Here is a 144,179-nt window from a genome sequence, read left to right as displayed (position 1 = left end):
GTAGTCCCATCCTCTGAAGTTGAGGTTAAGAAGACAATGGGAGCTGGGGAAGCTAAAAATCCATTTTGGCTGGTTTGGGTGGTTTTCTTTTTCTGCTTATTTCCCTTTGCTTTCCCAGCCTCCCTTCAGTTAGCAGGACATGTGACTGAGTTCTAGCCATTCTTTTTTTTTTTTTTTTTTTTAATCCTGTTATCCACTCATCTTTAAACAAAACAAAACAAAACAAAATATATCAAAGTAAATTCTAGATACCTTATCATTTCACCCTCAGATAAGGACTTTTAGAAAACATTACCACAGGTACTTCCCTGGTGGTCTAGTGGCTAAGACTTTGACCTCCCAGTGCAGGGGGCCTAGGTTCGATCCCTGGTCAGGGAGCTAGATCCCCCATGCTATAACTACGACCCAGAGCAGCCAAATAAATAAATAAAATTAAAAAAAAAAAAGAAGAAAGAAAACATTATCACAGTACCATTATCACACCCAACAAAATTATGATAATTTCTTAAAATCATCTGATTCCCAATCTATGTTCATATTTCCCTAACTGTGTTAAGATTGAGGGCAGGAGAAAAAGGGGCTGACAGAGGATGAGATGGTTGGATGGCATCACTGACTCAATGGACATGAGTTTGAGCTAGCTCTGGGAGATAGTGAAGGACAGGGAAGCCTGGCGTGCTGCAGTCCATGGGGTCACAAAGAAAAGACACTACTGAGTGACTGAACAACAGCTGTGTTAAAATGTCTTTTTGCAATTGGTTTGTCCAAGTTGGAATCCAATCATGTTCCTTTTGCATACAGTTTATGTGTTTTAATATCTTTAAAATTTATTTTCATCTATAATAATAGCCTCTTTTGGACTTCCCTGGGGGTACAGTGGATAAGAATTTGGCTGCCAGTGCAGGGGACATGGATTTGATCCCTGGTCCAGAAAGATTCCACATGCCTCAGGAAAACTAAGCCCGCGCTCTAGAGCCTGTACGCTGCAACAAGGGAAGTCACCACAATGAGAAGCCTGCGAACCGCAACTAGAGAATAGCCCACACTCACTGCAACTACAGAAAGCCCAAGGGTAGCAGTGAACACCCAGTGCAGCCAAAAAGAGAGAAACAAAGTCATTTATCCAGTAAAATTTCTGACATTGTGGCCTTTGAAGATCATATCCTTCCGGGACTTTTTAAATACATTCTTCCATCTTTTGTAGTTTTGGTAGGAAGATCTAGAATTGTCGTCCAATTTGGAGTCAGTTGGGGAGTAAGGATGCTGCATAGTAGTGCTGTGCATTTTCTATGGCACATCACATCTGGGTGCTATACTTTGGATGATGTTACAATGAACCAGGAGGCTCACTATACATTATAAATCCCCCTTACATTTTACTGCATGGTTTTAGCAGCGATGATGACCTTGGCTTAAATATAATATTTCAATAGGGGTTGCAAAATTATTTGGTTTTCTAGTCATGTTTCTTGATTTTATTCACCATTATTCATCTATAAAGATAAACTTTTACCCATCAACTCTTTAGTTACTCTGAAATATATTCTATCCAGTAAAGACAGGATGAATGTTTGCTTCTTTCCTTTTATTTTACCTGTTTTCAAAATAATAACTCATTCCCTTCCAAACCTAAACAAACAAAAACCCCACAATACATTTTTCTTAAGTATCATTTTAAAAGGATTTAAAGGATATATGATATTTCAATAAATTACAATCATTATTCATTGTGATACTCCACTGTCTCATCTATGGCCACAGACAGCCCCTTCAAGTGGATTCTACATCTTTTCCATAGGATCTGGGGTCCAGAGAGCTTCCTTGTTTTCTGGCACAAGATGTCCCAGGCTTATCATGTCCACATCCTGCCCTAGCCCTGGAGTCAGTCATTTTTCCAAGGTGCCCTGGTGCTTAAGAGAACACAATCTTTGCAAAAGCCTTTCTCCTGTGGAAGTGAAATAGACAAGCCATTCCCACAATAGCTGGTCAGATCTTTTCTGGTGCAGCCAGGAGAGACAGATGCTGCAAAGAAACCTCACTGCTTTCAAGATTTTGGCCTCTGGCTGGCCCTGCCGGAAAAGACCATGGAGAAAAGCCCAGAAAAACCAAGCCCAGCTGTCTTCGCATCCTTCCCGCTGAGCAACTGGCCAAGAACTGACAGGTGTGAGGCGGGGGTTTTCCTGGAGCCCTGCTTCCTCTCCCACCAAGTTGATGTCTCTAACAAGGAGTGCCAGGCTTCCTCATGAAGGACCCAAGGTGTTATTCCTAAGTGTGTAATTGTGTCTGTGTGGGAGAGGAGAGGTGGATGTTTCTAAGTGCTTTTGCTAAGGCCTTTTCAAACAATTTAAAATTCACATTCACCCTAGGAGCTAAGTACTATTTCTACTCCCATTGTACAGATAAGGAAAATGAGGCTCAAAGAGGTTAAGTCATGTGGTTAAGGTCATCACATAATAAGTAAGTGGATGGGCTACAGTGTGACCCAGGTCTCTTAGGCATCATAAAAATTAAGCCCCTTACTCCTGGGGAGGGAGATGCTTTTACAATATCAAAAACACTAGCAGGAGCAACTGAAATTGCTAGCTGCCACTCCAATAGCCATTTTCCCTTTCTTCTTCTCCGAACTCTACTTTTATTCTGGAAAACAAAGTACACAATTGAAAGACTACATTTCCCAGCACCCCTTGCAGTTAGGGGCAGCCAATGAGACATAAGCAGAAATTGTTGACTGGGACTTCTGGGTACCTGCTTGTAAGGGAACAGACTGACTGTTGTTGCCCTTCCCTTTCCTAGCTTTCTGCTTACATTGTGGCCAAAGTGACTGGAGGTCCATTGTCATTTAAAACAGTATTGAGAATAGAAGCCTGGCCCTGAGGGTAAGGGAACAAAAAGATAAAAGAAACCTGGGTCCCCGATGATGAGGAATTGCCGTACTAAGTGGGACTGCCTATAACCAAGATTCTCTACTTGATCAAATTCTTATCTGAGTTCCCTGGACTCTCTTCTCAATTAGACCCTGACTTTTGAGCTTTTGTGTTCATCTCTGCATCATCCAGTTTTAGCAGGAATCCTGCAAAACTACTTTAGCCAGAAACCCCTCCACCCCCAGTCAATATTCGAACACTTGGTATCAGATCAGTTTCCTTATCCTCCATCATCCTCCAGGTGATGTCTGATTGCTGTGGCGGCTGCTTCAGCAGGAATACAATTGGCCACTTTAGGCAGAATCCTCCTTCACCCCTGATGTTTGCATTCTGTAGTTTTCCATCCATTTACCCAGCACCCTGCTCCTTGGCTATAAATCCTTACTTGTCTTTGTTGTATTCAGACTTTAGCCTGTTCTCAGCCCCTTGCTAAAAACCCCATTGTATTGAGTCCCTTCCAATAGTGTCTTCCCTTATCGTCTTGAACAATTCTCATGAATCATTTGTTCTTTGACATTTATCTTTGGACTTCATTTGTGGGAGAGAAAAACCGAACTCTGTCTTGTTTAAGCCATGTATTTGGGTATTTTGTTTGGGGCAAATGAGCTTAATCCAAATAGATACAAGCAACAACGTCAGATGCAGAAGCACTGCAGAATTCTGGATCTTCAGTGATGTTCTGCTTCACAGGCTACCAGATTTCCTGAGAAAACTTTTCTTTTATATGACAAATATTTTGCAAGGTTCCCTTTATCATCTTGAAATAAAAATCAATCACATGTAATAAGTCCAAATCAATGTGATGTTCCAATTCTAATATTATGTTAGAAGAAAGAAAAATAATTTGTAAAAATATGTATTTCAATATATAAAAGCTTGGATGCAATTACACCCACAGATACAATGAAGTAGCTAGATGCCCATTTTTTTGTTGTTTTGTCTAGTTGCTCTAGACAAAAAGCTCTAACGACCCTGATGCTGGGAAAGATTGAAGGCAGGAGAAGTGGACGACCGAGGACGAGATGGTTGGATGACATCACTAACTCAATGGACATGAGTTTGAGCAAGCTCCGGGAGATGGTGAAGGACAGGGAGGCCTGGTGTGCCGCAGTCCATGGGGTCACAAATAGTCGGACACGACTGAGCAACAGTTGCTGTTTTGTGTCGGACTCTTTGTGACCCTGTTGAGTGTAGCCTGCCTGGCTCCTCTGTCCATGGGATTTCCCAAGCAAGAATATTGGAGTGGGTTGCTATGGCCTTCTCCAAAAAATCTTCCTCCAAATCTTCTCCAAAAATCTTCCTCTCCCACGGATGGAACCGGGAGCTCCTGTGTCTCCTGCATTGCAGGCGGATTCTTTACCCTCTGAACTATTAGGGAAGCCCTGGTCAGATGCCCATATCTATATATAAAAACACTGTGCATATGGCAGGCTAACGGGTGTTTTCTTTCTTAGTGACTCAAATACAGGGGTAGTTTCAACTTTCTAAAACGGCAAAACTCTCACTAAAGTTTCAATCATAATGAAATAAAGCATAATCTTACCTCGACTTACACAGTTGGATGCATTTCTAGAACACACCACCACACAGAAGTATTATGTGTTTATATAAAAAACAAAGTTCCAGGATGAGCTAACCAGGAACAGGCTTTTTATATACACGAGTTTCTGGTAGGACTCAGAGAATTTATGTGGGGTGCAGGGCAGCTTTGTTGTTTGGGACTGCCCCCCACACTGCAGGGGATGGTACACCCTTCCAGTGGACATGGGGGACTAGGAGCACTTCCAAAGAGACCCCTCGTGTGTGGTACTGTCCTTGATGAGGTCTGATAGCAGAGCACAACTGCAAACGTTGCCTCTGTAGCCCCACAACGGGAACAGATTCCCCACAATGAGAACTGTGCTTTTTGCTTTCTGCTTCTCCTGGATCCTAAGAGTGACTCTGGGGACAGGGGTCACTGTCCTCATTTGCCAGGTGAAAAAGCAGCAGACACTGGGAAATTGCTGGGGCTAAAAGAGCTGAGCCTTGAGCCCTTCAATGACTCAGAGCTAAAAAAGAATAAGGAAGTGTAACCATCAACACAACTCTGTTTTATACACAAACACCTAGCCAAGCCAGCATTGCCCATTTTTCTTGTAAGACACTTGCCAGTTAAATTGGGTTGGCTAATTAATCCTCGGATGATACGAAATTATCATCTAACCATGCTTTGCTTGTATTGTAAGAATAGAGAGGAAATGTGTTTGTGGCAGACTTCTGCTAACAATTTCTCAGCCTGAAATGAGACAAGGATGAGCAGGAATTCTCTTCCGAGTCACAATTCTAAGCCAGCCCTTGACTGGTAGTCACAAGAAGGAACTTATTATAGGAGTTCCTGAAGACAGTGACTCAGGAGGAATCAATATGAAATATACCAAAATTCATATTTCTTCTACCAAAATACTAACCAACTTTTTAATCTTCTAATACCAGCTTGGTGTCGCAGAACTCTGGACTTGGCAAATTTATAATTTCTCTCCTTCCCTCTGTAAGCACTGGGTAAACTCAGCTTACTGACATAGTCCCTCTCACTATTTTATTTTTTAATTTTTATTTATTTATTTGGCTGTACTGGGTCTTCATCAAGGCGTGTTGTGACTCTCAGGCTTAGTTGCCCTGAGACATGTGGTATCTTAGTTCCCTGACCAGGTATCGAGCCCTTGTGCTCTGCTTTGCAAGGTGGATTCTTAACCATAGGACCACTGGGGAAGTACTCCGCTATATGCTTCTCATTTTAAAATGGAGAAAAATGCTTTCTTTACCCAATTCTTTCCTTTGCAGTTTGCAAAAGTTCTTTCCTTTGCAAAAGTTTCTGCTTTTTTTCTTGAAACAGCAAAGATTGATACTGGCAGAAATTTCTCGAAGCATAGATCAGGCTTTCAGTGAAGGCACATTGACTGATTTCTTTGGACTGAGCAAAGAGAAGGGCCCAGAAAGATACTGCATGCATAAGCTTTCTACTAGGCAGCAGGCCTTCTCACAGGTGTATTTCATCTTTAATGCCCAGATCGGCCTTGTTGGAGCAGGTGTCACAGTTCTTACTATATAGGTGGGAGAAACAGGAGAAAATGACATGCTCAAGTTCCCAGAGCAGGTGCCAGATGCAGGATTTGAACCTGGATCTGTCTGAGCTAGGAAACCATGGTGAGTCCATCACTCCCTTTGAGTTTAAACCTGTTTGAACAGGTTTAAGTGTGTGTGTGCTAAGTCCCTTGTCGTGTCCGATCCTGTGTGACCCTATGGACTGTCGCCCGCCAGACTCCTCTGTCCATGGGATTTCCCAGGCAAAAATACTGGAGTGGGTTACCATTTCCTCCTCCAGGGGATCTTCTGGACCCAGGCGGTTTCTTCACCACTAGAGCCGTCTGGGAACAGATTTGCCTGTCTCCATCTCCTCACCCGGGGCAGGGTGTTCACTGCCCATTAGGCACAATTTTGTGTGCAGCACAACAAGCTGAACTTTCCGCTCTTGGACTCTGTCTCCATCTCCAAGTCGGAAACTCCAGAGGCACAATTGTAAACGCAGATTCTACCTACCAAGTCCTTCAGAAAGCAGCTCTCTTCTAGCTCTGTCTCTCCCACAAATATCACCAAGTACAATTATACTGGTCTTTCATCAGCAGTGATGAACTGTGGGAGGAAGTTCTAAATTCTAGCAAGCTCTGCCAGGATTTCTTTGTAACTCAGTAAACACTGTTGAATATGAATAAACAAATAAACGAGAAAACTGATGAGTGTGTGTTCTGTGCTTCCATAGACTGAGAACACGTTCTCCATGATGGGGGCTGAGGGAGCAGCCAGGACAGGCCGACGTCAGTCTCTGGCTCTTCTCCTTGTCCCACCTGCTTTAAAGGGGAAACCCTTTGGGAACAAAGAGGAAATTACACCAATAAACACAATATTACTTTAAATCCTTGATTTCCTGTATGACATTGCAATGTATTTAATGCCCCCTCAAGTCAGCATGAAATCCCACGCCCCAAAAGGAGAGGGGCTAGATTGAGACAAAAAGATGGCATTTATCAACTCTGCAATTAGAATCAAATTGTTTTAAAGATACAATGTCAATATTTTGCAGACTATTCCCCTATGGGTAGAGATTCGAGGAGCACCCAGCTGCTGTTTTCAACTTAATAATTGTATTCTAGCTAAATTATACTGTTAAATCATAAAATTATTAATATGTAGCCCATATTTGGACATATATAACCAGTCCCAAATTGTATTTTTCTTAGAGGACAAATACCTAATGGTGAATATATTTATTAAAATCACATTTAATTTGTTCCCTAGCATCACAGAAGACTATAAAATCATTCTTCATTTCCCTCCATGTTTAATGTTTGTAATTTACCAGGCCCTCAGGCATAGCCCAGATTTTCCTAAAATGTTAATGTCACAAATTTTCAGGGGTGTTCCTCTGTGGGTGCACGCTGTTTCTAGGTTCTGTGGGTTCTGGGTGCCAGCCACTGGGCTAAGAGGGGAAGAGCCCTCTGCAAAACCCAGGAAACAAACCTGTGAGCCCCACAGCAGCTGCCAGGCGCCCCCTAGAGCTTCTGATGGGGCAAGACTCCTTATTTCTATGTCTTGAACTCATTCTATTCCTGAAGACTTTACGATTAGGAAAAGGTTTGAATTGAGAGAAACATTGGGGTGGATCTTTTTCCTAAGCTGTTTTTCACATAAATTAAAAATTGGGTAGCATTAGTAATCATTTTCTAGTGATTTCAGAAATAGAATTATCAGCTTTTTATACGCCTTTGTTGCTGTTCAGTCGCTCAATCAGTTCCCACTCTTTGCGACCCCATGGACTGTAGCCCGCCAGACTCCTCTGTCCATGGGATTTCCCAGGCAAGAAAACTGGAGTGGGTTGCCATTTCCTCCTTCAAGGGATCTTCCCGACCCAGGGATCGAATCTGCATCTCCTGCATTTCCTGCATTGGCAGGCAGAGTCTAGCACTGAGCCACCTGGGAAGCCATCCTCTTCTCTTGCCAGACATAACCATGATCCAGAATTTTTGTTTCTCATTCTCTTGCTTTTTAAAAAACACATACATATGTTTGCCTAAACACATTTTGTTGAGTTTAGCAGGTTTTTTAACTTCATCTTACATAAATCATGTTATATACACATATGCTTCTGTAATTTGCATTTCTTATTCAAAATTAAGTTCTGAGATTGAACCATGCTTGCTGATCATGTGGTTCATTCATTTTCACTGATGTGAATTTCTTCACTCTTTTATTCTTGGATACTTGGAATGTTTTCAGTGATTTTCTATTGCACGCAGGCTGTTGTGAACATTCTTGGGCATGATTCCTGGAACGTACAAGCCAGGGTTTTTCTGATGTATACACCTAGGAGTGGAAGAGCCAGCTTATAGGTATAAGCATCTTCAACTTTATAATATAATGCAAAATTCTTTCCAAATGATGATACCACTCTACACTCCCAACTGGAGCACATAAAAATTCCTTTGTTCTATATCATTTTTAATGCTTATAAAGTAGCCTCTCATGATTTTAATTTTCAATTCCCTGATTTCTAAGGTGAACATTTTTTCACATGGTTATTGCATTTCATGTTTTATTCTCCTTTGCAATGTTTATTTATGACCTTTGCCCAGGTTTTTATTGAGTTTTCTTTAACTGAGAGATTCACAGTTTTTTTATATACTCTGATACTCTACCCTGTCAGTTGGGCTTCCCTGGTGGCACTGGTGGTAAAGAACCCGCCTGCCAATGCAGGAGGCATAAAAGATGCGGGTTCAATACCTGGGTCAGGAAGATTCCCTTAGAGGAGGGAATGGCAACCCACTCCAGTATTCTTGCCTGGAGAATCCCATAGACAGAGGAGCCTTGTGGGATGTAGTCCATAGGGTTACAAAGAATCGGACATGACTGAAGCGATTTAGGATGAACACACACACTTGTCAGTTACATGTGTTACAAATATAATCTAGTTTGGGGATTAATTTCAATATTTTTGAAGTATTTTGAGAAAAAGTAGTTATAAAGTTTAATGTACTCCAGTTTATCAATCATTTCCTGTGCAATGTGTTGACTAAAAAAGATGCACACTTTGAGAGTTGTGAGTTAAGTTTTATTTGGGGCAAAATGAGGGCTGCAGCCTGGGAGACAGCACCTCAGGGCGCTCTGAGAGACTGCTCCAAACAAGCTGTCGGGGTAGGTCAATGTACAAGATTTTGGTGAAGGTGGAGTTCAGTGAAATCAAGCACTTACTTTACAAAAGATTTCTGCTAGTCATGAGGAGCTGATGTTACCATAAAAGGATTTAGTGATTTTCTAGATATGAAGAGATACAAGGACTGGGATCATGGAATCAGTTCCTGAAAACATCTAACAATCTAAAGACCCATTCCACCAGTTTCTCTGGAACACAGAGTCTGGTATTTCCATCTCTAAGAATTTTCCACAGTTTGTTGTGATTCACATAGTCAAAGGCTTTAGCGTAGTCAATAAAGCAAAAGTAGATATTTTTCTGGAATTCTTTTGCTTTTTCTATGATCCAGTGGATGTCGGCAATTTGATCTCTGGTTCCTCTGCCTTTTCAAAATCCAGCTTGTACATCTGGAAATTCTCAGTTCATGTACTGTTGAAGCCTAACTTGGAGGATTTTACCTTGCTAGCATGTGAAATGAGTGCAATTTGTGTGGTAGTTTGAACATTCTTTGACATTGTCCTTCTTTGGGATTAGTATGAAAACTGACCTTTTCCAGTTTTGTGGCCACTGCTGAGTTTTCCAAATTTGCTGGCACATTGAGTGCAGCACTTTAACAGCATCATCTTTTAGGATTTGAAATAGCTCAACTGGAATTCTGTCACCTCTACTAACTTTGATTGTAGTGATGCCTTCTTAAGGCCCACTTGACTTTGCATTCCAGGATGTCTGACTCTAGGTGAGTGATCACATCATTGTTATCTGGGTCATTAAGATCTTTTTTGTATAGTTCTTCTGTGTATTCTTGCCAACTCTTCTTAATATCTTCTGTTTCTGTTAGGTCCATACCATTTCTGTCCTTAATTGTGCCCATCTTTGCATGAAATGTTTCTTTGGTATCTCTAATTTTCTTGAAGGGATCTCTAGTCTTTCCCATTCTATTGCTTTCCTCTATTTTTTTGCTTTGTTCACTTAGGAAGGCTTTCTTATCTCTCCTTGCTATTCTTTGGAACTCTTCATTCAAATGGATTTATCTTTCCTTTTCTCCTTTGCCTTTCTTTTCTCAGATATTTGTAAGGCCTCCTCAGACAACCATTTTGCCTTTTTGCATTTCTTTTTCTTGGGGATGGTTTTGATCACTGCTTCCTGTACAATGTTACGAACCTCTGTCCCTAGTTCTTCAGGCACTCTATCAGATCTAATCCCTTGAATCTATTTGTCACTTCCACTGTGTAGTCATAAGGGATTTGATTTAGGTCATACCTGAATGACCTTTAGTGGTTTTCCCTACTTTCTTTAATATAAGTCTGAATTTTGCAATAAGGAGTTCTTGATCTGAGCCACAGTCAACTCCTGGTCTTGTTTTTGCTGACTGTATAGAGTGTCTCTATCTTTGGCTGCAAAGAATAGAATCAATCTGATTTCTTTATTGACCATCTAGTGATGTCCATGTATAGAGTCATCTCTTGTATTGTTGGAAGAGGGTGTTTCCTATGATCAGTGTGTTCTCTTGGCAAAATTCTGTTAGCCTTTGCTCTACTTCTTTTTGTACTCGAAGGCCAAAGTTGCCTGTTACTCCAGGTATCTCTTGACTTCCTACTTTTGCATTCCAGTCACCTATAATGAAAAGGACGTCTTTTCTGGGCATTAGTTCTAGAAGGTCTTGTAGGTCTTCATAGAACCATTCAACTTCTTCAGCATTACTGGTTGAAGCATAGACTTGGATTACTGTAATATTGAATGGTTTGCCCTGGAAACAAAAAGAGATCATTCTATTGTTTATGCGATTGCATACAAGTACTACATTTTGGACTCTTCTGTTGACTATGATGGCTACTCCATTTCTTTTAGGGGATTCTTGCCCATGGTAATAGATATAATGGTTATCTGAGTTAAATTCACCATTCCAGTCCACTTTAGTTCACTGATTCCTAAAATGTCGATGTTCACTCTTGCCATCTTCTGTTTGACCACTTCCAATTGACCTTGATTCATGGACCTAACATTCCAGGTTCCTGTGCAATACTGTTCTTTACAGCATTGGACTTTACTTTCACCACCAGACACATCCACAACTGGGCGTTGTTTCTGCTTTGGCTCAGCCTCTTCATTCCTTATGGAGCTATTTCTCCACTCCTCTTCAGTAGCATATTGGGCACCTACTGACTTGGGGAGGTCATCTTTCAGTGTCATATCTTTTTGCCTTTTCATACTGTTCACAGGGTTCTCAAGGTAAGAATGCCGAAGTGGGAGATCTTAGTCAAAATGAAACTGTTTCCCTCAGATTAGGACTTGAACTCATGTGTTAGGACTCAAACTTGCCCCAAATCCATGGTCTTCCAACTGAGACCATATACCTGTTTCAGGATCTAATGAAGGTCAAGGTCTTGATGTCTCGTTGCAGAAAGAATTCAGTGAGAGACAAAGTGATAGGCAAGAAGTGGATTTATTTAGAGAGAAACACACTCAACAGACGAGAGTGTGGACCGTCACACAGGAAAGTGTGGCCTCAAAATGTGGTGTGGTTAGCTTTTATGGGCTGTGTAATTTCATAGGATAATGAGAAGGAAAATTATTCCAATTTTTTAGGGGAAGGGGCAGAAATTTCCAGGAATTGGGCCACTGTCCAGCTTTTGATCTTTGAGGTCGGCCTTGGAACTGTCATGGTGCTTCTGGGTATGTCATTTAGCTTGCTGACATGTTACAACGAGCATATACTGAGGCTCAAGGTCTAATGGAAGTGACTTGTCTGCCATCTTGGACCTATTTAGTTCTAATCAGTTTATGTCATGTCCTTAGACTATGTCATTCTTTCAAAGTTTATTCCCTTGCCCCCTTTCCTCCTTTTTCTTTGACAATATTTACAATACTGTATTACATACCTGAAAGTTGCTAAGAGATCTGATTTTAAATGTTTTACCACACACACATATAAATGGTAATTATGTGAGGGGACGGAGGTGTTAACTAACTTTATTGTGATAAACCTTTGGTATACAAAATTGTACTATCAAATCATCATATTTACATCTTAAAGGTACGCAAGGTTATATGTCAACTATATCTCAGTAAGGCTAGGGGGAAGGGAAATATTCTTATAGTAGTATGGGGAAAATAAAATTTAAAATAAACTCTAAAATTCTATTCTCTGAATTATTTCCCCAAATGGTGGAATTTTGAAATTCCAAATTTAGAACTACCTATATCCTATAATAAGATAGTTAACATTTATTTTTTATTTCAAACAACAGTGACATCAGCAGAAAAACAAAAAACCCTCTGTATGATTTGGATACATGCTGAAGTATAAGACAGGCCTTCCTGATGGCTCAGTGGGTAAAGAATCTGCCTGCAATGCAGGTAAACAGGAGATGCAGGTTTGATCCCTGGGTGGGGAAGATCCCCTGGAGGAGGAAATGGGAACCCACTCCAGTATTCTCCTGGAAAATTCGCCTGGAAAATTCCATGGACAGAGGAGCCTGGTGGACTATAGTCCATGGGGTTGCAAAGAGTTGGACATGACTGAGTACATGACACATGAAGTATGAGAACCACAGCCCCAGTGTGATCTTAGAAGGAGAGTTTTGAGAATCGCAGAGCCTCAGTCTACTGAAGAATTGTTACAGCAAAACCAACCTGCTCTCAGTCCAAGATACTTAAATGCACAAGCAATAATTGCCTGTTAGGTTGAGCCATTATGCATTTGAGTCAGTAAACTACTGTGCGCTAGCCAACCCTAACTAATACAAAAGCTTGCCTCATTAATTTTTAGCCTTTTTTCTTTTCTAATGTATGGACTTAAAATGAAATTTTTTCTTAGGACTACTTAAAAATTCATCAGTTTTAACATTTAGACTCTTTATTACCATTCAGCTTAAGATAGTTTGTCCATTTGATTGAGGAGAATTGTGGGTTCTCTAGAAGCATGTGCGTCAACTTCGATGCGCATGAAGTTCTTCAGTCTTCTTGTTGATTTCCAGTTTAATTGTTTTGTGGTCTGAGAAACTCAAGAAACTCCTCTGTATGACTTCAATATTTCGAAGTTGGATGAAATTGCTTGGGCTCATTTTTGTCAACATTCTGTGTATTCTTGAAAAATCGTGTATATTCTATAGATGTTGAATGCACGATTCCATGCATTTCTATTGGGTCGGCATCGTTAATTATCTTGTTGAAATTTGTATGCTTACTTTTTTAAAAAATGTTATTTATTTTTGGCTGTACTGGTTTTTCATTGCTGTTCGCGGGTATTCTCTAGTGTGGCTTGCGTGGGCTGCTCTCCAGTTGCAGTGCACGAGCTTCTCATTGCGGTGGCTTTTCTTGTGGTGGTGCTTGGGCTCAACAGTTGTGACACACAGGTTTAGTTGCCCCTTGGCATGTGGAATCTTCCTGGACCAGGGATTGAACCCATTTCTCCTGCTTTGGCAGGTGAATTCTTAACCACTAGACCATCAGGGAAGTCCTATGGTTTCTATTTTTACTTGCTTGTTCTATCAATTTCTGAGTGAAGTTTGTCAAATCCTCTTACTACTGCAATGGGTTTGTCTGTTTCTTTTTGTGGTTCTTTCTGTTTTGGCTCTACACAATAAAGAAATTTAATTAGATGCATGAAAAATTTAAATCATTGTGTCTTTGGTGAAACAAATCTTTTATTATCGTGACATGACTAACCTTGAATTCTAGCATTGTTTACTTGCCTGAAAGTGTGTTTTGTCTGGGGCTTCCCTGGTAGCTCAGCAGGCAGGAAACAAGGGTTCAGTCCCTGGGTTGGGAAGATCCCCTGGAGAAGGAAATGGCAATCCACTTCAGTATTCTTGTCTGAGAAATCTCATGAATGGAGGATCCTGGAAAACTACAGTCCATGGGGTCACAGAGAGTGGGACACAACTTAGCAACTAAACAACAATGACATAGTTATACTTGTTTTCCTTTGGGTAGCATTTTTACATCTTATCCTTTTTTATTCTTTTACTTTCAACCTTAACATGTTCTTATGGTTTAGCTATGTCTCTCACAAGGTTGTTGTTATTTTAAAATCCAGCCTGAAAATCTTTGACCTTGAACATTTGATCCTATTCCGCTTACTGTAACTACTGATATGTTTGGTCAACCTATATTATTTCATGCTTTTTGTCTCTCCTTTCTGGCTTAAAAAAAAAATTAATTTCAAGTTTTCCCCTTCTACTAGTATGGGGAAGTGGTACTATTTCTGTCCCTTCAGTGGTTATCCAACATTTTATAATGTATATTTAAAACTTTAAATGAATCAAGATCTTTGTCTTTCTCTTGGATAATACAAGGTTCACAGAACATTTAAACTCCACTTACCTCTTTCCTCACTTTCCAAATATTGTAATGCGCTATATTTTTCTGTCATTTAAAAAAATGTCACAATTATCTCTTTCATGTAGTTTAAATACATTCTGCATTTGCCTGCCTAACTTACTGCTCTTTGGCTTACCATTTTTTCTTGCATCTTAGGTCTTCCTAAGATTTGATCTTACATTCTTCTGCCTAAATCTTTTAGGATTTCCTTTGGTGAACTTCTGCTGAGAGCAAACTCCCAGTTTTAATTTTTTAGAAATTTCATTTCACCTTCATTTTGGAAAGATTTTTACTGGGTATAAAATCCTAGTTTGGCAATACCTTGAAAGGAATTGTTCCATTGTTTCTATTATGAACACTGAGTTAGTCATCAGACTGCCATTGCTTTGAGGAATCTGTCAAAGAAAAAATTCTGCTTTTATCTCAAATTTTTCTCTTGGTCTTTGGTTATCTAATTTCATGACTTTGTGTCTTGATATGGGCTCATTTTTATTTATTCCGTTTGAGATTACCTGGGATTTTGAGTACCTGTGAGCACTGATCTTCATCAGTTGGAGAAAATTCTCAGCCTTTGTAGTTTCAGATGATGTCTATGATCCATTTTCTCTCTGCTTCTCTGGGACACTAATTAAACATCTATTGGACTTGCTTTGTATCATCCCTGTATCTTACTCTCTCTTCTGTAATTTGTTCTCTCTCTTTGCTACATTCTGCATTTTTTCTGCTCCATCTCCAGTTAAGTAATTCTCTTTCAGCTTTGTCCAACTGCACTTTATTTTTATTTTTCATTTCTGGAAGTTATATTTGGTTTTCAAATCTGGTCTACCATTTTTAAGTGGCCCATTCTCCTGTTTTCAAGTATGCCTTGTGTTTTTAAAAATACACTAATTTGCATTTTACAATCTGCATTTGATAATTCCAGAATCTGTTTTCTTTGGGGGTGGTGGTGGTGGTGTGGAGAATAGGCTGTTTTTGCTTCTATTTTGAGAGTTGTCCCCAGCAATGTGGTCTCCTTATATGCATATTATTCACTGTGTGCTGCTCATAGTCCTTGAAAAAACAAAGTTTTTTCATGATGTGGTTTTACCATGACCTGGGAGGAGGGATGAGGATTGGTTTTTCCAGAAATGAATGGGATTTGCATCTATTGTGCACTTGGGATTTGTTTCTGGAACCACTTTAATTCATGACCTGAGAGTTCCTCTCCCAGTCCCTCTCCCCATTATAGTAATGCAGATTTGTCCCCTTCTCCTCCTGCCTTCAGTCTTTAATTCTGCTCAAGGGTCAGTACTTGATCTACTGTCTCAGGAACAGGTTTTTCCTCTCTCATTCCCGCCTCCCCCCCTAATTTCTGTTCAGTACCAAGGAAACTTCATCTGTTCAGTCAGTCAGTTCAGTTGCTCAGTTGTGTCCGACTCTTTGCGACCCCATGAGCTGCAACATGCCAGGCCTCCCTGTCCATCAGCAACTCCTGGAGTCTATTGAGTCTATTGAGTCGGTGATGCCATCTAACCATCTCATCCTCTGTTGTCCCCTTCTCCTCCTGCCCTCAATCTTTCCCAGCATCAGGGTCTTTTCAAATGAGTTAGCTCTTCGCATCAGGTGGCCAAAATATTGGAGTTTCAGCTTCAGCATCAGTCCTACCAATGAATATTCAGGACTGATTTCCTTTAGGATGGACTGGTTGGGTCTCCTTGCAGTCCAAGGGACTCTCAAGAGTCTTTTCCAACACCACCGTTCAAAACCATCAATTCTTCTGCACTCAGCTTTCTTTGTAGTCCAACTCTCACATCCATACATGACCACTGGAAAAACCATAGCCTGACTAGACGGACCTTTGTAGACAAGTAATGTCTCTGCTTTTTAAGATGCTGTCTAGGTTGGTCATAACTTTCCTTCCAAGAAGTAAGCGTCTTTTAATTTTATGGCTGCAATCACCATCTGCAGTGATTTTGGAGCCCCCCAAAATATAGTCAGCCACTGTTTCCACTGTTTCCCCATCTATTTGCCATGAAGTGATGGGACCGGATGCCATGATCTCAGTTTTCTGAATGTTAAGCTTTAAGCCAGCTTTTTCACTCCCTTCTTTCACCTTCATCAAGAGGCCCTTAGTTCCTCTTCACTTTCTGCCATAAGGGTGGTGTCATCTGCATATCTGAGATTATTGATATTTCTCCCAGCAATCTTGATTCCAGCTTGTGCTTCATCAAGCCCAGCATTTCTCATGATATACCCTGCATATAAGTTAAATAAGCACGGTGACAATATACTTTGTTCAGCACCAAGGAAACGAGGCAAAAGAAAGAATCTAAATTTACTTCTGGGGTCCTAACTTAATGGGAAGGATCTACAGGCTCCTTGACTTAGGTGAGGCCTACTTGGTCATCTGCTCTGTCCCTTGAAAAGCTATCAAGATTATATAGATCAGCAAACATGTCTAAGTAGCTGTTAACTTTCTAGGTTCTTGTTGTATCTTAGATTTTGGCCTGCTCATTCTTCCTTATTATATTAACTCTTGGATGTTAACATTTTTGAAATATTTTATCTAGTATTTTAATTGCACTCATTAGAAACATTGGCCTTAAAACCTAGCCCATCATACAGGTAGTAGAAATCACATCTTCGTCTTGCTTTGATGTCCTTTAGTTTTACTAGGTGTATAGGCATAATTTAATCCTATATAGGATGCACTGTGATTCGTGGAGCTATGGATTCATGTTTATCAGCTCTGGGAATTTTACCTTTTAAAATATTGCCTCTTCTCTATTCTCTTCATTAAATATAACCAAGTATTGCACATTCCCATTCCATCCTCCATACCTCTTCTCTTTCATACAGTCCTTTTCTCTCTCTTTGCTGTCTTCTAGGTCAATTATTTAGATATATCTTCAAGATTAAATCACTTCAGTTATGTCTAGTCCATTTTTGATTTGTTCATTGAGTTGATGTCAGTTCCTATATTTTTCACTTTTACTGTTAACTTTAAGTCTGTTTATTCCTTTAAATTTTTAAATATATATATTTATTTGGCTGTGCTGGATCTTTGTTGTGGCATGTGGGATTTTTAATTGAGGCATGCAGTTTTAGTTGTAGCACATGGGATCTAGTTCCCTGACCAAGGATCGAATCCAGGCCCCCTGCATTGGTAGCTCAGAGTCTTAGCCACTGAACCACCAGGAAGTCCCTACTCTATTTATTCCTAATGTTTCTTATTGTAAGCTCATGTTAATAATTATAGCTACTCTGCATTTTATCTATCACTTGACAATTGGATCTGTGTTCCCATGCTTCTGTAGTGGCTGGTCTTACATGTTTGGTGACTATTAAATAATGCTGTGAGAGTTCTGTTGGCCTAACTTGGAAGTTTCCCCTCTAGGGATCTGACTTGGCTTCTACTGGCATTTCCCACCTGGAAATACTTCAGCCTGTTCTAATTCCCCTATTCTTCAGCTCCAGACCTCAAATATAATTGCTCCCAGTCATCTAAGCTGCAAAACTAGTCCCTACCCTGATTAATCCAGATTTAGTTCTGCTTTGGGCTTGGGGTGGCAGAGGAGAGGGAGAAATGTCCTTGGGGGAAGCCTTCAGTTTCTTGCCAGCAACGCCTTAAAAAGCATGTTCTAAGATCAGCTATCATGGAAGAGGTGAGTTGTTCAGGGATCCGGCTTTACTCATGACACCAAAATCAGATGTTCACTTTTAAAACCTTCATCTTATTTCTTGAGACATTAAGCATGACTGTTTATGAACTGTGGGCTTCCCAGGTACCTCAGTGGTAAAGAGGTAAAGTCTCCTGCAATGCAGGAGACATGGGTACAATCCCTGGGTTGGGAAGATACCCTGGAGAAGGAAATGGCAACTCACTCCAGTATTCTTGCCTGGGAAATCCCATGGACAGAGGAGCCTGGCAGCCTACCGTTCATGGAATGGCAAAGAGTCAGACACAACTTAGTGACTAAACAAAAATTTTATGAACTGTACTTTGATATTTCCAGTATCTTAAGTTTTCCTGGGTTTCATTCTGTATCTTTCACTAGAAATTTACTCTTTTTCCTAAGTATTTTTTATTTCACATTTTTAGGTTTAATTAGATTTATTTCTTCAAACAGTAAGCATGACTATGAACTGTGGGCTTCCCTGGTAGCTCAGCTGGTAAGGAATCTGCCTGCAATGTGGGAGACCTGGGTTCGGTGCCTGGGTTGGGAAGATCCCCTTGGAGAAGGCAACAGCTACCCACTCCAGTATTCTGCCTGGAGAATTCTACTCCATGGACTGTATAGTCCATGGAGTCGCAAAAAGTTGGACACGACTGAGCAATGTCCACTTTCATTAGATTTTAAATACATGTTTAAAGTGAATATTAAATGTATAGCTAATGATTTTCATATTGTGTACACATCTGTTTAGCCACTACCCAGATCAGCATACAAGAGATTTCCATCACTTGAGAGTTCCACTAGGCCCCTTGTTAGTCCAGCTCCCGCTCCACACCTCCTGGTAAACATTAATTTGGCTTCTATGATGTTAACTAGTTTTGCCTGTTCTTGGCCCTCACATAAATGGAATAGAGCATATACTATTCTGTGCCAGGCTTCTTTCATTTGTTTTTGATACTCATCTGTGCTATGGCATGTATCAATAATTCCCATCTTGATTTTTTACTATCAGTATTCCACTATACAAATTGCCCTTCTCTTGATGATATTTAGTAATGAAGCTGCTATGAACATTTAAGGACACATTTTCATTTCTCTTGGGAATCCTTTCCTCTACAAATGGTAGTAATTCTGGCTAATAGAATGGATAGTTTTAAATTTTCCTAGAAATAGAACTTCTCCAAAGTAGGTGTATCATCTTACACTCTAAACAGCAATGTATGAGTCCCAGTTATTTGTACATCCTTGGTATGGCATCTACTTGTCATCATACTGGGTGCACTGTAGTGTTCCTTCTTGGTTCTATTCGGTTGGCCAAAAAGGAAAAACCCCAGTGAACCTTTTGGCCAACCCAGTTATTTGTTAATCAGGTTAAGTTGTCTTTTCTTATTAATGTCCTACCAGATAAACTGTGACTTACTTTGTCTGCACCTGCATTTTTTATTGTATTTTTAAAATTCTGATGTTTGTTTTTAATGGTTAGTGCCATTTTTGGTTTAACTACCTTGTCTACTTCAAGGTTGCAAAGATATTTTCTCTAGGTTTACAATTTTAATCTTTAAGACCAAAATCCATCTTTTGTGTACAGTTAAGTAACTGTTCATTTTTATTCATATTATTGTCCAGTTGCTCTAGCATACTTATCGGGGGCATGGAAACAAAAACACAAAATCAGTATATAGTTTAGGAAGATATAGATCAAATAATCTGGGCTACTAAAACATGTAGTTCACATAACTTTGATTAACTTTATTGGTTTCATCTTGAAAGCTATGTCAGAAGTAGCAGTTGAAAATGGGCTATTTATTCTCGATAATAAGACTCAAGGAGGGATTATAAGGTGCTTTTAAGGATAAAACAAGGGTCCACAGCACTAAATTTCATTGTACTGGATGTGATGAGCCCCTTTGAATTAGACTAGGTTTAGAATCCTGAGTCAACCACTTGTTTCAAAATGCCAGGTCAGTTATAGTTACTTTTGAGTTAATTTCCAGGAAAAGAATAAAAGGGGCTGTTTCTCCTAATGGGCCGTAGAACACTTTGATCTTTTCTTCAAGTAACACCCCTCCCTGTATCAGTCTGTCAAATTTCCATCTTTGTTTCAAATCTGGGTAAAATACTTTTTTTTCCAGGTAACATTTCCAGATTTTTCTAAGAGAACTAATTGCCACACTTCAGAGAACACAGGACACCCCTGAGGTTCACAGGTAGTATAACTGAAGGCAGCCCATCTAAGACAAATTTAACTTCATGTTTATTAAGTCTTTCTGTCGTCACATGTTTTGGCGAGAAAAAAATTCATTGTTTCTCCAATAGCCTCAGGATGTAATCCAAGCTCTATATAGATCAGCTTCAGACAGTCCATGTTCTTCCAATTTACAAACTGAGCTCCATTTCTCATTACTCCCCAATGTTTCATCCTAAGCCAATCCCCATCTATCTTTACAGTTTTTTAAAACATCGTTTCAGTGTCATCTGAAGTGCTGATGAATAACCTAGTGTAGTGACTAACACTGTAGCTAACAAACCCTTGAATACCATATGTTTATTCACCCAATGTATAGGCTGTTGGGAAATTACTATATAAACACAGCAATCGACAAATTTACTGAGTTGACACCATATATAAAGGTAGTCATCTGGTCTGTGCAATGCAAAAATTAAGAAAACAAAGGAAACCACTGAACTACACTTTGCTTGCTTGCCTGAGTTTTATCAGCTGTACAGATGTCATACCTTAAGAAATCATAAATTCAGGGAGGCAGTACTAAGATGGCGGAGGAATAGGACGGGGAGACCACTTTCTCCCCCACAAATTCATCAAAAGAACATTTAAACGCTGAGTAAATTCCACAAAACAACTTCTGAATGCCAGCAGAGGGCATCAGCCACCCAGAAAAGCAGCCCATTGTCTTCGAAAGGAGGTAGGAAAAAATATAAAAGACAAAAAAAGAGACAAAAGAGGTAGGGACGTAGCTCCGTCCCCGGAAGGGAGTCTTAAAAAGAGAGGTTTCCAAACACCAGGAAACACTCTCACTGCCGAGTCTGTGGCGAGCCTTGGAAGCACAGAGGGCAACATAACAGGGAGGAAAGATAAATAAATAATTAAAACCCACAGATTACGAGCCCAATGGTAACTCCCTCAGTGGAGAAGCAGCGCAGATGCCTGTACCCGCCTCTAGCAAGTGGGGCCTGGGCAGGGAGGTGCGGGCTGCATTGCTTAGAGTAAGGACCGAGCCTGAATGCCCCGAGGGCAATCTGAGCGAACTAACTTGGGCTAGCAAACCAGACTGTGGGATAGCTACCACGAGAAAAGCCCTAACATAAGACACTGCCAGGCCCACACACAGAACAAAGGGCTGAACAGAGATAGCCGGCTGCAGACCATCCCCCTCCAGTGACAGGCAGCCAGAGCCAGAAGCGGGCAGTCACAGCCCCAGAGAGACAATATCTGCAAAACTGCAAGCAGGCTTCTTTGCTAACTAAGACTTCTTGGGGTTCTGGATGGTCAACATCCGCCTGAGAAGGTGCGCCGGTTGTACACCCAGAAAACCGAGCGGCAGGGATGGGAGAGGCAATAAGTCGCAGCGACCGCGTTTGCCAAACACCTCATCACCTGAGCTGCTCAGACCTGGGAAGGGCACAAAACGCAGGCCCAACCGAGTCTGCGCCTCTGAGGACTACCTGAGTGCCTGAATCTGAGCGGCTTAGACCTGGGAGGTGCAGGCAGCCCAGGGCCGGCCTCGGACGGTTCCCGGCAGAGCAACCTAGAGCCTGAGCAGTGTGGGCAGGGAGGGCACACACGCCGTGAGCGAGGGCAGGCCCAGTGTGGCTGAGACACTGCGAGCACACGCCAGTGTTATTTGTTTGCAGCGTCCCTCCCTCCCCACAGCGCGACTGAACAAGTGAGCCTAAAAAAAGTGTCCACCACTGCCCCCTCTGTGTTAGGGTGGAAATCAGACACTGAAGAGACCAGCAAACAAAAGGAGCTAAAACAGAGGGAACTGCCTTGGAAGTGACAGGTGCAATAGATTAAAACCTGTAGTTAGTACCAAGTGGAAACAGTGTCAGACTTTATTTTGGGGGGCTCCAAAATCACTACAGATGGTGACTGCAGCCATGAAATTAAAAGACACTTACTCCTTGGAAGGAAAGTTATGACCAACCTAGATAGCATATTCAAAAGCAGAGACATTACTTTGCCAACAAAGGTTCATCTAGTCAAGGCTATGGTTTTTCCTGTGGTCATGTATGGATGTGAGAGTTGGACTGTGAAGAAGGCTGAGCGCCGAAGAACTGATGCCTTTGAACTGTGGTGCTGGAGAAGACTCTTGAGAGTCCCTTGGACTGCAAGGAGATCCAACCGGTCCATTCTGAAGATCAGCCCTGGGATTTCTTTGGAAGGAATGATGCTAAAGCTGAAACTCCAGTACTTTGGCCACCTCATGCGAAGAGTTGACTCATTGGAAAAGACTCTGATGCTGGAAGGGATTGGGGGCAGGAGGAGAAGGGGACGACATTGGATGAGATGGCTGGATGGCATCACTGACTCGATGGACGTGAGTCTGAGTGAACTCTGGGAGTTGGTGATGGACATGGAGGCCTGGCATGCTGCGATTCATGGGGTCACAAAGAGTCAGACATGACTGAGCGACTGAACTGAACTGACATAGGAAGGGGCCTATAGATCTTGAGAAATATAAGCCGGACCAAGGAACTATCTGAAAATGAAATGACCCCACATTGCCCACAACACCACCAGAGAAAGTCCTAGATATATTTTTACTATTTTTACTATCATTCTTTAATTTTTAAAAAAATTTTAAAGTCCTCTATTACTCCTTTAATTTTCATTTTTATAACCTATTACTTTGCAAAAAAAAAGACCCTATTTTTAAAAGCAAACATCATATATATATATATATATATATTTAATATAATTTTGTGACTTTGGTTTGTCTTTCCTTTTTTTCCCTTTTCTTCCCTTTTTTTTTCCTTTTCTTTAATATTGTATTTTTGAAAATCCAACCTCTATTCTAGATTTTTAATCTTTGCTTTTTGGTATTTGTTATCAATTTTGTACCTTTAAGAACCCAATCTTCAGTACCCATTTTTACTTGGGAGTGAGATTACTGGCTTGACTGCTCTCTCCCCCTTTGGACTCTCCTTTTTCTCCACCAGGTCGCCTCTGTCTCCTCCCTCCCACTTCTCTTCTCTACCCAACTCTGTGAATCTCTGTGTGTTCCAGACGGTGGAGAACACTTAGAGAACTGATTACTGGCTGGATCTGTCTCCTTTTGATTCCCCCTTTTTATCCTCCTGGCCACTTCTGTCTCCTTCCTCCCTCTTCTCTTCTCTGTATAACTCTGTAAACATCTCTGAGCGGTCCAGACTGTGGAGCGCACATAAGGAAGTAATTACTGGCTAGCTTGCTCTCTCCTCTTTTGATTCCACCTCATCTCATTCGAGTCACCTCTAACTCCCTCCTCCCTCTTCTCCATGTAACTCTGTGAACCTCTCTGGGTGTCCCTCACTGTGGAGAAACTTTTCATCTTTAACCTAGATGTTTGATCAACAGTGTATAGAAGGAGAAGTCTTGAGACTACTGTAAAAATAAGACTGAAAACCAGAAGCAGGAGGCTTAAGTCCAAATCCTGAGAACACAAGAGAACTTCTGACTCCAGGGAACATTAATCGACAGGAGCTCATCAAACGCCTCCATACCTACACTGAAACCAAGCACCACCCAAGGGCCAACAAGTTCCAGAGCAAGACAAACCATGCAAATTCTCCAGCAACACAGGAACACAGCCCTAAGTTTCAATATACAGGCTGCCCAAAGTTACTCCAAACCCATTGACATCTCATAACTCATTACTGGACACTTCATTGCACTCCAGAGAGAAGAAATCCAGCTCCACCCTCCAGAACACCGACACAAGCTTCCCTAACCAGGAAACCTTGACAAGCCACCTGTCCAACCCCACCCACAGCGGGGAAACTCCACAATAAAGAGAACGCCACGAACTGCCAGAATACAGAAAGGCCACCCCAAACTCAGCAATATAAACAAGATGAAGAGACAGAGGAATACCCAGCAGATAAAGGAACAGGATAAATGCCCACGAAAACAGACAAAAGAGGAAGAGATAGGGAATCTACCTGAAAAGAATTCCAAATAATGATAGTGAAAATGATCCAAAATCTTGAAATCAAAATGGAATCACAGATAAATAGCCTGGAGACAAGGATTGAAAAGATGCAAAAAAGGTTTAACAAGGACCTAGAAGAAATTAAAAAGAGTCAATATATAATGAATAATGCAATAAATGAGATCAAAAACCCTCTGGAGGCAACAAATAGTAGAATAACAGAGGCAGAAGATAGGATTAGTGAAGTAGAAGACAGAACGGTAGAAATAAATGAATCAGAGAGGAAAAAAGAAAAACGAATTGAAAGAAATGAGGACAATCTCAGAGACCTCCAGGACAGTGTTAAATGCCCCAACATTCGAATCATAGGAGTGCAAGAAGAAGACAAAAAGAAAGACAATGAGAAAATACTTGAGATAATAGTTGAAAACTTCCCTAAAATGGTGAAGGAAATAATCACCCAAGTCCAAGAAACCCAGAGAGTCCCAAACAGGATAAACCCAAGGCAAAACACCCCAAGACACATATTAATCAAATTAACAAAGATCAAACACAAAGAACAAATATTAAAAGCAGCAAGGGAAAAACAACAAGTAACACACAAGGGGATTCCCATAAGGATAACAGCTGATCTTTCAATAGACTCTTCAGGCCAGGAGGGAATGACAAGACATACTTAAAGTGATGAAAGAAAATAACCTACAGCCCAGATTACTGCACCTAGCAAGGATCTCATTCAAATATGAAGGAGAAATCAAAAGCTTTACAGACAAGCAAAAGCTTAGAGAATTCAGCACCACCAAACCAGCTCTCCAACAAATGCTAGAGATCTTCTCTAGAGAGGAAACACAAAAAGGGTGTATAAACTCGAACCCAAAACAATAAAGTAAATGGCAATGGGATCATACTTATCAATAATTACCTTAAATGTAAATGGGTTGAATGCCCCAACCAAAAGACAAAGACTGGCTGAATGGATACAAAAACAAGACTCCTATATATATTGTCTACAAGAGACCCACCTCAAAACAGGGGACACATACAGACTGAAAGTGAAGGGCTGGAAAAAGATATTCCATGCATATAGAGACCAGAAGAAAGCAGGAGTAGCAATACTCATATCAGATAAAATAGATTTTAAAACAAAGGCTGTGAAAAGAGACAAAGAAGAACACTACATAATTCTCAAAGGATCAATCCAAGAAGAAGATATAACAATTATAAATATATACGCACCCAACTTAGGAGCACCGCAATATGTAAGACAAATGATAACAAGTATGAAAGGGGAAATTAACAATAACACAGTAATAGTGGGAGACTTTAATATCCCACTCACACCTATGGATAGATCAACTAAATGGAAAATTAACAAGGAAACACAAACTTTGAATGATACAATGGACCAGTTAGACCTAATTGATATGTATAGGACATTTCACCCCAAAACAATGAATTTCACCTTTTTCTCAAGCACACATGGAACCTTCTCTAGGATAGATCACATCCTGGGCCATAAATCTAGCCTTGGTAAATTCAAAAAAACGGAAATCATTCTAAGCATCTTTTCTGACCACAATGCAGTAAGATTAGATCTCAATTACAGGAGAAAAACTATTAAAAATTCCAACATATGGAGGCTGAACAACACGCTGCTGAATAACCAACAAATCACAGAAGAAATCAAAATATGCATAGAAATGAATGCAAATGAAAACAAAACAACCCCAAACCTGTGGGACACTGAAAAAGCAGTGCTAACGGGAAAGTTCATAGCAATACAGACATACCTCAAGAAACAAGAAAAAAGTCAAATAAATAACCTAACTCTACAGCTAAAGCAACTAGAAAAGGAAGAAATGAACCTCAGGGTTAGTAGAAGGAAAGGAATCTTAAAAATTAGGGCAGAAATAAATGCAAAAGAAACAAGAGACCATAGCAAAAATGAACAAAGCCAAAAGCTGGTTCTTTGAAAGGATAAATAAAATTGACAAACCATTAGCCAGACTCATCAAGAAACAAAGGGAGAAAAATCAAATCAATAAAATTAGAAATGAAAATGGAGAGATCACAACAGACAACACAGAAATACAAAGGATCATAAGAGACTTCAGTTTAGTTCAGTCGCTCAGTTGTGTCCGACTCTTTGTGATCCCATGAATCACAGCACGCCAGGCCTCCCTGTCCATCACCAACTCCCAGAGTTCACCCAGACTCATGTCCATCGAGTCAGTGATGCCATCCAGCCATCTCATCCTCCGTCGTCCCCTTCTCCTCCTGTCCCCAGTCCCTCCCAGCATCAGAGTCTTTTCCAATGAGTCAACTCTTCGCATGAGGTGGCCAAAGTACTGGAGTTTCAGCTTTAGCATCATTCCATCCAAAGAAATCCCAGGGCTGATCTCCTTCAGAATGGACCGGTTGGATCTCCTTGCAGTCCAAGGGACTCTCAAGAGTCTTCTCCAACACCACAGTTCAAAGGCATCAATTCTTCGGCGCTCAGTCTTCTTCACAGTCCAACTCTCACATCCATACATGACCACAGGAAAAACCATAGCCTTGACTAGACGAACCTTCGTTGGCAAAGTAATGTCTCTGCTTTTGAATATGCTATCTAGGTTGGTCATAACTTTCCTTCCAAGGAGTAAGCGTCTTTTAATTTCATGGCTGTAATCACCATCTGCAGTGATTTTGGAGCCCCCAAAAAGTAAAGTCTGACACTGTTTCCACTGTTTCCCCATCTATTTCCCATGAAGTGATGGGGCCAGATGCCATGATCTTCGTTTTCTGAATGTTGAGCTTTAAGCCAACTTTTTCACTCTCCACTTTCACTTCCATCAAGAGGCTTTTCAGTTCCTCTTCACTTTCTGCCATAAGGGTGGTGTCATCTGCATATCTGAGGCAATTGATATTTCTCCCAGCAATCTTGATTCCAGCTTGTGTTTCTTCCAGTCCAGCGTTTCTCATGATGTACTCTGCATAGAAATTAAATAAGCAGGGTGACAATATACTGCCTTGACGTACTCCTTTTCCTATTTGGAACCAGTCTGTTGTTCCATGTCCAGTTCTAACTGTTGCTTCCTGGCCTGCATACAAATTTCTCAACAGGCAGATCAGGTGGTCTGGTATTCCCATCTCTTGAAGAATTTTCCACAGTTGATTGTGACCCACACAGTCAAAGGCTTTGGCATAGTCAATAAAGCAGAAAGAGATGTTTTTCTGGAACTCTTGCTTTTTCCATGATCCAGCGGATATTGGCAATTTGATCTCTGGTTCCTCTACCTTTTCTAAAACCAGCTTGAACATCAGGAAGTTCACGGTTCACATATTGCTGAAGCCTGGCTTGGAGAATTTTGAGCATTACTTTACTAGCATGTGAGATGAGTGCAATTGTGCGGTAGTTTGAGCATTCTTTGGCATTGCCTTTCTTTGGGATTGGAGACTATCAGCAATTACACGCCAATAAAATGGACAACGTGGAAGAAATGGACAAATTCTTAGAAAAGTACAACTTTCCAAAACTGAACCAAGAAGAAATAAAAAATCTTAACAAACCCATCACAAGCACAGAAATTGAAACTGTAATAAAAAATCTTCCAGCAAACAAAAGCCCAGGTTCAGACGGCTTCACAGCTGAATTCTACCAAAAATTTAGAGAAGAGCTAACACCTATCCTACTCAAACTCTTCCAGAAAATTGCAGAGGAAGGTAAACTTCCAAACTCATTCTATGAGGCCACCATCACCCTAATACCAAAACCTGACAAAGATGCCACAGAAAAAGAAAACTACAGGCCAATATCACTGATAAACATAGATGCAAAAATCCTTAACAAAATTCTAGCAATCAGAATTGAACAACACATTAAAAAGATCATTCACCATGACCAAGTGGGCTTTAACCCAGGGATGCAAGGATTCTTCAATATCTGCAAATCAATCAATGTAATACACCACATTAACAAATTGAAAAATAAAAGCCATATGATCATCTCAATAGATGCAGAGAAAGCCTTTGACAAAATTCAGCATCCATTTATGATAAAAACTCTCCAGAAAGCAGGAATAGAAGGAACATATCTCAACATAATAAAAGATACATATGACAAACCCACAGCAAACATTATCCTCAATGGTGAAAAATTGAAAGCATTTCCCCTAAAGTCAGCATCAAGACAAAGGTGCCCACTTTCACCACTACTATTCAACATAGTTTTGGAAGTTTTGGCCACAGCAATCAGAGCAGAAAAAGAAATAAAAGGAATCCAAATTGGAAAAGAAGTAAAACTCTCACTGTTTGCAGATGTCATGATCCTCTACATAGAAAACCCTAAAGACTCCACCAGAAAATTACTAAAGCTAATCAATGAATACAGTAAAGTTGTAGGATATAAAATTAATACACAGAAATCCCTTGCATTCCTATACACTAATAACAAGAAAATAGAGAAATTAAAGAAACAATTCCATTCACCATTGCAATGAAAAGAATAAAATACTTAGGAATATATCTACCTAAAGAAACTAAAGACCTATATATAGGAAACTATAAAACACTGGTGAAAGAAATCAAAGAGGACACTAATAGATGGAGAAATATACCATGTTCATGGATTGGAAGAATCAATATAGTGAAAATGAGTATACTACCCAAGGCAATCTATAGATTCAATGCAATCCCTATTAAGCTACCAACGGTATTTTTCACAGAGCTAGAACAAATAATTTCACAATTTATATGGAAATACAAAAAACCTCGAATAGCCAAAGCAATCTTGAGAAAGAAGAATGGAACTGGAGGAATCAACCTGCCTGACTTCAGGCTCTACTACAAAGCCACAGGCATCAAGACAGTATGGTACTGGCACAAAGACAGAAATATAGATCAATGGAACAAAATAGAAAGCCCAGAGGTAAATCCACGCACCTATGGACACCTTATCTTTGACAAAAGAGGTAAGAATATACAATGGATTAAAGACAATCTCTTTAACAAGTGGCGCTGGGAAAACTGGTCAACCACTTGTAAAAGAATGAAACTAGAACACTTTCTATACACAAAAATATACCTAAAATGGATTAAAGATCTAAATGTAAGACCAGAAACTATAAAACTCCTAGAGGAGAACATAGGCAAAACACTCTCCGACATACATCACAGCAGGATCCTCTATGACCCACCTCCCAGAATATTAGAAATAAAAGCAAAAATAAACAAATGGGACCTAATTAAACTTAAAAGCTTCTGCACAACAAAAGAAACTATAAGCAAGGTGACAAGACAGCCTTCAGAATGGGAGAAAATAATAGCAAACAAAGCAACTGACAACTAATCCTAAAAGTATACAAGCAACTCCTGCAGCTCAATTCCAGAAAAATAAACAACCCAATCAAAAAATGGGCCAAAGAACTAAATAGACATTTCTCCAAAGAAGACATAGAGATGGCTAACAAACACATGAAAAGATGCTCAACATCACTCATTATCAGAGAAATGCAAATCAAAACCACAATGAGATACCATTTCACGCCAGCCAGAATGGCTGCGATCCAAAAGTCTACAAGCAATAAATGCTGGAGAGGGTGTGGAGCAAAGGCAACCCTTACACTGTTGGTGGGAATGCAAACTAGTACAGCCACTATGGAGAACAGTGTGGCGATTGCTTAAAAACTGGAAATAGAACTGCCTTATGACCCAGCAATCCCACTGCTGGGCATACACACTGAGGAAACCAGAATTGAAAGAGACACGTGTACCCCAATGTTCATCACAGCACTGTTTATAATAGCCAGGACATGGAAGCAACCTAGATGTCCATCAGCAAATGAATGGATAAGAAAGCTGGGGTACATATACACAATGGAGCATTACTCAGCCATTAAAAAGAATACATTTGAATCAGTTCTAATGAGGTGGATGAAACTGGAGCCTATTATACAGAGTGAAGCCAGCCAGAAAGAAAAACACCAATACAGTATACTAACGCATATATATGGAATTTAGAAAGATGGTAATAATAACCATGTAAATGAGACAGCAAGAGACACAGATGTATAGAACAGTCTTTTGGACTCGGTGGGAGAGGGAGAGGGTGGGATGATTTGGGAGAATGGCACTGAAACACGTATAATATCATATACGAAATGAATCACCAGTCCAGGTTCGATGCATGATACTGATGCTTGGGGCTGGTGCACTGGGACGACCCAGAGGGATGGTATGGGGAGGGAGGAGGGAGGGGGGTTAGGGGTGGGGAACACGTGTATACCTGTGGCGGATTCATGTTGATGTATGGCAAAACCAATATTGTAAAGTAATTAACCTCCAATTAAAATAAATAAATTCATATTAAAAAAATCATAAATTCAGATTCTTCCTCTATCACAGCTCCTGGTAACTGGTAGTGAACACACATTCACATTTAAACTCGAGACATTTGAGCTAAGTCATACCAACTTCAACCATTATTTTGCCAATATCTTCACTCTATATACTATTTCAGTTTCCACAAAGAATACTGTAAGGAGGCTAAACAATGCCAGCTTTAGGCAAATTGAGAAAAGGAACATGGCAAATTTTTCCTGGTTTCCTTACCAAAAAAATTAGGTGAAGTTTGATGGTTGCTACAATTTGGGAAAATCTAAAAAAACCAAAACAGACAAAACATAAAGTGGATAGGCACTACAAACACTTACAAATGTACTTCAATCTACCACATGTGGATTCATTCAGCTATTCTAACAAGTTTCCAGCTCTTTTCGAGTTTAATTTTTAATATTCTTAGTTTTCTCAAAGGATGAAACTAGAAATTTCTTCCTGAACTAAGAGTGGGATCACTTGACCTTTTAATTGCCAGAGACATCTATCACTAAGTCTAGCAGGTGGGACACTAACAATTGGAAAAAAAAAAGGCAATGCACTTTTGCTCTACACATAATCATAAGAAAGTATGATTATATTCTTACCATACCAAATATTAGGATACATTATATGAAACTAAAAAATGAGACATTGGATTTTCATAAGTATATTTTAATTTTTTGAATTTTAACAACTCAAATAAAATTCAGCTAGTCAACATAAATACAGAGTAAATGCACATAATTTACAGCCACATAACAGGAATGCAATAGCAAACCTCACATAAATGGTCAAAGAATATCAACTCTTTGAAGTTGTTTAGCTACAACTGACAGGTCATAATTTAAATGTTCACATATGCAGGGGTACACATTCAAAATGTTTATTAACACAAAAACCGAGTAAAAGAGGAATCTTCAGTTTCTAAAAGGAGTAGCATAAAAAGCAGAGTATAGATTGAGAAATGTAAGGGCACAATGGAGAAGAGATTTGTGTAAGCTGAAAGTCTGTACACTGTATTAAATACTTTTAATTAAAATCCCTTTCCAATTTAAATCATTTAGAAATATCTGTATTCTTAGGAATGTTGAAGTCATGATCAATACTAGAGAAAAAGGCTGAACTATTACATCCACCAGCCCCAAAGGGGTCCTGATAGTACTAACAGTCTGGGCAGAAGGGCATGTAAACAACAAAAGACAGCACAGACAATGCCGGAAGATTACAGGATAAACTGATTCCTAGCACTTAATTCTTTCAAGGTCAAATCAGTATTTTCAGTGATCTAAAACAATCTAAAAAATGCTGACATATTTATACTCCAGTAAAAGAGTAAACACTCATTATTCTTAATAACCCAAACTCAGCTAGTCCTAATATAACCATGCTATTTCATAATGGGCATTTGGTTTTAGGAGACAGAGACATAGTTAAATAATGTAAATGATATTCTCTCTTGGTGTCAGTTTAAAAAAACCAATTACTTGGGGGTCCCATCTAGTAAGATTGGTTCCGCAAAGTAACACACATAAGGAAAACCAAGCTTTGGTGACAGTTTTTTTCCCTGGATTTAAAAGCACTGTGTGGTACCCCACAATCACAGGTTGGTGATTCTCAGATGTGCACTTTGAAATCTAGTAAACTGTTTCTGTGAGCCAGAAGTACCAGAGTTTTATCTGCTGCTCTATGAATATGCTCTTCAGTGTGTACCGCTTTAAACTGAAAGGATCAATTCCATTTTCTGAGAAGATTCTCAAATAAAAGTACATACCAATTTGAAGAGTGCTGACTACCTTTATACAGTAATAAAGTTATCTGATAGATGAAAATAAAACACAGAATAAAAAAAAGTTTCAATGCTTTGTTTTTCTTTTTAAATGTCTACACCCCCCCCCAAAAAAAAAACACCTCCCAAGAAATGTTTCAGACAGACTTTATATACAATTTATATATATATATATATATATATTTTGTTAAATTATCTCTGTCATAAACTGCAGCAGATTGTACTTTTGGGGGGACAAAACAATTAAACATCATCGCTCCTTTCCATTTGTTGCACAAAGAAACAAAGTCTGAGACTCTAAGATCCTTTTCTTCCAGCACAGAAATATACTCACTTTTAAAAGCTGAACACAATGCACTAAAAGGTCAAGGTCAATACAAACACAAACAGGAACAGAATATGAGTTCATCCTTGAAGGACACTTGTTATGAATTTGCTACAACTAAATAAGATGTTCCTTAGTTGCTGGTTTTCATATCATTCTTAACCATTTGTGGGTATTCAGATCACTAAATTATTGAGTCTCTTGTACATTCGATACAACTAATGTTTACAGATCTTCACAAGGCAAATGGCACTGTATTAGGCAGTATAAGCGGCACCTGAAAATCAAAACACTATAGGCTGACACTTTCACTACAGATTTAAGTTATAAACCCTATTACTGCTTTCTTTTTTTGGCATGTTTCTCACAATAAATGTCAAAGCTGAAATTCACCATAAAAGATATGAATAATCCCAAAGGTAATGAAACTGAATTTGCCTTTGGTCTCCAAATAGACTGGAATACTAATTCCAATCGAAGCACCTCAAAAACATCCAGTTACTGTTGATTACAAGGAAGTTAAGAAGGTGGAGGAATTTAACAGGGCACTGCGTTTCACTGGTGATAGCAGAGAAAGCTTGCAATGACATGCTACGTTTTTTTATGTTAGGGGCACTGGAGTACACATAAGAATACTTAAAACATTTATTATATTAAAGATCCCCCAAACAATATACCTAAATCCCAGAAAAAAATGTTATGAATACTGTTTCTGCCTAATACATTAACCAACGTTTTAAAAAAATAATCCAACATGGGAATCCTCTCCTACTCACACCCCCTACCCCCCAACCTCCCAAAAGGCCACAAAGTGCATTCACAAAGAGTCATTCTTAAGATAAAGCCATTGCACACAATGCACAGTTCATGTATACTGAAATGAGTACCACACTGAAGTTCAATGGTATAAGCTTCATACACCAGTATAGCAACAACCATGAGCAAAAGTCTTTAATATTATAGACTTACAGCAAGTATCTTCACAAGGGCCATACATATAATACAGTATTAAAAGGTGCAGTTGATCTCAACAGCAAAATGTAAAAGCTATCTCTTGTTAATACACTTAATCTGAATTAACTTGCATTTTTTTATGATTTACCATTCAAGAAATTAGGATGGAATAAATTTCTTATGCAAAGTAGTTTGTTCATTTATAAAACTATAAGTCAATTAGGATCACTATCCACTCAATCAGATAACAGAGGCCCTTCTTCTATAAATGTTTATGCTGCCCTGGATACTTATATAATGTTGCCTTAAGAAGAAAAACACCTTTTAAAGGCAAAGCTGAAAACTACCATTTTCTCTACTAAATAATGCAATGTATGAAGATCTTCCAGAAATAATCCAAAGGTTCAAATTCTTAATGTGAAACCAGAGAAAGATCTAGAAGCAGTACATTTTTTTTCACTTTAAGAAAATGATACCTAGGTATGATGGGTGATAATTCAACTTCATAATTAGTAAGTCACTGAAGAGACACTGCATTCATTCATGTATCATTAGGTTAGACAAGATAAGAGAACATGCTCAAGTTGTCAAAATGGCCAAGAATCAACATTTTGCTGGCTTATTTTGTCCCAATCTATTACCATTTGAGTTGATACACTGGGCAATTTTAGTGTTCACACTGGGCTAAACATAACACTCCTGTGAGCAGTAGAAACCAACACATTTTTAAACTAAAAGCAAGCACAATATTTAGATACTACTTCTTTTGTCAAAAACAGTGACTACTAATACCAAACAATTAACTTTAAAATACAGTGCCAAATCCTCTCAAGGAAATGTAAATACTAGTATTGTTACTTTCCAATTTCATAGGAACTATACAGAAGTGGGATGTTAGAAATTTACAACTGTTAATACTTTCTTTGGATAGTTCTAGTATATAGTTACGGATGGCTTTGTCTAGAAGACTGGAAAAGTGCTCATGGAATAAACACTGTACTCTGGTTGCCATAAATCAACAAAATGCCAATAGTATCCTGTGGCTGTGACAGAGAAAATGGCAATTTTGAGGAAGGAGTGCTTCTAAAGGCTTTTTCTTGGAGGCAGCCACGGTTTTTTCCCCCCACATTACTAAAAAGACTAAGTAATGTGGTTACAATTACTTTAATTCCTACAAGCAAACTTCCACTTAGGCATAGTTCCATGTTCCCACGCTATTTTCCTTCTGTCCGCCATGCTGGCTTTGGTGCTCCATGGTCCAATTTCTCTTTTGGTCTTCCCTCTTTACAGCGGAGCAGTTTGGCAGTGCTATCCATTGAGCAGGTAGACCACCAACTCATAGGTGGCCATCATAATGGCTGTGTTTGGAATCTGTCTCACCAGATGAGTTGTCAGACCACGGTAAAGAGACCCATAGCCTTCTTCTTGAACAAGCAAAGATAATGTCTGAAAAAAGGATCTATACTTTGTTCCCTCTTCACGCAGTCTTGTTCTTACAACTTCTGTATAGGGGGGAAAAAAAAGTCATTTTATGTAAAATGTTAATAATATCTTTATACCCTCCTAATATTGAGCACATTTCATTTATTAGATTGTAAGCGTGAGCTCAGAATAAGCGAGGAGTAATTTTTTTAAATGTAACTTACTGACACTAGTTATTTTAACAACACCAAACTCCTAAGTTAGCTAGCTAAAATCATGCATATTAATTATAAAATTTCATAGGTTCCTGAATGGAACCTATGAAAGAAGACAGAATAAACAAAAGTATCTGCTGCATACTAGACATAGATAAAAGGGAGAAAAGATGTGATTAAAAAAAAAAAAGGTAGAACAGGAATGATTAAAAAAAAAGGTAGAACAGGAAAGAGATTACAGGTGGTATCAAAGATGAACAGAGGACTTGCCTGGTGGTATACTGGATAGGAATCTGCCTGCCAATGCAGGGGCCATGGGTTTGATCCCTGGTCGGGACAGATTCCACATGCCAAGGAACAACTAAGCCTGCGTGCTGCAACTACTGAGCCATATGCGCCTAGAGCCTGCGCTCCACAACAAGGAAGACAGCGCAATGAAAAGCCCCTGAGCTCACCAAAACCATGAGCAGCCTCTGCTCGCCACAACTAGGAAAGCTCTCATGCAGCAACAAATATAAACAAATCTTAGGGGGAAAAAAAGCCTTATGCTACTCATACATATTAAACCCCATTATGATGAACTGTATTGTTATACTATAATTCAGTAAAATGGTAAAATGTTCTAATAAATGGGCCACTGGCTGAAGTGGGAAAATATTTCAGAGTTAATGGATTTACTCATACACATTCAGGGTTTCCCTGGTGGCTCAGTGTGAAGAATTCTCCTGCCAATGCAGGAGATGTGGGTTCAAGCCCTGGGTTGGGAAGATCGCCTAGAGAAGGAAACTGCAACCCACTACAGGCTGGATGGCATCACTGACTCAATGGACGTGAGTCTGGGTGAACTCTGGGAGTTGGTGATGGACAGGGAGGCCTGGTGTGCTGCGACTCATGGGGTTGCAAAGAGTCGGACACGACTGAGCGACTGAACTGAACTGAACTGAACAGTATTCTTGCCTGGGAAACCCCATGGAAAGCAGTGCCTCGCAGGCTACAAAGACTTGGACATGACTGAGAGTCATGCGAAGAGCTGGACATGACTGAGCAACTGAGTAACAACATACATCATCCCGTCCTCCTACCGTGTGGATATGCTATACTCGTGGCACATGTTTTTGAGGTGGCGGCAGCTAGCATCATTCCCACAAAATCGGACACTTCTTTTACAGACTCTTCTTCATTTTCCATTGTAGAAGCAATCTTATATTCCAGTAGTTTTTGCTTAATACTTTCATATATAACAAAATGGATAACAGTCTCTGATATGCCAGCATATGAAGCAGACATGCCCCTATAAAATCCTCTAAGTCCATCTGTCTGATACACTTTACGGACACACTCGAAAGCACCCATTCGCTTTTCCCCACGGTTCCTGAAAAGCAAAAAGGAAAAAAATCTTATTAACATAAAGTAGTACAGGTTTTTAAATAAAGTAAATACAATATACAGGAAGAGGCCACTATAGTCAAGAGTAACCCTCTTTAATTCATGAGGAAGTACAAATGAGAATTTAAAAACATCTAGAGTTCCTACTCTTTTGTCTCAAATCTGTCACATCAGACAGATAACTTATAAGGTAGTTTATTTTACTGAATGCAAAACACACTACATTGAATCTCCAGTTTCATTGAAGTTTGTATTGTAGGAATAAGCAACAAAATCCACCATGACTGCAGCTCAAGAGAAAAACAAAATAAAAACCCCTCACATTATATTAAATGCAGTTCTAAGTTGAGAAGATTTCTTTAGCATTTAATAACACATAAAAAGAATGACTGAGACACCATTGACAACAGAATATTAAGAAGTACAATTAAGGTAATTTCAGTGCACCTGAGGGATTCTTCCAAGCCCACCCAATTTCTCCCCAAAAGTCACTGGGTGAATTTAAGTTAAATTTTCTATGATCCTTTGAAGGTAATGGCTGTCTCTTTTACCTCAGTAAATAGTGAATGAGGACTTCTACAGTTATCAAGTATTTATTGAGCACTGTGCCCAAGACAACTTTCTTAGTGCTGCTTAAGGGTGCAGCATCTACTCTTGGATATAATTTTGAGTTCATAAAAATATTTATTACCTTCACTATGATTCCCTCAATAGAACTTTATCTGTAATAAATGGGTTTAAACTCTACCCACAGGGAAAGAAATAGAAAAGCTGACTGTTTATAAATTATATACAATCTGCTTATGATGTAACAAAATAAAATCACAACTAAGACACCCACCTGATAACCTACAGATAACCTCCAACTTTATAAACTAGTAACTGTCTTGAATAACTATCCTCAACTAATGGTACTGAATAAATACCTTCTTGGTTGAGTGATCCACGCAACCAACTGTAATTAGTTTCGGCTGTCAGACTCTTTCTTACAAGAAAGTTAAGAGAGCTCTAAGTCCTAAAGGATAACATGCAAACATATCCGTCCTATTCTCGGTCTCAGTGTTGTAAGGCAGCACACCTTCAAATCAACCTTTCATTAACCCTACTCCTAAGCCTAAAAAATTGTGCTGGCTTTACTATTACTTTTCACCTAAATCCACCCTCTAAATACTGAAGCATACATTCCCCTGGTAGTTTATAATAGTACAATACAGACTGGCATCTCATACTTTTTAACCTTTGGGTTATCTTATCTACCACTACCTTTCAGTTCTCTGACTTCAAAATAAACTTTGAGTCTTGCCATAACACTGTACTTAAGGTTTCACTAAAAATTATTCCAGATGAAACAACGACTAGACATTTCAAGTCTCCAAGTGACATACAATTCCACATGACAAAATGCAGAAAACATATCTTTAGGCAGGCATAATTGTTAAAAGATTTCTTAGATCAGTTTTATTTATAATCTACAAGATATAACACTAGGCTTCCCAAACCCTAAAATATAAGAAACAGTGAAAATCTTTTATATAAAGCCTACTCCAGACTGAAGAGTTAAATTAGTTTCAAAATTATTAATGTGATTATTATTATTACAACACACCAGACAGGATCATCTCTCTACTTAAAAAAGTGCTACCCTCTCCCCATCCTTCATTCTGAAGGCCAATGGGAGCTGAGATGGCAGGACTCTAAGCTATACCGCTTCTGGCCTTTCTCTCAGTTCCCAGAACCTGCCACAGGCACTAAACTTAAAGATATGTGAGGTGTGCACTGACTAGTGCCTCTGCTTAAAATGGGTTCAAAAACCATTCATTGACTATTCCACTAAAATTGGTCCTCACTGTTTCCAGAGATATCTCTAGAACCTACCAGTACCTGTTCATTACAGATACACTGAATGAATGAATCTTGCTGCCATAAAGTGACTGGGGTAACAGATGAAGTTCATGAATACATGAGAGCTAAATTCCATGCTAGAACACTCTGCTGTACAAGGTTCTTGAGTTTGAGCAATGATCTTCAAAGACTCAGTCTAGACTCACTGATCATGTAGTTAGTTAATTTAGGTATTTAGAAGGGTTGATTATAATCAAACATGGGGTGAATGAAAGTATCACTGCTCAAGCTAGATCAAGAGGTCCTTTTTCTTCTTTTACTGAAAAACACAATGCATAATATACTTTCTTTCCTAGAAATTCTCATACCTGCAATTAACATCACTTTTGCATCTGATGGTACACCTAAGTTTCAAAACCAAATAAAACAAATTCAGCAGCAAATGAGGGCAAAAACATGGTTGGATACCTGGCACTGAAATCTCACTGATATAAATTTATAGAAAAAATTTTGTTGAAGCCAACTTTAATGAATTAACATACCTTGCATCGAGCTGTAATCGAGTCTTTATAAGCCAAATGGGGTTGGTCGCTGTGATTGCGGTAAAACCTAAACAAACATGTTTAAAATGAACTCTGGTAAAAATGAAGAACACACTATTAACCTCAAGGTTTTTTAAAACTTTATGTAAGTCTATATTTTAAAAAATGCATATAAATATTTACCTATAAACTGATGGATGCTTTACACTTTTGTTTTACAAATCCATTCACAACCATGAACATTTATACTTTATTTTCAATTTAGTCTCAAATTCTGACTCATAACTAAAAAATTTTTTAAGAACAAAATCTGATTATATATAATTCATCTTCCAATACATTCAGAATACCCTCTGGGCACCCTCTACTCTCTAAATTTAGAAACCCATTTTTGCAGACACATAGAAATTTTGTGTATTCTAGGGCTTTTTAGCATGCAAACTCTACAACAGCTACTTGGGGTCCAACTAACATCACAAATCACTATGTTCAAAATGGAGTCTACATAAACGTCAGCATTTACCAATATTTGATCTTAAGTTGACTATATGACGAAAGAATTATTGTTTGGCCTTATGAATACTTTATGTAACCATACACTTATTAATACTGTTAAAATAATGGTATCACAGAGATATGGTTTCTGTTAAAGAGTTAAAAAGGGCAGATCTATTTTTTCATCCACTTAAAAACATACAAAAACTTAAACATACAAAAAGTTACAAATCAGAACTTCCCTTTCACTTTGAGACACTGAAGAGAGAAACTGAAGGTAGAAGGTAGTTTTATTATACTTTAAAACTAAAGTACTATGTATTAACTATCAGTGTGGAAGGGTGGTCCCCTAAGGTGGCTCATTTCAGGTAGTAAATTAAGATCTCTTCTATGTTTCTAGGCTAGTGCGTATCTTTTACTTGCTATCTTCCTAGAGCTACGGAAAAATAGCACATGAAATGCAATCTTGATGATGGAAATTTATGAAGATTGCCTCATCTATACAAAACAGGGTTTTCATAATATAATGCTTCTGAAATATTTAAGATTAGCTGCTACACAAATTTCATAGAATTACCTTTCATCAACCTACATTTATTCAATTGGCCTTTAAATTCAGTGAAAACTTACATGCAAAAATGTCTAAGGATCTTAACTGTTAATACTTTCTATCAAATACTAGCAGGTCAAGTACATTATTTTTAGAAAGGCTTTGAAATATAATCAGCACACTAATATTAGTAAAGTACTTTCAGGAACAAAAATGCTGTGGTACTACATTGTTTACTAATTGGAATTTAGTCTCACAGGTTCTTTCCCCTTCTATAATGTCAGATCATTAGCTAACTCAAATTGTACTCCTTTAAACCACTATATTAATACTGCAGAAATAGCCAGATGTTTCACAAAGAGATGCTCAAATTGAATCTATTATCAACTAAGATAAATGAAGCAAAAGTTTGGTTTAATAACTCCTTTAATAATTTTTTAATGATTATATAGTCTCCATTTCTCTTAAGTGCTTTTAATGCTACATACATACATATAAAACTAGAAAGGGATCAACAATTTTGTAAGAATCAGCCAATACCAAAACAATAAAAATTGAATGTGCTGAACAGGGTGTCAGGAAGATGTTTTAAAAGGTTCTTTTCATGCATATATTCTTGATAAAAGGAAAGAGAAGAAAACTATGAAACCAGATCAGTTTAAATATTTTATTTGGAATAGATTTGTGCATGGCCTGGCTTAATTAAGAATAAAGTCTCTTGAATCTCATTTTTCTAAGTGAAAAAGTCAAACTAAAGATATTTAAATTACATTGTATATTTAAATTACATTCTAAAGCAAACGTGAACCTGACATCAGAATTCTGATCATATCCCTAATTTAATAATTCTTTATTTTAAACCTAAATATCTGTATTAGCTAAATGTCTGTACAGTAATATTAGGAGTTTATCAACAAAAGGCCGCTAAGCAGCACAAGCCAACAAAATACTCTGCATTACTCAAAATAGTTTTTATTAATTACTCTGTGGAAATTTTAAGAAAAAAATTTGCTTTTTATTAAACTCTGAAAGCCTAAAACTGGGTATCAAACTTAAGCATCAAAGCTTTCTAAAAAAATAAAGTTCTATGTCTAAAAATATAAACTGAGTACCTAAATTTATGAACACTCTTCCAAGTCTCAAATTCCTCAATTAGAGGCTGAAAAAACCCCATATATGAAAACTTAAAAATATTATAATACATATTTGTAATTATTACTAGGGATAAATTTTTAATTATCCATAATTAAGTTTTAATTGTGCTTTGTACATGTTAATAAACAATGATAGGAAGCAAACAACAGGTATTTCTCACTTAACTAAAATTCATTTCCAGATACAGACTCACCTATGGAACGTGACACACTAAAATTTAAGTGAAAGAATGACATCATCTTGTTCCTGAAGAGTCTGAGCTTACTACAGCTGGGACTCCCTCGCCCAGTAAAAAGCTAGCTCAATGAACACACTGCCTCACTGTCAGCGAACCATTAACGTAAAGAAAATAATCGATATATAATCCACAGGTTTTTTAGCTATTGTTCCTTTACCAGCTCTGGTCCTATTACATTCTTTTAACTGAAAACATTCTAATAAATTACAGAGACAATATTAGGCTAATGAAATCTAGAAAACATAATCTATTAGTTAAAAAAAAAACAAGCAGGAAGAAACAAATTTATTACTACCTTTGAATTATATATGGTAAGGTGATTTGAAGCTGACAAACAGCTTAAGTTAAACACCTTCCTACTTCTTTTAAGATAAACATACACAAAGCTACTGGGAATGGTTCCCCTGAAATTTAGACATTTCCTATTACTTTTATTTTGGCATTAAAATTTTGTGACATTTTGATAATATGCTATTTCATATTAATATTCTGAGTACCCTGTTAAATATTAAAACTGACTTATCTATTTGTAGGTTAAAAAGAATCAATATTGCTCCAGTCAATAAAAGCAAAATGGCAATATACTGGCCATACTATTAGTAATATGGTTAATATTTTATTAGAAAGTTTAAGAAACCTTTTAAATGTAATTTTTAAAGTTTTGTTTCATTTAAGATTCTATTTGATAATGTAAACCAATTAAAAACCAGAACAACAGAAATCCACATAATAAACTTGCTGAAAATGTCTATTTCATTAAGTGAGTGATACCTGTAGTATTGCATTTTCAGTACTTTTTATTAACTTCTGTAAGAACAAAGCCCACCTAACCTTTGAAGAGAAATATATTAAAAACAAAACAAAACAAAACAAAACACAAAAAACTAATTAAAACTAAAATAAGATCCCATATATTCTTATCCCGTATTTGAAAAGTAATGGTAGGTATCAAGATCAATGTTTTTGCAAGAAAGTAGAAAGCCAAGTATCAACAGACAAGAATGGAAAGCACTGTATTAGGCTTTTAAAACATGTTATACTAAACAAAGAGAACTACTATTTTCTAAAAGTTGTCAGATGGTATGATACCATTTACAGCTATGTAAATCTTAAATACTATTAAGGTATTCTTTGGAGGTCAAGGCTATTATGGCCAAGCTAAAGACCCCAGGCTTTTATTAACAATAACTGAAAAGTTACTCCATTCTTCCTTCTAGAAGGAGTATTATCAAGGAATCAGAATTAAAGTTTTATGAAATACTCAGATAATGCACACACAAATTCAGGAAATAAAAATTCATTTCCCGCCTTCTATTCAACAGCTATTATAAATTCCCAGGGTGTGTTTCTTATAACTAGAGGCTGCAAGAGATGCTCAGATCAGTACTCACGAGGTTTAAGTTAGTCCATATTTCTACAGGAAGTGACCTGCGGATGGGGAGCATGAGATGACACGATCTCACTCTTTTCTCGGGAGAAATGTACAGTAAATGCCTAAAATAGACACAGGCTTTTCTGTATCATAACAACAAGCAGTGACCTCATCAGAAACACGTGTACAAAATGAATCCCATTGGAAGGATTTGAGAAATATTTACTGTGAGATCTAACTTTTGAAAATTTTAAGTTAAAAAAGAAAAAGGAATATCAGAATGGGCCATAATTTTTTTGTTTTTAAAGTACCGAGTACTGAAAATTCTGCCATCTGTAGCAGTTTCGAGAGTCTAAATACTTACCCAAAAGAAGATCAATTCTGCCTTAATGAAAAAATGCTAACCTTGTCAAAGTGGAAATCTAAGAAAATATTCAGAGCAGACTGTCATATCCCATTTTCCTACCATTAGTATTTACCATGCTCAGAGCTGAAATCACAAAATTTTCTGTTCTTTAACAATCAGCTTATTTGGTAAATCTAAAAACCACAACAACAAAAAACCCAGAGGAGTTCCTGGCAGTCCAGTGGTTAGGACTTGGCACTTTCACTGCCATGGGCCCAGCTCTGATCCCTGGTCAGGGAATCAAGATTCTGTAAGCCACACAGCATGGCCAAAAAATATTTAAATTAAATTAAAAAAAAATAAGTAAAAATTAAAAAAATAGAAAATTCAAGGAACTTCATTTTATAACTATAATTTTTAAAAAATGTAACATATAGGTGGCTACAATAGTACCTTTCACTTTCTGTACTATGATCAGTAATATTGCACATCCATTTTTATGAAATATTTTGTATTCAGTTTCTTGTGCTCTACGAAACAAAAAACAGGAAGAATGTTTACATGAAAACACACAAAACATCTAACCATCCATCTAGCTGAATAAACTGCCAGGGATAAATTATTTTAAAAAATATTTTATAATGTAAAACAAAATTTCTATTTAATGAGTAAAAATTTAACATTAAGCTTTAAGTCAAATAGAAAATGTACCTTGAACACTATTAACACAAACAAATAAAACCCACTAGTATCTAGGAAATGTTAAATGATTACATTATTGGTATTTAAAAAATTAAGCAATTACTGTGTAAATATATTATCCAATAAAAATCAGAATTCATTTCTTTTAAATCTATACTGTTGTATATAAAAGTATATATAACCCAGATAAAAACTTTGGAAGATTGGGAGTTACTACAGAAGAAAAAAATTTAATACTATTCTTTCTGTATACACATCTTTGTTGTGTAGGTGTATACAGAGGGATATGCAAACTCATTTAAACAAAAACACACAAAGACCCTAAAGAAAATAAATACCCTTGATGATTAAGATATATTTAGTCTGCCAAAGGTCATATGTGGGGTGAGGGGGGAAGGTAGTAAAACAAAGTTACTATTACTTAACCTGATTAAGTAGCCTCACCACTAGAAAAAAATTTTTAATGCATGAAAATTTATAGCTCAAGTTGAGAGTTTACAAATTCTTACATTATTTCCTTGAAACACTAAAACAAATGAAAATAAGACAGCCTTTAAATAAACTGTCCTTTAAATTAAATAGGCTTAGTATTCAATTTCTATGAATAGAATGCAAAAGGCAACTTAACCAAGAGGTTACTTGGAGTAAAAATTATGTACATGATTACTAAACCCTTAAGGCATATACTATGTGATGTGGCAAAATCTTGCAGGCATTATCAACAGTGGTACATTTTTGATACTAAAGTGACAAGGTTAGCATTTTTTTGAATAGTAAGAAAACAAATTTTCAAATGGCTGCCTCTAAGCACTTTGCACCCCAAGTTCATATTTTGAAGACCTCTAAAAATGATCCTGAAGAAAAACCAGTCTACATTATTACAAGAGTGAAGGGGGCCAAAGGCTACCTTAACAAGTCTGCACGGGACCATTCAGTTTCACCAACCATGTAGCTACCTATAAAAACTGCAAAGCTAAATATTATTGCTCATGAACAGGTGCAAAGGAGCTCTGAAGGTGTAATTCTCAGAAAAATCTAACTGCAAACAAATGGAAGAAGTATTTTCAAATTACACAAGCGTGTAGTACAACATTCTCTGAACAATGTAAGTCTTTCACTTTACCAAAATTCAAGAGATTCAAGTTGGGAAATAGTATCAACACATAGATAAAACAGAACTACAAGTTAATATTTGTACACATTTGAGAAAAAGTACAAAATGGCAATTCCACTGAAAATCTTTGCAATATGATACAAATACAGTAATAAATTTTGATGAGATAGTCTAATGAAAGATGTTCCAGTGGGAATTGGTTTTCTGAAACCCTAAATTGGCAATACTCAATATATTAACAACTATCCTCAACTTAAAATAATTGCTTACCTACTTTCTTGGCATCAAGTCTTTCAAAAAAGAAAGATTAACATTTCTTTACAATTTTCTGGGGTTAAAAAAACAAAAACATGAACACTGATAATCCAGAAATATATTCTTAAAGACCCTAACATAGTGGTTATATAGTTTGAAATTAGCCACTAACTTTATAGACTCAAATTTGGAGGGAAAAATCATATATATTCATATCCAACATTTATCAAAATACATTAAAAAAATCTAACTGTAACTAGATGATCTCTGTGGTATTAAAGAACTGATTCTCAAAATTTAACCTATGTAGAGCAACCCACTCATTCTAAGAATACGGTAATGGAGAGTCACATAAACTACCTAACTTGCCTAAGATTTCTTTTCTTTGGTAAAGAGTATTTCACCATCTTGATCTTTAAAGCTTTACTTTCCAGTTTTAAAACTCTGTGAGTCAGTCAACAATAAACTAAATATAAAAAGCCATAAAAATAATTTGTAAGGTATGTACTAGATTGTATGGCTATTGACCTCTTGGAAATTAGTATTTCAAACTTACACTTAGTTCATTAATTATGTGGTTGAAATGGATCCAATTTATTTCTAAACAGAAAATAGTTAACTCATTATCAAACACCTGACATTCAATTTCTCAATCAATAGTTGAAAAAGGTAGTTATAATTTGCTTTATAAAGTCACAGCATAATTTAGAAATGTGAGGCATGATTAAATATGTGACAAATCTCAGAACTATAGAGAATTTTCTGATGAGAAATAAAGGTCATGGCTTTGTCTAACATGCATGGCAGCAAATGATTTCAGAACCACATTGGTCAAACCAATCTCCCAGCTTATCTTTAATGGCAGTGCAGAGGTCCAGGACTAGCTGTTTTAATTCACAATCATATTCTCATGAATGATGATGAAAGAGTTCCTGGAAACATTTCTAGAGCAAGCTTGCACACACATCTGGTGCACAGCTACATTTTCAGTGCTATCTTACTGTGATTTATGTGAAATGCTAAACATATTTTTTAATACATACATTATAACAACGGAGTTATCAGTAATACACCACTCGCAAAAATTTCAGCATTTGAGCACAGGACAAAATGAATACTTTACCAAGAACTGCCGGCACATTTCAGACAGAAGCCAAAACATGCAGCAAAAAAGGAAAAGGCACTAACAGAAATTGAGGAGAAAAGAGTAAATTACAGCTCTGTAATTTTAAGTATAATTATGGTTGGATTCTTAAAACAGTTAAAAGTGATCACAAACTACACAAGACAATGTAAATATTATATTACCTGCATGTATTACAAACTTCTAAATACATAAATGCCAACTGACAACAGATTTTACATATACTATTTAATCAAATTTATGGTATACTAAAAAATGTAAAAATCATGCTTGCAGATGTGAATCAATGAAAGCACACTGCCTTAACTTTACAAGGTTAAATTCATCAAAAAGCAATATTAAGTCTCTAGGTATCAGAAAATTTTGTTTTTTAATATCATGTATTCATACCTGCCATTGCAGCTGAAATCATGTGTACCTGGGTAGAATCAGGATCAAATAAACCATTCAACTTTTCCTTGCAGTTTGAATAAGCAGCAAAGTATATGGCTCTAAAATAAAGATTTAAGTTTTGTCAATAAGCATGTTGCTTAATTCATAAGATTTAAATGGCATATAAATTGATCTTTATTATTTCAAAATCCAGAAATCTAAAAACATAATCTTAAGTTATTATTTAATTTTCATGTAATATCTACATATTTTTAAAGAAGACCATAAAGTATTTTTTGTATTGACTCGTTAAAGATAAACTTAAATGTAAAGCATTCTCAAACAGATGCTCATATCCCAATATTTTAACAGCAACTGACTGAAACAAAAACTGTTTGTATAAGACTTTGATGATCAGAAAACACATGAATAGGCTGAAAGGCCTATGCAGCACTAAGGGTAAGTTAAATACACCTAAGTAGATGTGATATGGGTATTTTATGTTGTTCTTGAAGAGAGGAAGGCAGAACTGACAAATAATCAAAGTGAATGTTCAACAATTTTGACACATTGAGCTACATAACAATCTATGCTACACAGAGAGTAGTTTACAGCATCCCTAAACCGACAGAACAACTGCAAAAGAAATCAGTCACACTGGGTCATATCAGGTATTCTAACATTTGTAAACACTTAATTAAATTTGTAAATATTTTCCCTGCTAACTTATTGTGACTTTACGCATTCAACTACCTCCTCACTGTTCATAGCCTTCCGGGCATTGAGTTACTTGCTGCTGTATCAAATATCTTGTTATTTTCCAACAATCCTGATTCTCTGTCTAAGAAGGGAAAGAGTAAACAAGTAAAAATGGGGCAAATGTCACTGTTGTGTGTTTCTTTAATGTGCTTAAGAAAATACGGAAGTCAATAAAACTGAAGATGAAATACTCTATTTCATAAAAAAAAAGGATACACTGAATGATATCAAAGTAGTAAGAGGAATAAACACTGCATTACTAGATATGAATAAGAAAAAAAGCACCCTCATGAGAAAACGGGCAAGGAATATGCATATGTAATTCACAGAAGAGAGATACAAATGAAAAACAGTTACGAGGAGGAGGACATGAAAGCACCAAAATAAAACATATATTAAAACAGTGAAAATCATGGCTAGTCTATTTGGCAAGTATTAAAATACATGGAGAGTTGCCAACATTTGTAATATGTGGATAAAGAACAACTAATTCCCTACTTGAGAATAAAAGGATGGCATGCCTTTTCATAGGGATCTGAGCAATATTCGCTAACTTTAAATGTTCATATGCCCTTCTGTCCAGAAATTCTACTTTTAGGTAACTATCCTAAAGAAAAATATTTGCTTAAGTACTCACAGATAAAGGCACAGCTATGTTTCCAAAACCATTGTTTTTAACAGCAAGAATCTGGAAATAAATCTAAAGGTTTACAAATAAGGGGGTCAATCACACTATACAAGTTTTAAAAAACTCAGCTATTTTCATGGAAAAAGCTTCAAGACAAATTTGGTGAAATAGTTCAATACGATTCAATTTATATAAATGATAATAAACATATATACTGTGCTTTTCATGTACACAATTAGCCAGAAAAAAATAAAGGAAGACTTTAAACCAGACTTTTATCATAGCTATCTATCTATGGGCAGGGCAGACTAACTGTGTGTAGAAAGGTACGCTGGGTGAGAGGGGATGTGTTTAAGGTGATGTGTCAAGCTTTACGCTACACATTTTTTTAGACCTCACAATAAGAATGAATTTTGGATCAGGTTTTAAAAAGAAAGAGCCCACAAGAAGTTGAAATCCCATGAATAATGGGATCTGGTTCTGCTACACTGTTTGGATACAGAGACCTGGGTACACATTTTCTGAATGTGAACTCTGCTGTGTTCTATCATGGAAAAAGTCAACCTAAGATAAAAAGGTATCAGAGAAAAAAGACAAAATATTAAGGCCTTTTTGGTTTTTTTGACTTGGTGCAAAGACTGCTTCATGACAATCTCATACATGACAATGACCACTGAAGTCCTCACACTCCACATGATACAATCTGCCCATCCTTTTGGATGGTTACTGACATCCATCTGTCACAGTGCTCCATCCTTATCATCTTGACTTCTCGTCAGCATCTCCTCTCATTAAACTTGACTGACGCAACTGAATTAACTTAAATGTATTTTTTTACCTGGAAGGGGCCACCCCCACCAAATTGGGGCCTAATCCTCTAAATAGGGAACGAGGCCCTTCTTTTTCCAAGATCACCCTGAAAGAGAAAAATATTATTTAGAAAGGAATGTCCTTCAAAGTGTGGTACTTTATTTATACAGAACATATAAAAGTCTAAATCTCCTATGTTTGTACTATGTTATAACTGCTCGTCAGTACTCCTCACCTCACTTATGAAAACGTGCTTTCCTTGACAAAGCATATAATAAAGACTGATAACAGATTTACTAGTGAAACTCCATTCAGATTCTTTCCTGAAAGTTTCAGAGACATAATCATCGATATAGATTTCTACATTTTCATATGATCATGCTACTCTTTTCTTTAATCTCCTCCATTTTACTATCTTTACCAGCAACTTCAATTCCCAATCAGAAATGCAGTTGCTTCCTAGTATTGGAGATCCCTTGATACTGAACGCTATCCCACTGCAGCAGTATGTTATCCAACCATTTTAGTGAAACGGCAAATACCTACTAATATAGTACTAATCTACTAGTAATTTACTAATTAATCTACTAATGTTAGTACCCTTACATTCTTCAGGGTACTAAAATGGTTAGTCTGCTACTCTTTCTCCCTCTAATCAGTTAACATTTACTGAATAGTTATCGTGTAAAAACTAAACACAGTGAGGAGATAGAAAAGATGGTAAGGACCCTGCCACTGAGAAATCTGCTGTCCATTTGTGGAAAAAAGAATTAGGCTGAAGTAAGTAATTTAACAGAGCATATTAATAAGTAAATACTAAACACAGGCTCAGCAGGGAGAGGAACAGAGAGGCATGTCCAAGTTATAGAAGGCTTTCTGAAGGTGAGTTATTAAATGAGATGTGGAGGTAAGAAACATAGATTGATGAAGTGTAGGTATTTTAACTCAGAGTTAACAGACTAGGCCAGTGGTTCTGAAGCACCTATATGCTTAAGAATGATTGCTTGAAAGGCAGTTGAGCATAATGCATAATTAAGGGTCTGAATTGTGGGGCCTTAATATAAGGCCCAATTCTGGTAACTGACTAGTTGTGAAACATAAAGTAATGACCTTTCTCTTATTCTTGCTTTTCATCAACAGTAAACAGAAAAACAATATTTTCAGGGGGGAGGTAGGGTGGTGGTTACTATGAGGAATGTGTGCTATGTGCTAAGTCGCTTCAGTTGTGTCCGACTCTGTGTGATGCTATGAACTGTAGCCCGCCAGGCTTGTCTGTTCACGGGATTCTCCAGGCAAGAATACTGGAGTGGGTTGCCATGCCCTTCTCCAGGGGACCTTCCCATCCCAAGGATCAAACCCAGATCTCTTATGTCTCCTGCACTGGCAGGCGGGTTCTTTACCACTAGCACCACCTGGGAAACCCAAGTTAATTAAAAAAAAAAAGAGCTTAAAAGAGTACCAGGCTTAAACACTTGATAAACCTCAATATTATCATTATTATTGGAGCATTTGTTCAGAATTAAAATTTCTTAGATTACACCCTCAAAGTATTCTGATTCAATAGGTACAGGACAGTGCTTAGCAACTTGCATTTTTACCATGCTGCCAGATGACTGATATAGGTGATACAGAACACTTTAGATAAAACTAGGTTAGACAGAAGCAGAATTAAGAATGACAAATTGTAGAACACATTTAATAAATTTCAGTGTTTGCTACTCCCTTCTGTGATAAATTCTTTTGAGAAGTTAAGAAAGGTAACTGTCCTTTAAAATAAACAAACATTTGCAAACACTCACAATATTGCACACAATTTCAACCTAATTTATAGATCTCTGGAAGTTCATCCACGAGTCCCTAAGAAACTAACAGAACCTAAGGGGGAATTCCCAAAATACCTGGTTTAGAAGCCATGAAACACTTCATACCCACTAGGATGGTTACATAAAAACAGATGGAGTAAAACAAAGGCTGGTGAGAATTTTTATTTTATATTTTGGCAAGGAATTAGAAACCTCATTCATTGGTGGTGGGAATGTAAAATGATGCATCCATTCTGGAAAATGGTTTGGCAGTTCCCCAAAGTGTTAAAATGACCCAGCAATTCTACTCCTAATACAATATTCAGTTCAGTTCAGTCGCTCAGTCGTGTCTGACTCTTTGCAACCCCATGAATCGCAGCACGTATATATCCCCCCAAAAAAGAAAACATGAACAAGAAAACAGGTTTCTATAATGACATTATTCACAATACTCCCAAAGGGGAGACAATGCAAATGTTCATCAACTGATGGGAGGATAAATACATGTAGTACATACCCACACAATACAACATTTGGCAATAAAGAGATGCTTGCTACAGCATAGATGAACTTTGACAACAGGCTGAGTGAAAGAAATCAGGCACAAAAGACCACATATTACATAATCTCATTTACATAAAATTCCTTGAATATGCAAGTCCTTAATGACAGAAAATAGATTAGTAGTTGTTGCCTAGGGCGGGGGGTGGAGCAGGGGGTGGCGAGGAAAAAGAGAAAACAGGAGTAACTGCTAACAGGAAAGGGTTTCTTTTTGTGGTGATGATGAGTATATTCTAAATTTAGAATGTGGTGATGTGAATATACAACTCTGTGAATGCAAACTCTGTGAATATAATATACTAAGAACAACTAAACTATACACCTTAAATGGGTGAATTTTCTAATATGTAAATTATCTCTGAATAGAGATGATGGGAAAAAAGGAAGAAGCCACAAAACAGATTGATTGGGGAAAATATGGGAATACGAAGAGAGGTTAAGGCAAGAAAATGCAGACTTGGAAGTCATCTGGGTACTGATGATAGGTGAAACATTAAACTGACTTTGTACGTGGGGGAGTCCTAGGCGGCACTAATCGTAAAGAATCCACCTGCCAATGCAGATGATGCAAGAGACTTGGCCTTGATCCCTGGGTTGGAAAAGATCCTCTGGAGAAGGAAATGGCAACCCACTCTAGTATTCTTGCCTGGGAAATGCCATGGATGGAGGAGCGTGGTGGGTTACAGTTCCTGAAAAACTGAGAAATTAAAACAGAAACCAGAGGGATTCCTATTAGTTCCTCTGAGGAAAGTCAGAGAAGGCAAAACCACTGAAAAATGAAATAAAAAAATATAGTACTGTCAAAAAGGTCAAAGGAAGAATTTTAAGAAGAGGAAGTCAGCGGTAATGTCAAAATCATGGTATTAAAAGATTATCATTAACCACATAGAAGTATTTATCTGTAACTATGGCAATGTTAACCTGAAATTGTTAACAATTTTATTCTGCCTACTCAAGTATTTAGCTAAGTTTGAAAAGTGATGAAACCTTTTAGTAGTGAAAGTAAACACAAAGTATGAGTTTACTTGCTACCACAAAATAAACACTACTGTACTAAGTTCAAACAGATTATGTCCCAAGTGAGCCGATAAGACAGACACACAGGTCTTGAGTTGCCCATGCTTGTGCTTGGTCGTTAAGCTGGGTCCAATTCTTTGTAACCCCATGGACTGTAGCCCACCACACTCCTCTGTCCGTGGGATTTCCCAGGCAAGAATATGGGAGTGGGTTGCTATTTCCTTCTCCAGGGAATCTTCCCAACCCAGGGATCAAACCCACGTCTCCTGCATTGGCAGATAGATTGTCTACCACTGAACCACCCTGGAAGCCCATTCAGTTAAACACTTAAGTTCAAACATGTAAAATCCAATTTCAATAGTTAAAAAAAAAAATTTTTTTTTACTTATTTATTTGGCTGCACTGGGTCTTGGTTGTGGCATGTGAGATCCAGTTCCCTGACCAGGGATCAAACCCGGGGCCTGTGCTTGGGGTGCACAGAGTCTTGTGGCACTGGACCACCAGGCAAGTCCCCCATTTTCAACAGTTCTGAAATTTCAAACCTAATTTGTAATATAATCAAGTATGACAGAATGTAAAACACATCTTTTTCAAACCACCAAGAAATGCTAAACACTAAATTACATTTTAAAATCTGCTTTAAATCTTGGCTATATTTAGGCTGTTTAAAAATCAGACTGTCATTAATGGGAAATAGATGGGGAAACAGTGGAAACAGTGTTAGACTTTATTTTTCTGGGCTCCAAAATCACTACAGATGGTGACTGCAGCCATGAAATTAAGACGCTTACTCCTTGGAAGGAAAGTTATGACCAACCTAGATAGCATATTCAAAAGCAGAGACATTACTTTGCCAACAAAGGTTCGTCTAGTCAAGGCTATGGTTTTTCCAGTGGTCACGTATGGAAGTGAGAGTTGGACTGTGAAGAAGGCTGAGCGCCGAAGAATTGATGCTTTTGAGCTGTGGTGTTGGAGAAGACTCTTGAGAGTCTCTTGGACTGCAAGGAGATCCAACCAGTCCATTCTAAAGGAGATCAGCCCTGGGATTTCTTTGGAAGGAATGATGCTAAAGCTGAAACTCTAGTACTTTGGCCACCTCATGCGAAGAGTTGACTCATTGGAAAAGACTCTGATGCTGGGAGGGATTGGGGGCAGGAGAAGGGGACGACAGAGGGTGAGATGGCTGGATGGCATCACTGACTCGATGGACGTGAGTCTGAGTGAACTCCAGGAGTTGGTCATGGACAGGGAGGCCTGGCGTGCTGCAATTCATGAGGTTGCAAAGAGTCGGACACGACTAAGTGACTGATCTGATCTGATCTGATGTGTGAGTACTTTGAAAATTAAAAACACACACACAAGAATTAGTATTAAACATTATCACATTTCAAAAACTAAACTGTTTTAGAATTCATAATTCAAAACAAAATAAATGCAAAGTATGAGTTTATTTTGATATCTTTCTGAAATGTATCTTTAGAAAATAAATCAAATGGATAAATGTAAAAAATATTTTAAATGTACATAATTTGGAAATAATATTACATTTTATATTATCCAATTTGCTTTTTCTCTCCATTAGGGATCGCTGTTTCTACTGAACAGGTGAGAGTAATTGTCATTAAGCCTGTAAAACCTTTTTAAACATGGCAGAATATAAATAAGACAACAAGGCTATCATTAAGGTAAATCAACAACAACACAAATTAATGAATATTGTGCTCTCACTTTAGACAATGGAGCGGTCCAGGAGACACTACTCGATTGACACTGGCTCCAGCCATGGTGCTCAGCTGAACTTCAGAGATATAAAGTGTCACAGAAGATGATTGCAGCCGTGTTTTCACAACTTCCAGTGGACATGTCAGAATAGCTCCCACTGTACCACCACATCTACAAGAAAGTACAAAGAACAAAACTCTACTTAATTCATAAATTAGTACACATGCACAGAGCTGTGAAATAAAATGAGCAACTGGGGCTTTGAGAAGGTACTAAAATCTACAATTTCTGTATTTAGGAGACTAAATAATTTTTTACATGTTTCATGTATTTGCACAGAAACATTTAGAAGCTAAAAGTAACAGTTTATTATCTACCTAGCAAGAAAAATTAGCTGAAGAGTCCAAACAGTGGGTGCTACTGTTAAAATGTATTGGTATATCACATCACAGCTTTAAATACGGTTATAAGGGTTTATTTAGTATTCCTTGTCCAGATAGTACTTGTGTTAAAACTGAGACAATTATGTGAGATATATCCTATTTATCAAACTCCTACCCTATCTTTCAATACTCAAGAAATAGTCTTGACAACCTGAGGATGTATTGGGCCGCACCGAGTGCAAGATCTTGGCTTAATTCTTACGATTTTAATAATACTGCTAGCTATTTTACAAGATTATTGTTTCTTGCATTACCAAATGTGTGACTGAGTATCTGACAAAAATATAATTTTATGAGTTATGATCCTAACTCTAGATACATGAAGATAAGAGGACATTTCCCCCTGGATCATAACAGATTAGTAAAACAGGTGGTACAGAGTCCTTTGGTTACTGTTGAAAAGACCCAGTCAAGTCACAGCACACCAAGTGGCCTATGAGCGAAATCTCTGCCAGATCTAGGAATGCCTTCCTAGCACCACGGGACAAAATGGTCATAAAATACCTCCCAAAGTGTGGTTGAATTTATGACCACGAGGGGACCCTGTCAACTACAAACTGACCCTTGCCATCTACCTCTACAAGGATTAAATAATGTGCTGCTGCAGCTGCTGATTTTCAATACTCCCTGAAAGGAGTTCAGGGTGGAGAGCAGAAATGAGGCACTCTGTGCTTGGCGAAAAACTGGCAGAACAGGTCTTCAGATAGATATTTCTAGGAGCTGATTTTATGAACCCAATTCTTGGATGTCCTTATATCTGCTGCTGCTGCTAAGTCGCTTCAGTTGTGTCCGACTCTGTGCGACCCCACAGACAGCAGCCCACCAAGCTCTGCCATCCCTGGGATTCTCCAGGCAAGAACACTGGAGTGGGTTGCCATTTCCTTCTCCATTGCGTGAAAGTGAAAAGTGAAAGTGAAGTCGCTCAGTCACAACCAACTCGTGGCGACCCCATGGACTACAGCCTACCAGGCTCCTCCATCCATGGGATTTTCTAGGCAAGAGTACTGGAGTGGCTTGCCATTGCCTTCTCCATCCTTATATCCAGAAAAGTACTAAAATCCTTCATGGTCATGACTGCTCCTTATGACCAGCAGAAACCTTCTGCAGCATCATCTTACAGGATTTGAAATAGCTCAATTGGAATTTCATCACTTACACTAGCTTTGTTCGTAGTGATTGTTCCTAAAGCCCACTTGACTTCACATTCCAGGATGTCTGGCTCTAGGTGAGTGATCACACCATCGTGATTATCTGAGTCATGAAGATCTTTTTTGTATAGTTCTTCTGTGTATTCTTGCCACCTCTTCTTAATATCTTCTGCTTCTGCTAGGTCCATACCATTTCTGTCCTTTATCGAGCCCATCTTTGCATGAAATGTTCCCTTGGTATCTCTAATTTTCCTGGAGAGATCTCTAGTCTTTCCCATTCTATTGATTTCCTCTATTTCTTTGCACTGATTACTGAGGAAGGCCTTCTTACCTCTCCTTGAGATGGATGCTGAGTTGTCAAATCAAAGGAAGCAGCATTATTCTAAGAACATCCATTCTTATTTAAGCCTTCCATGGTTAAAAAGATTTGAGGTTACATAATATACTTTATGTTCATAACTGATGTGGCTGGAAAACTACTATTGAATTTATAGCATCAGTAGAACTGAAAATGTGATATTATTTTATGCATGTCAACAAAGGAGTGACCTGTTCTTCTACAGAGAATGGAAATTGGAAGTCAAACAGCCTTTTGTGCTCCAAAGAAAAGTGAAGTGAAAGTGCTGGTTGCTCAGTCATGTCCGACTCTTCCAAAATAGGGTCTCAAACATTTTGTAACCTTCATTTAAGTTGTTAGGAGGCTTGGAGATATTAGTAGATTAATCTATCTTCCAATACAGTTTAATAAAGCACTGAATAAATGATGCAATGGATCAATGGATGAGTGATCAACTAATAGTTCTGCCAGTATCTGATTTTTTCCCCAATAAAGTTACATAAATCAAAAAAAAAAAATTTGTCAGTGTCAATTACAGATACCAGCAATTAAATTTGTTTTTAACAGAACTATTACTAATGGGCCAGATCACAAACTAGACATATACAGTATGATCCCTTAAAAAAAAACCCTCAATAAATAAAATACACGAGGATCTGAACTGTACAGAGCTGGGGGTGAAGTGTAAGTGGGTATACACACAAACACTTGAACTGTCCTGAAGGAGTTTTACATTATAAAATGCAATAGGTATGCAGTACAAGAGTAATACTCCAGTGTTTCTCTCGCTGCTTTAAGTTATTTTAAAGTAATTATTTTGTACACTGAAATCATCATTAATTGATGTAGAGAACAAAACTATTGCTGTTGACAAACATTTAAAATCCCTATTCTGTGAAAACAGGAATAACTACATTAGATTTAGCTCCTCTCCACTGTCTAACAGAGAAGGCAATGGCACACCACTCCAGTACTCTTGCCTGGAAAATCCCATGGGCGGTGGAGCCTGGTAGGCTGCAGTCCATGGGGTCGCTAAGAGTCGGACACGACTGAGCGACTTCACATTGGAGGAGGAAATGGCAACCCACTCCAGTGTTCTTGCCTGGAGAATCCCAGGGACGGGAGCCTGGTGGGCTGGTGTCTATGGGGTCGCACAGAGTCGGACACGACTGAAGTGACTTAGCAGCCACTGCCTAAAGGAAAACGCCACAAAGACAGAGAGAGGAGGAAGGTTTCAAGCAATGAAGCAAATGGGAAGGATTAACTGTCTTGACAAAGAGGAAGAAAGGCCCGCAGAAGGAAATACCAAGAGTAGTAACAGTTTTGCCCTGCTGTGACCCCTTGCTGCTGCTAAGTCACTTCAGTTGTGTCCGACTCTGTGCGACCCCATAAATGGCAGCCCACCAGGCTCCCCGTCCCTGGGATTCTCCAGGCAAAAACACTGGAGTGGGTTGCCATTTCCTTCTCCAATGCATGAAAGGGAAAAGCGAAAGTGAAGTCGCTCAGTTGTGTTCGACTCTAGCGACCCCATGGACTGCAGCCTATCAGGCTCCTCCGTCCATGGGATTTTCTAGGCAAAAGTACTGGAGTGGGGTGCCATTGCCTTCTCCGACTGTGACCCCTTAGAGGTCTAAAGACCAAGAGCACCAAGTACTCAAGATGGAGATAAGGCAAAGAATTGAACGCTAACAGGTAATGAAGCAAAGTGGGATACCCAGGTTGTATTCTCTCCCTCCCCCACCTACAGTGGGTAAAATTGTTTCCAGGAGCAGAAGCCTAATTCTCTGAAGAAATGAACTCAAACTCTGAGTTCAGGTTTAACAGGTACAATGCATCCAAAAGACTCATGTCAAGTTACAATACTGCAATCTCTCAAAATACTGAGTATACATTGGAGAGAGTGGGGCAAGGGTAGAAGCAGAGACTTCTAGAAAGAACAAAAGATCACATACATAAAGAAGCCATAATCCCATCAGATTTCACAACAACTGCAGAAGGTAAATTATTCTAGAATTCTAAACCTAAGGATTAAACAGATAAAATAAGAAGTTCCCACTGGGAGGGAGACATGGGGTAAGGCAGCAGGGAAATGTTGGTTTTCATGATCTTTCAGCAGCCTTTTTAAAAACCTCATGTATACATCTTTATTTTCAAATAATTTTTTAATCAAAATTTCAGCAGCAAGTGTCCTTTAAAAACAGCAAGGGTTTTTTTAACTGGAGAATGTGGTTGACGTTTCTGGGGCTCAATGGACTCCATGAAAAATGGTGTGTTTGTGCAAATGTCTATGACTCAGAACTCAACAATAAATTTGCAATCATGACCTACCTCTCACCATTTCCACCCTGGTCTAAGCACAATATTGTACTGAGGTTACTGGAGCAACCTTTTAATTAGTGTCTCTCTGCTTCTACCCCTGCCCCACTCCCTCCGATATATACTCTAAAGTGACTGCATTGAAATCTTGAGTCAGATCAAGTCTTTTCAAAGACTTCCTAAGTCATTCAGACAAAAAGCCAAAGTCCTCACAATGGCCTATAAGAGCTTACACAATCGCATCTATTTCCCTTCTCACTCTGCTCTGACCACACTGACCTCTGCTCTAATTCTTAGAATTTAACACATCAAGCATGCTCCTGTGGTTTTGGAGGACAAGCATCAGTTCAAAGGGAGTTAAAGGGACACAGAGGCTTTCTGATAACTGACTATCTTCACGTCTCACATGGTCTACATTCTAAACTTCCTTTCATATTTCCCCTGACCATCTCCACTGCAGTGCCTTAAAGCAGAGCCTCATTTCATGTCTAATCTTCTAACTGGTCCTGAGTCCCTGTGGTTCAGTGATGTGGCCATTGAGTTAAGATTGCAAGGTGTCACCAATGTAATTTGCTACTAATGAAAGTACTAAGTTGGATGCTTTACTGTTATAATTCAAAGTGTCTCAAACATTTGCTTTAAAAGGTTTGACTAGTAAACAATTCCAAAGAGAGAATAGCCAACTTTGACAGCAAAAGAGCATATAGTTATTCTGCAACGTCAAAAATCTAGCAAGGGTAGTTTCTAAGCAAGTAAAACTTAAATGTAACTATACCTTTGTTATATCCAGGTTAAAAAACTTCAACTACATTCTCTTAGAACTATGAATCCTTGGATCAATGCACATTTTAAAGTTTCAAAGGCAAATGTCACACCTTTAGAACATATGAGGGCAAGGCTGCTTGGTGAGAGCTTACCATGTAACTATGAATTGATTTTAGAGAATATTTTTTTAAATTTAATTTTATTTTTTAACTTTACAATATTGTATTGGTTTTGCCATATATCAACATGAATCCGCCACAGGTATACACGTGTTCCCCATCCTGAACCCTCCTCCCCTCTCCCTCCCCGTACCATCCCTCTGGGTCGTCCCAGTGCACCAGCCCCAAGCATCCAATATCATGCATCGAACCTGGACTGGCGACTCATTTCATATATGATATTATACTGGTTATCAATAAACATCTTTACAAGACGTTTAAAACTATTCTATTTTCATGATGTTTGAGAAATTATACAATAAGTAAATCAAGTCACCCCAGGAATTTACTGGATTGTAGACACATTTTTAGCCTATGGTAATTTGGGAGTGTAAATGTCTCAGAACTTTCCACTGTTGCTTCTACTTGTTTATAGTATATAATGAAGATAAAAATTTTGACATGTCAGACGTTCTAACTACTCAAGGGCCTACAGATCCCTTGAGAGTAAAGCAAAGGCTAAAAGCTGCTTAGAATGGAATTGTTTTCCCCCTTGAAGCTAGGCACAATGTAACCAAGAAACTGGTTAAAAAACAAAACACAAAAAAATCTGGGAAAATGGGTCTTTAAGAAAGAGAAAGGCCTCTGAGGGCCTTAAAGTACTACACCCAAGTTACAGCAACACAGGAATCAGAAACTTGAGAGGCTGGGGGAAGACAGGGAAAGGGAAAAAGAAATTATTCACTAACATGAGTAACAAGCTTATCAGTTTCAGCCAAGATGCCAAGAGTCATAAATCCCTAGGGTCAGTGCATATGCAGAACGCCATCATCAGGACAGCCTCAAGGGCCTGAATCACTAGATTCAGTTTCCCTGGGTTTAGAGACTTTTACTAGACGTATCTGTGGAGGAATCTAACTGGTGTCCCATGTTTCTGCTTAGGAAAGGATGAAAAGTGAAAGTGTTAGTTGCTCAATCCTGTCTGACTCTTTCATGGACTGCAGCCTACCAGGCTTCTCTGTCCATGGAATTCTCCAGGCAAGAATATTGTAGTGGGTTGCCATTCCCTTCTCTAGGGGATCTTTCCAACCCAGGGATCGAACCCAGGTCTCCTGTACTACAGGAAGATTCTTTACTGTGTGAGCCACCAGGGAAGCCCCAAGGAAAGGATGGGTCATGAAAAAGCAATGGGATTTAATACTGTGGTTGTTACACATACATGTTTGATTTTGACCTTCTGAGCATGTATGGATCAGGACACTTGCTTTTACTAGGCAAGGTAGTTCATAAATGGACAAAGTCTATTCTGCTTGGGTCCACAATATTGATGTGTAGGCACACACACATATTTATATGTATGTACATATATACAATAGGTACTTTAGAAATATATTTGTTAACACTAAGCAAACCTATTTTGTTAAACAACTGCAGTGTTTAGCTTTGAAAGCAAAGTGAATAGGTTAAAATATTTTGTTATCTCTGCTGTAGGTAACACTCCCTTGTAATTTCCTAATTAGGACATTAGTCAAATTAAGAAATATGTCTAAGAAAAAGACTCATTAAAATGTCAGAATTTTGCAATCACAAAAATGTAGCCTATCTTTGAAATTCTAGTAAGTCTTAACTGAAACTGTTTTCTCTGATAATATATTTGTAGAGGTACTTATTCTGAAGCTTTAATGTTTGAGCAAGATACAAATTCTTGAAGAATGAAAGACATATTCTATATACTTGACAGAATAACTTATGAAAAGTCAGACAGATGTGAGATGTGGTTGAGAATAATGGTACTTGGTGGGGGTGGGTATCTGTAGTGTTTCTCATGCAGGAAAAAAATTAACAAGCTAGGCTTTTTCAAAATGCTAAAGCAAAATCAAAGCACTAATAACATTAAAAAAAAAAAAGACGTTAACCAACAACTTAGATAAATATGGAAAAACAATGATATCAGGATTAAAATTCACTATAGAAGCAAAATATACTGAGGGTATGAGATAGGTCTAGTAAAAATAACAACTCCCTCCCCCCATTATTGCTTTGTTTCTTTGCTCCCCCCAGCAACAAATCTCAAAATTCCATTTACTGTCTAATTTCTCTCCCACTTCCATCAGATTTCCACTCCCAGCTCTGCCTTGAAAACTGCTAATCACAGTAACCAAAGGTCTCCACAACTGTTAAATTCAGTAATTAAGAACTCTCAGATCTCATCGTAACAGACAATAACATAGGACAACTAATCAGCCACTCTTTCCTAATATTGTATATATCTGTTTCTTCATTTGACTTTCAGAGCACATTTTTGTGGTCTACTTTGCTGGTTCCTCTTCTTCTGATCCGTTTTGCTGAAATTTCCAGAGGTCCTCTCTTTCGCCCTATGTCCCTTAGTGACATCATGTAAGCTCATGTCACCATCTATATACCATTAATTACTAAATATGTGTTTCTAGTCCAGACCTCCTTTCTGGGCTCGCCTAATACATGCATCCTGTTCAAACTTACGTCTTAAACGGAACTATATACTTATCTTCCTCCACTCCAGCCCTATTCCATCTGCAATCTCGCCCATTTCAATTAACAATAATTTCTTCCCCTTCAGGTACCCAAACTAAAAATCTTGCAGTTACTAATTTTTCTTCACATGTCACATAGACTACAACCTTCTTTGAAGAACTGCTGCCCCTCATTTTGATTATTTCAACAGCCACATCACTTCCTCACCTCTGGCCTTGCCCCATGTACAGTCTACTCTGTGCATGGCGACCAGAGTCAGCCTTGAGAACTCCTGCAGTGACTCTTCCCATCTCAGGAAAAAAAGCCAAATGGCCTAATACGGCTCTATTACTTTGGCTATACTTACCCAAGGGCCTTTTCACTGCCTGGTCTACCTAAATAGTTAACTCTCTGCCCTCCAGGTCTTTGTTCAAAAGTCACCTTCTCAGTTAGGACTCCACCAAGACTCCCTACTTGGAGCTACAGTGTTGCCCACCCCCATTATTCCCTTTTATCCTGTTCCATTTTTTCCTCAACCATGGCACTGAAACCTTTTAATTAATGATATAATTTACTTAGCATAACAATTCAATCCCCTCTTTTCAGATAATTGTGGGCATTTTTCAATATTACATTAAAATTGGACATGTGGTAGGCTCTTGAAATTAGCTGCAATATGGAATCTGGACTACACCAATAAACTTTCACTTTGTTACATTAAAATCCATTGCTTTATGTTCTGTTCTGACTCCTTTACCTATGTATTACTCTATAACATCATGTATTGGTCATTTAAAAAATACTGGTTCACTGGATTATACAGGTCTTTCAAATGCTGATACATTTTATTATACAATATCTTAAAAATTATATTCCCTATCTACTCAAGATTTCCAAAGTTCCAATTAGTGTTTGAAATCTCCGATTTTATCACATGGCAACAAATGCTACCAGTGGTTTTCCTCGAAGCAACAGGCCCACTTCTTTCATTTTTTTTTTGAGAAAGTATTTGCCAAATATTCAAGACTGAATAGTCACAGTTGAGTGGTTCTCATGAAAAAAGAGGCTAGTTCAGTTTGAGGCTGCAAAAATTGCAGAAGTACTTTATTCATGTTTCCCATTTTCTCACGCAGAATATAAAATGAAGTTGTATACACAAGCGTCAAGATTCAAAACTAATTTTTACTGTTTCAAAAACATTCTTAAGTGAACCTGTGTTTTTAAAGTGCAAGTGCTAGTGACCACCAGGACAGTCTGGGGATGCTGCCTTGACGCATGCTAAGGCATCACTGCTTTTGCACCAGCGGTCCAAACATCAACAGTGAAAAGGCAATACTGTGTTAATATTTTTATGAGAAGAGCTTTAACATCTCAGACCACTAAAAGTTCTTGGGAACTCCCAGGGGTTCCTGACCTACAATGCTATACCACAATAATCTCCTTACAGGAATATAAGTTTCTTCAAGAATATTCTACATCAGGATAAGCAACTTACCTTAGTCTTACGATCTACTAGGCAGAATTAAAGAATGTATTTTTAAGGAGAAAAAGTTGTAAAAATCATGAAAATTAAGGCTAAGCAAAAATGTAGACAAAGTAAACTGTATATAAAGCACATTAATTATACTTTTAAGTATTCTACTTCTGCCCAGATCGTACAAGGAAACAGGTGAAGTCATTTAACAAATATTATGACAAAATTTCTGCAGAAACAAGATATCTGACACCCACTGGAGATTCTTACTGAATAAATGAAAAATAAATGGTTTAATAAACGGCTTAATAAATGACTGGGTTAATTCCAGGATATAAAAAGAAACAATCTTAGATAGCCTGAGATTGCCCACTGTATATTTTAAGCTCTCACTGTCATAGGAGCTACACAGGAAAAAAATTCATCCACCTACGTTGGGAGATTTATTCCTCCCATTTGAGGCAATCTCTCTCTCAAATAGAAAAACCCCCCAACTGCCACACAAGTAAACAATGTAGATCTATCAAAGAATGTAAAAACATACTGCTTAAATCTTCATACACAAACACTGTTATTAAAAGTATAGCTAAAATAAAATTGTATTTACATCCTTTTTGCAGGCTGTCAGGAGCGGCCTCCGTTAATACAATCAACCTAACCGATGACCTGACTCTGAATATTAACCCTGACAAAAACTTAATGGGACCAAAGGGTGTGTTAAAGAAAGCACGAGTTACACATGTGAGGCTGTCACTCAGACCCAAGGTCCAGTGCTGCTGCTGCTGCTAAGTCACGTCAGTCGTGTCCGGCTCTGTGCGACCCCACAGGCGGCAGCCCACCAGGCTCCCGTCCCTGGGATTCTCCAGGCAAGAACACTCGAGTGGGTTGCCATTGCCTTCTCCAGTGCTAGAATGTTTTACAATTTTCTGATTTAATAAGATCACTACAAGGCTCCTAAAAAATCTAAGATGCAAACACATATTTGAATAAATACTATTATAATCATCAAGAAAACAATTCAAAGGCTCTATCTTAAAATGATTTTTGTCTAATGATTAAATGTGACTGTGAAAGGTTTTTGGTTCTTGCACAATAGCTAATAAAAAGAATTCCTTTTCTCTATCTGGTTATTATTAAAGGAAAAAATACATTTCCCTAACTCTTAATTTACATAATTCTATCACGATAAAAAAATGAAATCTAGTTTTCTATAAAGAACGTTCAAGAAATGATCGACTAAATACACGACTTGAGATGTACCATGTGTGTGCATGCTCAGGTGTGCCCAACTCTTTGCCACCCTAGGGACTGCAGACCACTAGGCTCCTCTGTTCACGGGATCCTCCAGCTAAGAATCCTGGAGAAGGCTGCCATTTGCTCCTCCAGGGGATCATCCCGACCCAGGGATGGAACATGTTTCCTGCAATGGCAGGCAGATTATTTACCAGGTGAACCATCCAGACATCTTCAACCAAGAACAATGTTACCCACAAGTCAATTTGCATTTCTACAATGCTTAGCATACAGATTTTCAGAACATTCCACAGCACTGATTTCATTTAAGACAGAGCTGGAAGGTTCCTTAGAGATTATTTACCTTTCACTCAACATGTATGAAAAGTTGTTTGATGTTGGATAAGCACATTTTTTATACCTTGCTATTTCCCCATATTTTGAAGGAGCTAAGTCAGATGATCTTTACCATCCTTCCTAGTTCTAACGTTTCTCTAAGAAAGATAAGCCAAATTTTACTGAAATAACTTATGCAACTACATATAAACATATAATGGATACAGGATGCAAAGGAAGAATTTATATCTATCTTATGTCAGGTACTATAAACAAATACTTCATTTAAAACTCTAAATAACCTGCACATGCTAAGTTCTTTTTTGGGGGCTATTGAAAAGTCAAAGTTGCTTAGTCGTATCCGACTCTTTGTGACCCCCATGGACTATACAGACCATGGAATTCTCCAGGCCAAATACTGGAGTATGGACAGGCAGAGGGGCTCCCAAACTGGGAAGTTAGTGCAATCAAGCTAACATTGCAAATAAATATGCCCTATTTTTAACAAGGCTGCCCAGGTGACTCGGTGGTTAAGACTCTGCCTGACAAAGCAGGAGATGAGGGGTCAATCCCTGGGTGGGGAAAATCCCCTCGAGGAAGAAACAGCAACCCACTCCAGTATTCTTGCCTGGAAAATCCCATGAACAGAGGAGCCTGGAGGGCTACGGTCCATAGGTTCACAAAGAGTCGGATGTGACTGAGCACACTTTAAACAAAACTTAACAATATGTAGAGCATTAAAAATTTTAGGACCTAGATCAGGGCCTTAGAAACGGTCTCAACGTCCTCATTTTAGAGATGAAGCAACTGAGATCAAAGAGTTTGTCCATTTCTCATTCAGATTAAAATAGTGGCCAGAAGTAGATGTGTCTAACTTTCATGAATTACCTTATGATCTAATTACAGAAGGGAACCCGATTATTTGCACAAGACATCTTTACAAGAATACCTACATGGCTAATGGGTTTAAAAATGATTTAATTTGCCAAGATTATTGGTAAACATATAATATAGAAAGCAAACCCTGCCAAAACTTAGTCTCGCAAACTAAATGAAAACTACTTTAATCTCACAACAGTGCCTGGTCCACAAGCGGTGTACAGTGTTTGTCGAGTTAACGTGCTAAGCTAAGGAAAGCATGGTCATCACTGGCGATAGAGTCCACACGTCTAACTCCAACGAAGCCACTGCGAACAGAACCGCGTATGTATTAGTTTAATATTCTTAAAGTAGCTGATTTAGAAACAAATTGCATGCTTTGAGGGGATGCGACTTTATATGGTCACAAAGGCAGAAAAGAACCTCAGCATAATTCGTCGTATCCATTTTTGATAAGACTATGACCCTGCAAAAAAGAAGTAACTCCTAAATTTAAAATTGCTATGCCTCTCCAAATTTGGAAAAAACAACCTAAAAAAGGAGACTAAATTGGCTGAACAAAAGATCTGTAGTACTCAGGCTGGCAAACAAGGAACGAAGACATTTAGTCTTAACCTTGTACAAACAGTAACCATTGTCAAAGCTTCTGACCTCTCCCCTACCCCCACTTTTCTTCTTTAAGCGGACGAAAAGCAGTGGATGTGCAAGAGGGTTGATTTTCAGGAAAAGAATCTGACCCCGGACGCACTGTCGCTTTGAGACAGCACCTCGCAACCTGGAAAAGCTCAGGAAGGAAATTTTCTGAGCTCGAAACATACAGCTACTGCGAGCAACCGAACCCCAAAGCTTTCCCGCTAGAGCCGGAAGCCCCAGGACGACTCACCGGGACTGACTAGGGCCCGGAAATCAGCCGCGCGAGGTCCGAGGAGGGGCGTGAGCTACGTGAGGCCCCGCCGCAGCCCGCGCGCCAGGGAGGGAAGAAGGAGGAGGTGCGGCGCCCATTTTGTCCTCGGCCTCCGCACTTTCCGCCCCCGACCAGGCCGGGCAACCTACGCGAGGCCTGCAGCTGCTGTCCTCCCGCGGCCGCGCATCCCCGACGCCCGCTAGGCCGCGGCGAGTGGACTGGGCCTATGTGGACCCCAGCGCCGCCAGCCACTCCCCAGGCCTCGCTCTGGCTCCGCGGGCCCAAAGCCTGACGTCCAGCCGGCTTCGCCCTCCCACCCTCCCCGCCTGGGCCTCAGCCCTCTGGGCTTCTTCGGCTCCCAGCTCCAGTCCCCTCACCCCTGCGCTTCCGGGCCGCATCCCCCTCACCCTTTTAGCCTGAGTCTCAGGCCACGGCCCTCGGCCTCAGCCCGGAGCCCTCAGCCACAGTCCGCAAGCCCCGGCTGCAACGTACCCTCCGGCAAACAGATGCACCAGCGTGTCCCTCTGGCTCATTCTCTCTGCCGCATGTCCTCCGGGCGCTGAGGCGGGACGCGGATCCGGCCGCCCGCGAAGGCCACAGCTTCCGCCCCGGCCTGGAGCAGCACGGCGCCCCACTGACGGCGAGGGGAGCTGACGGAGACGCGGCTGCAGAAGGAGCCGGCGCGGCCCTCCCCGTAGCGCTGCAGCCGGGCCGCCTCCCGCTCCCGCTCAGCGCTCACCACCCGCGCTAGAGGGCAGCGCGGCGGCAGTGAAGTGGGAAAGAATATTCCGACCACCGCCCCCCCGACATAAACAGAAGCTACCATTGGTCCGCGCTGCATGACGTCACGCAGCCGGCATGCCTCTTTCACGTGATCGCTAAGGCGTTTCTCAATGAAAGGGGCCGGGAGGCGGGGCCAGAGCGCGTGCACAGAGGGTAGTAGGTCACGGTGTCCTCGCACCTCCAGCGTTTGTTCCGAGGGCTGCGCCTGGCGCGGTCTCGACCCGAGCAGCCTAGCGGATTCGAGCTCCTCGATCCCCCGGCTCCCGGTCTGGGTTCCTGGTATGCAAGCGGAGTGGGGGTGCGAGCCGGCCCAATCTCTGATTTGATTTAAGGACTGCTTGTTTTTTTTTTTTGTTTTTTGTTTTTTTTTTTTAGAGCTGTTTTAGATTCACAACAAAATTGAAACGAAGGTACAGAAAATTTCCATTTGCCTCCTGCTTGATTTGCGTTTTAATAATTGGATCTATGACCCAGCATTTCCGCTTCCTGTTATCTGTTGATATCTCAGTTGTGGCATCATGCGTGGAATCAGTCCTGTCCGACTCTTTACAGCCTTAGGGACTGTAGCCTGCCAGGCTCCTCTGTTCTTGGAATCTTTTCAAGTCAGGAATACTGAAGACGGTTGCCTTTTCCTACTCCAACTGATACCTCAGAGTAGCACTCAAAACAATCCAAGAATGAAAGAACAAACAAAAACAAAAGGAAACAATCCAAGAAAAGGCTCGAACAAAGATACTACTACTTGATCACAAACAACAGTACTGTATTTACAAACAGTGCTTCTAATAGTGGAAAACTGATCAGTAGGAGAATGGAGAAATGAGTCACAGAATATTCCTACTGCGGAGTATTATGCAGTTGTAACAAAGGGTGCGGTAGATCAATGTGGAAAAAAATCTCCAAGGTGTAGTAACTAAAACAGGCAAATGGAATTAAAACACTAAGGTTTATTTTAGAAAGGAGAAAGAAAACCATTATTTACTAATTTTTCTAACTAGCAACTGTTTCTTATATGTATACGTAAGAAGGTCAAAGACTGAGGGAAAGAAAATGTTTTATCCCTTTAGAATATGATGATTAAATATTTGAAAATTTTCCTAATTAGTAGTTATTTCTGAGGTGCAGAATATAACATAACACTGAAACTATTTGTCGCTCACAGTAAATAAATGTTGATCTTTTCCACCTCTTGGCAGTTTCCATTTCACCTTCAAGGCCCTCACCACACGTTCCCACCCTTTCAAGGTCACTTACTTCATGAAGTCCTCCCTGATTACCTCAGCTCTCTATGCTCTTTACTTGCTCCTAAATTTCCACAAAATGTATGTACAGATTCCACATCAGTCAAGAGTTCATGCACTTCACAGTAAATGCTCATATGTAAAGTGGGCATAGGAGTACCTATCTCACAAGGCAGTAATGAGGCCTGAACACCTTAAGATTCTGTAAAACGCTGTAACAGTCTGTGTAAGTGCTACCTGTAATAATAAGTAGTATTATTTTACTGTGTTGTATTCCTAATAACAAAAATGACGGCAGCTGATATTTCTTGAATACTTACTAATATGCCAGGCTCTGATCTAAATCCTTTACAGCATTCTCTTGCTAAACTCACAAGTACCCTGCAAGGTCAGTGATCTTACCCCCCACTTTTTCCATGAGGAGACTGAGATATAGAATAATTGACTTGCCCAAGATTCTCTCTTTCACCCAGAAAGAGTTTGGATTTGAATCATCCAGCAGAGTCTCTCTGATCTCAGTGCTTCAGTTGGTAAAGTAATAGCTGCACATCAGAGAGGGAAATTTTGAAACAAAACAAAACTCCTAGAGAAGTAGAAATAAAAATTGACACCCTGGCCATACTTCCCTCAAACCTTTGTGTTAACTTTTGGTGGTGGTGTTGTGGGTAGGTCTTTTTTTTTTAATATACGAGTTTTATTGAGGTATCATAAAACATGAGATAAAATTCACCCATTTAAAGCATAGTGAGTAGTTTTTAGTATATTCTGATGATTGCACAACCATCAGTTCAGTTAAGTTCAGTTGCTCAGTCGTGTCTGACTCTTTGTGACCCCATGAACTGCAGCACGCCAGGCCTCCCTCCAACTCCTGGAGTCCACCCAACCCCATGTCCATTGAGTCGGTGATGCCATCCAACCATCTCATCCTCTGTCGTCCCCTTCTTCTGCCCTCGATCATTCCCAGCATCAATCCCAGCATCCATCACCACTACCTAATTCTAGAACATTTTCCTTATCCTGAAAGAACATTTCCTCACTCTCATACTTGTTATCAATTACTCCCATTCTCTTCTCTTCCTATCTTCTGCCAACCACTAATCTACTTTCTATCTCTCTGGATTTGTCTAATCTGGACGTTTCATATAAATAGAATTATACAGTGTGTGTCCTTTTGTGTCTAGGTTCTTTCACTAAGCATAATGTTTTCAAGGTTTATTCACGTTTTAGCACTTATCAGTACTTCATTCGGAGAAGGCAATGACAACCCACTCCAGTATTCTTGTCTGGAAAATCCCATGGACGTAGGAGCCTGGTAGGCTGTAGTCCATGGGATTGCTGAGAGTCGGACACAACTGAGCGACTTCACTTTCACTTTTCACTTTCATGCATTGGAGCAGGAAATGGCAACCCACTCCAGTGGTCTTGCCTGGAGAATCCCAGGGATGGGGGAGCCTGGTGGGCAGCCATCTATGGGGTCGCACAGAGTCGGACACGACTGAAGCGGCTTAGCAGCAGTAGCAGCAGCAGCAACAGTACTTCATTCCCTTTTATGATAGGATAGCAGTCCATCTTATGACTGTACTACATTTTGTTTATTCTCAATTGACGCCATTTGGATTGTTTCCACTTTTTGGCTGTCATGGATAATCCTGCTATGAATATTTGTGTACAAGTTTTGGCACGCATGTATATTATCAGTTCTCCTGGGGATGTACTTGGGAGTGGCATTGCTGGGTCATATGATAGCTTGATGTTTAATGCTTTCAATAACTGCCAGACTGTTTTCCAAAGTGACTGCATCAATTTATGATGCATTTTCTTTAAGACAATAACTGTGGCTCCATGTTTTTCGCATAGTGAGTACTGTGGTGATTACATTTAATGAAGGTTCTGAAACTGGTAAGGAGGGAGCCTGAGTTCTTAGGTGCAGTAAATTATTCCGACAAGAGCAATAGCAGTTCATAATGTGACTGTTTCTTTTGGATCCACCTTCAGATGCCATCATGGAAGGAGACTCTGTCCCCTGCACATTCTGACTAGTGGCCCTGGGGGCCAGCCACTGGGGTGTGGTTGCTGAGGCTGTCATTCCTGCAGGGATTCTGGGGTTGCATTGGCTGTCCTGTTTCTTGAGTTTCTACTGCCCTGTGTCATCTGCCAGCTCTTTTATAACTTTCCTTCCTCATTCCTATTTTCTAACGTCTTCAAGTGCTTCACACAGGACCAGCACAAAGAAGAGGTTACTTGAGCCCTTGCCCCTTAAACAAACAAGTTTCCAGGTACTTTTCCAGAATATTAAAGTAGGGTGGGTGGGGCAGAGATCTTGCTTTGTTGTCAGGTATACCTGTACCTATTTCAGATGCCCATTCCAACTGAGGGATTTTCTGGGAGCTGTAGCTTTAAACTGAATGTAGAAAGAGAAGCTGATGGGGAAAGCATGGCCACATCTGGTTGCTTGGCTCAAAACAAAGAAGCTCGTTGTGAAGTGGAGGAGACTGCTACTCTGTTTTCTGATTGGTACTGAGCTCAAATTTTCATTGCTAAAGGCTGAGAAGTTCTGAGTACCTATTTGTTGGGAAGTGGAGCACAGATGGGCCAGTGATACCATTTCCCTCCCCCACTTTGCCTCAATTGGTCTTGTAGATACAGAAAATTCATACAGGTTCCAAACCTTAGATTGGTAACATTAGTTTTAAATATTTGAGTGGATTTTTTTTTAAAAAGGTTTGTGTCTTCTTAGCTTTTAATGGGAGGTTTGGAGAGATTGTTTTATATTCTCTTAGCCAGATGCCATTAAAATTGTTTTCCTTATGTTGCTTCTAATAAAAAGTAATAAATTCAAACAATACAGAGGTGCATGAGTTAGAAATTAAAACCCTCACCTCAACAACCTCCCTTCCTAAATCCTGCTCCTCAGAGGACATCATTAGCAAGTGTTGGTTAATCACCCTTCTGGGTACTTAATGCCATGATAGTAATCATCTCAAAGAGCTTCAGGTGTGTGCAGTATTCACCAAGTACCAGTCACTGTTGGAAGCGCTTTTCATGTATTTAACTTCAGAACCTAATGAAGGACATATTACAGATGAGCAGACTGATTTACAGAGGGGTTAGAGGATTTGTTAAGGTGGCTCAGCTAACACATAGCCGAGCTTGGATGGAAACCTAAGGACTCTGGCTTCAGAGTATATATGTGCGTGCATGCTTAGAGTTGTGTCTGACTCTTTGTGACTCCACAGACTGTAACCCACCAGGCGGCTCTGTCCATGGGATTCTCCAGGCAAGAATACTGGAGTGGGTAGCCATTCCCTTCTCCATGGGATCGTCCCAACCCAGGGATTGAACCTGGGTCTCCCACATTACAGGCAGATTCTTTACTGTCTGAGCCATCAACGAAGCCCCTTACAGTCTGTACTCTCATCCTCTATTCCACACCATCTCAATTGTTCAGTGGTTGATTGAGAATACTAGCAATAATTTCATAAAAAAGTGGAGGGGGATGACCTTTGAAGGAACTTAAGGAGATGTGATGTCAAGAGGATGAAATGTACACTTATAATGAACCCCAGACCGGGTCATGAGGGCAGCTGCTCATGCGGGTTTCAGGTCCCATTGAGCCACCTCTCCCATCAGCAGCATCACTTACTCTGTGTCACATTTCTATTCGGTCATGGTTAAAGGCTCTCCTTAGTTACACAGGTGATAAGCAGAGCTAGCATGAAAATAGATAAGGAGGTGGTAGAAACGGACTTCCCCCAGAAGGGTTCAGTTAGCTTGTTGGAAACACTGTCCTCCAGGGAGTATTTTAGTAATGTGTCCCAGGAGGCTTGGAGAAAAATCCCGCAAAACAGAAAATGACTTTTTCTATCCTGCAAGACAGGAGTTTTAGGAGGGTAGTGAGACCTTGCAGAGAAATCCAGAGATTTTCTTGAGATAAGGGTGTATAATACACTTCATATGGACAATGCCTGGAACCTCACAGTTTGTGGTAATACAGAAGTTGTGCCCTGCCTCACATTTAAGAGACTATCTAGGGAATTTCCATTGGATGGGAATTCCATTTGGAAAATTTTCATTTCTATTGGGAAATTCCATTGGAATTTCCACTGGATGGATCACCATCCAGTGGTTAAGGTTCTGTGCTCTCACTGCTGAGGGCCCAGAGTTGACCCTTGGTCAGGAACTAAGATTCACAAGACAAAAACAAGAAACCATCTAAGCATCCTTGCTTTGAAACCCCACTTGCTTGTTGGCATTTGAATATTGCTTTTAATGTTTTCTTGTTGTTTAGTTGCTAAGTCGTGTCCAACTCTTCCCAAACCCATGGACTGCAGCATACAAGGCTCCTCTGTTCTTCATTATCTCTGTGCTGTGCAAATCACTTTCATTGTGTCCAACTCTTTGTGACACTATGGACTGTAGCCCACCAGCCTCCTCTGTCCATGGGATTCTCCAGGCAAGAATACTAGAGTGGATTTCCACGCCCTCCTCCAGAGGATCTTCCGGACCCAGGGATCGAATCTGCATTCTTATGACTCCTGCACTGGCAGAAGATTCTTTGCCACTAGTCCCACCTGGGAAGGCCTCTTACCCTCTGCCACCCCGTTCTCCTCCTGCCTTCGATCTTGCCCAGAATCAGGGCCTTTTCTAATGAGTCAGCTCTCCACATCAGGCAGCCAAAGTATTGGAGCTTCGACTTCAGCATCAGTACTTCCAGTGAATATTCAGGTTTGATTTCCTTTAGGATAGACTGGGTAGACCTCCTTGCTGTCCAAAGGATGCTCAAGAGTCTTCTCCAGGGCTTCCCTTATGGCTCAGATGGTAAAGATCTTCTTCAGCACCACAATTCGTTGCTTTGTTTTTGTCTCAAAGGAAAGATCAGCATGTAATTTTAAAATGTCTTGATTCTAATAAAAGTCAAAACACAGGAACATTTTCATAAATATTTAAGTAATCTTTGGTTGAGCCTGTTAGCCATTGAAAGGACATCTTACATCTTTGCCTTATTTTCAAGCTTCAAGTACATTTTCTTTACCATTGTTCGAGGAATACACCACAATTGTGGAGAATAATCTTGGGTTGTAAGGAAAAAACTGTGTCCCAAATCTGTGTGCTTGAGAATTTCTTAGGTACAGCACACCTGGTGATGCTCCTGCAGGTACAGTTGATCGTTGTAAATAAACCACAAGTTTTGTGCACAGTGTGGCCTCAGCTGTTCTACCCAGGGCCAGGGATGAATGGGCGGAAACCCAACAACAAGGAAGGCATCACTTACTCTCCCAATGTGGTGGCTTTTGTGGATTGTCCTGGAATGTGGCAGTCCACAGCTCTGCTGTGCTTCTTGACCTTGGGGCTGCCAAGGGTGTTTGAACTCCTACAAATGGGGTGGGATGGGTGGTCAAAGAGTTTATGGCCTCATTATGTCCTGTGAGGTGTCACCAAGCAAATACTGTGACACCTTAAAACCTTCACAAAGATGCATATAATCACAAAGTTTTTTTGTTTCTAATATTACAATATCATTTTTGTTTCTATCCTTTCCTATGAGCATAGCATCCCTTGGAGGGGAACAATGGGCACAAGACAACTAGGAGCCTCCCTCAGGCTGTCATATGCAGGCAAAGTCACACACACTTAGATTTACTTTGGTATATGGCTGCTGCTGCTACTGCTAAGTCACTTCAGTCGTGTCTGACTCTGTGCGACCCCAAAGACAGCAGCCCACCAGGCTACCCCGTCCCTGGGATTCTCCAGGCAAGAACACTGGAGTGGGTTGCCATTTCCTTCTCCAATGCAGGAAAGTGAAAAGTGAAGTCACTCAGTCGTGTCCGACTCTTCACGACCCCATGGACTGCAGCCTACCAAGCTCCTCCGTCCATGGGATTTTCCAGGCAAGAGTACTGGAGTGGGTTGCCATTGCCTTCTCCATGGTATATGGCTACCATCACTCATATCTCACACATCCAGAACAGACACTTTAAAGGATGCTAGACACCTTCTTGCCTGGAGAATCCCAGGGACAGGGGAGCCTGGTGGGCTGCCATCTATTGGGTCCCACAGAGTCCGACACGACTGAAGTGACTTAGCAGCAGCAGCAGACACCTTCAGGAAGCCTTCCTGAATTTCTCCAGGCTTTGCTGGAAGCCTCGTTTCCTCTCCTCAACAAACTGAAAACCAGGGATTGGGACACTTTCTGATGCAAAAGGTCATATAGTAAATACTTTGGAATCTGTGTGTCATGTGATCTCTGTTACAACTACCTGACTTCGGCGTGAAAGTAGCGACAGAATATGTAAACAAACACCTGTGACCGTGGTCCAGTCCGTTACAAGAACTGGTGGCAAGCTGAATTGGGCCCATGATTAATGTTTCCTCAACCCTTGCTCTGGATCGTAGCAGGCTTCCTATTAGGAAAAACCCTCTTATGTTTGCACGGCCCTGACACGCCACTTCCTATACTCTGTACCTACAACCCCAAAGTGAAATAAACCATTGATTTGCTTTTCCCACCACTTGTGTGAGCGCCATCATTTACGTACAATGAGCACGACAGTCCCCTCCCGTGGGCAGCAGCTAGGGGACTGCACAGAAAAATAGCTCCTTAAAAGTGAGCAAGGGGAATGTGAAGGCTGGGAGACAGCGTGTTGCTGCAGGAGATAGAGCCTTAGAGCTTCTAGTTATAGGTCAACTCATCAGAAAGCGTCAGATACCACAGCTGTTGATCAGTCGCCCAGTCGTGTCTGACTCTGCGACCCCATGGACTGCAGCACGCCAGGCTTCCCTGTCCTTCACTACCTCCCGGAGTTTTCTCAAACTCATGTCCCTTGAGTTGATAATCCATCCAGCCATCTCATGCTCTATTGCCCCCTTCTCCTTGTGCCCTCAATCTTTCCCAGCATTAGGATCTTTTCCAATGAGTCCACTGTTCGCATCAAGTGGCCAAAGTTTTGGAGCTTTAGCTTCAGCATCAGCCCTTCCAATGAATATTCAGAGCTGTTTCCTTTAGGATTGTCTGGTTTAATCTCCTTGCAGTCCAAGGGACTCTCAAGAGTCTTCTCCAGCACCACAATTCGATGCTTCGTTTCTATCTCTAAGGAATAAAGGCAAACAAAAAACCCAATCCAAAAAAATGGGCAAAGAACTTGAATAGACATTTCTCCAGGGAAAATATACAAATGGCAAATAACACAGGAAAAGATGCCTAACATCACTAATTATTAGAGAAATACAAGTCAAAATTACAGTGAGATCCTACTTCATGCCAATTAGGATGGCTAGTATAAAAGCAAAACAAAGCAGACAAACAAAAATCAGAAAATACCAAGTGTTGGCCAGGAAGTCGAGAAATTGGAACCCTAGTTTGTTTAAAGTGGTGGTGGTGGTGCTGCTGCTGCTAAGTCGCTTCAGTCGTGTCCAACTCTGTGCGACCCCATAGATGGCAGCCCACCAGACTCCTCTGTCCCTAGGATTCTCCAGGCAAGAACACTGGAGTGGGTTGCCATTTCCTTCTCCAATGCATGAAAGTGAAAAGTGAAAGTGAAGTTGCTCAGTCGTGTCCGACTCTTAGCGACCTTATGGACTGCAGCCTACCAGGCTCCTCCGTCCAGGGGATTTTCCAGGCAAGAGTATAGGCAAGAGTGAGGTGCCATCACCTTCTCCGGTAAAGTGGTGCAGCTACCATGAAAAACCCTATGGCGATTTCTTAAAAACTTAAACAGTTATCCTGTGTTCCAGTAATTGCACCTTTAAGTGTGTATACCCAGAAGAATTGAAAGCAGAGACTCAGATACTCACATCAATGTTCATTGAATCACTATTCAAAATAGCTGAAAGGTGGAAACAACCCAAGTGTCAGGCATCAGATGAACGGATAAACCAAATATGATATATACATGCAGTGGAATGTTTACTCAGCCTTAAAAAGGAGGGAAATTCTGACACGTGCTGTAACATGGATGAATCCTGGAGACACTATACTAAAGTGAAATATGCTGATAAGCAACCAATATTGTAGCATTTCCCAAACACGAGTTACATAGAATTGTGAAATTCATAGAGAAAAAAAGTAAACCAGTGGTTCCTAAGCTTTTGAGAAAGGGAGGATTGAGGAGATAGTGTTTCAGTTTGGGGTGATGGAAAAGTTCTGGAGATGGATAATGTATGGTGGCACAATAATATGAATGTACTTAATGCCACTAAATTGTACACTCTGACATGGTTAAAATGGTAAATTTTATGTTATGGAAATTTTACCAGAATAAAAAAGTACTACAAGCAATACACATAGCTGTAAAAAAGTAAATACATAGTATTAGAAAAGTTAGTAATTACTTCAGACTTCCTACCTCATTCCTCACTGTCATCCTCATTTTTGCTCCTAGAGGTAACCACTTTCAACTTTTTCTTTAGTTCTAGATTTCTCAATTATAGCAATTCATGCTGTTTCTCTTGATTTATTAATTTCAAATGTTATCCATTACCCTTTGGGTAATAAGAGATGCAGATTTAGGGTTCTTATTCCACCCCTAAACTCCTCATTTTTCCTGATTCATCTTCCCAATAGTTGTATCACATTTTATTAGTTAAATTGACAATTATTTATCTTATCAAGACTATGTAGATTTTGTCCACTACAAAGCCAATTGATGTACAAGTTGTACACCATATATCTACATCATATCTATCAATGGCCTAAAAATATTATTTTCCAAATGTTTTAATATCAGTCTATCAATCCTACTTCTTTTCCCTCACTCTAGAGGCCTTCCTCTTGGATTCTTCTATCTTGCTGCTCCAACCTGGATTAGTTATAGGTACTCTCTTGGCTACATGATTGTCATCCTGGGATTTACATCCTCTTACCTATATCCTGGACCTCATGTATTTTTTTTTTCCTTCTTTATTTGCTACTTCATACTGCTGAAGTACTTCAGCAGATGCCAAGGAAAAGTTGCATAGGAGGTATTATTATCATTAGATTTTGTATGCTTTTACTTTATCTTCATATTAGATAATTTGGCTAAATATGGGATTCTATTCATAAAACTAATGGAGGTGATGGAATTTCAGCTGATCTATTTAAAATCCTAAAAGGTGATGCTGTTAAAGTGTTGTACTCAATATGCCAGTAAATTTGGAAAACACAGCAATGGCCACAGGATTGGAAAAGATCAGTTTTCATTCCAATCCTGAAGAAGGAAAATGCCAAAGAAAGTTCAAACTACCACACAACTGCACTTATTTCACATGCTAGCAAGGTAATGCTCAAAATCCTCCAAGCTATGTTTCAACAGTCTGTGAACCAAGAACTTCCAGATGTATGAGCTAGATTTAAAAAAGGCAGAGGAATCAGAGATCAAACTGCCAACATCCGTTGGATCACAGAAAAAGGGGGGGAATTCCAGAAAACCATCTGCTTCATTAACTACGCTAAATTCTGTGACTATGTGGATCACAACAAACTGTGGAAAGTTCTTAAGGAGGTGGAAATACCCAAACATCTTACCTGCCTCCTGAGCAACCTGTATGCAGGTCAAGAAGCAACAGTTAGAACTGGACATGGAACAGTGGACTGGTTCCAAATTAGGAAAGGAGTATGTCAAGGCTGTATATTGTCACCCTGCTTGTTTAACTTCTATGCAGAGTACATATGAGAAATGGTGGGCTGGATGAAGCACAAGCTGGAATCAAGATTGCTGGGAGAAATATCAACAACCTCAGGTATGCAGATGATACCACCCTAATGGCAGAAAGCAAAGAGGAACTGCTGCTGCTGCTGCTGCTAAGTTGCGTCAGTTGTGTCCGACTCTGTGTGACCCCATAGATGGCAGCCCACCAGGCTTTCCTGTCCCTTGGATTCTCCAGGCAAGAACACTGGAGGGGGTTGCCATTTCCTTCTCCAATGCATGAAAGTGAAAAGTGAAAGTGAAGTTGCTCAGTCATGTCTGACTCTTAGCAACCCCATGGACTGCAGCCTACCAGGCTTCTCCGCCCATGGGATTTTCCATGCAAGAGTACTGGAGTGGGGTGCCATTGCCTTCTCCAAAAGAGGAACGAGAGAGCCTAGAGAGCCTTTTGATGAAGGTGAAAGAAGAGATTGAAAAAGCTGGGTTAAAATTCAACATTCAAAAAACTAAGATCATGGCATCCGGTCCCATCACGTCATGGCAAATAGTTGGGGAAACAATGGAAACAATGCAGATTTTATTTCCTTGGGCTCTAAAATCGGTGCGGACAATGACTGCAGCCATTAAATTAAAAGACTCTTGATCTTTGAAACGAAAGCTATGACAAACCTAGACAGCATATTAAAAAGCAGAGACATCACTTTGCTGACAAAAATGACTATAGTCAAAGCTACGGTTCTTCCAGTAGGTCATGTATGGACGTGAGAGTTGGACCATAAAGACAGTTGAGCGCCGAAGAATTGATGCTTTCAAATTGATGCTGGAGAAGACTCTTGAGAGTCCCAAGGAGATCAAACCAGTCAATCCTAAAGGAAACCAACCCTGAATATTCATTGGAAGAATTGATACTGAAGCTGAAGCTCCAATACTTTGGACACCTGATGGGAAAAGTGGGATTCTGGATTGAAAATAATTTTCCCTTTTTTTTGGCTGCATCAGGTTTTAGTTGTGGACAAGGACCCTCTAGTTGTAGTGCACAAGCTTATTTGCTCTGTGGTATGTGGGCTCTTAGTTCCTTGATGAGGGACCAAAACTCTCATCCCCTGCATTCCAAGGCATATTCTTTTTTTTTATAATATATATATGTATATATATATATATATATAAAATTTTATTTACTTTTGGCTGTGCTGGGTCTTCATTGCTGCTCAAGCTTTTCTCTAGTTTCAGTGAGCAGGGGGTTGGGAGGCTTCTCTTCATTGTGGTTCTGAGGCTTCTCATTGCAGTGGCTTCTCTTGTCGCCGTGCTCTAGGGAAAGCATGCTTCAGTAGTTGTGGCATGTGGGCTCAATAGTTTGTGTTTCCATGCTCTAGAGCACAGACTAATAGTTTTGTTGCTTGGGGTTTTTTGCTCTTTGGCATGTGGGGTCTTCCCAAGTCGGGGATTGGACCAGTGTCCCCTGCATTGGCAGGTGGATTCTTAACCACTGGACCACCAGGGAAGTCCCTCTCTCTGACTTTTGAAGTCACCGACCCATTGATTTCTAGCATTCAGGCCCACTATGGAGAAGCTTGACTCTATCTGTAGCTCTGGTCTTTCTACAGAGCATGTGTTTTCTTTTCATTTTCTCTTTTAACCTTTTAGGGTCTTTCTTCTATGGTTTTGGGAAATTTCAGAGAGTACCATGTTGATGGTGGAGTCTCTTCATTCATTGTGCTGAGTACCATATGGGCCTCTTATGCTTGGAAATGAATAACTAGAATTCACCCTTGGAGTGTTATTTAATGGTTTCACAAGTGCTCATTTGGGTCTTTCAGCTCTGAAACCAAAAAGTATAGCTGATCTTTTTTTTTTTTTTGCTGGTATCTGGCAATAAATTCGCACTGCATCAGTACTCAGAGTCAAGGGCCAAATGTTAAAAGGATAGACTTCTGGTTTGGCAGCAATGCTGTGGGAAAGCAGCACTTTGCAAATATTTGGTGGGGAAGAGAGTGATAACAGTTTTATTTCGTAAGTGGCCGATTCCCTTGAGGCTGGATGCCACCTCCACCCTCTCCCCCACCCAGAACCGATTTAGCAGCTTTCCATCTTCTCCCCAGCCTTGACCTCAGGCCATGCCCTCTTACCCTGCTGGGGAGTTGCGTGAACAGAAGAGAAACAGAACAGGACCTTAGGTCAAAGATCAGTGCTGGAAGGGAAAGCTCCACATTCCATAGTCAGAATTGCCTTGGGAAAAACCTTTCTATCTCCCAGAAGTATGAGATATTAAGAACTTTTTGTACTTAATGTTTCTCTCTGCTCCTCAGTTAATCCTTTAGTGTCTTCCTTCAAGATGTCGATGAAACCGTCACCATCCAATTTTTGGCCACAGCTGAATACATTGTTTTCCCTCTTTATTGATTGGGAAATACTTAAGGTTGTTTTCCCAACTTTTCCATAAGTTTGGCTATGTAAGTCTTTCACTTTCAAACAAGGTGAAATAATGAGGGATCAGAAATATCATGAAAATCCAGGCAAAATATATAGAACTGTAAACAAAAAGAATAAAGAGCATTGCTCAATGTCCACTTACACAAAGAATTGAGTGCCGCATTTGGCACATTCCACAGTGCCAGTGTCGGAGAAGGCAATGGCACCCCACTCCAGTACTCTTGCCTGGAAAATCCCATGGGCGGAGGAGCCTGGTAGGCTGCAGTCCATGGGGTCGAGAAGAGTCGGACACGACTGAGCTACTTCACTTTCACTTTTCCCTTTCATGCATTGGAGAAGGAAATGGCAACCGACTCCAGTGTTCTTGCCTGGAGAATCCCAGGGACCGGGGAGCCTGGTGGGCTGCTGTTTATGGAGTCACAGAATCGGACACAACTGAAGCGACTTAGCAGCAGCAGCAGCAACAGTGCCAGTGTACCCTGAGGTGAATTCGGGATGAAAGAAGCTGGAAGCATTCTGTGCTTTTGAATATCCAGGCTCCTAGACAGTTTTTAGGGCTTCCCTTGTGGTAAAGAATCTGCCTGCAATGCGGGAGAGACCTGGATTTGATCACTTGGTTGGGAGGATCCCCTGGAGAAGGGAAAGGCTACCCATTCCAGTATTCTGGCCTGGAAAATTCCATGGACTGTATAGTCCTTGGGTTTGCAAAGAGTCGGATACGACTGAGCAACTTTCACTTCACTTCAGAACTTCAGGCAGTTTTTAGGGCTTCCCAAGTGGTGCAGTCGGAGAAGGCCCTGGCACCCCACTCCAGTACTCTTGCCTGGAAAATCCCATGGACGGAGGAGCCTGGTAGGCTGCAGTCCATGGGGTCAAAAAGAGCCAGACTCGACTGAGCAACTTCACTTTCACTTTTCCCTTTCATGCATTGGAGAAGGAAATGGCAACCCACTCCAGTGTTTTTGCCTGGAGAATCCCAGGGACGGGGAAGCCTGGTGGGCTGCCGTCTATGGGGTCGCACAGAGTCAGACATGACTGAAGCGACTTAGCAGCAGCAGCAGCGGTGCCGTGGTAAAGAATCCAGCTGCCAATGCAGGAGATATGGTTTCGATCTCTAGGATCTCTAGGTTAGGAGGATCCCCTGGATCAGGAAATGGCAACCAGTTCCAGTATTCTTGTCTGGAAAATCCAATGGACGGAGGAAGGGCGGGCTACAGTCAGTCCACCGGGTCGCAAAGAGTCAGACATGACTAAGCACACACACACGTGCTCACAGTTACTATAGTTTCTGCAGTTGTTTATTTAATTTAAGGTTTCCCTGCTGCAGTTGTTTATTAGAGTTATGCAACTAACTTTTATTCAACACATTTTTATCAGTTAGGAATCTGACGTTTAGTGGATGCTTCCATGGGTATTATATAATTCTGTTCTTATAACACACCTGTGAAGTTGGATTTCTTTGTTTTTTTTTCCTGCTTATAAGAAAAGGAGGGACTTCCTTTGTGGTCCAGTGATTAAGACTACACACTCCCAAAGCTGGGGGACTAGTTTTGATCCCTAGTCAGGGAACTAGATCCTGCATGCTGTAACTAAAGACTCTGCATGCCTTAATTAAGACCTGGTGCAACTAAATTTAAACAAAGAGGGTGGGAAGCCAGGGAGGAAGTGGTGGGGAGAGAGAAGAGATGCAGATGATGAAGGGAGGGAAGAAAAATGAGAGAGAGAGACAGAGAGAGAAGGAGAAAGAGAGGCAGAAAAAAGTTCAACTCCCCCAGATTGGCACTTCATGGTGAAATATCTGTCTACCCCTCCCTGCAACTCTCTCAGCCCTTCCTATAAGCACAGGTCACTCTAGGCCAACTGAATTCCTGGCGTTGCACACATTCACACAGTTGCTTCACTCCTCTGGGCTTTCAGAAATGTCCAGGTCTGTGCTGGCCTCTCTAGACCATACCCTGTCCACTCTAAAGGCCCGTGTACTCCCTGGGAGCCAGGATTCCTGGCCAATGATGGGAACCATGCTTCCCCATGCTGGGAACCATTCCATATTTGTCTCTGTAGCCTCTTGGGCACTTGGCACTGTGGACATTAACTAAATATTTTCCATGTGCCTACCCTGTGCCAGGTACTATCCTAGCAGGGCAGCGTGACACTCAAGGGGCGAGTTCTCATACAGTTTATATTCTACTTTACAATAGACAATGTGCTGATCAACAAATAAAATAACTTCATGCTGTGAAAGTATTTTAATGTGAAGAAAAACAGGTGATGAGAAGCTGTGGTTTAGATTGAGTAGTTACAGACATTCTCTCTGAGGACATGGCATTTGTGTTGAGTGCTGAGAAGGCTAAAAAAGAACCAGCCATGTAAAGATGGGGCTTATCTTAATTCCCTAGGGCTACCATAAGGAAATACCACAGGCTGCATGGCTTAAACAACAGAAATTTATTCTCTCACAGTTCTGGAGGCTCGAAGTTCAAGGTCAAGGTGTTAGCAGGTTTGGTTTCTTCTGAGGCTTCTCCTTGGCTTGCAAGTGGTTGCCTTCTCACCACGTCCTCATATGACCGTCTTGCAGTCTGTGTCCCTGTTCTAATCTCCTCTTATAAGGACTCCAGTCCTGTTGGATTAGGGTCCACCCATATGACCTCATTTTACTTTAATTTCCTCCTCAAAGGCCCTGTCTCCAAATCTAGTCATATTCCGGGGTACTGGAGGGTAGAACTTCAACATATGCATTTTGTGAGGGTACAATGCAGTCTGCAACAAGAGTGAAGTGCGTTTCTAGGTATAGCAAGTGAAAAGGCTTTGAGTGAGTTTAAGGAAAAGTGAAGACAGAGGGGTAAGAGTAGAGTGAGCACGAAAAGGCAGGTTGGAGATGGAGTTGGATAGGTGGACAGGGGCCAGCTTATGTAGGCGCCTGTTGATCATGGCAAGGATTTTACCTGAAAACAAACAACCTAAAACTAGAGAATTATGTTTCATTCAGCAGTCGGACTGAGGACTTAAGCCAGGGACACAGCCTCTCCGATAGCTCTGGAGGACTGCTCCGAAGAGGTAAGGGAGGAGCCAGGGTGTACAGGAGTTCAAACAAACAAAAAACAGGTAGCTGAACTTCAAAAGATTACTGCTAATTAAAGAAAACCAGGCATTTCAAGTTAATGAATTGAGTGCTTTTCTCTGTATGGGAAGATGCACAAGTCTGGGCTCATTGAAATCGATCCTCAAAGATTAAAACTGTCCTTTTTTTCTGCATCCTAAATCCCCTTGGGGTTCACAGTTGGGGACTGCAGTGGCTGATGGCTTGATGGCTGCAGCATTCTCTGTTTACTGATATGGCAGATAACATTTTTAGTCTGCATATTCTAAGTGAGATGAAAACCCAGTGGAGGGTTTTAAGCACAATGATGTGAGGACCTAGTTTTCTTTAAATTTCTTTTTAGTTTTTTGGCTCAGAATAAAATACTGCATTTTATTTGAATAGTCAGTTTACTATCTTTTATATAACTTTTCCCTGTCCCATTGCCCGACTCTGCAAACATACAAAGAGAGCACTCAGAGAAATAATAAAGACCTAGACTTTGGAATTGGAAAGCTCTGGGTTTGAATTCTCCTTCTTTGTGATATTAAGCAACTTAATCAACAGTCATTTTCATTCAACTGTAGAACTGAAATAACAATGTTCACCTTACATCGTAATGATAATTTAAATTATGCCTCCTAAAGTAATGGTCATATATACAACTGGTAGGGATGGAGTGAAGGGACAAAGTAGGTGACTAAATAGTTAATACCATGCTGCTGCTGCTGCTGCTAAGTCACTCCAGTCGTGTCCGACTCTGTGCGATCCCATAGATGGCAGCCCACCAGGCTCCCCCATCCCTGGGATTCTCCAGGCAAGAATACTGGAGTGGGTTGCCATTTCCTTCTCCAATGTATGAAAGTGAAAAGTCAAAGTGAAATCACTCAGTCGTGTTAATACCATGAGGGGACTGCAAATAGAAAAAATATGGGAGACCCCTATAATTTAATGATTACTCAAGAAAGGAGGTTTACTTAACCACCAAACCAAGCAGTCTTGCTTAGCAACAAAACCAAGCAACGAAAGCATGAGACATGCCCCCAAACAATAAAACAATGGTGGAATGAGACCCACATCCTGCCCAGTGAACTCAGTAAGTTAATGATCCCTAGGATATGCTTTCTACACATAAAAAAACCAGTAATTTGTGGACTTAGCTTGACCATATAGAGACAGGAAAACTCCCCTCCCTTATCTGGAGGAGGAGCTGATGATGGAAGCATGATGTCTTCTTGAGAAGACAAAGAAATTTTCCTCAACCTACCCACTTTTCCTTTTATTATGAAACTGTAGCCCAGTAAGTTTCTGGGCATGAAATTTCCTGCTCACCCTCTTGTAAACCTCACAAGTGTCCTTTACTAATAAGTAACTTCTTATCTGTCACTTTGTCTCTCGCTGAATTCTTTTCTGCACTGAGACATAAAGGACTGTGGTACCAGTGGTCTTTGTAGCCCCCCAAAATGATGCCAGTGGGTTTCATAATCAATATATATCAAATAATTTTGAAAACTATAGATTTTTAAAAACATCAATTGTATTTTATTTCTTTTTTTCTCTTAACCATTTTTTAATTGAAGTATAGCTAATTTACGATGTTGTGTTAGTTTCAGGCATACAACAAAGTGATTCAGATACCACACACACACACACACACACACACAGATACATATATATGCATGCATGCTAAGTCACTTCTGTTTTGTCTGACTCTTTGCGACCTTGTGAAATATAGCCTGCCAGACTCCTCTGTCCTTGGGATTCTCCAAGCAAGAATACTGGAGTGGGTTGCCATACACTCTTCCAGGCTATCCTGACCCAGGGGTTGAACCTGCATCTCCTGTGGCTCCTGCATTGCAGGTGGATTCTTTACCACTGAGCTACCAGGGAAGCCTATATATATGTATATATATTCAATGCCTATATATACACACACACATATACATATATAAGACTTCCCTGGTGGCTCAAACAGTAAAGAGTCTGCCTGCAATGTGGGAGACCAGGGTTTGATTCCTGGGTTGGGAAGATTCCCTGGAAGAGGAAATGGCAACCCACTCCAGTATTCTTGCCTGGAGAATCCCCTGGACAGAGGAGCCTGGCGGGCTACAGTCCATGGGGTTGCAAAGAGTTGGACATGATTGAGCAACTAAGCATAGCATAACATATATATATATATATACACACACATACACACTCACATACATATGTATTCTTTTCCATTATAGGTTATTACAAGATATTGAATATAGTTCCCTGTGCTATACAGTAGGTCCTTGTTTATTTTATATATAGTAGTGTGTGTATGGTAAGGGAGGGTAAAGTTTTCAGTTTTGAAAGATCACTCTGGCAATGTGTGGAGGCTAGATGGAAGGTGGGTAAGAAAGGAAACAGATGCATTAGTGGGAATTGCAGATGGTGGCTTGGACTGACTACTCTCAGGGGAATAATGAGTTGGCTGGAGTGCGGGGATAAATAGGTGAATGGGGAGGAATAAGAAAGTCTATGATATGTTTCATTAAAATGTAATTTCCAAACAAGATTCATCATCACAGTGAGTAAAAGGTGCTAATTTAAGAATTCCATGAATAAAGTCATTTCAAAGAGTCTTGGATAATTCGATTGGAATAGTGCCATTCACTGAGCCTCAGTTGTGTGATAGATAACTTGCTTTACCTGTAGTTTCACGTGCGTGTGAAGTTTCTCATCTTCATTAGAACCCCTTGAGAGGGAATTGCCACCATTATTTAGAGATGAGAGAGCAGAGGCTCTAGTGAAACCATGGGAGATCAGGAAATATCCTCTCCAACCCCCAGAACCCTGCTTTTCCCTCTGCCCTGGGCCCTTCCAAGATGCTTTGCTCACTGTTCACTGTGGGGCTCAGAGGAGGGCTGCTGGCTCCTCCACCTTCTCTGAGCAGCTGAGCCCAGCTCAGACCTGCCAGCAGAGTGAGCCTCGTAGACCTGTGGCTGTGGGCCTTTAATGAGATAGAGTTGATAAAAACACTTAATGGCACAATTTATTAATTTATTTCCTATGAAATGTTAATTATGAGCTCCTGCTAACACAAAGTTTGGGGAGCAGTGTGTAACTTTGACTTAGGGCAGTGTTCAGAGTCCTGAGCCCTCTCCCATCCCCACTCTCTATGAGTTTTGGTTTCTGAGCTGAATTCCAGTTCATGATCCTCTTTTCTGTCCCATTTATTCTATGAAAAGGAAAATGAAATATTTACAGAGAAAGAAAGAGAGGGAGAAGCCCACGGTGGGAAGGGAAGCAGCTGCCACTGCTGGGAAAACAGAAGCATTCCAGTCGGAGATGGGGTATAGGGTGTGGAGAGGTCAAGGTGAACCACCTCTTCCTGTGTGGACCACTGACAGGGTGGGGGGTGCAGGGGTAGCGAGCCTGAGCCAAGGTCACCGCCCGCCCCCAAGTGGTTTTCTGTTGGCCATGAGGAATGTTAGCAACGGACACCAAACAGAAATGGTCTTTATTTGTACTCAGCTCACAGCACACAATGCCACCTTCTCTTCCGGGGGCCCCAGGGCTAGGAGCTGTTTTAAGCAACAGTCAACAAGAAGGCAGTGACTAGTATGTAGGCTGGGTAGCCAGGGATTTTCAGAGATGTTTCAGCCTCTGCCCTGGGGCGTTCTCATCTTTATGAAGTGAAGTGAAGTGAAGTGAAGTCGCTCAGTAGTGTCTGACTCTTTGTGACCCCATGGACTGTAGCCTATTATGCTCCTCCGTCCATGGGATTTTCTAGGCAAGAGTACTGGAGTGGGTTGCCATATCCTCCAGAGGATCTTCCTGACCCAGGGATCGAACCCAGGTCTCCCGCACTGTAGGCAGACGCTTTACCGTCTGAGCCACCAGGGACTCCTCTTAATAGTAGTAGCAAAAGGGTCTTTTCCCCCCATAGAGGAAAAAGTATCTTATTCTGTGATGGCCTGCTGATAAAGGAGGTAACTGAATCACCACCCTTAGGGAATGGACCGCCTGAGAGAGTAGACAGGAGAGTAGACAGGAGGTCCCACCCAGGTTTATGATCTCTGTTCTCAGGGAGCTTCCTAATTCGTCCCTGGGCAAATTCCAATGTAGTTTACACAACCACTATTTCCAGTAAAGTCCAGGAAATGGTGAACACTTGCATGAAAATAACTTAGGTACTTTGTCACATTTGAAGAAGTTTTAGTTGACATATAGACACCTCTTGTTTTAAGTAACCATTCAGTTCAGTTCAGTAGCTCAGTCGTGTCCGACTCTTTTTGACCCCATGAATTGCAGCATGCCAGGCCCCCCTGTCTATCACCAACTCCCAGAGTTCACCCAAACCCATGTCTATCGAGTCGGTGATGCTATCCAGCCATCTCATCCTCTGTCGTCCCCTTCTCCTCCTGGCCCCAATCCCTCCCAGCATCAGAGTCTTTTCCAATAGGTCAACTCATCGCATGAGGTAGCCAAAGTACTGGAGTTTCAGCTTTAGCATCAGTCCTGCCAAAGAACACCCAGGACTGATCTCCTTTAGGGCGGACTGGTTGGATCTCCTTGCAGTCCAAGGGACTCTCAAGAGTCTTCTCCAACACCACAGTTCAAAAGCATCAGTTCTTCGGCGCTCATGACCACTGGAAAAACCATAGTCTCGACTAGATGGACGTTTGTTGGCAAAGTAATATCTCTGCTTTTGAATATGCTATCTAGGTTGGTCATAACCTTCCTTCCAAGGAGTAAGTGTCTTTTAATTTCATGGCTGCAATCACCATCTGCAGTGATTTTGGAGCCCCCCAAAAATAAAGTCTGACACTGTTTCCACTGTTTCTCCATCTATTTCCCATGAAGTGATGGGACCAGATGCCATGATCTTAGTTTTCTGAATGTTGAGTTTTAAGCCAACTTTTTCACTCTCCTCTTTCACTTTCATCGAGAGCCTTTGTAGTTCCTCTTCACTTTCTGCCATAAGGGTGGTGTCATCTGCATATCTGAGGTGATTGATATTTCTCCCAGCAATCTTGATTCCAGCTTGTGCTTCTTCCAGCCCAGCATTTCTCATGATGTACTCTGCATATAAGTTAAATAAACAGGGTGACAATATACAGCCTTGATGTACTCCTTTTCCTATTTGGAACCAGTCTGTTGTTCCATGTCCAGTTCTAACTGTTGCTTCCTGACCTGCATATAGGTTTCTCAAGAGGCAGGTCAGGTGGTCTGGTATTCCCATCTCTTTCAGAATTTTCCACAGTTTATTGTGATCCACACAGCCAAAGGCTCTGGCATAGTCAATAAGGCAGAAATAGATATTTTTCTGGAACTCTCTTGCTTTTTCGATGATCCAGCGGATGTTGGCAATTTGATTTCTGGTTCCTCTGCCTTTTCTAAAACCAGCTTGAACATCTGGAAGTTCACGGTTCACGTATTGCTGAAGCCTGGCTTGGAGAATTTTGAGCATTTGACTTCCCTGGTGGCTCAGATGGTAAAGCGTCTGCTTACAAAGCCAGAGACCTGGGTTCAATTCCTGGGTCAGGGAGATCTCCTGGAGAAGGGAATGGCAACCCATTCCAGTATTATTGCCTCCCCCCACCCCTAGCCAAAAGAGGGGCTCAAAGAAGTAACCATTAGACACAGACTTTAAAAGCTACCCTGTTTTTTAGGGGAGATGTATGGAGAGAGTAGCATGGAAATTTACAATACCATGTGTAAAATAGATAGCCAAAAGGAATTTGCTGTATGACTCAGGGAACTCAAACAGGGGCTCTGTGACAGGCTGAAGGGTGGAATGGGGAGAAAGAAGGAAGGGAGGGAGGTTCCGGAGAGAGGGGACATGGGTGCATCTATGGCTGATTCTTGTTGATATATGACAGAAAACCAAAAGATTCTGTAAAGCAATTATTCTTCAATTAAAAAAAATTTTTTTTAATGTCGAAAAAAAATTGGATGGCTAAAGATGAATTGACCTAAACATAAAAAAAAAAAAAAATTCTGTTTTTTAGATCCAAATGCATATGAGAATTTGGTACAAAAGTGGCATTTCAAATTAGTGGAGGCAAATGAATTATTTGATAAAACATATTGTGATTACTGGGTTATCCCATTTGCAACAAACAAAACTTGGACTTCTAAACTCACTCCTTAGATCAAGATAAATTCCAGATGGATCAGAGATTTAAATACAAAAATGTAAGCCAGGTCAAAAGAATGAGAAGACAAACCACATACCGAGAGAAAGTATTTGCAAAACACATATATTATAATAATCAAGCCATGAAAAGATGTGGAGGAGGAACCTGAAACAAATAATTACTAAGAGTAAAAAAAGCTAATCTAAAAAGGATCTGTACTATATTATTCCAAGTACATGACATTCTGGAATAGGCAAAACTATGGAGACAGTAAAAAGATCAGTGTTTGCCAGGGGTTGAAGGAAGGAGAGATGACTAAGCCAAGCACAGAGGGTTTTTAGGGCAGTGGGGCTATTCTGTATGCTATAGTGGTGGATACAGGTCATTACACATCTGTCACAACACATGGAATGTACACCACCACAAGAGAAACCTAAGGTGAACTATGGACTTTGGGTGACAAAGATGTGTCAGTGTAGCTTCATCACAGGTAACAAATGTGTCCCTCTGCTTGGGATGTTGATATTAAGGGGGCTGTACATGTGTGGAGTCAGGGAGTGAATGGAAATTCTATACTTTCAACTCAATTTGATCGTGAACCTAAAACTGCTCTAAAAAATAAAGACTTAAAAAAATGAAGCTAGCAGAAACAAAACAAAAAAGTGGAGTCAAGCATATTATGCATAATAACCAAAAAACTGTAAAATATCCAGGGAGTGAAATACTACTGAACAATAAAAAAGAAAGAAGGTACACACAATAACATGAGTAAATTGCACAGACATTGTGAAAGAAGCCAGATACAATTCCAATATTACATTTTCGAATAGGCAAGACTAATCTAGAAGGAGAGAAAGCAGATGCCTGGTTGCTGGGGTGGGCGCTGGAGGTGGGATTGACTGTAAAGGGGATGGAAACACAATGGAGGGGATTCAGTGACTGGAACTCAATCAATGAGGTGATGGAAGTGCTCTTAACTGTATTGCTGGTTACTTGGCTGCATGTATTTGTCAAAACGAGATTGAACTGTATACTTGAAATTGGTGCATTTTATTGTATGTAAATTATACACCTCAGTATAAGTGATTTAAAAAATGAAACCCTAAAAATGTTAAAATATATGAGACTTCCAGAAAGAGAAAGACAAATACCATATGATTTCACTTTTCCATGGAATCTAAAATATGGCACAAATAAACCTATCTACAAAACAGAAACAGACTTACATAGAGAACAGACTTGTTGTTGCCAAGGGGAGGTGGGGAGGCTGGAGTTTGCAGATGTAAGCTATTATGTATAGATGAACAGCCAGGGCCCACTATATAGCACAGGGAACTATATCCAATCTCCTGGGATAAATCATGAGAATAGTTTGAAAAGCATATAAATATAATGTATATTATATTATATATGTATAACTGAGTCACTCTGCTGTACAGCAGAGATTGGCACAAAATTATAAATCAATTACTGTTGTTGCTGTTGTTCAGTCACCAAGTTGTGTCCGACTCTGCAACCCCATGGATTGTAGCCTGCCAGGCTTCTCTGTCCATGGAGTTTTCCAGACAATAATACTGAAATAGGTTGCCATTTCCTACTCCAGGGCATATTCCTGATCCAGGGATTGAACCCACGTCTCTTGCTCTCTGCATTGGCAGGTGGATGCTCTATCACTGTGCCACCTGAGACAGCCAATATTGTTTCAAAACTGAGCCTGGTAAGGGATATAAGGGCATACATGTTTTGATAATCATGGGTGGTGATTGCAGTTGTGTTAGGTTAATTGTGAAGGGCTTGGCTTCCTGGAGGAAATGACATATATATATATACACACATACATACATACATATTTTAAAATTTTATTGAGGTATACTCGGTTTACAATGTTGTGTTAGTTTCAGGTATACAGCAAAGTGAATCAGTTATACATATACATATATTTATTCTTTTTCAGATATTTTTTCCCCATGTAGGCTGAATCGATGATCCTGTATGTGACGCCAGTTGTCTTGTGGTATCTCACTGTGTACACTGTTCGTTGAACCCATGGTAGACAAGGTGCAAGCAGGGAAGGAGCCGTAGGAACTGCAGACTAGTTTATTCTCTCCTGGATGGTGCAGCAGCCATAGCAGCAGACATGCTGTATTCTCTCCACTTGTGGTTGTTGACCCAACAGATACAGCCGTGACCCAACAGTAATTCTGCTGCTTTTTAGGTGGATCCCTGGGTTGGAAAGATCCCCTGGAGAAGGAAATGGCAACCCACTCTAGTACTCTTGCCTGAAAAATCCCATGGATGGAGGAGTCCATGGAGTCTCAGAGAGTCGGACACGACTGAGCGACTGAAATTTTACTTTGCACGTTTTCATATAACAAAGGGCTTCCCTGGTGGCTCAGAAGGTTAAGAACCTGCCTGCAATGTGGGAGACCTGGATTCGATCCCTGGATTGGGAAGATCCCCTGGAGGAGGGCCTGGCAATCCACTCCAGTACTCTTGTCTGGAGAATCCCCATGGACTGAGGAGCCAGGCGGGCTACCGTCCACGGGGTTGCAAAGAGTCCGACAAGACTGAGTGACCAAGCACATATAACAAAAGTAGTCCGTATCCAAATGAGTACCTCATGATTTGCATGTGCAATGCTATAAATGATCTCAGCTGTTACACAGTCATTATTTACAAAACATGAACACCTGAACACGCAATCATGGCTAATTTGCTCTGCTCTCTCCACACAGGGCATTACAGAGTATTGAGTAGAGTTCCCTGTGGAAAATGATTTATAGTAACAGGGCTTATCCCATCTGGGAAGTTCCTACTTGAAACTGAGATACGACCATAACGTCACCATGAAACTGGTCTCAGGCTACTAGTGGGCTGCTGATGTTGCAACTGCCGCTGCTGCTGGTGATAAATGATCTCACATGCCTGCGTTTAGCATATTTATGCGGATCAAGATTGGGTAGGGGGGCATTGGGATCTAGGAAGATTTTTATTCCCAGTCTTTTCCCCTACTCCTGTGTCTTGATTAAGATGTAGGAAAAATCCCTTTCTTATGTGTTTGGACTAATTTCCCAAATGAAATCTTAAAAAGGAAACAAATGGAAAACTTCTCCTGGGCACTGTTCCCCTCCTCTACTGCCTTGCATCTAAGTTTTGTTGAGAAACCTGGTTTCTGATTAACCAGTCTGGTCCCAGATTAGACTGGCTGACCCTGCTAATCTCACACTTGGCCCCAGGCTCCTTTTCCTGATGGCAGCTTTGTCTGAAGCCTAAATAAAGATAGCCTGGCCTCTAGGCCAAGGTCAACGGGTTGGCATACAATCCAAGCCTGGCTGGATGCTGTGTCCTGCCCAGAACTGGCTTCCTGGTCTCAGGCCTTGGGCCTCAAGTCACCCCCTCAGCCTACTCTGATATTTCCACTCTAAGGCATGCTGCATGGTGGCCTTCATCCCAGCACTGGCCCCTGGCTTCTCTAAGAGGAAGTCCCTTTTCTGTGTGTCCCAAAGATCCTCCCCTTGTTCTTTAAGCCATTCACCATTCGCTTTGAAGTTGCTTGTTTTTCTTCTCCAGGAGCTATGGATCTGAAACTGTGTAACTCATTGAAACCATGCAACTCAGACTGGGGCTTGAACCCACAGTCTTTTTATTGAGATCATATACCTGGTCTTAGGACTTAATGACGCTCAGGTTCTTGATGTCTCGATACAGAAAGAATTAAGTGAGAGACAAGTGGTAAGTAAGAAGTGGATTTATTCAGAGAAGCACACTCCACAGGCAGAGTGTGGGACATTTCAGAAGGCAAGAGGCCCTAAAATATGGCATGGTGAGTATTTATGGCCTGGGTAATTTCATAGGCTAATGAGTGGCAGGATTATTCCAACTATTGCAGGGAATGGATGGGGACTTCCAGGAGTTGGGCCATCGCTCATGTTTTGGCCTTTTATGACTAGCTTGGAACTATCCTGGCACTGATGGGTGTCATTTAACACACTAATATATTACCCATGAGCATATAATGAGGTTTGTGGTCTACTGGAAGTTGAATCTTTTGCATCTTGGACCTACTTAGTTCTAACCAGTTTTTAGTTATGTCCTGTGGCTATGTCATTCTTTTAAAGTTGTTCCCTGCCTTCTTCCCTCCTGTTTCAGATCGGAGCTCCCAGAAATCCTTCTTAACCTTTCTGGGTACCTGCTATGTACTTAGCTACCATACTGAGCTAGATGCTGAGGTCAGCCCTGCCCTAAGTTGCTCACAGTTTAGTGGGGGTAGTCAGTCAAGTAAACAGGCTATAACAAATCATGGCTGTGATAAAGGGAAGCACAGGGTGGGGAGGAACAGTGATGTCCTAGAAGACAGCATGATTTACCCAGCTGAGGAGATCAAAGGATCAGATTCCCACAGGAGGTGATGTTTGAGCCCAGATCTGAAAGGTGGACAGAAAGCCTTGTCAGGAAGATGCCCCGGGCAGAAGGTATAGCCTGTGTGGAGGCGTGAAACGGGAGTGAGCTTTGGAATGTGGAGGTGATGCTGAAAACTTGGCCTCTGTGCGCTGGTGCCAAATTGAATTTTGGAGACAGAGTTCTGGGTGAAGCAGAAAAGAGTAGCTTTATTGCTATGCCTGGCAAAGGGGGATATAGCTGGCTCCTACCCTTGAAAATTGTGTGTCCCAACCCAGGAGGATTTGGTGAGGAACTTTATAGCAATACTTCAAGGGTGCGGATGCTGATAAGATTAGGGTCATGCAGGGCCTGCTCTCCTTTAATCTGGTCTCAGGTAGCCTTTTTTTTTGTCCTCACAGCTTGTGGGATCCCAGTTCCCTGACTAGGTATTGAACCCATGCCCCCTGCAGTGGAAGCACCGTGTCCTAATCATTGGACTACCAGGGAATTCCCTGGTCTCAGGTTTGTTTGTTTGCTTTTGGCTGCAAGGATTTCAGGACCTTAGTTCCCTGACCAGGGATTGAACCCAGGCCCTTTGCAGTGAGAGCATGAGGCCCAACTACTGAACCACCAGGGAATCCCCCTTAGGTAATCTTTTGAGGAGCTTCTTTGATTCCTTTAATCTGGCCTTAGGTGGTCTTTTCTGGAATTAACAAGACTGACAGCTTCCATTTGTTGGGTGTTTTAATTCTATAGAGAGCTTAAAAATATTGTGGTATACATTGCTTAAGGTGGAATCAGAACTCTGCCCCAAGGCTGCACTCTTGCTTCTTGGATATTCTTTCCTTGTCTCTGCCCTCTCTCCCTTTCCTGATTAGCAATTGTTTGAATCTACCCTTTGGGACACAGCAAAGGTCCTGGAGACTGGAGTCTGTTCCCTACAAACAAGAAATGGGAGACACGGAAAGGCTTCTGTGTCTAGGAGCCCCATAGGTTCCTGCTTGGTTTCAGAGGCAGGAGCTTGCTTTTTTCTCGGGCTATATTTGTCAGGAGCCACTCTTCCATCCATTTGCAAGGCCCATTTTACCCTGGATTAGCTATCTAAGATGTAATATAAAATTTAGTTTGAAACAGCAAACGTTTATTATCACATAGAGTTTCTGAGGTCAGGAATTGGTAGCAGCTTGAGCTCAGTGGTTCTGACTCAGGATCTCTCATGCAGTGGCAGTGAAGCTATCCCAGACTAGAGTCATCTGAAAATTTGACTCAGGTTGGAGAATCTGCTTCCAAGATCATTCACATGCTTATTGTCAAACTTTAGTTTCTCACCATGTGGTCTCTCCAGAGGGATGCTTATAACATGGATAATACATTGGTGAGCTTCAGTGAGAAAGCAGTAGAGAAAGAAGTCAGAGTCTTTGTAATCTAATCTCAGAAGACACATCCCATCACTTTTATCACATGCTTTTGATCACACAGTACAACCTTGGTGTAATATGCATTACATATTAATATGTAAATACACAAGACTGCATTTAGGAGATGGGATAAATGGGGCCATCTTGGAGGCTGGGTATCACATATCCTATGGTTAAACTGGATTGCATCACCTGTTATCTTAGGTGTAGTAGCAGGTAAACTTAGTTTCTCAGACATCCATGTGACTTCATTGAGGCCCCTTATTTTCACTTGGAGTCTCTTAGAAAACTAGACATTTCCTTGCCTCTTCCTACTTGGGGTGTGGAAGCTTTCCTTTTGGCCTCTCATTTTTGTTTCTAGTTTGTAGAAATCCCTACTTCTCGCTCTACTCTTTAGGGGGTTTAGGACATGCTGAGTCAGATGCATGACCAGATTTTCTCTGACTACTTTTTGAGAGTCTAGGGGATGGCTAGCATCCAGAGGATGGATCTTATTAAGTTTGATTGCTTTGATTTTACCATTTCAAAATATCAAAACACAGCTTTCCTCAAGAGAACAGGAAGTGTGCTGTTGCCCACATCTTGGAGAGGTGGTATATGCAGTGTGGTGAAAAGAACAGAGGCTTAGATTGCAGGCAAGCCTGATTCCCTCACTGGTCAAGGTCCTTAACCTCGCTGGCCCTGTTTTCTCACCTGTGAAATGGCTTACTCTGAAGATCAAATGAGATAATTCACACAAAGCGTTTGTTGGCAGTAGGTTGTAAAACTTGGCACTATATTTTTTCTATTAATGGTACTGGTTTTAGTCCTATCACTACCATCTTCTCTCAAGGTCCAACTCAAATTTTTATCTCTACTTTAAATCTATCACCATAATCAAACCAGTGTTGCCTTCTCTGTTCTCTAAGCTCAGATAACATCTCAGTCAGCACTTCATCACGCTTAATTACCTATCATTTGACATTACTTCCTATTTATTTTGTGTCAGTCCTGTCTTCACAGTTAGATTCTGTCTTTTCTTACTTGACATTTGTTCAAGATACTGAGTGTTCAAAGGAAGCTGGCTACAGAGTAAATTCCATGCTTTGAGCTCAGAAGACTTTAGATGGTGAAGAAAAGAGAAGGAGGAATGAGTAGCTAAGTATAGATGCTATCAGAAATCTCTGCATGTGAAGTGTTGTATTTTATTTCACTTGCTATGATTTTGTTGGGTTTCCAAAGTAACTGCTAAAACTCTCAGTACAGCTAGCCACTAACAGGGTAGCTATCAAACCAGTTTGTATTCATTTCTTTAAAACAATGTGAATTAATTCGACTTCTACAGGGGAAAACAGGCTTTCATCCTTTAAAACTCAGCTTCAGATAAACCAGCGTAGTATTAATCTGAAAATATAAACATGTCTCCCTGCAAGACAGAAGTGCTACTATTAAACAAAGCAAAATAAAACCCAACTTAGATTTCTTTGTCACAGTTGACAACATGTTTATCAACATGGAGACTGTTTTGCAATAAGAGAAGAATGGTTCCATTAAGGCATCAGCTTTATGGAATCTAGTGGCTGGCTTCAGGTGCTATTTTAGGGCCTCTGTGACATGTATAAATGTCTGTGTTGACAGCTTTAGCTTCCTGTTACGAAATGTGAATCAAATTTGTCCTCATTTAAAGAAGGAACTTACTATATAAAGTTGAATTACAGGGCTTGTTCATTAGGGTGCCCATTCCTTGTATAGGAACAGCTCTTGTGGATGGGAAGGATCTCCAGCACACTGTGCATTGCTGGAAAATTCCACAGAAAAATAACATTGCAGCACTGCTCAGGTCATAACCTGAGCTGTGGGTCATTCTGTGGCATTCTGATGAAGCCAAAGAAGGGACTGTTCCCCAGAAAAATTCATAGTCATAAATAAAAAATACACAAGGTTTCCACTAATTGCTTCTAAGAGTCAATGGATCCTAGGCTAAGAAACTCTAGGTCAAGTTGACCAGGGAGTTTGGGGTTTTGGGAAGAAGCTGGAAAATCGGTGGTGACCTGGAGAATATGGTCATGTCTCACTGGCTCTCTAGAAGCCAGCAGGGAGTGCTTAGGCAATGGTGTTTAAATGAATGAATGGATGGCTGGAAGCACGGCGAATATTTATATATCTTTAAAATCATCACAGAGTCAAGTCAGTGAATTTAGGGAAGAGAACCAGAGTCAGTGATGACCTCATATAGAGGTCCTTTCTCATGTTCACTTGGGATTGCAGGTTGATAAGCACAGTGGAAAATCCCATGGACGGAGGAGCCTGGTAGGCCGAAGTCCATGGGGTCGCTAAGAGTCGGGCACGACTGAGCGACTGCACTTTCACTTTTCACTTTCATGCATTGGAGAAGGAAATGGAAACCCACTCCAGTGTTCTTGCCTGGAGAATCCCAGGGACAGAGGAGCCTAGTGGTCTGCCGTCTATGGGGTTGCACAGAGTCAGACACAACTGAAGCGACTTAGCAGCAAGCACAGAGGAGTCATGCTTGCCTCTGACCTCTGACCCTATTTGGAGAGGAGAGAATCCAGACATAGCTAGAAGGAACTCTCACCATCCCTTTGCAGGTTCTGCTTCTCCTCTCAGAATCCCCATGTCCTAAGGAGTTCAGTCTCCCAGGAGGGCCCACTTTGCAAGTCTCCCCTTTCCACAAGCACTTGGGGCCTGTCTGTACCTTCTTTTCCTTCTGGAAGGTGCCCACATCCTTGCTGTGATCTCAGGAGGTGATATGGTAAGTGAATTCACACCAGCCATGTACAACAACCTGGCTATGTTACTCAAAGTGGGTGACTCTCTAGGGGTGCAAATTTGACTACTGGGGACAGGCCAGTGGGGGAGGCATTTATGAGTGGCCTAGTCCTACCCAGGGTGGTGACAGCCTTCCCTGCCAATGAGCATCATATGAGACCCTGGAGCACAGGTCCAGGTTTGGGTCCAGGCTCCTCCAGTCACCAGTGGTGAGCTCTTAGCCAAGTCATGTTAATATCCTTGAGCTTTAGTTTCTTCTTCTCTACAGTGGAACAATAACTCTTCTAGCCCTCATAGGGTGGTTGGGAAGAACAGATGAGTGTATAAATGTAAAAGAAACCATTGGGCATTTGGTAAATTTTTTAATGAATGTCATACAGAAACTAGCCTTATTGGGTAAAGTTTGGGGTGTTGTGGAAATGAATCCAAATAATCCCATTGAGATTCTGTTTCTAGGGGTCAGGTTTGGAGAGAAATTTCAGGAGTGATTGAACTCTGTGGGATGCTCCTACCCACAAGTCCTGCGTCCACTCTCAATGGGTCCCAGCCAACACTGAAGGCCCCTCCAATTACTTATTTATTTATGGCTGCACTGGGTCTTTGTTGCCACGCACGGGCTCTCTCTAGTTGCAGTGAGTAGGGGCTTCTCTCTAGTTACGGTGCGTGGGCTTCTCATTGTGGTAGCTTCTCTTATTGCAGTGCCGCAGTTCTAGAGCATAGGCTCAGTGGTTGTGGCACATAGGCTTAGTTGCCCTGCAGCCTGTGGGATCTTCCTGGATCAGGGATCAAACCCATGCCCCCTGCACTGGCAGGTGGATTCTTAACCTGGACCACCTTCTTGAAGGCTTCTCCAGGCCTTCTTGATGAGTCTTTCAGGCCTGGGCATCACACAAGTAGGAGCCCCTATGGGAACATGACTTGAGTTTTGTTCTCTTTCTTGTCTGGGAAGTTGCCGGGGAAAGCAGAGACTCAGTATGTCTTGGACTTTTGTGAATATTTGTGAATAAACAATTTGTGTCAATGTCAGGTCACATTTGATCAGCCCCTTAGGATGTCCAGCACAGAGTCTTGTCACCAGGAGGCCCTCTGAAAAGGGCAGTGTGAGGGAGGCCATTGCTGACTCACCTGCAAGATTAGGGATGTGTCTCATGCATTCCTGATAGCTTCCTTAAGCTCTTGTAGAGATGCATTTTCTGAGATCAGAGCACAAGGGAAGAAGCCAGGTGGAGTTCAGTATCAGAGTGGGCTGTTGAGGTGGAAATGCTCTGAAGGCAGCTGATGATGCTGCTGGGGGAGAGAGAGGTCTGGGAGCCACCAGCCAGGAAGTGGCAGGTGAAGCTGTGGGAGCTGATAAACTCTTTGGGCTTGCGTGCTGAGTGGCAGAAGAGACTTCTACATCTCCTGATATACCAAAGGCAGGGTGGTAGGGACCTTTGGCCTGGGTGCAGGAATTAAGCGGAGCGTTGTCTGTAGATAATTTTAAAAAGTAACAAAAACTGATTGTGTGTGTGTGCTAAGTCGCTTCAGTTGTATATGACTCTTTGTGACCCTATGGACTGTACAGCCTGCCAAGCCCCTCTGTCCATGGGATTCTCCAGGCAAGAATACTGGAGTGGATTGTCATGCCTCCTCCAAAGATCTTCCCAACCCAGGGATTGAACCCACTTCTCTTATGTTTCCTACAATGGCAGGTGGGTTCCTTACGACTAGCGCCACCTGGGAAGCCCAAAACTGATTAACGGCTTTTTATTATTGCGAGTGCAAGTGATTCTAAGCAATGTCATTGATAAAATTCCTCTTTCAGCTGGGGCAGATGGCTCCTAGCACCCCATACGTGGCATGTCACCATTGTGCTCTTTCATTTATTCATTCCCAAATGGCGCACCACTCTCCATGTATGCTCTGAGCAAGAACTGGTATTTGCCTGAGATGCTTGAATAGAATTACAACATGGTGATGTCTGGAAAAAGGAAGGCAAGAACTTCCAGAGATGAGAGAGATTCCAGCATTGGGATCCAATCATGGCTGAAGATGTCCCTAAAATGTTCATTTACAGGGTCTTTTAGGTGGTCCAGCGATTGAGAATCTGCCTTCCAATGCAGTGGACATAGGTTAGATCTCTGGTCAGGTAACTAATATCCCACATGTCTTGTGGCGACTAAGCCTGAGCTCCTTAACTAGACAACCCTGAGAGCCACAGCCAGTGAGCCTGCCCTCTGTAGCGGAGAAGGCAATGGCACCCCACTCCAGTACTCTTGCCTGGAAAATCCCATGGACGGAGGAGCCTGGTAGGCCGAAGTCCATGGGGTCGCAAAGAGTCGGACACGACTGAAGCAGCTTAGCAGCAGCAGCAGCAGCACTCTGTAGAGCCCATATGCTCTAGAGTCCACACTTGGCAACTGGAGAAGACTGTGGACCTCAACAGAGAGCCCACATGCCATAATGAAGACCTGGCGCAGCCAAAAAAAAAAGTTCATTTATAGAAGCCAACAAATTCACGTATGTGCCTAGTTTGAATTGATTTTTTGTCACCTGCAACAGAAAGAATTTCAGTTATACAAATATCATCTTAGTGACACCACTGAAGCGACTTAGCATGCGTGTACACATATTAGTGACTATAAGCACAGGAAACTCCAAAAGCATTTGCTACATAAGGTGTTCTGATAGTCGCCTAGTAACTGAGGTAGAGGATGTTGTTTCTAGGTTTTTCCTGGCTTTGGTGACCTCTCTCATCACCAAGCAAACAAACACAGTTGGCAGGTCATAGAGACACCTTAAGTACACACCAGAACTCAGTAGAAATCTGCTTGAACCCCATCCAAGGCAATTATTTACAGAAGTTCCCAAAGCATATAATTGTAGGGCTACAGTGCAAGGCCCTGCACCATGAGGGCAATTCCTGAGTGTAACCTAAGTGCTAGACAAGGAAATCACTGAACTTGCTGAACCTGCATTTAGGGTTAAAAAACAATCAAACAATAAAATACTCCCCTGCATAAGCTTAAAATGAAGAGACCTGAACCAATAGCATTTCACATGAGAAAGCTTTAAAGATAAACTTTTTGAAAGAGGCAGAAGAAGTTGTCTTTGGGTTTTGAATGTATCCCGCTCCCAGTGCAATCCAATGGTTGACACTGGCCAGAAAAAAGAAAAAGAAGCTGATGTTATATTCCTGAGCAGGCCGTCTCTCCTTGGTAGGAAGATGGTTCCAGCACCTTCAGGTTTGTAGGGTCCTTATGAAAGGTTGTTGCTGAACAAAAAGACGCCGGGATTCTTGGCCTCCGGAGGAGAAGAATTCAATCTGGGGCCAGAGATGAGGCTTGATCACTCAGAGCTTTTGTGTAATAAAGTTTTATTAAAGTATAAAGGAGATAGAGAAAGCTTCTGACATAGGCATCAGAAGGGGGCAGAAAGAGTACCCCCCTGCTAGTCTTCAGCTGGATGTTATATAGTCTCTAGCAGTCTGTTAATGAAAGAAAGGAATGTCTTAAAACTCAGAATGGCACCAGGCCCCTCACCCATAAGATGAATTTTGGGATAATCTTGGCGCCAAAAGGTTCATCCCGGGCCATAAAATGATTAACTTGAATCTTGTAGAAGGGCAGATCTACAAAGGGCAGATTTACAAAGGGCAGATCATACAAATAGTTTCGTTTACATAGATTAGGGGAACAATATCTGAGTATAATATACTGGTTTGTCAAGTAGGTTCTGAGCCATTAGGCGGAACCGACTTGAAGACAGAATTTGCGGTAAATGCATAGTACATTAACATAGCTTAAGACAAACATTTCCATAAGAAAAATGCATTGGTTATGTCAAGGTTTAAGAATAGTTAACTTCGGGTGAAACCAGGTGTCATTATGGCAACACAGTATTTTAAGAGAAACCTCCTTTTAAATTTGTATAGAGAAGGAACAAAACATTGATAGTTTGTTTCCTCCTGCTGCTTAAGAGATAAAAATGTCTGACACTTGCAGTCTATTTCCTCCCTTTGGAGACCCCTGGCCTTCCTGCCTGTTACCCTCTCACTTATAGCTCATCATGATGCTTCCTTGATGCTAAAGCTGAAGCACCAATACTTGGGCCCCCTGATGTGAAGAGCTGACTCATTGGAAAAGATCTGATGGTGGGAAAGATTGAAGGCAAGAGGAAAAGAGGGTGTCAGAGGATGAGATGGTTAGATAGCATCATGGACTCAGTGGATATGAGTTTACGCAAACTCCAGGAGACGGTGAAGTACAGGGAAGCCTGGCGTGCTGCAGTCCATGGAATCGCAAAGAGCTGGACATGACTGTGCACAACTTAGCAACTGAACGACAACAAAATAGCTCATCATCTCTTAAAGCAAGAGATCCTATTTTTGCCTAGCAATTCCCTAAAATGGTTGTGAATACACCTGCTTGGATCACATGCCTATCTCTGAATTAATCACTGTTCAAGGGCATAGGAGGGAGAGAACTGACTTGTTTGGGTCCTTTGCTCACGCCTGTGGAGTGGGAGGGGACGTCCTCCCTGACTGACAGCCCCACAAACCCCCAGGGATTAGTAAAGGGCAGTTCCACAAAACCTGGAGTTGTGGCTGTTGGAAGGTAACATTGTCCACAGGAATCCTGTGAGCTTCAAAACCTCATTTCCTTTCCCACTGCTGCTCCCTTCTTTCCAATCACTTTGTTTAAGAATTTATGAGTTGGGTAGAGTCTGTCATCAATCAGTTTTCTCCTCTATAGTTTTCTAGGCTGGAAGCCTGCAAACTACATTTCCCAGAATCTCTTTTCTGCTTGCTTCTGTTAGGATCTTCTAATAGGAGCCACTGGCCAGAGACTGAAAGGTGAAAGAAAGGGAGAAGCCATCCCCTCATTCCATTCCAAATTCTGGTAGGGCCTCTGGGCACAGTTAGGCGCAGGAGCTGTGGAGCAAGGGTAGGCTCTGGGTATGCCAAACTTAGGAGTGTGCTGTTCCTGGGCCCTGGGTGATGACACTATTTTCTCTCTCTCTTTATTTTTTTCATCAGTTCAGTTGTTTAGTCATGTCTGACTCTTTGCAACCCCATGGACGGCAGCACTCCAGGCCTCCCTGTCCATCACCAACTCCTGGAGCTTGCTCAAACATGTCCATCGAGTCGGTGATGCCATCCAACCATCTCCTTCTCTGTCATCCCCTTCTCCTGCCTTTAATCTTTCAAAAAATTAGGGTCTTTTCTAATGAATCAGTTCTTTGCATCAGTCCTTCCAATGAGTATTCAGGACTGATTTCCTTTAGGATTGACTGGTTTGACTGGTTTATCATTACTTTGTATTTAAGAAAATTTTTTTGTTCATGCCATCTAGCTTGTGGGATCAACTAGGGATTGAACCTGGGCCACAGCAATGAAAACATTGAATGCTAACCCTTAGACAACCGGTGAACTCCCTTATCATTGCATTTTTTAAAAGTGTACAGTGTAGTGACATTAAGTACTTTGATATTGTTGTGCAGCCTTTACCACTATCTATCTCTGGAACCTTTCCATCATCCCAAACTGAACCTCTGTATCTACTCCCCATTTTCCTCTTCACCCAGCCTCTAACAACCACCGTTTTGTTTCCTGTCTCTGAGTTTGACTCCTCTGGGTACTTCATTTAAGTGGAATCATAATATTTTGAGATTGTCTTTATTTACCATAGAATGGTGTCTTCGAGGGTTGTCTTTTTGGTAGCCTGTGTCAGAATTTCCTTCCTTTTTAAGGCTCAGTAATATTGTGTTGTATATACGTGTGAGAGCTTAGTTGCTCAGTTGCTCACCAATGACCTTATTTAGACTTAATTACCTTTTTAAAGGTCCTATCTCCAAATATGTACTTTCTGAGGTACTGGATGTTAGGACTTCAGTAAAAGAATTTGGGGCGGGGGCAGAATTAACCCCATGACAGGCTTCTTCCTCTATTTGACTATTCTGAATAATGTTGCCATGAACATGTACAGATATTTATTCAAATCTCTGCTTTCAGTTCTTTTGAGTATATACCCAGAAATGGAACAGCTAGTGTGTGTGAATCCAGCTAAATTCCTTCAGTCATACTTGACTCTTGTGACCCCATGGACTATAGCCCACCAGGCTCCTCTGTCCATGGGATTCTGCAGGCAAGAACACTGGAGTGGGTTGCCATGACCTCCTCCAGGGGATCTCTCCCAAACCAGGAATGGAACCCGCATCTCTTATATATCCTGCAGTGGCAGGCGGGTTCTTTACCACTAGTGCCACCTGGGAAGCCCATATGTTAATTCTCTGATTAGTTTTTGAGGAACTGTCAAATCATTTTCACAACATCTTCACCATTATACATTCCCACCAGCAATGCCCAGGGTTCCAACTTTTCGACATTCTTGTCAACACTTGTTATTTTCTGTTTTTTTATTTTTATAATAGCCATTCTTCTGGATGTGAAGTAGGAGCTCATTGTAGTTTCGATTTGTACTTCCCTGATGACTACTGATTTGAACATCTTTTAATGCCCTTATTGGCCATTTGTAAATTTTCTTTGGAGAGACTGTCTCTCAAATCCTTTGCCCACCTTTAGGTATTTTTATTTTTAAGAGAAACCATACACACACTATAGCAACAATAAGTGAATTTCCAACAAAATGGGGAAATCTATTTGACAATAATACTTAGATGTGAGATGACCACATTATGGGGCAAAAAATTGGTATGATTTTGCAGAGTCTGCTATAGCAGGATGGTGAAGCAGGTGGACTTCAGAGCCAGCCTTGTCTAGGGTTTGATCCCTGGTTTCTCCACTTACTAGCTATGCAATTTCAGCAACTTGTGTCTTGTTTCCTTACTTAAGAAATGGGAATAATAATAACGCCCATTTCATAGGGTTGTTACAAGGATTAAATCAGAGCAGTGCCAGGTGCAAAGCAAACAAACACTTCGTATACCTTAGATATCAGCATTATTATTCTCTGGATCCCAACTTTCTGTGCTGCCTCCACAGTTGGGCACCATCTGGCGTCCCCTCCCCACACTGCTGGTGTTTCTCATTACCCAGTTATCCACCAGGCAAATAGATCTATGCAGCACATTTTTTGTTGTTTAGTCGCTAATTTGTGTCTGACTCTTTTTTGATGCCATGGACTGTAGCCCACCAGGTTCCTCTGTCCATGGGGATTTCCAGGCAAGAATCCTGGAGTGAGTTGTCAGTTCCCTCTCGAAGGGATCTTCCTGACCCAGGGATCAAATCCACATCATGTAGCAGATACTACATGCTTTTTACACATTAACTTTAGTTTTTCAATTACTTTCAACTGTAGTCTGGTGATGGCTTCCCAGGTGGCACGAGGGGTAAAGAACCTACCTGGAGACATAAGAGGTGCAGGTTTAATCCCTGGGTGGGGAAGATCCCCTGAAGGAGGTCATGGAAACTTACTCAAGTATTTTGCCTGGAGAATCCCCATGGACAGAGGAGCCTGGCAGGCTACAGTCCATAGTGTTGCAAAGAGATACGACTGAGCAACTTAGCCCTGCACAGCACAGCTTGTGATTCTGTGATAGTCTGGTGAGCCTGAGCTCTGGCTTGGTGATCAGCTGGGAATCAGGGTTCAGATTATATATCTCTTCTGAAGTGACCTTAGGCAAGTCACTTCACATGTCTGGGCTTCAGTTTATTTATTTTGGAAATAATGATGAGAGTCATTCCTATTTCACAGGGTCACTGAGTGATTAAATAAAGTAAGGCCTGTAAAATACTTATTATACAGTACTTGGCACATAGAAAATACTTAAAAGATATTTATTACTATTATGTTATATTCCTTTCAGTTGAGGAAACTGAGTCTTGGAGAGCTGCAGTTCTTGCCCAAAGTCATAAACCTGCATATGTGAATTTTGTGCAGTTCTTGTTGTATAATAAGAGTATACACATAATTTTATGTTTTAAAAAATTTACATTAAAGCATAAGTTATTTTCATATTGCTTTGGAGATATGAAGACATGACTACAATGGGCTTCTCAGGTGGCACTAGTGGTAAAAGAACACGCCTGCCAATTCAAGAGAAGAAATATGGGTTGGATTTCTGGACTGGGAAAATCCCCTGGAGAAGGAAATGGCAACTCCAGTATTCTTGCCTGGAGAATCCCATGGACAGAGGAGCCTGGTGGGCTATCATCCATGGGGTCATAAAAGAGTTGGACACAACTTAGCAACTAAACAACAACAACAACAACAATGAATAACCTTGATATAGGTAAATAATCACCAGGGTGAAAGGAGTGAATAGGCTGGGGCTAGATGATAATCCTGTTTGGAAACGTGTCGCTAAGTAACTCCAGTTACTGGATGGGGTACATTCTTGTCTACTCAAAGAGGTGCTCACATCATCTGGTTAAGGACTGTGTATGTTATCTATAAATGACCAGTTCAGTCTCTGGGTATATGCTGCTGCTGCTGCTAAGTCACTTCAGTCGTGTCTGATTCTGTGCGACCCCATTGACGGCAGCCCACCAGGCTCTGCCATCCCTGGGATTCTCCAGGCAAGAGTACTGGACTGGGGTGCCATCGCCTTCTCCGCTGGGTATGAGGGGCCAGGTATCACCAGAAGGGTATGCCTTATTTACTAGGTCCTGCTGACCACTTGGCTCACCTCCCAAAGAGGCCTCTTGCTCTTAAAGGATCTGAGGGCTAGGTGCCTGAGTGGGAGTCATTCCTCAAATTCTTAACTCAGGGTGTGGAGTCCAGGAGAATGGGGCTGACATACTTTCTCCTTCACTATTAGTCTTGGAACCTACAGAAAACCCTGAGAGCCTGTTTCTTTATCTGCACAAGGGGAAGGGTGACAAGGTAGACAGTAAATATTTAACACACCTTCACATAGCTTCACATATACTAAATCACACCATTCGCAAACAACCCTATGATGTATCATACTATTCTTATTTTATAGATGAGGAAACTGAAGTACAGACTGGTTAAATAACTTACGGTCGGTAAGGGAGGGGCCAGGTTTGAACCCAGGTCCTCGGGCTCCAGAGCTTCAGACTTCAACGTCAAGCTCATTGGTGAATAATGTAGAAAGATAACAAACCTTAGCTTTCAGAGCTATTGTGAGAACTGGGGATAAAGCCACATGTAGTATGTGGCTTATGGTCTTGCTATTCTATAGAAATCGTCCCTCTTGCTAAATTTGTCAGTGACCTCCATATTGCCAAACCCAATACACACTTTTCTGTTTTCATTTCCCCTGATCTCTCAATAGCATTAAATCCAGTTGACCATTTCCTCATACTTCTTTTTGTTTTTTTTTTTAAACTTATAGGGCATGAGGTCAGTTTTTTCATTGTTTAAACAAATATGCACCACAGTGGTTCCACAAGTAAGGCAAATGCCAGGAGTATGAAAGTTGCAGTCTGTAATTACCATATCTAGAACCCAGGGAAGGTGAATTAGACAGAAGTGGTAGTCACTCTAATTAAATGAACAGATGACATCATGGCAAGTTGGTTTTTAGCATCAAAACTATCAAAACTATCCCATTTTCTTAATGATCAGAGGTCGCATGTTGGTTCCAGCCTCTTCACTGTGATGATCCGTCACAGAATGTGAACTTTCTGGCCTCTACCAATAGCATTAGGGGCTTCCCTTGTGGCTCAGCTGGTAAAGAATCCACCTGCAATGTGGGAGACTTTAGAGATATGGGTTTGATCCCTGGGTGGGAAAGATCCCACATGGCAACTCACTCCACGCCTGGAGAACCCGATGGACAGAGGAACCTGGCAGGCTACAGTCCAGAGGGCCACAAAGAGTCGGACATGACTATAGCAAGTTAGCACAGCACAACAGCTGTAGACAACTTTATCTCCCAAATCCCTTTATATCAAAAGCAAACACAATCTTGGAGTTTTCTTTCTGATTGTGAGGGTTTACAATAGATTTGCTGCAATGATTTTTAACATGAAATCTTTTGTAAGATAACCAACTGCAGCCATCCCAGCAGTAATCGTAAGGGATGTGATCCATTCAGCTTGTAAGCTGGAAGTCACGTTCAAGGCAATGTCACTTGCCATGTGTGTACACAGGACCCTGGGCACAGATGGCTCGAGTGGCCAGCTGCAGTCAGGATGTGAGAGGCGTCCTACGGTACCAATTCCAGGATGCTCACTCCTTTTTGAAACATTTACTTCTTCTGACTTTAGTGATAACTCACTCAAAGGGTTTGCTCCTACTCTACCAGCTGTTCCTTCCTAGTCTCTTTTTCTCTCTTTTCCTCTTTTTTTTTTTAAATTTGTTTATTTATTTGGCTGCATCAAGTCTTAACTGTGGTACGCGGGTTCTTTAGTTGGTAGCATGCAGGGTCTGGTTCCCTGACCAGGGATCAAACCTGAGGCCCCTGCATTGGGAGCATGGAGTCTTAGCCATTGGACCATCAGGGAAGTCCCTCTCTTTTCCTCTTTTAACTGTAGACACATGTTGGAGGGCCCTGGGCTTATGTCTCCTTAGTCCTCTTCTCTTTTCTTTCCCTGTGAGGTCTCACACAGTCCTGTGGCATGAGGCACCATTTATATCATATATTTGTTGATGACCCCTCTATCAGCCAGGGTTTGACCTAAGAACTGGAAGCAATAGGAAAATATATCAGGAGATTTATTGAGAGGAATGTCTTGTGTGATTTTAAAGGCTTGCTAGGTAAGCCCCAGATATGTAGGTCAGGCTGTCAGAAGAGCAGGCTGGACCTCTTCCATTGCCCCAACCCTGGCTAGACTCCTTCATCTCCAGCCTGGACGATTGCCAACACCACTTAACCAGTTTCTCTGCTTACATTCCTGCCTCACCCTCCTTGCTTACGTTCTTGCCTTACACCGCCCACTTACAAGAAATGATCCTTTCTCTTTTCTTCTCTTTTCTTTTCATGCCAGTTTTATTGAGGTATGATTGATTTTGACACTGTTTAAGGCATGCAGCATAATGATTTGACTTATATACATCGTGAAAGGATTGTCACAGTAAGTGTAGTGAATATCCATCATCTCATACAGATACAAAATTAAAGAACTAGAAAAAAAATATTCTTCCCTGTGATGAGATCGCTTAAGATTTCCTTTCTTAAGAGAGGAGACATGCATGTGTGCTCAGTCACTTCAGTCATGTCTGACTTTTTGTGACCCTATGGACTGTAGCCCACCAGGCTCCTCTGTCCATGGGGATTCTCCAGGCAAGAATAACTATATTTATCATGTTGTACATTATATCCCTATTACTTGTTTATCTTATAACTGGAAGGGTGTACTTTTTGACTGCCTTCATCCAATTCTCTCTCCTCCCACCCCATCCTCCTGTAACCATAAATCTCATCTCTTTTTCTATGAGTTTGTTTGTCTGCCACAGTGGGCCTTTTAAAGCATAAACCAAATTTACTCGATTCTCATATATGAAACTCATCAGTGACTTCTCAATGCTCTTAAGTTAAAATATAAACCTCTTCGCTTGGTAGAGTATATTGCAGAATTGGCCACAATTTTTTTCCATCACTATGCTATGTGACTTTGCCACTCCTCCCATAAAGAGGAGTAGTTCATTTTCCTACCCCTTGGATATAGACTGGCTTTGTGACTTGGTTGACCAACAAAATACAGTGTAAGTAACATTGTTTGACTTTTAAGTCTAAGCCTCATAAGGCCTTGCAGCTTCTACTTTTGTTCTCTTGGAATGTTCCCCTGAGACTAGCATGTAAAGAAGGTTGGTCTAGCCTCCTGGAGGGTGAGATATCATATTGATAGAGAAGAGCTCTTCCATCCAAGGCCCCCTAGACTGATCGATCAATAGCCAGCACTAACCACCAGACGTGTATGGGAAACCATCATAGATCATCTAGTCTCAGATGCTGAGACTGATCTTCCATCCGAGGCCCCCTAGACTGATTGATCAATAGCCAGCACTGACCACCATACGTGTGTGGGAAACCATCATAGATCATATAGTCTTAGTGAGCAGCCAAATGATGGCAGCCACATAAGTGAAACCAGGTGAGACCCAAATGACTGCCTCCCAGGACTGTGAGCAAATACATGGCTATTGTTTTAAGCCACTGAGTTTTGGTTTGTTACACAGCAGTAGATAACTGTTACACGTTACCTCCAAGGCTCTCCTTTGATCTCTGTTATCTCCATTGATCATTCTATTCCAGCTATACTGGTCTCAACCTGTTCCTGGAATATTTCAAGCTCTTTTCTTTCTCCAGGTCTTTGCTTCTTTTGGCAATTGTGGGCCAGGTTCATTTTCATCTTTCAGTGTGCATTAAAACACCATTCTTTAAATTCAAACACCATGGAGCAGTCTCTCATGACCACCCCTCTATTTAAAGTTGCCTCAGGGGCTTCCCTGGTGGTTCAGTGGTAAAGAATCCACTTGCCAATGCAGGGGACTGGTTTGATCCCTGGTCCAGGAAGATCTCACATGCCTTGGAACAACTAAGCCTGTGTGCCACAACTATTAAGCCAGCACTCTGGAGACCTGGAATGTGAAGTCAAGTGGGCCTTAGAAAGCATCACAACGAACAAAGCTAGTGGAGGTGATGGAATTCCAGTTGAGCTATTTCAAATCCTGGAAGATGATGCTGTGAAAGTGCTGCACTCAATATGCCAGCAAATTTGGAAAACTCAGCAGTGGCCACAGAACTGGAAAAGGTCAGTTTTCACTCCAATCCCAAAGAAAGGCAATGCCAAAGAATGCTCAAACTACCGTACAGGTGCACTCATCTCACACGCTAGTAAAGTAACATTCAAAATTCTGCAAGCCAGGCTTCAGCAATACGTGAACCATGAATTTCCAGATGTTCAAGCTGGTTTTAGAAAACGCAGAGGAACCAGAAATCAAATTGCTAAAATCCACTGGATCATCGAAAAAGCAAGAGAGTTCCAGAAAAACATCTATTTCTGCTTAATTGACTATGCCAAAGCCTTTGACTGTGTGGATCACAATAAACTGTGGAAAATTCTGAAAGAGATGGGGATAGCAGACCACCTGACCAGCCTCTTGAGAAAGCTATATGCAGGTCAGGAAACAACAGTTAGAACTGGACATGGAACAACAGACTGGTTCCAGATAGGAAAAGGAGTACTTCAAGGTTGTATACTGTCACCCTGCTTGTTTAACTTATATGCAGAGTACACCATGAGGAACGCTGGGCTGGAAGAAGCACAAGCTGGAATCAAGATTGCAGGGAGAAATATCAATAAGCTCAGATATGCAGATGACACCACCCTTATGGCAGAAAGTGAAGAGGAACTAAAAAGCCTCTTGATGAAAGTGGAAGAAGAGAGTGAAAAAGTTGTCTTAAAGCTCAATACTCAGAAGATGAAGATCATGGCATCTGGTCCCATCACTTCATGGGAAATAGATGGGGAAACAGTGGAAACAGTGTCAGACTTTATTTTTTTGGGCTCCAAAATCACTGCAGATGGTGATTGCAGCCATGAAATTAAAAGGCACTTCCTCCTTGGAAGGAAAGTTATGACCAACCTAGACAGCATATTCAAAAGCAGAGACATTACTTTGCCAACAAAGGTCCATCTAGTCAAGGCTATAGTTTTTCCAGTAGTCATGTATGGATGTGAGATTTGGACTGTGAAGAAAGCTGAGCACCAAAGAATTGATACTTTTGAATTGTGGTGTTGGAGAAGACTCTTGAGAGTCCCTTGGACTGCAAGGAGATCCAACCAGTCCATTCTGAAGGAGATCAGCCCTGGGATTTCTTTGGAAGGAATGATGCTAAAGCTGAAACTCCAATACTTTGGCCACCTCATGCAAAGAGTTGACTTATTGGAAAAGACTCTGATGCTGGGAGGGATTGGGGGCAGGAGGAGAAGGGGATGACAGAGGATGAGATGGCTGGATGGCATCACTGACTCGATGGACGTGAGTCTGAGTGAACTCCGGGAGATGGTGATAGACAGGGAGGCCTGGCGTGCTGCGATTCATGGAGTCGCAAAGAGTCGGACATGACTGAGCGACTGAACTGAACTGGAGACCATGAGCTGTAACAACTGAGACCATATACTGCAGCTACTGAAATTTGTGGGCCTGGACCCCATGCTCTAAAACAAGAGAAGCCACTGAAATGAGCAGCCTGTGCACCACAACTAGAGAGTAACCCCCACTCACTGCAACTAGAGAAAGCCCACATGTAGCAATGGAGACCCAGTGCAGCCAGGAAGAAAGAGAGAAAGAAAGGAAGAAAGAAGGAAAGAAAATAAAATTGACTCTACCTGATACTCCCATGTTAGAATTTCTTTCTTTACCACAATTTAAAATTATCTTGTTCCTTCATTTGTTGACCTATTTTACTAGAAGATGAAAGTGAAAGTTGCTCAGTCATGTCCTACTCTGCGACCCCATGGACTATACAGTGCATGGAATTCTCTAGGCCAGAATATTGGAGTGGGTAGCCTTTCCCTTCTCCAGGGGATCTTCCCAATCCAGGGATCCAACCCAGGTCTTCCACATTGCAGGTGGATTCTTTACCAGCTGAACCACAAGGGAAGTCCAAGAATACTGGAGTGGGTAGCCTATCCTTTCTCCAGATCTTCCCAACCCAGGAGCCAAACCCGGGTCTTCTGCATTGCAGGCAGATTCTTTATCAACTGAGATATCAGGGAAGCCCTACTGGAAGGTAAGCACCACAATTCTCCATTACAGGCCACCACTATCAATGGATAGAGTTGGTACAAAAGATAAACTTGTTGCACTTTGTAGGAACATAGTTACTCAGTGAGGAAGGAAGGCAGAATTGTGGGGGAACGCTGATGGGTGGCTGAGGGGCAGAATTTGGTGGGGGAGAATGTCTTCAGGGAATCAGAATATATCTGAGTATATATTACAGAATATCTCTGCCAGAGATATACTGCCTTTAAGTCACACTGTAGCAAGTTTCAGCTCTCCCAGGCTCCTGGTCCAGACCACTGATCAACCTGATTTCTCTTCTCCTTTTTAAAAACTTAAAAAAAAAAATTTTTTTTTTCCTATCCTTTGGCTGTGTTGAGTGGCATGTGGGATCTTAGTTCCCCGACCAGGGATCGAACCCATGCCCCTAGCAGTGTAAGCTTGAAGTCAACCACTGGACCACCAAGGAAGTCCTCTGATTTCTCATCTTATCAATCCTACTCGCATTATGGGAGTTGCTGTGTATAAATGTTCTCAGTCTCAGGGATAGCTTGGGAGTCGGTGTTTTTGTAGAACTGCTAACAATGGTTAGTGTTTTAATTCACAAACATTAAATGGACTTTAACTAAACAGATTTTCTTCCTCCTGAACTCTTCATACAAATCTTGAGGTTTAGGCTCACTGCGAAAAAAGTGTTTTTACTCTTCAAAGTCAGGAGCAGGGGATATAAGAAGAGACATTTTAAGAAAGTTCAAGAAATATGGTTTTATTATCATTTTCTTAGGTAATAAAAGAAATCCTTAAATTCTAAGGAAAAAAATGTATTAATCAGAAAACAGGCCTCCTAGAAACATCTGTGGAAAGCTGAGATAAAAGGGGTGGAGAATGACAGCTTTATTCCAGATATGAATCTCAACACTTCTCAGCATAGGAAATGCACAAAATTACTGCAAGGAAATAAGACATGACAGATCACTTATTTAATTGAGTTGAGAGAATCATAATTTTCTTTAAGCCTCTGAGGAAAATGTAATGTATTCTAGCACTCAGGAATGATGGTCAGAGAAGCCATAGGGTAGAAAACTGTTTGAATAAGGATGGGGTCCTCTGATTGATGGACTGGTGGAAGTGAAGGAGCAGAGGGAGGAGTGGGGAATTTATGATTATTCCTTGTTCTTTGCCTCTCAGATCCATTCTCCTTCCTGCTCTGTGTTCTAGCAGCAGATTATCTCCAGCCTGTACCCTCTGGCATTGGGTTGGGTCCGGCCAATGAAAACCACCATCCAGGGACTGGAAGATGGAAGAAGAGAGAGGTCAGGGTATTTATACCTCCTCACTGTGGTTCTGTTCCTCTGAGGCTGCTGCTGCTGCTAAGTCACTTCAGTTGTGTCCGACTCTGTGTGACCCCATAGACGGCAGCCCACCAGGCTCCCCCATCCCTGGGATTCTCCAGGCAAGAGTACTGGAGTGGGTTGCCATCTCCTTTTCCAATGCATGAAAGTGAAAAGTGAAAGTGAAGTCACTCAGTTGTGTCCGACTCTTCACGACCCCATGGACTGCAGCCTACCAGGCTCCTCCATCCATGGGATTTTCTAGGCAAGAGTACTGGAGTGGGGTGCCATCGCATCGCCTTCTCCTCTGAGGCAGTGGGTCTCAAAAAATGGGCAGCATACCAGAAGCATCTTCATCACCTAGGACTTGTTAGAAATGCAGGTTCTTAGTCCAACTTCAACAGTCCAACTTCAAACTCCTGGGGGACATAGCAATCCATATTTAAAAGGCATTTTTATTTTTATTTATTTGGCTGCACCAGGCCTTAGCTGTGGCCCTCAGGATCTTTTAGTTGTGTCATTCGAACTCAAAGTTGCAGTATGTGAGATCTAATTCCCTGACCAGGGATTGAACCCAGGCCTGCTGCCTTGGGATCGCAGAGTCCTAGCCACTGAACCACCAGGGAAGTCCAATCTGTATTTAAACAAGCCCTCCGAGGTGGTTTTGATGCTCTGTAAAGTTTGGGTACCAAAGATGTACAGATGCAGTTCCTGGTGGGCAGACCTTTCTCTGTAGTCCCAGCTTTTACTAGACTCCAGTAATTCTGTCCCCTTCTTTTGTCCTTCAGGTCTGAGGGTGGAAAGGGCTTCTCCGCATGGCTGGTACTTCAGTAGCTCATAACCTCTTGATGGTTGCCTTATCTCTTCCATTTAGTGCGTTTACAAATTCTCTCTGGTTAAAAGGTTTGAGTGCTCTGTCTGTCTCCTGCTGTTGTGCATGATTGATTCTGAGAGGCACCAACTGTGGGCAAAGGCTGGCAAACACCTGTCCATGGACAACAGAGCACAGTTACATTCGGACCGCAGAGCAGGGAAGGCATGGGAACAAGCCTCTACTCCGTGCCAAGTATCTATTCTTTAAAGGCTCACAAACCTGGAGGAAGGTATTGTCTGTGTTTCACTGATGGGCACCTGAGCCAGACCCCAGACTGCACCTCTGTCCTAGACTGGCTGATTCCTCCTCCCGGTCAAGGCGACTCCTGTCCTCAAAGTCCTCACACAGGTCACACTTTCACCCCTCAAGCCATTGTGAAGTTGCTGTTAGGGTCAGGTAGTCTACTTGCGGATAGGCTGGTAGGCCGCTTAAGAGTTGTATGATACTGGGCAAGTTGCCTGGCCTCTCTGAGCCTCAGGTTCCTCATCTTTGAACAGTGATCTTAACGCCTGCTGTGTGTGGTGTACTGGGAGGGTTGCATGAGGTGACCTGTGTGGAGCACCTGCGACAATGTCTGGCACAGAGTAGGCGCTCTGTAAAGCTGAATGCTTTTGCCTTCCCTGCAAAGGTTCACTGGGGAGACAATATGACTGTTTAAGTGAATCAGGTCACACTTAAAAAAATTTTTTTATTGGCGTATAGTTGATTTACAATGTGTTAATTTCAGATGTATAGCATAGTGACTCAGTTATGCTGAATATGTGTGAATATGTGTTTATACACATACATACATATGTTTATTCTTTTTTCAGATTTCTTTCTCATATAGGTTGTTACAGAATATTGAGTAGAATTCCCTGTGCTACACAGTAGGTCCTTGTTGATTGTCTATTTTACATATAGTAGTGTGTGTATTTTAATCTCAACCTCCTAATTTGTCCCTTCCTGCCACTTGCGTCTTTGTCAAGTTTGTTTTCAAAATCTGTGACTCTGCTTTGTGAATAAGTTTATTTATGTCACTTAAAAATTAGATTTCACATATGAGTGACATCATGTGATATTTGTCTTTCTCTGTCTGACTTTCTTCACTTAGTATGATAATCTCTAGGTCCATCTATGTTCCTGCAAGTGGCATTATTTCCTTTGTTCCCCATGGCTGATTTTAGTACTCCATTGTATGTATGTACCACATCTTCTTTATCCATTCATCTGTTGATGGACAGCTAGGTTGCTTCCATGTCTTGGCTATTGTAAATAGTGCCACTATGAACATTGGGGTGCGTGTATCTTTTAAAATTATGGCTTTCTCCAGATATACGCCCAGGAGTGGATCATATGGTAGCTCTATTTTTAGTTTTTTTAAGGAACTTCATACCAATTTACATTCCTACCAAAAGTGTAGGAAGGTCAGGTCACACTGGGAGCATCCTGTCCCCAAGGAAAGACACTTTCAACTGGTGGAATCCTCAGGAAGCCAAGAGCACTTTTCTAATCTCTGAAGAACTTGCTCAGGTCTCAGGGCTTGGTGACAGAGGTGGGGCTGACCACTGCATATGCAGCTTGTTTGTCTGTTAAAGTGTGTTGTGCTCTGGAACTTGTCTCCAGCATGTCTCCTGTGCTCCTCCTGCCTCCTTGCAAGGTGGTGACAAAGGAGGGCAGTGCCTGAGGGGTATCTGGAGGAGGTATCCCCTAATATGACTTAACAAGCGTGGCTCCCTCTGCTTGGGCAGACATTTGTTTTGCTCACCTGTATCCTGGGAACAGGTCCGCAGAATGCTGTTGAGCTGAGAGAGTAGGAGTTAGCAGAGGGAGCCATGGGTGCTCTGTTACCTTCCTGATAACAGAATGCCTTCCCAGCAGTTAGAGCCCATTTCTAATATTGCAATAGTTGTTATGCTGAGGTGGGGTGACTACACACAAAAGACCCTATTCCATGGTCTCTTTGCTTATCCTACCTATGGGTCTCAGTCTTATGTCATGGCTTCTTAGAAAACAATGCCCCTCACCAGCCCAGGAAATGTTCTAGAAATCTAAAATGGGTTTTAGAAATGGAAATGCTTTGGAAATCTCAATCAAATGCGGACACATCTGATTGGGGAATCTTCTGGCAAGGTCAGCATTAGGTCAGGGATGCTAAACATACTGCCCAGATCAGTGAAAAACTATTGCAGCTGGCATGTGACTCTCAAGTGCCCCACCTGACCTTCAAGTAGGTGAAAAACTTGTTTATAATGCTCTGAGCCTAAAACCTAATCCTGTTTTATATGTAAATGCAAAAGTATTTTCTGTTCAATTTTAGCAAACACTGAATTTTCCAGGGGTGCAACTAATATGTAAATCGAAGAACAGAGGACTCAGTTTTGTTTGGAACTTTGTGATGGTTGTTTAAACAACCCCTTAAGGGTTGGAAAGCATGTCACCAGTGGCAACCCTGTCAGTTCTGATGCCCAATTCAACTTTCCTTTGTCAGTCTGCATTTATAATTGTTGCATTTGTATTGATTTAAATCTTATTTAAAATGCCAAAAATAAAAAGAATCGATCATATGTTAATATATGATTTAAAGCAAACATAACAGAGATGACACCAAGCACTGAGGTGAAGTGCGCCAGTGGTGACGAGAGAAGTAACTTTAGGACAGGAAGCTCTTTGAGGTACAGAGTTCAAGGAATCCTTTCTGCTGAGGTGACATGACGTGAAAGATGAAGGATGACAGAGACAGCCATGCAAAGGTCCTGAGGTTGGAATAATTGGGCATGTCCTAGAAATTGTCAGAACTCCATGTAACTAGAGTACAGGTGAGCAAGGGCAGAGAGTATCAGGGATTGAGGCTTGAGGGGAAAAAAATGGCCTTGAAACCACAGTAAGGGTTTTATTCTCTGAAAGTCACTGAGGGTTGCAAAAGAGGGGATGACCTGGCCAAAATGATCCTTAGCAAGATGAGGCTGCAGGGCAAATTCGAGATAAGCCGGGAATATTTTGCAGCACCAGAAGAGCAAAGAAGGCAGTCAACACTGAGAAATTACCCATGTCAATTTCCTGTCATCCAGAAAGCTTAAAGGGAGAGAATAAGTGCTCTGTAAATATTTAATGTTGTCCAGAGTTGATAGAAACCAATCACAGAGGATAACACGGCAGTTCGGTGTTAGGGATTTGTGTAGAGTTACACTATTCAGTAGTGTTACTAGCCATCTGTTACTATTAGGCACTTAAAATGAGACTAGTGCACCCGAGGAACTGAGTTTTAATTTTATTCAATTTCGGTGTAACTTGAAAAGCTGAAACTTGACTCAGTTATTAGAAAGTACTTCAGTGTGTTGAGAATATTTGATAATTCATTAATAATTTTACATGATTATATGCTGAATTGATAATATGGTAGATATATTGCATCAAGTAAGGGAGTTTATTAATATTACCAGTTCCTTTTACTTTTTAAAATGAGGTGACTAGAAAATTAAAGATTATATTCTGGGTTATATTATTATTATTATTTTAAAGTTTGTCTACCCTTCTTATTTGTTTGTTTTTAATTGAAGTATAGCTGATTTGTGATATTGTATTAGTACAGCTAAGTGATTCAGTTATACACATATATATCTATTTTTTTCAGATTCTTTTCCCCATAGATTATTACCTGGCTTCCATATATGTCTAGGAGACAGAGCTTCTCTAGATGTTTTAATGAAGAGCCCCCAGTGCCATTTTCAACCACAAAGATTATCACACAGACGAGGGACTGCCATTAAGATTTAATGTTTCAGTTAAGCAAAGCTTATAAATGAGACTAATGGGAAAAAAAAAACAAGGCAAAGTCTGGCCTCAGTGTTGATGAAGTTAGAGGGTAACATGCCCACTTCTCCTTCCTCTTTGTTCTCAAGTGTCCCCCCTGCAGGCCCTTACTGCCTGTATATAACTTCTCTTTTCTACAGAAAGAGGGCAAGTTTCTGCAGTTTGCCCAGTCAGAACTTCCGGTCTTCCTTTTGCTTGTCCCCGTCTTGCCCTTCCTTCTCAGGGGTTCACATCCCTTAACTCTCCATATCACCCATCTTCTCTGGAGAAATGTGGAAACTTAACTCTGAAGCGGGGGTTCACAAGACTTCTGTGGTGGTCCAGTGGTAGAGACTCCGCTCTTCCAATGTAGGGGCCATGGGTTCGATCCCTGGGCAGGGAAGTTCTGCATGCTGCGTGGGGCGGCCCAAACAAACAAACAGATAAAACAGGGGTTGGCGACCTTTTTGTAAAGGGTCACAGTAAACAACTTGGGTCATGTGGTCACAGTCTCTGATGCAAGTCTTCAATTCTGCTGTTGTAAAGTGAAAATAGCCACAGACAACATGTAAACAAAAGGGCGGGGCTATGTTCCCAAAAAGTTTATTTATGAACACAAATTAGAGTATCATGTTTTTCCCATGTCATGAAATATTCTTCTTTGGGTTTTTTCTTAACTCTTTCAGAATGTAAAATCCATTCTAAACTCAAGGGCCATACAAAAACAGTCAGGCAGGATAGGCCCTCAGGTCCTGGTTTGCTGACCCTGCCCTAAACCTAAGTGAAGACTCAATGTAATGAACTATCCTTTGGGGAGTATTGGGTCAGAAAGATCTTTTCATTCCTTTACCATACAGCTCAGTCCCAGCCAATTGTAAGTATTCAAGTGCTCTACCTGGGTGATTGAAATTTCAAGAGCCCTGCCAAGGTTGGGAGATTAAATACTGAAGATCGTCAGAAGACCTGGGTGGCTGGAGGGACTTCTCTGCAGTAATCACTCTCGAAATGGCTCCCTGCCCCGAGTCTCCTACTGGAAAGGGCCGCTTTGGTCCTGATCCGGCCTTGCCTTCCACATGGGATGAAGAATCTACGTGGCAGTGGAGACATGCCCACTTAGAGACTTACCTCCATGCTTCAGGTACTTGGGGCCCTGTAACTCCCTGCCTGAGTGACCTCAAGACCATTTTACCTTGGGCCCATTCCCCTGTACAGAGATCACATTACCGGTGTGCTCATACTTGGGCCAAGGGATGGCTTAGGATCTGCTGTTTGCCCAGGGTGCAGTGGAGCTTGGACGCATGGACTAGGGCTGTGTGTGCTGAGGGTGAGCAGGAGCAGGGGCGGGGCCTGAGACAGAGGGCCAGGGATGGCTTCTTCTTCTTTTTAAAATATTTATTTACTTGGCTTCACCAGGTCTTAGTTGCAGCAAGCTGGGTCTTCGATATTCCTTGTGGCATGTGAACTCTTAGTTACGGCATGTGGAATCTGGTTCCCTGACCAGGGATCAAACCTGGGCCGCCTGCAATGGGAGCATGGAGTCTTGGCCATTGGACCACCAGGAAGTCCCAAAATGGCTTCTTCTCTCTGCCTGTGTTAGGCATAGAATCCTAAATTTAAACCTGATTTGGTAATTATGAAGGCATATTTGTCATGGCAGCAGGATAGGCAATATTTTAATGAACAGTTTATTAGTTTGACTTATAACTTAAATATTTAGACATATAATCTGTGGGCCTCCATTTGTATCCTCACCCTAAACCCTCCAAATATTGGGATGGGCTTGCTTCTGCAGTTGATTTAACTCTGAAATGGTGGTGAAGGGTGGGTGGAAATCAGCGGTGTGGTAAAGCTGACTTCTGGCAGCTCAGAGCCCACTGCAGTATCTGTCTCCAACTCCGTGTTCAGTGTCACAATGTTGGTAGCTTGAAGTTGGCTACAGTAGGAGTATTTATTTACATCATGGAAATGGCAAATGCCATGAAACAGTTTGGAGCTTATTATTATTTTGTTTTAGTACCTATTTATTTGTCTGTACCGGGTCTTTGTTGTCATATGTGGGATCTCCAGTCTTCATTATGAGATGCAGTTACTTTCTGTTTCAGCACTGGCAGCTGCACCTAAGACTGGGATCTGGTTCCCTGAGCAGGGGTCAAACCTGAGCCCCCTGCGTTGGGAACACAGAAGCTTAGCCTCTGGATTACTAGGGAAGTCCCCCCACCTCCTTTTTGTTTTCCTTTATTTTTAATTGGAAGACAATTGCTTTACAATATTGTGTTGGTTTCTGCCATACACCAGCATGAATCAGCCATGCTTTGAGAACTGGTTGCTAAGCATTTACCAGCACATCATACACCGTGTACTTTCCGACTGTGACAGAGGGTGGCTTGTCCCCTCCTTGCCCTGTGTAGAGTCACTCCTCATTTCCTATCTGAGGAGAGAAGATCTGGAGAGATTTTCAACAGAAGTGTTCAGCAGAAAAGTGTGATGGGAGCTTACTGAAACATTCACTCATTAGTAAGAATTTCTGAAATCAGCCACGTTTCTGATTGTTGTGAGACACACGCACAGAGCCGAGCTGTGATCCTCAGCGCAGCATTTGTATTGACAGACCACCCTCAAATTGTGACCACTCATTTCGATCAGCTCTAGCGAGACATGAACATTCCCAGCCTTATACCTTTTTTTTGCAGAATAATTCTCAGTTCAGATAAACATGTAACATATTCATGGTGAAAATTAGATTCCTTTCCCTGAAAGTATTAGTAGCAAAAGCTATGGATTTCGCCTCTTATTTTCTATGCCTGCCCTCTGGCGGTGAATTCAGAGAAATACAGGTAGATTCCCACAAATGCCTGTATTTCTGGAAGATGATGGGTTTGCAAACACAGCTACCTACTGGGCCAGGCAGGGAAGTGTAGAAGAATGAAGATGGCAGAGTGTGAGAAGAGTGGGGAGCTGTGGGGAGTACTGGAGAACTCAGGCCCCATCAAAAAGGGAATGACCCTACTTGTTCAAGGCTACGTCCAAGACTATGCGTCTAGACAGAGGCCATCGCAGCCTACAGACTGATGTTTTTTTATTGTCCTTCACAGTGTTGATCTATGCAGTGTTTCAAAATAGTTGTGGACATTAAAACTTTTTTTTTGTTTCCAGAATTTTGGCACATATTTTCAGTTAAAATCAGAAGAAAATGGAGACCAGTCTTAAAGTTCCCCCGAGGAGACAAACTCAGTTTAGTCATTAATTTAGCCTAATTACCAGTTATTGCAGAGACACTGCCTTCTGACTATATGAGCTGTTTTTTGACAGTGTACTCCCAGAGCCTCATTCCAGGTTGGGTTTGAGTGCTCCCAGTTCACAAACTGTCTTTTTGATGGTGTACAATAATTTTTAAAAACTAATTATTACTTTTGTGTTCTTTGGTTTTATTTTGGCTTTTTCTGAACTGTTGGCACAGGCAACCCTAAGTTTACAGTGCTGCATGGCATTAATCGAGTGATATAATGACTATTAGAGAAAATTTGACAATGGCAATGGACATTCAAGAGCAAGTTACTTTCCTCATGGTTCAGTGGCTAAGACTCCACACACCCAAGGCGGGGGCTCTGGGTTTGATTCCTGGTCAGAGCTGGATCCCACATGTTGCCACTAAAGATCCAAATGCTGCAATGAAGACTGTAGGTCCTTCATGCTGCCAACTAAGACTGGCACAGCCAGATAAATAAACAAATAAAAAGAGCAAGTTATTGTAATTTTCCTAAAGCAAGAATTATCTCTACAACACCCTGACATGGCCATATGTTTTATGCTTTAGGAATTCCAGCAATAGTGAAGACATTATTTTTTATTTACTTGCAATTTTTATTATAAAATTTTTCATACAAACAAAACCACATGCACACAATAAGTTATGTAGAATAATAAAATAAACAGCCTTGTCTCCACCATTTATCTTAAGAACATTACCAATGATTCTGAAAGTCACCTGTGTTCTATCCTGTTGAAACCTCTCTCTCCCCACCGAGGGTAAACATCATTTGTTTTCTTTACCATTCCCTTGCTAAACTTAGATAGTCTGAGAATTATTCTAATAATTTGTTTATTATCATTTTGGGTTTTTCTAGGTAGAGAATTGTGGCATTTAGCTGTTATTTGTTCCTTTCCATTTCTTATATCTCAATTTCTTTTTCGTGAATTACTGTATTGATCAGGTTCTCTGATTTGATGTTACTGAGATATGGTAATGGTAAGAGTATTCTTATTTTATTTCTGATTTTTAAAAAATGTTTGTTTCATTATTTTTCACAAAATATTTCTTTAATTAGTCGTGCTGGGTCTTAGTTTCAGCATACAGGATCTTTTTTAGTTGTGGCATTCAAACTCCTAGTTGCGGCATGTGGGATCTAGTTCCATGAACAGATATGGAACCCAAGACCCTTATTGCAAGCACAGAGTCTTAGCCACTGGACTCCCAGGGAAGTCCCAAAATGTTTGTTTCATTATTAACTATGGTGTTTGTTGTAGGTTTTGATAGACAGGCTTAAAGAAATTCCTTTCTATTCCTAGTTTGCTAAGAAACCAATTATGAATGGGTGATGAATGTATCAAATGAGCTTTTTCTGCAATTATTAGGTGATAAGATATTTTACTCTTTATTACAGAACATACACAAAAATAGAGAATGTTATAATGAATCCTATGACTCATCACCCAAATTCAACAATGATCAGTTTCCTACCAGTCTTGTACCATTCTTCTACTTTAAAAAATTGTTTTGAGTATTTGAAAATAATCCCCAGGCATCATATCTTTTAATATGTAAGTACAGTAGTGTGTTCTTCTAACAGAAAAAGACTTTTAAGAAGCATAGCCATAAGACCCATGATTAGCCTGCACCCTCATAATAATAGTGTGTGCATTAATCTCTCAGTCATGTCTGACTCTTTGCAACCCCATGGACTGAAGCCTTCCAGGCTACTCTATCCATGGAATTTTCCAGGCAAGAATACTGGAGTGGGTTGCCATTACTTACTCCAGGGAATCTTCCTGACTCAGGGATTGAACCTGGTCTCTTGCATTGCAGATAGATTCTTTACTATCTGGTAATGGCTATGGTTTTTCCTGTGGTCATGTATGGATGTGAGAGTTGGACTGTGAAGAAGGCTGAGCACCAAAGAATTGATGCTTTTGAACTGTGGTGTTGGAGAAGACTCTTGAGAGTCCCTTGGACTGCAAGGAGATCCAACCAGTTCATTCTGAAGGAGATCAGCCCTGGGATTTCTTTGGAAGGAATGATGCTAAAGCTGAAACTCCAGTACTTTGGCCACCTCATGCGAAGAGTTGACTCATTGGAAAAGACTCTGATGCTGGGAGGGATTGGGGGCAGGAGGAGAAGGGGACGACAGAGGATGAGATGGCTGGATGGTATCACCGACTCGATGGACGTGAGTCTGGGTGAACTCCGGGAGTTGGTGATGGACAGGGAGGCCTGGCATGCTGCAATTCATGGGCTTGCAAAGAGTCGGACACGACTGAATGACTGAACTGAACTGAACTGAATGAAAGTGAAAGTGAAAGTCACTCAAAGTCTGACTCTTTTTGCGACCCCATGGACTATCAAGATGGTGGAGTAGAAGAACGTGCACTCTCTTTCTCCTGTGAGAACTCCAAAATTACAACTCACTGCTGAACAACCATCAACAGGAAAATGTTGGATCCCACTGAAAAAGGATACTCCACATGCAAGGGCAAAGGAGAAGCCCCAGCAAGATGGTAGGAGGGGTGAAATTGTGTTTAGAATCAAACTCCATATCTGCCAGAGAAGATCGGAGGGCTCAAATAAAACCTTGTGCACACCAGGAGACCCCACAGAGACTGAGTCAGACCTGCCTTTGAGTGTTTGAGTGTTTTCTGTGGAGGTACGGGTCAGCAGTAGCCTGCCACAGGGGCAGGGGCTTTGGGTGCAGCAGACCTGGGTGTGGCATAAGCCCTTTTGTAGGAGGTCACCATTAACCCCACCATAGAGCCACCAGAACTTACACAGGACTGGCGAAACAGACTCGTGGAGGGCACAAACAAAACTTTGTGCATGCCAGGATCCAGGAGAAAGGAGCAGTGACCCCAAAAGAAACTGACCCAGACTTGCTTGTGAGTGTCCAGCAATTTCCCTCTGGCTGAGGTGTGGGTCAGCAGTGGCCTGCTGCAGGGTCAGGAGCTCTGAGTGCGGCAGTGCATGAATGGGACCTTTTGATGGAGGTTGCCATTATCTTCATTACCTCCACCATAGTTTCACTTCAGTTCAGTTCAGTCGCTCAGTTGTGTCCCACTCTTTGCAACCCCATGAATCGCAGCACGCCAGGACTCCCTGTCCATCACCAACTCCCAGAGTTCACCCAGACTCACGTCCATCGAGTCAGTGATGCCATCCAGCCATCTCATCCTCCATCGTCCCCTTCTCCTCCTGTCCCCAATCCCTCCCAGCATCAGAGTCTTTTCCAATGAGTCAACTCTTCTCATAAGGTGGCCAAAGAACTGGAGTTTCAGCTTTAGCATCATTCCTTCCAAAGAAATCCCAGGACTGATCTCTTTCAGAATGGACTGGTTGGATCTCCTTGCAGTCCAAGGGACCCTCAAGAGTCTTCCCCAACACCATAGTTCAAAAGCATCAATTCTTCAGCGCTCAGCCTTCTTCATAGTCCAACTCTCATACCCATACATGACCACTGGAAAAACCATAGCCTTGACTAGACAGACTTTGTTGGCAAAGTAATGTCTCTGCTTTTGAATATGCTATCTAGGTTGGTCATAACTTTCCTTCCAAGGAATAAGCATCTTTTAATTTCATGGCTGCAGTCACCATCTGCAGTGATTTTGCTGCTGCTGCGTCACTTTAGTCGTGTCTGACTCTGTGTGACCCCATAGACGGCAGCCCACCAGGCTTCCCTGTCCCTGGGATTCTCCAGGCAAGAACACTGGAGTGGGTTGCCATTCCCTTCTCCAATGCATGAAAGTGAAAAGTGAAAGTGAAGTCGCTCAGTCGTGTTTGACTCTAGTGACCCCATGGACTGCAGCCTACCAGGCTCCTCTGTCCATGGGATTTTTAGGAAAAAGTACTGGAGTGGGGTGCCATTGCCTTCTCCGGCAGTTATTTTGGAGCCCCCCCCCCAAATAAAGTCTGACACTGTTTCCACTGTTTCCCCATCTATTTGCCTTGAAATGATGGGACCAGATGCCATGATCTTCGTTTTCTAGATGTTGAGCTTTAAGCCAACTTTTCCACTCTCCTCTTTCACTTTCATCAAGAGGCTTTTTAGTTCCTCTTCACTTTCTGCCATAAGGGTGGTGTCATCTGTATATCTGAGGTTATTGATATTTCTCCCGGCAATCTTGATTCTAGCTTGTGTTTCTTCCAGCCCAGCGTTTCTCATGGTGTACTCTGCATATAAGTTAAATAAGCAGGGTGACAGTATACAACCTTGAAGTACTCCTTTTCCTATTTGGAACCAGTCTATTGTTCCATGTCCAGTTCTAACTGTTGTTTCCTGACCTGCATATAGCTTTCTCAAGAGGCAGGTCAGGTGGTCTGGTATTCCCATCTCTTTAGAATTTTCCACAGTTTATTGTGATCCATATAGTCAACGGCTTTGGCATAGTCAATAAAGCAGAAGTAGATATTTTTCTGGAACTCTCTTGCTTTTTCCATGATCCAGCAGATGTTGGCAATTTGATCTCTGGTTCCTCTGCCTTTTCTAAAACCAGCTTGAACATCTGGAAGTTCACAGTTCACGTATTGCTGAAGCCTGGCTTGGAGAATTTTGAGCATTACTTTATTAGCGTGTGAGATGAGTGCAATTGTGCAGTAGTTTGAGCATTCTTTGGCATTGCCTTTCTTTGGGATTGGAATGAAAACTGACCTTTTCCATTTCTGTGGCCACTGCTGAGTTTTCCAAATTTGCTGGCATATTGAGTGCAGCACTTTCAGAGTATCATCTTTCAAGATTTGAAATAGCTCAACTGGAATTCCATCACCTCCACTAGCTTTGTTTGTAGTGATGCTTTCTAAGCCCACTTGACTTAGTTTGGTCTCAGGTAAAACAACAGGGAGGGGACACAGCCCCAGCCTTCAACAGAAAGTTGGATTAAAGATTTACTGAGCACGGCCCCGCCCATCAGAACAAGACCTAATTCCCCCCACAGTCAGTCTCTCCCATGGGGAAGCTTCTATAAACCTCTTATCCTCATCCATCACAGGGCAGACAGAATGAAAACACAGTCACAGAAAACTAATCAAACTGGTCACATGGACCACAGCCTTGTCTAACTCAATGAAATTATGAGCCATGCCATGTAGGGCCACCCAAAACAGATGGGTCATGGTGGGGAGTTCTGACAAAACGTAGTCCATTGGAGAAGGGAATGGCAAACCACTTCAGCATTCTTGCCTTGAGAACCCCATGAACAGTATGAAAAGGCAAAAAGATATGACACTGAAAGATGGACTCCCCAGCTCTGTAGGTGCCCAGTATGCTACTGGAGATGAGTGGAGAAATAACTCCAGAAAGAATGAAGAGATGGAGCAAAAGCAAAATCAACGCCCAGTTGTGGATGTGAATGGTGATGGAAGTAAAGTCCAATGCTGCAAAGAACAGTACTGAATAGGAACCTGGATCATGAATCAAGGTAAATTGGAAGTGGTCAAACAGGAGATGGAAAGAGTGAACATCAACCATTTAGGCATCAGTAAACTAAAATGGACTGTAATGGATGAATTTAACTCAGATGACCATTATATCTAGTATTGTGGGCAAGAATCCCTTAGAAGAAATGGAATAGCCCTTGTAGTCAACAAAAGTCTGAAATGCAGTACTTGGGTGGAATCTCAAAAATGACAGAATGATCTCTGTTTGTTTCCAAAGCAAACCATTCAATATTACAGTAATCCAAGTCAATGCCCCAACCAATAAGGCTGAAGAAGCTGAAGTTGAATGATTCTATGAAGACCTACAAGACTTTCTAGAACTAACACCCCCAAAAGATGTCCTTTACATTATAAGGGACTGGAATGCAAAAGTAGGAAGTCAAGAAACACCTGGAGTAACAGGAAAATTTGCCCTTGGAGTACAGAATGAAGCAGGGCAAAGACTAACAGAGTTCTGCCAAGGGAATGCACTAGTCATAGCAAACACCCTCTTCCAACAACATAAGAGGCGACTCTACACATGGACATCACCAGATGATCAATATTAAAATCAGATTGATTATATTCTCTGCAGCTGAAGATGTAGAAGCTCTGTACAGTCAGCAAAAACAAGACTGGGAGCTGACTGTGGCTCAGACCATGAACTCCTTATTGCCAAATTCAGACTTAAATTGAAGAAAGTAGGGAAAACCACTAGACCATTCAGGTATGACCTAAATCAAATCCCTTAGTATTATACAGTAGAAGTGACAATAGATTCAAGGTATTAGATCTGATAGACAGAGTGCCTGAAAACTATGGCTGAGGTTCGTGATGTGTACAGGAGGCAGTGATCAAAACCACCCCCAAGAAAAAGGCATGCAAAAAGGCAGAATGGTTGTCTGAGGAGGCCTTACAAATAGCTGAGAAAAGAGAAGCTAAAGGCAAAGGAGAAAAGGAATGATATATTCATCTGAATGCAGAGTTTCAAAGAATGGCAAGGAGAAATAAGAAAGCCTTCTTAAATGATCAGTTCAGAGAAATAGAGGAAAACAATAGAATGGGAAAGACCAGAAATCTCTTTGAGAAAATTAGATACCAAGTGAACATTTCATGCAAAGATGGGCAAAATAAAGGACAGAAACAGTAATGGACCTAACAGAAGCAGAAGATATTAAGAAGAGGTGGCAAGAATACACAGAAGAACTATACAAAAAAGATCTTCATGACCCAGATAACCACGATGGTGTGATCACTCACCTAGAGCCAGACATCCTGGAATGGGAAGTCAATTGGGCCTTAGGATGCATCACTATGAACAAAGTTAGTGAAGGTGATGGAATTCCAGCTGAGCTATTTCAAAGTCTAAAAGATGATGCTGTGAAAGTGCTGCACTCAATATGCCAGCAAATTTGGAAAACTCAGCATTGGCCACAGGACTGGAAAAGGTCAGTTTTCATTCCAATCCCAAAGAAAGGAAATGCCAAATAATGTTCAAACTACCGTGCAATTGCACTCATCTCACACACTAGCAAAGTAATGCTCCTCATGGTTAGATTCAAGTAATGCCTTTCTTTGAAGGAGCACCGCAAAGTACTGTTAGCTTGTCAGTGCATAATATTAAAAGTCAATTGATGATAATTTGTTATGTCAACTTTGAGCCCTTGGTTAAGGTGATGTCCAGTAGTTTTCTCCACTGTAAAGTTACTATTTTACTTTCTGTATTAAGTAAGTAATTTGTGGGAGGTACTTTGAAATGGTGGAACTATTCTATTTCTCATCAAACTTTCACATGTGAGTTGCAGCATTCGTTGTTGACACTTGCGTGCATCAATCATTACAATGATGGTTGCAAAGTAGTAATTTCTCTAGCACCTTCATTTCTTTTTCATTTATTGGTTGGCATTCTCTTTAAGGAAGAGTTCTTTCTTCTACTGTTATTTATATTAGTCCTTTCAAATCTCATCAGCTTCCATAGTTTTTTTTTTTTAGTTTGTAGTTATCACTTATTTGTTCTTCCTCCTTTACTGGTCCAATCTTACCAGAACTTTCTGTATTTTATTAGAATTTTCAGAGACCAACTTCTTGATTTGTTGACTGCCTTAGGTTTGGTTCCTGCAGAAGCAGACCATCTGTGGCTTGCAAATAATGGTCCTGGCCAATTTAAAGGCAAACCCATAGTCAGAATATGTATCATTTATAGTAAAGATGAATTGTCATCTCCTCCAGGGTAGAAGAGATCTAAGGTAATGAACTTGACAACCAATGGCTATTGTATGTCCTTGAGGGGTTTTACCATATCAGGGGCTCAGTATTGCTCTGTATTGCTGATGGTCAGGCATTTAGCAGAAGTGGTAGCTAGACCAGCCTTGGGGAGAGGCAGCTCATCATGTCAGGCCACCATGACTAACTTATTCCTTCATAAAACCCTTTGCAGAGATTGAGGTCATTGAGGACAGAGTGCACTGGCATTCACTGGATGGATCGTCATATCCATCTGCTTATTCAGTGTTTCTTCTTCTGCCACTCACACTTTCTGGAGAATGTTGATGTGGGGCAGAAAGATCCATACTCTATGTGCCCATTTACAGACTCCATCCACACAGCTCATCCTCATACATTATTTCCAGTCTTCTAGTCTTGACCATTCCAAGTCCTTGACCAAGTAGCCAAACCATTTGTCATTATCTGCAAGTCTTTGTGTATCCTTAGCTCAGGCTATCTCTTCTCCCACATGAAATAGATGATTGATTGTACTTAATTTTTTAAAAATAATTTTATTTATTTATTGGCTGTGCTGAATCTTTACCACTGTGCAGCTTTTTTCTAGTAGTGGTGAGCGAGGGCTGCTCTCTAGTGGCACTGCATGGGCTTCTCATTGCAGTGGCTTCTCTTGTTGAGAAGCACAGGCTCTAGGGTGAGGTTTCAGTAGTTGCAGCTTGTGGGTTCTATAGCACAGGCTCAATAGTTGTGGCCCTTGGGCTTAGTTACTCTGCAGCATGTGAGATCTTCCTGGGTCAGGGAAGGCAGGCAGGTCCTTTACCACTGAGCCACCAGGGAAGCCCCCTGATTGTACTTTAAACACTGCCCACTGGGAGGCTTTTCCCTTACCACTCTTTTTCAGGGCCATTCTGTGTAGTAGCAGTCCATTTTTAGTTTATACCAACATGTTATGTGGGAGAAGGCAATGGCACCCCACTCCAGTACTCTTGCTTGGAAAATCCCATGGATGGAGGAGCCTGGTGCGCTGCAGTCCATGGGGTCGCTAGGAGTAGGACATGACTGAGCGACTTCACTTTCACTTCTTACTTTTATGCACTGGGGAAGGAAATGGCAACCCACTCTAGTGTTCTTGCCTGGAGAATCCCAGGGACGGGGGAGCCTGGTGGGCTGCCATCTATGGGGTCGCACAGAGTCAGACACGACTGAAGCAACTTAGCAGCAGCAGCAGCAAGGCATCTGTGCAAGAGAGGTAGGGTATGGGACCTGTTCGTACAATTTTCTTGTTTCCTCCATACCTGCTTAAGCCTGACTCCAAATGTATTATTTTCATTAGATGACAGATTGCAGTTGTGCCTGTCTCAGTTTATGTTTGGTGGGTCTGACAATCGCCCCAGTTTATGATGTTCTATGGTCAGACATTCAGTTTCCCGCAGGGACTGGTACTGAGCCAGAGCTGTTTTTTGAATGGCACATAGTTATCTGCTGTAGACAGCATGGCTTGGCTCCAGAACCTTAGGGGTCTGGGCTGCAACTCTCATTCATGGTCTTGTCATAGACTCCGTGGGGCGTCCCTAACTACCGAAGATGCTCTAGCGTCATTGGATCTGCCAGACCGTATGCCCAAGCTTGTACTACAGTCTGAATCCACTGCGAAGTTCCTTCTTGCTCTTGACCCTCTCAAAACTGGCAGCCTTCCATGTTACCTGCAAGGGGTTCAGGCAGTATTCCCAGTACAATATATGCTATCTCCAAAACCTGAAACAAGTGTGTTTCTTTCTTAGTAACAGGTGGCACAAATTACAGTAACTTGTCCTTTATTTTGGAGAGGATGTTTGGCATATTCCAGACCGTGGACCCCTGAAAACTTCACTGGCTAAGCAGGTCTCCCAACCTTTGTTACGGTTTATCCCCCACTCCCTGGTATGAATGATTATTTCCAGGATATTCAGAGTGCTTGTCACTTCCTAGTCTCCATGTCCAATTAATGTGATGTCATCAATATAATGGACCGATCTTGATCCAGATCCAGATCCCTTTAGGTTATATTGTGACAGAGCAGGAGAGTTAATACAGCTGAGGAACAAGACTGTAAATGCACACTGCTGTCCATTCCAGGTGAAGGGGAGGAAATTTGATCATCCTGATGAGGCCAGATCAGTAGATGTGTTCATCTGTAGGCTGTGTTCATCTGTTCTAATAAAGATACTGTATCTGGCATTGAAGCTGCAAAGGTGGCTGCCTGTAGCTACGTTTATATTAGTCTACCGTCACCGTCTATCATCCATCTGGTTTTGCAGGGATTATATCAGTGAGTTAAAAGGGGATGTGTGTACCTCTCAGTCTTAGAGAATGGCAGTAATCTCTGTCATTCTGCCTGCCATTTGGGGGCCCTGGCCTCAGTATCACCTCACAACTTGCATACTTGTATACCTCACAACTTGTATTGCACAGTAAAGTTCTGAGTATTTCCCTTGCTCCAGTGTACAGCTACTCTAATAAATGGCTGGAAGTCCCTTTGGGGGAAGAATTGGGAGATATACTACTATACTTTGTGAAAATTAATAAAAGGAAAGCTTAATTAAACTTGGAGTTGGGAAGGTCTGTAGAGAGAGCTCTCATGCCCCCTTACTGACTCATTGTCAGTTATTCCAAACAGGAAGATTTCACTTACCCCAACAGGAAGATGTCACTTACTGACCTCAATGGGAAGAGTGGTATCTTGCACTCCCAAGCAGGAAGTGCAATTACTTTACTTGTCCAGTAGGAGGAAGGAAGACTTCTTTCTTGCCCAGCAACAAGTGCAGCCAATGAAAAACACTGCAGCTCAGTCAATGAGAAGCTGTTTCACCTGAACTTTTACTTTCCTCCAGTGAACTTTCTTTTTTTTTTTTCTTTTTGACTGATGACTTCCTTGTTCCAAAAGCCTGTTATATGTATCCCTTGGAGCACCAATTTGTTTGTCAGATGAGACATTGCCTGATTCATGAGTCATTTAGTAAATCCAATTAGATCTTCAAATTTACTCAGTTAAATTTTGTGTTTTAACAAAACTGTTGTGCAGACTTCTGTAGGATCTGGCTCCCCTTTTATAGACTGGCTCTGGTTTGAGCAGCATCTGCCTTCTGCTAACAGTTATTGATCAATTTTGGTTATATAGTCATCCCTTGGTATCTGCAAAAGATTGGTTTCAGGACACCTATCCTGGAACAAAATCCACGAATCCCAAGTCCCTTAAGTCAGTCTTTATATTTGTGGATTTTGTATCCATGGAAAGGGAGGATTGACTGTGTAACTGAAGCACGGATGCTCACTTGCTTCTGTCATGTCTGACTCTTTGCGACTCTTTTGGACTGTAGACTGCCAGGTTCCTCTGTCCATGGGATTCTTCAGGCAAGAATACTGGAGTGGGTTGCCATACCTCTTCAGGGGATCTTCTTGACTCAGGGATTGAACCTGAGTCTCCTGTGTCTCCTGCATCAGCAGGCATATTCTTTACTGCTGAACCACTGGGGAAGCCCAAGAGAAGCACAGATCCTTGTTATTAGTGGTTTACTTACTTTATTACTTAATATAGCAAAGCCAAAAATTAATTACTTATCTTTCCTCCTAAATCTTAGTTTATTCTAACATCAATCGTGTTAATTCCTCTTACTTCTAATTTTGTTTGGTATTTTAAATCCATTTTGTATTATTATGTTAACCCCACAGATTATATAGTACTTATTATTCTTTTATATGATTGACACTTGTTTAGATTTACCCATGTATTTCCTAATTTCTTGACTCACCATCTCTTCCAGCATATCAGACCTTCCTTCTAGAATCACTTTTCTTTTTCCTAAAGTACATTGTTTGTAAATATTTTTGTGAGGCTCTTTTGGGAAGGAATTATCACATTTTTATTTGTCTGACAACACTTTTACCACCTCTTTTTTTTCATGAACTTTTATATTGAATGATAACATACAGTAAAGTGAACAATATTAAGTATATAGCTCGATGAATTGTTTTCTTTTTTTTAAAATAAATTTATTCATTTTAATTGGAGGCTAATTACTTTACAATATTGTAGTGGTTTTGGCATACATTGACATAAATCAGCCATGGGTGTACATGTGTTCCCCATCCTGAACCCCACTCCCACCTCCCACCATCCCATCCCTCTGGGTAATCCCAGTGCACCAGCCCTGAGCACCCTGTCCCATGCATCAAACCTGGACTGGTGATCCATTTCACATATGATATTATACATGTTTCAATGCCATTCTCCCAAATTGTCCCACCCTCGCCCTCTCCCACAGAGTCCAAAAGACTGTTCTGTACATCTGTGTCTCTTTTGCTGTCTCGCATATAGGGTCATCGTTACCATCTTTCTAAATTCCATATATATGCGTTACTATACTGTACTGATATTTTTCTCTCTGGCGTACTTCACTCTGTATAATAGGCTCCAGTTTCATCCACCTCATTAGAACTGATTCAAATGTATTTGGTGAATTATTTTCAAGGGTCATTCAGCTTCCTGAAGCCTCTCCCCATAGTCTTCCACCGTTACCCACCCCAAAGGCTTCCACCACTTTTCTCACTTTTATTGCCATCTGTTCTCAAATTTTATATGAATGGGATCATATGTTAGGTGATGGTTTGTTTCTGGTCTCCTTCATTAATCATGATGTCTGTGAGATTCATCTGTGTTGTGTATAGCAGTGGTTCATTATCTTTTTGTATTTTTCATGTTTGACCCCTGAACATTCAGCTGTTTCTCTTGGGTCACTATTTTCCTGTAGTTGGTCAGTGCCCATCTTTAGACGCGGCTTGGGGCTCCACCTGTGTTCTGACTGACTTGGAGATGAGGGAGGTATTTTTCTTGTCAGAAGTTGGACTGCATACTTCCTCTACACAGAATCCATCCTCCTCATGTTCTTCTTCACCTTAGGTTAGTGGACACTCAACTCCTTTCCAGATAGACAATTTTCCTTCAAAACTGTTGGCTGACTTATTTTATTTCTGTAGACCTGAGTATATGTCTTTATATTTACTCTTGCTGAAATTCATCATTTATTTTCTTTTTGAACCATCTTTTCCTCCTGGAGAGAAGCACAGAGCCTTGATTTGAGTTTGGGCCTGGGAGGAAGGAGGAGCCAAAGAGCAGTGAAGTCGGGCAGCACAGGTTCCACCTTCAGTGATGTGACAGAGAGTGAGTTACTTAACTTTACTGAGCCTCAGCCCCCTTGTTTATAAAATTTAAACTCAAAGAGGTCTGTGTTGTTAATCCCCATGTCCTCAGTGCCTGGCGTGGTGTCTGACACAGAGTACTAAGTGAATGCTAGTTGACTCTATGGAAGAATATGGTAATACTACCTACTTTGCAGAGGTTGTGAGGTTTAGATAGGATATATATCAAGTGCCTAACACAGGGGCTAGGGCTGACAGTGGAAGAGCAGAGAGGGGAGGCAGCCAACTTCCTGGGGTTTGTAGGAAAGAGGAAAAGAGAGCAAGGAGTAGTCCTGCCTGGGATGCAGTAGAGGGACTGTGTGCATTCCCTCATGTTTTGAAAGAAACCGGCCAGTCTTTCCAGCAGAGGCAACGGAGCTGGTGGGGGTGATAGCTGTAGGTCACATGCTGTTTTTCTAACACCACCCTATCTCTAACTCCCATTATAGTTCTCTTGATACAATCGATCTTTTATTTCCCTCACAATTGTAAGGTAGTATTTCCATTTTATGAATGTTAAAAACAAAGCTCAGAGAAGTGAAATGATTTTGAACTCATGACTCATATGAATGCTTTCTTCTCCCCTTTTCGAATGAAATTCTAACAATGTTCTTTCTATAATAAGTGCTGCTCTAATTTGGTCTTATATAACTTCAAGGGGGGCGTCTCAGGTGGCACTAGTGGTAAAGAAACTGCTTGCCAATGCAGGAGACACAAGAGACTTGGGTTCGATCCCTGGGTCGGGAAGATCTCCTTGAGGAGAGTATGGCAACCCACTCCAGTATTATTTTTTTTATACATTTATTTATTTTAATTGGAGGCTAATTACTTTACAATACTGTAGTGGTTTTGCCATACATTGACATGAATCAGCCGTGGGTATACATGTGTTCCCCATCCTGAACCCTCCTCCCACCTCCCTCCCCATCCCATCCCTCAGGGTCATCCCAGTGCACCAGCCCTGAGCACCCTATCTCATGCATCAAACCTGGACTGGCGATCTGTTTCACATATGATAATATGCATGTTTCAATGCTGTTCTCTCAAATCATCCCACCCTTGCCTTCTTCCACAGAGTCCAAAAGTTTGTTCTTCAGATCTATGTCTCTTTTGCTATCTCGCATATAGGGTCATCATTACCATCTTTCTAAATTCCATATATATGAGTTAATATACTGTATTGGTGTTTCTCTTTCTGACTTACTTCACTATATAATAGGCTCCAGTTTCATCCACCTCATTAGAACGGATTCAAATGCATTCTTTTTAATAGCTGAGTAATATTCCATTGTGTATATGTGCCACAGCTTTCTTATCCATTCATCTGCTGATGGACATCTAGGTTGCTTCCATGTCTTGGCTATTATTATTTTTGTTGCAGTGGTAAATGGAATTGTTTCCTTAATTTCTCTTGTCTTGTTCCTGACTTTAGGGGAAATGCTTTCAGTTTTTCACTATTGAGCATAATGTTTGCTGTGGGTTTATCATATATGGCTTTTATTATGTTGAGGTATGTTCCTTCTATGTCTGTTTTCTGGAGGGTTTTTATCATAAATGGATGTTGAATTTTGTTAGAGGCTTTCTCTGCATCTATTGAGATAATCATATGGTTTTTATCTTTCAATTTGTTAATGTGGCATATCACATTGATTGATTTGTGAATGCTGAAGAATCCTTGCATCCCTGGGATAAAGCACACTTGGTCATGATGTATGATCTTTTTAATATGTTGTTGGATTCTGTTTGCTAAAATTTTGTTAAGGAATTTGGCATCTATGTTCATCAGTGATATTGGCCTGTAGTTTTCTTTTTTTGTGGCATCTTTGTCTGGTTTTGGTATTAGGGTGATGGTGGCCTTATCAAATGAGTTTGGAAGTTTACCTTCCTCTGCAATTTTCTGGAAGGATAATATGTTAGCTTTTCTCTAGGTGTTAGCTCTTCTCTAAATTTTTGGTAGAATTCAGCCGTGAAGCCATCTGGTCCTAGGATTTTGTTTGTTGGAAGATTTCTGATTACAGTTTTGATTTCCATGCTTGTGATGGGTCTGTTAAGATTTTCTATTTCTTCCTGGTTCAATTTTGGAAAGTTATACTTTTCTAAGAATTTGTCCATTTCTTCCAAGTTGTCCATTTTACTGGCATATAGTTGCTAATAGTAGTCTCTTATGATCCTTAATATTTTTGTGTTGTCTGTTGTGATTTCTCCATTTTCATTTCTAATTTTGTTGATTTGATTCCCCCTCCCCTTTTTTTTCCTTGATGAGTCTGGCTAATGGTTTGTCTATTTTATTTATCTTCTCAAAGAACCAGCTTTTAGCTTTGTTGATTTTTGCTATGGTCCCCTTTGTTTCTTCTTCATTTATTTCTGCCCTAATTTTTATGATTTCTTTCCTTCTACTAACCCTGGGGTTCTTCATTTCTTCTTTTCCCAGTTGCTTTAGGTGTACAGTTAGATTATTTATTTGATTTTCCTCTTGTTTCTTGAGGTAAGCTTGTATTGCTATGAATCTTCCCCTTAGCACTGGTTTTACTGAATCCCATAGGTTTTGGGTTGTTATGTTTTCATTCATTTCTATGCGTATTTTGATTTCTTTTTTGCTTTCTTCTGTGATTTGTTGGTTATTCAGAAGCGTGTTGTTTAGCCTCCATATGTTTGTATTTTTAATAGTTTTTTTTTTCCTGTAGTTGACATCTAATCTTACCTCATTGTGATCAGAAAAGATGTTTGGAATTATTTCATTTTTTTTGAATTTACCAAAGCTAGATTTATGGCCCAGGATGTGATCTATCCTAGAGAAGGTTCTCTATGCACTTGAGAAAAAGGTGTAAAGTAATTCATTGTTTTGGGGTGAAATGTCCTATAGATATCAGTTAGGTCTAACTGGTCCATTGAATCATTTAAAGTTTGTGTTTCCTTGTTAATTTTTTTTTAGTTGATCTATCCATACGTGTGAGTGGGGTATTAAAGTCTCCCACTATTATTGTGTTATTGTTAATTTCCCCTTTCATACTTGTTATCATTTGCCTTACATATTGCGGTGCTCCTATGTTGGGTGCATATATATTTATAATTGTTATATCTTCTTCTTGGAGTGATCCTTTGATCATTATGTAATGTCCTTCTTTGTCTCTTTTCATGGCCTTTATTTCAAAGTCTATTTTATCTGGTATGAGTATTGCTACTCCTGCTTTCTTTTGGTCCCTATTTGCATGGAATATCTTTTTCCAGCCCTTCACTTTCAGTCTGTATATGTCCCTTGTTTTGAGGTGGGTCTCTTGTAGACAACATATATAGGGGTCTTGTTTTTGTATCCATTCAGCCAGTCTTTGTCTTTTGGTTGGGACATTCAACCCATTTACATTTAAGGTAATTATTGTTAAGCATGATCCCATTGCCATTTAATTTGTTGTTTTGGGTTCAAGTTTATAAGCCTTTTCTGTGTTTCTTGTCTAGAGAAGATCCTTTAGCATTTGTTGAAGAGCTGGTTTGGTGGTGCTGAATTCTCTCAGCTTTTGCTTGTCTGTAAATCTTTCGATTTCTCCTTCATATTTGAATGAGATCCTTGCTGGGTACAGTAATCTGAGTTGTAGGTTTTTCTCTTTCATCATGTTAAGTATGTCCTGCCATTCCCTTCTGGCCTGAAGAGTTTCTATTGAAAGATCAGCTGTTATCCTTATGGGAATCCCCTTGTGTGTTATTTGTTGTTTTTCCCTTGCTGCTTTTAACATTTGTTTTTTGTGCTTGATCTTGATTAATGTGTGTCTTGGGGTGTTTTGCCTTGGGTTTATCCTGTTTGGGACTCTCTGGGTTCTTAGACTTGGGTGGCTATTTCCTTCCCCATTTTAGGAAAGTTTTCAACTATTATTTCCTCGAGTATTTTCTCATGGTCTTTCTTTTTGTCTTCTTCTTCTGGAACTCCTATGGTTCAAATGTTGGGGTGTTTGACATTGTCCCAGAGGTCTCTGAAATTGTCCTCATTTCTTTTAATTCTTTTTTCTTTTTCCTCTATGCTTCATTTATTTCCACCATTGTATCTTCCACCTCGATTATCCTATCTTCTGCCTCTGTTATTCTACTGTTGGTTCCCTCCAGAGTGTTTTTGAGCTCAGTTATTGCATTATTCATTATTGATTGACTCTTTTTTATTTCTTCTAGGTCCTTGTTAAACATTTCTTGCATCTTCTCAATCCTTCTCTCCAGACTATTTGTCTGTAATTCCATTTTGTTTTCAAGATTTTGGATCATTTTGACTATCATTATTCTGAATTCTTTTTCAGGTAGACTCCCTATTTCCTCCTCTTTTGTTTGGTTTGTTGGGCATTAATCATGTTCCTTTACCTGCTGAATATTTATCTGCATTTTCATCTTGTTTATATTGCTGTGTTTGGGGTGGCCTTTCTGTATGCTGGTAGTTTGTGGTTCCTTTTTATTGTGGAGGGTCCTCCCTGTGGGTGGGGTTAGACAAGTGACTTGTCAAAGTTTCCTGGTTAGGAAAGCTTGTGTTGGTGTTCTGGTGGGTGGAGCTGGATCTCCTCTCTCTGGAGTGCAATGAAGTGTCCAGTAGTGAGTTTTGAGGTGTCTATGGGTTTGGTGTGACTTTTAGCTGCCTGTATTTTAATACTTAGGGTTCTGTTCCTGTGTTGTTGGAGAATTAGCTTGGTATGTTTTGTTCTGAAACTTGTTGGCTCTTGGGTGGAGCTTGGTTTCAGTGTAGGTATGGAGGCTTTTGGATGAGCTCTTGTCGATTAACGTTCCCTGGAGTCAGGAGTTTTCTGGCATTCTCAAGTTTTGAATTTAAGCCTTCTGCCTCTGGCCTTAAGTCTTATTCTTACAGTAGTCTCAAGACTTCTCCATCCATATAGCACCAATGATAAAACACCTAGGTTAATGGTGAAAAGATTCTCCACAGTGAGTGACACCCAGAGAGGTTCACAGAGTTACATGGAGAAGAGAAGAAGGAGGAGGGAGATAGAGCTGACCAGGAGGAGAAGAGGGGGAGTCAAAAGGGGAGACAGCAGTCTAACCATTAATCAGTTCCCTATGTGCTCTCCACAGTCTGGAACACTCAGAGAGGTTCATGGAGTTACGTAGAGAAGAGAAGAGGGAGGAAGGAGATAGAGGTGACCAGGAAGAGAAGCTGCTGCTAAGTCGCTTCAGTCGTGTCTGACTCTGTGCGACCCCACAGACGGCAGCCCACCAGGCTTCCCCGTCCCTGGGATTCTCCAGGCAAGAACACTGGAGTGGGTTGCCATTTCCTTCTCCAATGCATGAAAGTGAAAAGTGAAAGTGAAGTCACTCAGTCATGTCCGACTCTAGCGACCCCACAGACTGCAGCCTACCAGGCCCCTCCATCCATGGGATTTTCTAAGCAAAAGTAATGGAGTGGGGTGCCATTGCCTTCTCCGAGGAGGAGAAGAGGAGGAGTCAAAAGGAGAGAGACAGATCTAGCCAGTAATCAGTTCCCTGTGTTCTCGACAGCACGGAACACCCAAAAAGATTCACAGAGTTGGGTAGAGAAGAGAAGGGGGAGGGAGGAGATAGAGGTGACCTGGGGGAGAAAAGAGAGTCAAAAGCGGGAGAGAGTAATCAAGCCAGTAATCATACTCCTAAGTAAAAATGGGTACTGAAGATTGGATTCTTAAAGGTACAAAATTGATAACAAAAACCAAAAAGCAAAAATTAAAAATCTAGAGTAGAGGTTAGACTCTCAAAAATACAATAATAAAAAAGCAAAACAAAATCACAAAAATTATAAAAAATTTATATATGAAATTTGCTTTAAAAATAGGGTCTTTTTTTGCAAGGTAATAGTAGGTTATTAAAATGAAAATTAAAGGAATAGTAAAGAACTTAAAATTTAAAAAATTACAAAATTACAAAATAATAATAGTAAAATATATCTAGGAATTTCTCTGGAGCTGTTGAGGGCAGTGTGGAGTCAGTTCAGTTTCAGATAGTTCCTTGTTCCAGCTTATACTTCTTCTCAAGGTCTATAGGCCTCTTCCAGTGTAGTTAGTGCTGACTACAGGGTTTTAATATGTTGCACCCGTCACTTTCAGAGCAGTTCCCTTTTCTTTGTTTATTTTGGCTTCCTCTGTTTGTAAGTCTCCTCGGTGTCTAATTTCCACCCTGACACAAGGGGGCGAATCTCACTTGTTCAGCCGTGCTGTGGGGAGGGAGGGACACTGCACACAAATATCACTGGTGTGTGTGGGGAGTGCTCACAGTGTCTGGGCCACACTGGGTTTGCTCCCACTCATGGCGTGTGTGCTTTCCCAGTCTACACTGCTCAGGCTCCAGGTTGCTCTGCAGGGGAAGGGCCCTGGGTTGCATGCACTTCCCAGGTCTAAGCAGCTCAGATTCAGGTTCTTGGGTACTCCACAAGGTCACAGACTCGGTTGGGTGTGCATTTTGTGCCTTTCCCAGGTCCGAACAGCTCAGGCGACCAGGTGCTTGGTGAGCACACTCTTTCAGCTGGGCGGTACATCTTATCACCTCCCCAGTCCCGGCCCCTCGGTTTCCTGGGTGTGCTGCAGGAGCGCTGTCTCAGGTGTGCTGTGTGTTTCCTCTGGGGAGCTGATCTCTGACTGTGACCCTCCAGGCAGATGTCAACCGTTCAGGATCCCAGGAAGACTTGGTTAGCAACTGCGCACAGTTTGGTGGAGAATGCCGTCTCTGGGGCCAAGATTGCCCCTCACCTTCCGGCTCTGGCTGCCACCTGCCTGCCTCTCTGCCTCTGGTGGGGGCAGGGGCCGGTCCTCAGCTGGCTAGCTCTCCTCTGGTATTCGCTCTAGCCTTTGTTCTGTCAGCAGGCCAGGCTGTGCCTCAGAGCTGTTCCGGGAAAGTTCTCTGTTTTTTTTTTTTTTTTTCTTTCTGTCTTTGGATATCCCACAGTTTGGGTTGCTATCTCACGTTAGCGCCCTCAGATTGTCCTCAAGGCATTCAGGCCCAGTCCTTACCCTAAGCAATGCATCCTACGCCTCCCTGTTCAGCCCCCCGCTGTCTGGGCTACTTCTCCGCTGGGATTTGCGGCTATGCGCGTAATCTGTGGGTTGTTTTTTTTTTTTTTTTCTTTCCTCCTGGTTATGTTGCCCTCTGAGATTCCAAAACCCCCCACAGACCCACCGGTGAGAGAGTTTCCTGGTGTTTGGAAACTTCACAATTCCCTTCCCGGAATGGATCTCCATCCCTAACTCTTTGTCTCTCTTTTTATCTTTCATATTTGCCCTATCTCCTTTCCAAGAGAATGGGCTGCTTTTCTGGGTGCCTGGTGTCCTCTGCCAGCGTTCAGAAGTTGTTTTGTGGAATTTGCTCAGCGTTCAATTGACCTTTCGATGAATTTGTGGGGGAGAAAGTGGTCTCCCCGTCCTATTCCTCTGCCTTCTTAGGACTGCGCCCCCAGTATTCTTGCTTATAGAATTCCATGGACAGAGGAGCCTTGCAGTCTACAGTCCATAGGGTCACACAGAGTTGGACATGACTGAAGCAAATTAGCATGCAACTTCATGGACGTTCCCTGTGCCTATTAATACTTTCTTTTCTTTAAATTGGAGTATAATTGCTTTACAATATTGTGTCGGTTTCTGCTGTACAAGGAAGTGAAACACCCATATGTATACATATAGCCCTCCCTCTTGGGCCTTCCTCCCAACCTACCCCACATCTCACTATGTCAGTTCATCTCAGAGCACCAAGCTGAGGTCTCTGTGCTATACAACAGCTTCACACTAGCTATCTATTTGACACATGGTATGTATGTCAGTCCTAATCTCCCAATTCATCCCACCCTCCCTTGTCCACCCCCGTATCCATCTGTCCATCCTCTACTTCTGTATCTCTATTCCTGCCCTGCAAATAGGTTCATCTGTACAATTTTTCTAGATTCCACATACATGCGTTAATATACAGTATTTTTTTTTCTCTTTCTGACTTACTTCACTCTGTATGAGAGTCTCTAGGTCCATCCACATCTCTACAAATGACCCAATATCAATATCGTTCCTTGTTAAAACGGTTTTGATTTTGTTTGAACATCTGATTGAATCAGTTGCACTGAAGAAATCTTGCCAGCAGGTGGTGCACAAAACCAATAATTCAGAATCCAAAAGCTGTGCTTTCCTGAGGAGGGACTGGAACTCGCTGCTGCGTCCTCGTCCTCGGTCAAGTGGGTGTCAGGCTTCCTTTTGTGGTTTCTGGGCTGCTGGATACTCAACCCCTGCTACCTAGGGGGCTCATCTAGGTTTCCTAAGGCCGTCAGGACAAAGTTCCCACACCTCTCAGACCCTTCTGGTCTGGTGAGTCCCTGTTTCTCTTGTCCTCTGAGTTCTGCCTCCTGGCTTAATGCTTCTCACCCTCCTTGCTCTTCCACATTCCAGGCCTTTGTTCTTGCTGGTCACTATGTCTGGAGGGCCCCTTCTTTCCTCCCTCTAATCTAGTTAATTCCTTCTCATCCTTGGGGGCTCAGGACAAGGCTCTCCCTCTGAGGGGCCACGCTGCCCATCCCTCCCCGACCCTCCGAGGCTGGATGGGGCCCCTTCACCTCCCATCTGCTTGTTACAGCAGTGGGGACTTCCAGTCTTGCTCTTCTCTGCTTGGTTGCTTTCTTCCTATACAGTGCCCTTGAGGGTACATATTGTGTCCCGGCCATCTCAGGTTATTCCAAGTACCAGGCATGGAGAAGGTGCAGAAAAAAGGAGATGTAAAAAAAAACTGTTGATAAACGAATGAACAAATGGGCGTTTATGGAGAGGGCCAGTGATGTGCCAGGACATTCTATCCGAGGACTTTTACAGAGCCCTAGAGGGCTGAAGTCTCTTGTAGTCACAGATGGTCATCACTGGGGGGATGTCTCTTCTGGGTCTGCAGGGTAGGCTATTCGTGTGTTTTCCATATGGGGCATTTCTTGCTCATCTCAACAGCCTCCATGATTCTCCTTAAATATCTCCGAGGAAGGATGCATTTTCTCAAGACACAAAGAAGAGTAATT

At 41.0% G+C, this 144,179-nt stretch overlaps 1 protein-coding gene and 1 pseudogene across 15 annotated transcripts; both read right to left on the bottom strand.

The window, feature by feature from the left end:
- Positions 1-31,290: 31,290 nt before the first annotated feature.
- On the bottom strand, positions 31,291-68,503 carry SLC25A36 (solute carrier family 25 member 36). Of its 15 annotated transcripts, XR_015152262.1 has the most exons (10): positions 67,127-67,388; positions 54,155-54,319; positions 49,075-49,152; positions 46,868-46,968; positions 43,716-43,792; positions 42,936-43,038; positions 42,316-42,375; positions 39,107-39,173; positions 36,419-36,708; positions 34,848-35,201 (listed from the first exon to the last, which is right to left on the bottom strand). XR_015152262.1 is itself a non-coding variant. In XM_086369562.1 (7 exons), exons 1-7 carry the CDS (start codon positions 67,165-67,167, stop codon positions 35,008-35,010), a joined length of 936 nt encoding a protein of 311 aa, XP_086225688.1. In that variant the 5' UTR covers positions 67,168-67,388; the 3' UTR covers positions 31,291-35,007. The 15 variants fall into 15 exon arrangements, 5 of the variants coding, with proteins under 5 accessions (XP_086225688.1, XP_086225766.1, XP_086226009.1 ...); XR_015152208.1 differs by lacking the exon at positions 42,316-42,375 and having other exon boundaries at positions 31,291-35,201; XR_015152479.1 differs by lacking the exon at positions 43,716-43,792 and having other exon boundaries at positions 33,672-35,201; positions 67,127-68,503.
- Positions 68,504-107,973: 39,470 nt separating this feature from the next.
- LOC147379204 (CDGSH iron-sulfur domain-containing protein 1 pseudogene) lies at positions 107,974-108,512 on the bottom strand (annotated as a pseudogene).
- Positions 108,513-144,179: the final 35,667 nt, after the last annotated feature.

The sequence above is a fragment of the Bos grunniens genome, chromosome 1, assembly GCF_055505025.1.
Source record: "Bos grunniens cultivar Pamir isolate PY7600 chromosome 1, Bosgru_T2T1.0, whole genome shotgun sequence".
Lineage (NCBI taxonomy): Eukaryota > Metazoa > Chordata > Mammalia > Artiodactyla > Bovidae > Bos > Bos grunniens.
This window is presented reverse-complemented; position numbering and strand designations above follow the sequence as displayed.

Bases quoted from the DNA above. Each gene is read 5' to 3' on its own strand.
- SLC25A36 (XM_086369562.1), bottom strand. From the start codon at position 67,167: ATGAGCCAGAGGGACACGCTGGTGCATCTGTTTGCCGGAGG. The intron at 49,153-54,154 runs GTGAGAGCACAA...TTTCTCTTTCAG, and splicing joins GGACCGCTCCATTGTCTAAA to GGTGATCTTGGAAAAAGAAG. The intron at 35,202-36,418 runs GTAGGAGGACGG...CCCCCTATACAG, and splicing joins GAGTATAGCATATCCACACG to AAGTTGTAAGAACAAGACTG.